The sequence below is a fragment of the Vigna umbellata genome, chromosome 1, assembly GCF_029865625.1.
Source record: "Vigna umbellata cultivar VRB3 chromosome 1, Vumbellata_1.0, whole genome shotgun sequence".
Taxonomy (NCBI): domain Eukaryota; kingdom Viridiplantae; phylum Streptophyta; class Magnoliopsida; order Fabales; family Fabaceae; genus Vigna; species Vigna umbellata.
In genome coordinates this window covers 103,761,464-103,905,642 of record NC_142165.1, presented here as the reverse complement: position 1 = coordinate 103,905,642, position 144,179 = coordinate 103,761,464, and the positions used below count along the sequence as shown (strand labels likewise).

The 144,179-nt window shown below is 31.2% G+C and overlaps 11 protein-coding genes across 19 annotated transcripts in view; 6 read left to right on the top strand and 5 right to left on the bottom strand.

Annotated features, from left to right (window-relative positions):
- The window catches only part of LOC124826671 (putative inactive cadmium/zinc-transporting ATPase HMA3), a 9,418-nt gene extending 9,161 nt beyond the window's left edge, over positions 1–257 (bottom strand). Inside the window, exon 1 of one of the 2 annotated variants that reach the window (XM_047299565.2) lies at positions 144–257. The gene's annotated coding sequence lies outside the window, so the exon portion shown is untranslated. Of the gene's footprint in view, positions 1–49; positions 66–143 lie in introns of those variants that run through there. The other variant, XM_088105307.1, reaches the window with a different exon arrangement.
- Positions 258–38,620: 38,363 nt separating this feature from the next.
- LOC124825725 (nitrate regulatory gene2 protein-like) lies at positions 38,621–43,308 on the top strand. 2 transcript variants are annotated; one of them, XM_047298412.2, is made up of 5 exons: positions 38,621–38,729; positions 39,478–40,603; positions 40,965–41,176; positions 41,730–41,953; positions 42,330–43,308. In XM_047298412.2, the coding sequence occupies exons 2-5, from the start codon at positions 39,496–39,498 to the stop codon at positions 43,024–43,026; spliced, it is 2,241 nt and encodes a 746-aa protein (XP_047154368.1). In that variant the 5' UTR covers positions 38,621–38,729; positions 39,478–39,495; the 3' UTR covers positions 43,027–43,308. The 2 variants fall into 2 exon arrangements, with proteins under 2 accessions (XP_047154368.1, XP_047154370.1); XM_047298414.2 differs by lacking the exon at positions 38,621–38,729 and adding an exon at positions 38,734–38,869.
- A 2,815-nt stretch (positions 43,309–46,123) lies between these two features.
- On the bottom strand, positions 46,124–50,203 carry LOC124825727 (mitochondrial outer membrane import complex protein METAXIN-like). The gene is made up of 6 exons (XM_047298419.2): positions 50,000–50,203; positions 49,550–49,887; positions 49,074–49,150; positions 48,859–48,919; positions 47,777–47,933; positions 46,124–46,624 (listed from the first exon to the last, which is right to left on the bottom strand). The coding sequence occupies exons 1-6, from the start codon at positions 50,142–50,144 to the stop codon at positions 46,443–46,445; spliced, it is 960 nt and encodes a 319-aa protein (XP_047154375.1). The 5' UTR covers positions 50,145–50,203; the 3' UTR covers positions 46,124–46,442.
- A 4,002-nt stretch (positions 50,204–54,205) lies between these two features.
- On the top strand, positions 54,206–74,887 carry LOC124825726 (pumilio homolog 6, chloroplastic-like). Of its 3 annotated transcripts, none has more exons than XM_088105304.1 (12): positions 54,206–54,355; positions 54,574–54,642; positions 54,929–55,276; positions 55,432–55,607; positions 55,772–57,114; positions 57,195–57,336; positions 57,433–57,540; positions 59,339–59,551; positions 59,641–59,751; positions 64,902–65,096; positions 66,148–66,319; positions 74,546–74,887. In XM_088105304.1, the coding sequence occupies exons 3-12, from the start codon at positions 54,991–54,993 to the stop codon at positions 74,623–74,625; spliced, it is 2,826 nt and encodes a 941-aa protein (XP_087961430.1). In that variant the 5' UTR covers positions 54,206–54,355; positions 54,574–54,642; positions 54,929–54,990; the 3' UTR covers positions 74,626–74,887. The 3 variants fall into 3 exon arrangements, with proteins under 3 accessions (XP_087961430.1, XP_047154373.2, XP_087961431.1); XM_047298417.2 differs by having other exon boundaries at positions 54,207–54,355; positions 74,204–74,597; XM_088105305.1 differs by lacking the exon at positions 54,574–54,642 and having other exon boundaries at positions 54,213–54,355.
- Positions 74,888–75,366: 479 nt separating this feature from the next.
- RID2 (S-adenosyl-L-methionine-dependent methyltransferases superfamily protein) lies at positions 75,367–78,364 on the bottom strand. The gene is made up of 9 exons (XM_047298420.2): positions 78,205–78,364; positions 78,027–78,102; positions 77,863–77,946; positions 77,691–77,746; positions 77,514–77,570; positions 77,153–77,202; positions 76,806–76,958; positions 75,814–75,946; positions 75,367–75,726 (listed from the first exon to the last, which is right to left on the bottom strand). The coding sequence occupies exons 1-9, from the start codon at positions 78,301–78,303 to the stop codon at positions 75,559–75,561; spliced, it is 876 nt and encodes a 291-aa protein (XP_047154376.1). The 5' UTR covers positions 78,304–78,364; the 3' UTR covers positions 75,367–75,558.
- A 6,001-nt stretch (positions 78,365–84,365) lies between these two features.
- Positions 84,366–85,733, top strand: SHT (spermidine hydroxycinnamoyl transferase). Its single transcript, XM_047298434.1, has one exon. The coding sequence runs from the start codon at positions 84,366–84,368 to the stop codon at positions 85,731–85,733; it is 1,368 nt and encodes a 455-aa protein (XP_047154390.1).
- A 2,856-nt stretch (positions 85,734–88,589) lies between these two features.
- LOC124825730 (villin-4) lies at positions 88,590–106,816 on the top strand. The gene is made up of 23 exons (XM_047298421.2): positions 88,590–88,971; positions 90,504–90,630; positions 90,756–90,855; positions 92,263–92,331; positions 92,442–92,678; positions 92,817–92,994; positions 93,076–93,208; positions 93,514–93,676; positions 93,762–93,906; positions 94,041–94,141; positions 99,386–99,541; positions 99,791–99,859; positions 99,959–100,027; positions 100,123–100,260; positions 100,655–100,783; positions 101,285–101,432; positions 101,548–101,558; positions 102,296–102,436; positions 102,707–102,832; positions 102,912–102,977; positions 105,624–105,951; positions 106,048–106,250; positions 106,392–106,816. The coding sequence occupies exons 2-23, from the start codon at positions 90,575–90,577 to the stop codon at positions 106,503–106,505; spliced, it is 2,880 nt and encodes a 959-aa protein (XP_047154377.1). The 5' UTR covers positions 88,590–88,971; positions 90,504–90,574; the 3' UTR covers positions 106,506–106,816.
- A 1,490-nt stretch (positions 106,817–108,306) lies between these two features.
- Positions 108,307–115,128, top strand: LOC124825731 (Galactose mutarotase-like superfamily protein). 3 transcript variants are annotated; one of them, XM_088105303.1, is made up of 10 exons: positions 108,307–108,658; positions 108,904–109,101; positions 109,578–109,652; positions 110,226–110,282; positions 111,360–111,520; positions 111,679–111,819; positions 112,489–112,591; positions 113,198–113,297; positions 113,678–113,923; positions 114,736–115,128. In XM_088105303.1, the coding sequence occupies exons 1-9, from the start codon at positions 108,578–108,580 to the stop codon at positions 113,890–113,892; spliced, it is 1,131 nt and encodes a 376-aa protein (XP_087961429.1). In that variant the 5' UTR covers positions 108,307–108,577; the 3' UTR covers positions 113,893–113,923; positions 114,736–115,128. The 3 variants fall into 3 exon arrangements, with proteins under 3 accessions (XP_087961429.1, XP_047154378.1, XP_047154381.1); XM_047298422.2 differs by having other exon boundaries at positions 108,308–108,724; XM_047298425.2 differs by lacking the exon at positions 108,904–109,101 and having other exon boundaries at positions 108,310–108,724.
- A 3,553-nt stretch (positions 115,129–118,681) lies between these two features.
- LOC124825732 (peroxidase 16-like) lies at positions 118,682–120,331 on the top strand. Its single transcript, XM_047298426.2, has 4 exons — positions 118,682–118,941; positions 119,186–119,377; positions 119,535–119,700; positions 119,789–120,331. Exons 1-4 carry the CDS (start codon positions 118,732–118,734, stop codon positions 120,193–120,195), a joined length of 975 nt encoding a protein of 324 aa, XP_047154382.1. The 5' UTR covers positions 118,682–118,731; the 3' UTR covers positions 120,196–120,331.
- Positions 120,332–124,401: 4,070 nt separating this feature from the next.
- LOC124825733 (ras guanine nucleotide exchange factor Q-like protein) lies at positions 124,402–127,574 on the bottom strand. Of its 3 annotated transcripts, none has more exons than XM_047298427.2 (3): positions 127,078–127,574; positions 125,684–125,907; positions 124,402–125,204 (listed from the first exon to the last, which is right to left on the bottom strand). In XM_047298427.2, the coding sequence occupies exons 2-3, from the start codon at positions 125,903–125,905 to the stop codon at positions 124,572–124,574; spliced, it is 855 nt and encodes a 284-aa protein (XP_047154383.1). In that variant the 5' UTR covers positions 125,906–125,907; positions 127,078–127,574; the 3' UTR covers positions 124,402–124,571. The 3 variants fall into 3 exon arrangements, with proteins under 3 accessions (XP_047154383.1, XP_087961428.1, XP_047154384.1); XM_088105302.1 differs by having other exon boundaries at positions 127,072–127,205; XM_047298428.2 differs by having other exon boundaries at positions 127,026–127,166.
- A 10,111-nt stretch (positions 127,575–137,685) lies between these two features.
- LOC124825723 (uncharacterized) lies at positions 137,686–139,314 on the bottom strand. Its single transcript, XM_047298410.2, has 3 exons — positions 139,081–139,314; positions 138,837–139,007; positions 137,686–138,168 (listed from the first exon to the last, which is right to left on the bottom strand). Exons 1-3 carry the CDS (start codon positions 139,218–139,220, stop codon positions 137,925–137,927), a joined length of 555 nt encoding a protein of 184 aa, XP_047154366.1. The 5' UTR covers positions 139,221–139,314; the 3' UTR covers positions 137,686–137,924.
- Positions 139,315–144,179: the final 4,865 nt, after the last annotated feature.

Genomic DNA, 144,179 nt, shown 5'->3' with positions numbered 1-144,179 from the left:
TACTAATTCATCTGTTAAACCAAACCGTTAAACAAGGAAAGCAAGAAACCAGGTATCATGCGTGAGATCAATAACAAGATAAAAAACATGGTCCAAACTTTGGAAGAGAAACAGGTAAGAGACAGAGAGATAAAGAATACCACCTTGTTTTGAGGAGAGAGAAGAATAATACGGTGGTGATGGTAATGGTGTGAAGCGGTGCGAGGAATGGGAGTTTATGTAGGCAAATTCTGAGTGGGGATTTCGGAAAAAAAAATAAAGAATAAAAGATGCAATATGATTGGACCCGTGTTTTACTTCTACAGAAAATAAACTAATTTAAAAGTTAATTAATTAAGCATCAATTACTCATCAAACTTCAATTATTATTTTTTAATTTTTTAGGGAGGGATGAGACAAGTGTGTAGTGGAGAATCAACAAGATTAATGGAATCCACCTATGAATCCACCGTTTCTTTTTATGTTTTAGGACATCAAAACATCATCACAAAGCATGATCTTTTCTTATTTCAGGAGCTACATTCACATGGGATATTAATTTTGTAATGTTGTTTAGAATGACCACAAACTGTAATTAAATTAGCTTTATTAATGATAACAATGAGTTTCGTCAAGGAAAAACTATATATAAAAGTAAGAGATAATTGTTTTAGAATTATATCAATTAACTCATGTTTGTAATGTTATGACTAGTTAATTGACAGAATAATTAAGTTTGTAACTGAAGCTTCACGTGCCAGCAGATAAACACGAGAAAGTTGTGTTTTTTTGTTTGTTCTGATTTTATGTTTTTTAACATTATACTTTAGTAACTCTTCTAATAAAAAAGTTAAATCTTGATTTATCAGATTATTTAAACTCTTGTATGATAAATTTATAACTCCTGTTTTGGTTTCGAACCACTAACTTTATCCTGATTCCTTCAATCTTAGATAGACCTTTTACACTTCTGGGATCAAAACTTGAAATAAATTTATCTCTAAATTAAATTAATAAAAGTTTGTGATGTTTTAATTTAATATCGATAAATGCAATTTTCTAATTAAATATAAGCATGCATTTGAATAATTTATTTATAAGAGGACACGTTTATATGTTACCGTGACATGATTTTAATTAAAAATAATTATTTATTATTATTAGAAATTCTCAAGCATTTAGTTGGAGAAAATATCCTCTTTCATAAGCATTTGAAAAAAAAAAAGAAAATTTAGTTTTCTTATAAATTAAAATTAGTTCTAAATTTAGTATAAATTATATAAAAACATGCATTTGAATTAATTTATTAAAAAACTATAATAGTAATTTCGTTACACTTATAGTTCATTTTAATTTGTTTGTTTTTTTTATTTAATTGAATTCTAATATTTTTTAAAACAGAATGACATCTTTAAGATTTTGATATATGAGATTTTTAAATCATATTAACACTAATTTAATAAAAAATTTAAATTAAGTATTTAAAACATTATCAGAATTCAATTAAATAAAAAAAGAAATAAAAACCAAAATAAACTATAAATACAAATATAAATATAGAAATCAAATTAATGATGAAGCCATAAAAAAAATAAAAACATGTTCATTAACTTACCAAAGGATGAATTTTATGGTGCTTAGTGTGTTAATGTCCTCTTTTTCCTACCCTTTATCTATGACTTTTGCTAGTAGTTAATGCATGCCTATTCAAACACTGATTCCAATACATTCTGCTGTTATAATTTCTTGGCTATTTCAGATTAAGTTGTTCCTTTTTCATATTGTTATCACAGTATATGTAAATTACGTATATAATTAATTAAAGATAAATGAATCTAAATTTTAGTTATCATGGCAATATCTCTGAGCACCAATTCAGATTCAACAAAACGATAGAATAGTAGCAAACCATGAGCATTAAGAATATATATATTTTTACAAAGAAAATATAATAAAATATAATAATTTGTAGTTGCCATGCCACTTTAACTACGGAGTGTAATCCATCAAAATCTAACCATAATTTCTTCTTCTATTTTTGGTGAGACACTATAAAAAAATTATATCAGTAGTGAGGGACAAATTTAGTAGACAGACAAAGGAAGAGTATACTATAATAAGTAATGTGTTCAATTCTCTGGTCATACTATTTTAAATTATTAGATGACATTTATATTTATAAATAAAAAGTCATTACAAATGACATAATAGTCAATTAAAATATAAAAATCCTTATATTAAAGATTAATATTTTTATAATGTGTTAGAAAGTGTGTTATAGTGTTAGAAATTGTATAGCTATATATAATATTTACCAACAAAAAGTTTTTCGCGTCCTTTTTAAAAATATAAAATAAAACTTTTGACGAATTTTAGGTTTAATAAGTTTTATTTTTAAATCCATGATTATTCTTGTTTAGAGTGTCTAACGGGATTTTCTCGAAACTGAGAACCTAATATTCTAATAGTTTTGTTTTAGGTTTCTTATGTTATTTTTGTCAGTTTTACTATTTTATGTGTTGTATTATTCATGTGTCTGTCAGGTTGTTTATTCTTGAAATGGCTTCACATATTTGACAAAGGAAAATTCACAAAAGTTAAATTAAAAACCCTTCCAATGAGAATCTAGTCGAGATATTTTTAAATACTAGTTAAAATCTTTTAATTAATCAATTTAAAATAAAATTATTGAATGAAGTGATAATCAGTATATATAAATTGTAAAGATTAATTAAAGTGATATAAGGAAAGAGATTTGTTTTAAATAATAAAAACAGTGGCGTGATTAGATAACAGCGACAAAAACGTGGAATAATCAAGAGGTGAGTGTGACTTACAAGTCACTAACACCGTCTTCTTCTTTCTTCTGTTTTAATCAAACATTATTCAACGGGGAGAGTAACACAATGAACTCTCCAAAAATAAATAAAAATGGAATAGTCAATTGCTTTTGAATTTCTCCATGACAATTTCGTTTAATTGTTTAAGACCAAAGTTAGAAAAGGAAGAGAGAGAAGGCAGTTAAAGAAACATGAAAATGGTATCATATACATCGAAGAGAAGAGTAATTTTTTTATATGAGTCTATTTTATCAGCAGTTTAGATAATTTATATATATATATATATATATATATATATATATATATATATATTATGAAAATATTATTGTATAAAGATTATAAATAATATTTAATTTGATAGGAGTTAAATTAAAAAAAATAGAGAGAAGTTAATAAAAGATCATGGTCTTATTCATTATTTTTTTTCTTTCTCTTCATCTTCATTAAAATAAATCAAGAGAAAATCAAAGATATATGTTCTACAAATATGATTGGAAACTATTTTATGAAATAAAAGATTTTATTGTTTATTAATTATTGATCTATAATTCATAATTTAACATATTTATTGTTCAATTTTTTTTTCTTTACTATTTTCTTTCAAACTTATCTCTCTTTCTTGCCTTTCATTTGATTTGTCATGAACATCCAACTTTATCATGGTTTAGTTTTGATGCAAGGGAGAGAGTGACTGTTGAAAGAAAAATAAGGATTTATTAGTTGGATAGAAAATGATGAAATGAATGGGAAAGCTGGAGTTAAAATTGGAAAAAAAAAACTATAATTTAATTGAATAGAAAAGAAGGTAAAATTATAAAGTTTAAGAGGAGATTCATTGAGTGTTATCTTTTACATACAAATCTATAAAAAAATATATATATAAAATAAGCAAGACAATAACGTAATTGATTATTATATTTTTTATATTTCTAAAACATATAGTATATTACATAATATCTTAATTAAAATGTGTGTCTGACTTAGTGTTTAGGACAATTATTTTTCATATCTTATTGGTAATATGATTTTTTGGTGATAAAGTTTACTTGTGAGTATGTATCAAACAAAAAAAGGCTAAGGGTGATGAAAATGGGGTCGCTCTTGATATGGTTTTTGTCCATCATCCCTCAAGCATATGAAGTTGTCATGGAGGATGGAAATTTTTTCTACAAGCAAGAAACTCCTGACACCATTGCAACATAGGAGGTCAATTTGATTCAAACTAAGAGTTGCATGACAATGATCAAGTACAAGATAAAGAATCCTTTAATTTGCTTCATTCTTATTGTAATTATTAGTATTAGAAACATCCAGAATTTAGTTATTAATATGTTTGAATACTTAGATATTTGAATTTTATAGTATGTGAACTTCATGCGTGAAATTATTGTTTTGAGTTTCTTGGGTTTTGTGGTAATATGGAAAAACTTGATTGCACTTTCCTTGGGTGATTGTTCTTTAGTCAAAGATGAACTTTCATCTTATTAAAGTTATATGTATTGGATGTGTGAGGTATAAAAATAAAAAATAAAAACCCTATTGCCTTGGTTCAGGTTCGAACCGAGGCAGTAGAGTTGGACATATTGACTCAGTTCAAAGGGAACCGAGACATAAAGTTCTGCGAAAAAAAAGTTTTATAAACAAAAAACATACTGCCTCGGTTGCCTTTGAACAGAGGCGAAATCCTACACTTTTATGTCTCGGTTCGGAACCGAAGCAAAAAGGCTACTCCTTTTTGTCTCGGCTGGATATGTCTCGGTTCAGAAACCGTGTCTATGAACGAAAAGAACCGCTGTCGTTTTCCCTGACTACATTAATGAGATCTAAAATATAATAAGCACATTTCAATTTAAAAGAAAATATTTTTTCTCAAAAAAATTAAATAAGTTATTATTATTATAAAACAATATTAATACAGCATAAACATTTTCATACATTAAAATTGAATAAAATGCTACATTATATATTATATATATATATATATAATTGTTATGATAAATACAAAATGATGTCAGTGGAAGTCTCACATTTATAGATTTGAGAAAGTTTAACACTAACCCTGTTCTTTTGAGTGGATTTGAGGGAGTGGATTTGAGGGGATTTGAGAGGATTTAAAGATAATTTTTTTTGTCGTTTATTTGAGTGAATTTGGAGGTAAACGAGAGTGAATTTGGAAATAAATTTTTTTAATTTATCACGTCAATACAATTCTATACTAATTCTCACAAATTTTATTTCCAAATTCACTCAAATAAACGACAAAAAAAAGTATCTTTAAATCCTCTCAAATCCCTTCAAATCCACTCCTTCAAATCCACTCAAAAGAACAGGGCCTAAATATATAAAAAAAAATTCATAACTTTTTTGTCTTAAGATTTTTTTTTTAAAAGTGACGTTAATCCTTATATGGTTTAAATTTATGTCTTTTATTAATGTTATATCTTTCTAATAATTTTTGTTATAGACATTTCAAGATTGATGATTAAGTCTTGATGAATGATTCAGATAGAACAAGTCATACTTAAAAAGAATCCTTACTCATTAGATGTATAGATAGTATTTATTGGTGAATATTTAGTTATATATTGCTAATGTATTTAGATTAAATGAGACTATATACAATTTCATCTCAAATGATAGAATGAAATCAGGATAAACAAGCTGATCGATCATTATATATTAGACAAAATTTCAGAGTCACGGTAGAATTTTAAAATGATAAAGGTAATGACGGATTTATCTTATATTAGTTGAAGTCGTAATTGGTACCAACCTTTTTCACCTCCATCGACATTGCTGGCATCTATGGAACTCGGAGAACGGTTTGTGTTCATCAGCCATTGCCTGGCAAGAAAACAATGAAGCAGCCGTTGCAACAATAATGCTGTGCGAAGCAGTTAATTCTACTTAACTTTGATCATCAAACTCAAATGGGTAAAAGGGTTAATGAGAATCATATATAACTTTGACTGAATAGCTGTTAATCAGATGGAAGGGTTAGGGTTTTGCAGGAAAGAACCAATATTAATCAGAGTTCCATTCAAACAATCCAATAGACAATATATATATATATATATATATATATATATATATATATATATATATATATATATATATATATATATATATATATATATGCATTTGTGTGTGTTTGAAAACATGAAGACATATGTTTTATGCATTATATTTAGGGTATATGCTTTGCCTGCAGGATAACAAACGTTAATTAATTGTGTTAGAACCATTTGCAAGACTAATAATGATAATTAGGTGGTTAAAGTTATCTTTCTTAATCTCTTTCTATTATTATAATTATCACTGTTTAAAACCATTAAATTATAATATATGTAATATTCGTAAAATAACGTTTGAGTGGAAAAATCACATTTTATATTTCTAAAATTAATTGATTATATAACTTTTTTAAATATGGAAAGATTAAAATTGTATCGAATAAAACAGGGGAAAATAATTTTAAAGAAAAGATGCCAAAATGATAGCATGTTTATAATTCATACTCTAAATATAGTATTATATAAAGGAAATTCGACGTTTCAGTGGACATATATAGGAAATTCTAAATACTATACAGTATTATATATAGTATTATCTTGCAATTTTATCTTTTAACTGATTTTTTTAAAATTAATCATTTTAAAATTAAAATGACTATTTATAATGAAAGTTTTATTCACAAAACAAATAAAAATTTTTTCCTATTTACATTTATAATTATGATTTTACTATTTTTTTGCTATCGTAAAAAAGAAAGTAAACATGCGCTACTATAGTAACATATGATGAGATTTCTAATTTTATATCAAACTTTATATTTTTATTTATATTTTAAATTTATAAATATAGTGAGAATTATATTTTTAGCATACACACTTTATATCTTATTTTATTCTTAATCATTTTTCTGAAATTATAAAAATATATAATAATATATAAAGAGAATATATTTTTTATATTTCTATTTTATTTTTAAAATTACAAAAAAAAATTCAATATATAAAGGAGATACATATTTAATATTTCTAACTTACTTTAAATTATATTTTAAAATAAAAAAATTATATATATGCAAATACTAAGTGTAATCCCCCTTTTTCTATCACTCATTAATTTTATTTTGTTTCTTTAAAATATAGAGAGACACTTAAGTGCTTATGTGATAATATGTAAAGGTTCCATTTGATATGCATATTTTATATTTTTATTTTATCTTTAATTTTGTTTTATAAATAAAAAATAAAAATAGAAATAAGTTATCTAAATATTAAAAGTAACTACCCACACACGCTTCAACAGTTCAACACTATAATCGCTTAAAAAACACAATATAATATAAATTACTTATTATATTTTATAACTAAACGTACTAATTTTAATTTCAGTAGGATTTTTATAGTAGGATTTTTATTTTCAATTGCGTTTTGTTTTCATATTTGGGATGCGTTTCGGGTTTTTGTGGTATATGTGTTCACGGCGGCTGCTCCAATAAAAATGTTTGTGTTACGTGTGGTTTGAATTTGTTGAAAATTTTGTATCGATTAGAGATAAGGTCAATTAAAAGTATATAAATTAATGCAAATTTAATTTTACAAGTTAATTTTGTAAGAGTTAAATTAAGTTTAAAGTTCACATTTTAATATGGTATCAGAACTATAGTTAGAGTTCATTCTTACCAGATTTGTTATTTATTGAACATATTGTTTCACTTGCTTTTGGACCATGACTTATATAGATGGTAACAATTTTATATTTCAATTTAATAAAAATATATATTATTTTGAATTTTATGATTTTCACAAATTTTCATATATAATTGTGAAGAAAAAGATTTATTTGGATTTATGATTTAATGTTATGTAATTTTCTATGCTTTTTTTCTCTTCTTTCCTTCTTCTTTGGTCAAAAGATTTATTTTTAGTCAAAATTAAGTTACGTGGATCTTAATTTCGAAAAACCTGCTATATTATAATTATAATATTTTTTAAAGAAGAGAGAAATTTTACCAAATAACCTCTTCCAATTATTTCATGTATTAGACCAATAATCCTCACATTTGATCCACTCTAATTAAAGTCAAACTATTAAATTACATAATCACATTATTAAATTATTAAATTAATTTAAGAATATGTTACCCTCACAATACTTTGAATAACATTGTGATTATGTAACATATTCACAATATTCTAATAATTGATAAAATTATTAAATTAATTTTATTTGTAACTATTAAATTTCTTTATAGCTAAAAGTGTATAGATATTTTAACTGAAGGTATTAGTTATTAAACTTGTAAAGTTAATCTATTTGATAAAATTTGGTCCTAACTCATGAATTGGAAAAAAAAAACTTACAGAATAAAAAAAAATCATTTATTAAAAAAATTTATAGATCAAATATTTATAAAGTTTTATGAGCTAAAGTCAGTCTATGAATTTTTTTAACACTTTAACTATTTTGGTCTAATGATATTGTAATTCAATCATATCCACTATGCTTTCCCGATCAAATTATGCAATTATATTAGTATATTTTTTTATTTAATAAAATTATCTTTATTTTTATTAAATTTTAATATATGAAATTTTTTATGTTATATTAACATTATTTTATAAAAACAATAATTTATTTGCTTTTTTTATAGATAATTTTTTTTGAAAAAAAAAGCATTTTTTTAAATTGTATTTTTGATGTCAAAACTAAAAATGACTTAAAAGCTTATTTATATGTAATATTTTAAAAATATTTTATCAAAATAAATTCATAAAAATTTTAAAAGCACAAAAATTTTAAAAGAAAATATGTTTTTACAATTGTATCCAAATATAAGTAATTTTTGGACTTATAAAAAATTACTTACTTTAAATATTTTTTTCTTTCAAAATTAATTTAAATAAATTTAATATATATTATATTTTTATTTTTTTAAAATAACGAAATTATGTATCTAAAATATTATTATAATTAAAAAATTGTTTTGAATAACTTTTTATAAAATCAATATTTATATATTCTTTAGAAATAATAGATTAGAAATAAATATAAATTAAAATTGATTTTCAAAATATGGACAAAATAATCATTAAACTTGTTTTTATTAAAACTATAATAGATGATTTAGAGTTGATGATGAATTTTTGTTTGCAAAGTAATTATTGTTGTTGAATCAAAATTTATGATAGAGATTGAGAGAATATGATAAAAGGGTGAGAGATTAAACTTGTATGATCGTGTTGCTCGATTTTGGTTTAAATATGTTAATTATGTAGTATTGTTCAATTTTCACTAACTTGTCTTTTGTTTTTTGTAGTGTTTGTAGATTGGCCTTTTGTTTTCTGTAATGTTTGTAGACTGTCCATATGCCGTTTATAGTATGTTATACATGAGCAAAGGACTCCACAGGTGATAACGAGGACAATGGGTATAAAGTTTATTCTATAAGTTGTGAAAATATAATTAAAATGTACTTATAAAATATTACACCTTTGTATTATAAAATACAATGTATATGTATATAATGTGTGTTATGTTATTATATTATGATGAAATTAGTAGTGTAATTGTACGCTAATTTAGATTGTTACGATATTAATAATTTTCCATGTAACATAAAATAAATTAAAATTATTTATTTATTTTATGATAACTAATTAGCTTATTTTAAAACATTAAGTTATAGTCAATTAAATTGTTAATTTTTGTAACAAGTATAAAAAACACAAATTAAAGTGTAGGACGTGTAGATCAATATAGTCTAATTTTAGATTTCATAGTTTTAATTTGAATCAGTACACTGAAATTCATAATTTTGAAAAAATTTGGACTATTTTAATACCGACGGACAAAACTTACACAAAAACTAAAATATGTTAATAAAAAATTTAGTTTAATTTATTTTATTATAATATTTTTTTATGATAATGTTTAGAATACATTGTAAAGGATAGATATTAAATACTGAACACCGAATAAACTCAAGAAAGATTACCCTAACTTAACTGAGGAATTTGAGTTCAAATCTTAAATATGTATATACGTTGAATACTTAAACGAAGATACAAAACTTAATCTATATATCTATCAATTAGTAAAAAGAATTGATTTTAATACCAATTTTTTAATATACACATTTCATTAACATTTTTACTCTTATTAATGTAAATTAGTTTATTAATTATTTATCCTTTTGTATTCTTATAATTATTTTTAAAAAAATATACGTTTTATAAATTTAATAACATTTTTTATTTTAATAATAATTAAAAATTAGAAAAAATATTTTTTACCTTTTTATTATAAGATAAAACTGAAGATAGACGCGTCTGCAGACATGTGTTTTAGCTAATGTAAGTATAACGGTGATCTATTATTTTATTTATTAGTTTTACTTTGGCGTCAAAAGGTAACATTTACAACGTCTTGGTTATATAGAATATCCATTACTTTATTAAATATTATTTACAGAAATAACTCATTGGAAAATGTAAACCTTGACTTTTGTAGGAAACACTTTTTTTATATATAATTTTGGTGGACCCTCACAAATTAATTCACAACCATTTCCTTATTGTAGCGACCCGAAAATGTTGGAGTCCATTTATATTTGATGATAACAAGATGACTGTAATCCAATAGGCCCAACATCACTAAGCCGCATTACCTGCATCAACAGATATTCTACTTTTTCCGTAGGAATTCTATACACAACCATTTTTTTTATCACGTCACCTTTTCTTTCAAAGTCAAATCGACTTCTTTTTTCATGAATTAGTAATAAAATGATGTTTAGTATTTTTCTTTATTATTTTATGTGAGTTCTATTATGCATTTAGTAGTGACACGAGTGTGAATTAATTGTATCTGTTCTTGTTATTGAAATAAAATTTCCTATTTTATTTGAATCACAAATTTTATATTTTATATAATTTATTGTTTAACATCTCAATTTAATAAATTTACACTACTAATTGAATAATTACAAATTAGGTATTAATAATACCTGTTCCTATGATGAAAGCAAGATACATCAACATATCAATATGATGTAGTAGATCTTTTAAATCTTTAAAAATTCTCAAAAATAAAAAAATCACTTAAAATTTTTATACAATATTGAAAAAAATAAATAACTACATCATATTTCATACTTTATATTCATGTACATCACTCCAAAACATAGAACTTCAAACATAACTCAATCACCTTTATCTATAATCTAATATACTCACATCATAGAAACAATCATTACAAAAACAATGAAGGATAACCTAATAATAACTTAAACATACATATATATTTATAACATAAAAATCTATAACAATAATCTAACAACCAAATTAACCAACACAACAATCCATACATTAGAATGCAATTTCTCATTCATATTCATATACATAATCTATATTTAATTATTCATACTTATGTATCTATTATGTGTATAGACATATGTATATCTGGATACACTTAAATGTAATGTATATATATGGATGTGAGTGTGGATTAATGTATGTTATATATATATATATATATATATATATATATATATATATATATATATATATATATATATATATGTATGTGTGTGTGTATGTATGTATGTGTGTGTATGTATATGTGTTGTTGGGTGTGAGTTTACATGTATGATGTGAGTAGAAAGGGGATGTATGAGTGAAAGAAAAAAAAATAACAATATGTATAAATTTATTTATTTTTATTGAAAAAGTTTCATATTAATTAAAAAAGATAAGTTTATAGAGTGTAATATAAATCTTACTATTTTACAGAATTAATTTAGATTTAAAATTAACTTTTCTAACTTATTTAATTTTTTAAACTAGATTGAATTTGTCATTTTTTTTTCATTAATATAGTTTTTAGATATGGCTTAAAATTAGTAAGTTAAAAACATTAAATGTATGCTAAGAAAATAAATAAAAAGAATTAATGAATTGAGGAGTAGAGGGTTGAGTTACACCTATTGACAAAACAAAATCCATCCTTTGAAGAAAAAATTGATGGGTAGGACACGAGAGGTCAAGACAATATTGCTTAGGATAATCATACTTTAACAACATTTTTTTGACAACATCATAAGATCATCTACGTGTCATTCTATTATTGATATATATATTAATGTTTATGATTATTATTATTGATTATGAAGTAATTTTGGACCAATCACATAATGATATGTAGATAATATTAAAATATTATCAAAATAATGTTGTTAAAAGTATTATTATTCTATTGCTTAATCGAATTGTCAAACTCAAAATCTTATGTCTCATTTGGACGAATTGATTTTATTATAGAAATTTCAGACAGCATGTCAATAATGAGTGAATGTGCTGCACATGTTTGGGCACACCTTATTCCAATCACATTTTACTGGAAACCTTTGTTTGGTCTATTTCTTATTAAGGCAAACAATCATTACAACAATGACTAAATCCATAACATAACGTCAACACACTATATTTTTTTCTTCTTTTCTGTTCACTGTTTTTTTCAGGACAAATAAAATCTAAGAAAATAATAAAAGATGGATATAAACACAAATTCTATTTGTTTCATAATAAAAATAAGAAGGAGAAGATTTTTTTTCTGTGGGACCACAATAAATATACTCTACCTCACAAATTAAGAAGGCATCAAAAAGAAGATGCCTCTCTCTTTAGTTTATTAAATATTTTACAGTGTTAAATTAATAAATCATTTATTTTATGAAAAAAGAGAGAGAGAATAGATTAATTTAAACCATTTTAACTAATATAAAATATTTTTATATATTTTTTGGTCCATCTAAGTAAGTGATACAAAATATTTTACTCTTTTTTTTAATTTTTATCCACCAATAACATAATTTAGTTTGTTTTATTTTATATATGTTCTATACCTTTTTATTTATACCTTTCCTATTTGTTTTATAAATTAAATAAAATTATTAAAAAATTATTGTTTTAAAAGAAAGTATATTCTCATATATATATATATATATATATATATATATATATATATATATATATATATATATATATATATATATATATATATATATATATATATATATATATATATATATATATATATATATATATATATATATATATATATATATATATATATATATATATATACACACACACACACACACTATATCTTGGTCCTTTCGTACCATCGAATAGACATGCCTCAGATTGATCAGTTGTTCTTGTCCAGTATATTGACCTTTTGGTTTCTAAAACTAATTTTGCTCCTAGAGAAAAAAATCTCTCCTGTTGAAATTGGAGATAAGAAATTATTGAATTTTATTTAATACAAATATTTGAGAAAAATATAAGGATATTAATAACTTAGTTTGATTAAATTTTAAATTAAAATAAAGATTTATCGGTCAAAATTTTCAAATATGTTTTATTTGATTTTTAAACAATTCTCAAAATCAAATCATCCAACCAACTCAATACAAACTTGATTCCTGATGAGTTTATCAGATCTAATTTTACCGTAAAATTAAAAAAAAAATTATTTTTTTAAAAAAATTGTATCTTTCCAATTCTAATGCGATCTAAATATTTTATGAAAGAATTATTTAAATCTAAGTCGCTAGTCATAGCCAATAAAAAATGTTAAATAATTGAGTACTTTTTTTAGGTTTTTGTAAAATAAACAAGTTTCACACTTTTTTCTAAAAAAAATATGCATTTAAAAATAAAAAGTAATTTTTTTTCTTTTAATGAGTAAATTTTGTTTTATCATTTGTGAGAAAACAATTCTTTTCAAAGTTTAAACCTTCATTTTAAAGTAAATAAATAATATTTATTTTTACGAGTCTACACTTTTTTTTTTCAAAAGATTCATACATTACAAACATCTTACGGATTAATATATGTGGCATATTTATATTTATTTTCAACTTTAACTATAAAATAAAAAATAGGCAGTATATACTGATTATAAATATGTTTAAACCAACAATCTATTTAAAAGAAGTGAAAAATATAATATATTTTCAACCAATAAATTGGACAGAATTATTAATGTGTTGAGCCCGAGGTTAAATTGTTTAGAAAAGATTTCTCTTACTATTTTTCAAGTTAGATCAATATGAAAAGAATATACAAACAGTAACATATTATGATCATTAAAAATAAATAATAAAAACTATTCTTCAAAAATTATAATGATTATTTTATTAACATTAAATTAATACCTGATGTTGGGTTTTATTGGTTTGATTATTATAAAGTTGGAATAAAGCAAAAGTTTAACTAAATTAACTAACTTGATAGTCATTAAATACAACCAAAACAAAGGAGACTTTAATAGAATGTGATAAAATAAAGGTTTGATTATGTTTTGAAGTCTCGGCTAAATTTAGAAATTTTCCAAGGACTCCTTCCTAATTTTTTGTGATACATTGAATGCTCAAAATTTTGAAAATTTTCATTTAAATCTGTCATATCTAGGGATGGCAATTTTATCCGCGGGCACGGGTACCCGCGGGTAAAATCCGCGGCGGGTAGTAACTATCCGCGGATATTTACTACCCGCGGGTAACGGGTAGCGGGTATTTTAATACCCGCTTCTAAACGGGTCGGGTACGGGTAGTATACTACCCGCTCCGCGGGTACCCGTTACCCGCAAAAAAATTAAAAAATAAATAATTTATATATTTTTTAGTTAAATTTTATTAAAAATAAAATAAAATTATATTTTATTAGTTTAAATTTAATTAAAATTAAATTTTAATTTACATTTAATTTAATTTATATTATATATATACATATATATTTGTATTTTTATTTAAATTTTATTTTTAAAATGTATTAAATATACTTTTTTAATTTTTTGCGGGTACCCGCGGGTTTTAAAATTCCCGCGGGTATTTTTTAAACGGATACCCGGCGGGTAACGGGTCGGGTAGCGGGTACGATTTTATCCGGCGAGTCGGGTTGCGGGTAGGCACTACTCGTGTCCGACCCGACCCGTTGCCATCCCTAGTCATATCGCATTAAAAACACACCTAAAACTCCAAGTAGTGGGATCCATGTGCCAAGAAGTGAGTGAGCGTCTCAGTTAGTGGAGAACAGGTAGCTGCAAGGGAGTGACTGTTCGTTTTGGACGACGACAGTATTTAAGGCAAAATTTCAAATGTCGTGTCACTTCTTTGCATGCCTTTCTTCTTCCCCACTCTGCTGAAACCATTTTCTCCTTCTTTTCTCTAAAATCTCCTCCTTCTCTCTAAGAAAACCTCACCATTTCTTCTTCCGATCACCTCTCAGGCACCGCTGGAACACTCCCGATGTCAAGAGCTTCCATTTAAACCGATCGGTTTATGATTATGAGCCGATGAGTCTCTTTCTCTCTAGTGCGTTCGTTTAAGTCTTGCATGCAACCCTCTATTTCTGGTTGCCTGAGTAGATAATATAATTCTGAGCGTTTCTGGTTTTCTGTTGGTCCAATGCTCCTAAAACGGGAGTGTCGAACGTTAGTTTTTTGGTAGAGGGGAGCTCTATTCTGCTTCGTTGAGCGTTCGGTTACGTATAGAGGTAAGGGAAGCTTATATAATTTGATTTAAATTCTTGTTTGAACGTTGGCATGTTTGCATGATACGTTGTTTGATTATTTGATGAATATGAGATATGTGTGCACTGCTTGTTTGGACGTGTGGATGGCTGAATGATGCATGTTGTGAATTGAGTTGAGATAGGCCTTGATATTGAAACTATGGTAGTCTGAGTAAAGGTGGTAGTATGGTCGAGAGTTGTTAACGAGCGTTCGGTTCTTCTTGGGAGTACATGCTCTTACCTGAGTCTCATGTTTTGGGGATAGAATCTACGAGTTTACCTGTAATACTACATAGGATTTGTTAAACTTTGACCGAGAGTTTGTATTAACCATTTCGTTCTCCTTTGAGCGTCCGTCTATATTAGGTTCTCCTATACAAGGAATTACGGTAATAACGAGCGTGTTATAATATTAGAATGTAAATATGAGTGATCCGCCTAAGTGTAGTTCTCCTTTAGACTTCCTGAACAGTTTAGTTAACATGTCATATACTCCTCAAGGTCGTAGACGTTATCGTTCTTTTCATTCATAATAAGTGGTGGCTCAATTGTATATATATATATATATATATTCAATCGTTTTCTGTGAGTTTATTAGCGATCGGTCTTGGACCAATCTTTCAGTCTTAGTAGCGCTCGTTCCTGATAAGCACTTGGTCTTTGACCAGCGCTCGTTCAATAGTGTTCGGTTTCTACAGGGTTTGGTCTTAAACCAAGCGCTGGGTCTTGTTTTCTGTAATATAGTATTATTATGCTTAAAATCAGAGTCTTTATTCAAACTAGACATCGTCCATTATTCCATAGTTTCTCATCAATATTAGTTTTTAATGTAAATCAGTGTTGGTCTTTAAAAGGTATTCGGCCTAGAGTTTTAGTACTCGGCCTAGGCTTCATGGCGTCTGGTTGAACTCTTAGGAGTCTGTTTATTGAAGTAGATGAGTAGCGCTCAGTCTCGTTAGTTTCTAAGAAGTTATTCCAAACGTACTTGGGTTATTTCATTTGAATATGTGGATGATTAAGTATGAGGAAAATTGAGATGTGATGTGTATGAAATAGTTGATTATGAACGAGTATTCCAGGAAGGAATATCTCAGAAAGTGGTTATTGATTGGTAAAGTATGAATGTGGGCAAAGTTTAACTGGCGTTCATCCTGATATTCCATGATTACTCGTTCTCATGTAGAGAGGAGTAAGTCACGTGTGGGAATGGCAGGAGGTCCTAGTCCATAAGGTTAACTTGGACGGAACGGATCAACCTCGGGTGGCAGCTGTTGAGGGTATCCCAGTTACTACATCACCCGAGTGCACGAACGTTGTAGCTACACATGATTCATACAGTCCGGACAGTCAGAGTCATGTGGTCGTTATTTGCATGCATGGATGTATGAATTATGATGTGGTTGTTGTTGGTTTTGTTATATGTTGTATGTTGTGATTGAATAAATTAAATTACATAAGCTTACCCTGTTTATCATTTTTGGTTTTGTTGTACGTTCTGTCGTTGTTCTGTTTTAATGATCATTCGTGTGGATGTGAGCAGAAGGAGATGAGCTGCTTGAAGAAGTATTGGAAGACGCAACGGAAGTGAAGACCGAACCTTGAGAGCGTTCGATCTGGTGTTGGCTTTATTTTTGTAAAGACCGTATGGTATTAGTGTATTTTGTTAAACGATCGGTCTAGTAGTAACTAGCGTTGTTTTTTTTATTTTCTTGCTGTTATGTAAGGTCGTTCGGCCGTAATTGTATTTAGCCGAGCGTTAAACTGATCTGTAATATTATTAACATGTGATTATTCTCTATATGATTTTACACTATATTTTTTGGGATGTTACAAACTCTTTATTGTAAGTTGTTTAAATGATATGATAATTATTTTATACCGTTATTATGTTTAAATGTTATTACATAATATTTTGTTACAAGATATTATAATTATGCAATCTTCATAAAGAATTTATTATATTTATTAGAAATTTTTATTAAAATTATTAACTAAAGAAATTTTAAATTATTTTTTTTATAAATATATAAATATATAACTTAAAAATTTTGAAACATAAAACTATTAAATTATAAAATTAACAAATTACAAACCTATAAACTTTTAAAATATAAAATTATAAGGTTATGAAATTATAAAATTATAAAATTATAAAATTAATGAAATTATAAAATGTAAAATTATAAATTAGGTAATTTATATTTTAATTAGATAAATTTATAATATTTGAAAAATAATATTTTTTCAAGACAGAACAATGAAAGGAGAAAACACTTGAGTTGACATAAGCAATTAGTTGAAAGGTGTGTGGTTGCGTTTTGTCAGGAAAGGATCTTCCACCCATTGATTTCCATGTTCCACTATCTTCAAGATTATAACATCAAGCCACCATTTAAAAAAATATTAATTAGTTCCTTAACTACAAAAGAGGTTTGCTTTTGATATGGCATTTTGATTGCATGAGGTACATTCCTAAAGACAATATCTCTGTATTTATCATTTAATTGTATGACACCGAATGATCCCACACATTTAGTGAATTTATCTATTAAGTAACATAAATTTAATAGTCAACTTTAAATAAAAATTAAGATTAAGAATGACTATTTTATACTAAAATATAATTATTAATATAAAACTCATAATTAAGTTAAAGGTATTAATTCTATTTCAAAATTTATAAATATATATTTATTTTTAAACTGTTGAATCTATACTAATTTTTTTATAATAAATTTCTTATACTACCGTGAAAGACAAATGATAATAAAAAATGAGATAAAAAGAGTTTGAAGAACGGTTAACCTTAATTCTATAAAGTGAAATAATTAATTAATGAAATGAAATCAAAATTATTCTAATATCTTAATAATTTAAAAAAAGTTAGAATGAGAGACATTAAAAATAATTTAAATACACATTTTTAAAATTTATTTATATAAAGATGTATGGACAATTTTAAAGAACAAAGTGGGTAAAAATTATTTAGTTGAAGAAGTCATTTTTATTTATGGTTACAAAATTTTTCTTTTTACTTTTTATTTGTATTTTTATATGGGTTATGCAACCCTATTACTTTTATTAATATTATTAATATGTTTGTTTTCACTAATAAAATAATAACTTTCTCTGTTAATATACTAAGACATCTTATCACCAGTAAAAAAAATATCTGATAACGTCGTTGTTTTTTTGCCTTTTACGTCAAATTCAAGGTCGACGTAATATCGGAAGACATTAATCAATTTTTTTATTTTTTTAATTAATTATAATCCTTTTTTACAAATTTACAAGACCTGAAAAGCAGAAAAACAACAAATTTTAGTTTTTGGTATTTTATAAAGCATCAACTATGAACGTGTAGTATAATATCAACAACAAACAATAATAACAAACAACTTCAATCAAACAACAACAACAAACAACTTCAACCAAATAATAACAACAAACACGTTCAACAAAAAAAACAACAACAAACAAGTTCAACAAATAAGTTCTTCAAAACGAAAACTAAAACTAACCTTCAAAAAGTGGGTTCGTTGGAATAAAGTGTTTCCACCCGTGAGAGATAAAGCAAAATGTACCTATGAAGGATAAGAACACAAAATTAATCGGTCAAAACAAACGAAAATTATACATAAAGTAGTTAATTTAACATGCATTTGTATCAGATGAAAGAAAAATTACATGTGATGGTCGTCAAACTTCGTTGGAGAAAAGTTTGAGAAGAGGGTCTCGCACGCTAAAATAAAGTGAATGAATTTTCAATCTCCCGCTCAACTTAAAAAGGGGAAACTTTTGACTGATAAGTAATATGTCGAAGCTCCTACAAAATTCGACCTATTATGTGGTTTTAAAGAAAAAAGAACAAAAGAATTAAAAAGGGATTACTTTTTTACTTCTGCTTGACAAACAATACGTGGAAACCCGAATTCGACTTATTATTTGTTATTTAAAAGAAAAAAGGAAGAAAAAAAACGTCGAATTGAACGAGGCTTCCACGTTCTACAATTACATTTGTTTACAAAAACGTTAGAGTCATTTTAACTTTGGCTATTCAGTAGTTAAACGTTGAACGCGTGACTTTATACGTTTTTTAACTAGTGTATTTTTAAGAAAAAAATATAACGAAAATCTAAATAATAATTCTTAATTAACATCATTTAATTAACACAATTTAAGTTTTTGATAACTTAATATTTATTAATATAAATTTCTAATTAATATTCTTAAGAAGAAAAATTAATGTTACTAGTAAAATTAAATAATATTGACTATCTTAATTTGTAAAAGAATAGTTATATATATAGTATAAAATAAAATAAAGATTAATAATTATGTTTTATGTTAAAATTTAAAATAGAAGAATAATAAGATCTCATTATTATTTTTTAAAAATAATATTCATTTTTTATAAAATGTTATTTTTTTTTATAACTTTGTCCCTCTTTCTCTTTTTTGAAGCCATAAATTAAGAGATATTTGAGAAGCTTAATTCAATTAAGATTTTTTTTTGTGTTTTTTTGTCTGATGCATGTATGATTAACTGAAAAATATAAATATTTGGTAATTTTAGTATTGAATTAATTTATTTGTTGGGTTTGACTTCATGAAAATAAATTAGAAGATCTCTAATCATAATTTGTTCATTTATATTTCTAGAATTAGATTTTTTTTAAGATAGGTATTTTAAGGTAAAAGAAACTGACATTGAAATCTAAATTAGATTATGAGAGCGGAGAAAAAAATTAGTAGAGAAGTAGATGTCGATATTGGATTTAAATGTTGATAATGTTGGAAATCATTAAAAATTGTATAAATATTATATCAATGGTAAATTGTAAATATAATTGGATGTTAGATTTTAAATATGATGGTACATTTGAATGGTTGATTTTAAGGGGGAATGAACAAAATTATAATTAAACTCATTATAAGTTTTTCCTGTAAATATAATTAAGATTATAAATAATACATATTCGTCAGTCTTATTCTTATACAACACTTATTTGAACTATAAAATTTTTGGTATGGTTACTGTTTAATATTTTTCCTTATTGAATATCTCATCACTTTGTTACTGGAAGAGAGAATGTTAATTCTTTATTATGGATACAATATTTCTCCAGAACTTAATAGTTACCCAATCCACAATTCATCATTCATGGAATGAGTAAAAATGTTTTAAGAATTTTTTATAAAATTTTCATCCTAATCCAACAGTTAGGGGTGGGCAAACTGCACTATTTGTACTGTACTATAAATCTATTACAATTAACTATAAAATAGTTTAAAAAAATTGAACTACACTAGAAAATAGTTCAAAAAAAAACTGAACTAAACTATTTTTTAGTTCAGTTAACTACAAAACAATTCAGTTAACTACAATGCACCTTTTTCTTATAAATAAATGTAGTTTTGCACTTGTACAACTGTCAATGGCTAATTATCGATAGAGTTAAAAGAATTAGTTCAATTTGATTTTTTTTAATAATTACAAACAAAAAAATTAATATTCAATAACATCACATCATTTAAAAAAATTAAATTATAAATTTATATAATTAGAATTAGTAAATAATTATAATAAAAAGTTTAAAAAAATTAATGAAATATTATTGGTACTATTTTATCATATTATTAAAATTAAATTAATAACTATTATTATTTATCATTACTATTTATTATTAATTTAAAAATATAAAATGTCTAAAATTTGATTCTCATATTAAATATAGTTTAATTTAATAATATAAATTTGTTTATATATTATTTTATATAGATTAAAAACTTAATCTTTAAAAAATATTTCTGTTTATCTTTTGCGTTATTCGAAATATTTTTAATTTTGACAATTATCTAGTTTAATATAAAAACTCTCATCTTTCTTCTCTTCTCACCTTTTTCTAAATTCTCATATATATATAATATTATATTTTATAATTATTTACATAAGTACTTTTATCTTTTTATTTTTACAATTATAGTTAATTTTATTAAGTTATAAAAATAATTACCAGTTTTTGAAATATAATAAAACAGTTATTTATTTATTTATTCATATTATATATATATATATATATATATATATATATATATATATATATATATATTTAGTTTTATTAATTTACAAAATAATTATCGATTCATAATTATAATATAATAAAATTTAGTTCTTTTAAAATATATAATGAATTTTAGTATGAATTTAATAATATTATTTTATTTTAATAATTATTATATTAACTTTTTAAATAATTTAAAAACAGTTATTTATTTATTTATCTATATTATATATATATATATATATATATATATATATATATATTTAATTTTATTAATTTACAAAATAATTATTGATTTATAATTTCAATTTAATAGAATTTAGTTCTTTTAAAATATTTAATGAATTTTGGTATAAATTTAATAATATTATTTTATTATAATAATTATTATAGTTAACTTTATAAAGTCAGTTATTTATTTATTTGTCCATATTATATATATATATATATATATATATATATATATATATATATATATATATATATATATATATAATCTAAAAGATAGTTCAATGTTTATTTATTTTGAAGAAAAAAAACTAAACAACATAGTTCAGAGTTTAAAACAGTTAACTATACTCTTAATAGAAAAAGTTTAGTTTTTTTAAACTGCACCAAAAAACAGTATAATTCAGTTTTTATAAAAACAGTTCAGTTTTTATAGTACAAAATAGTATAGATTATCTATAATTTACTGTACCTAAGTTAATTATGCCCAGCCTTACCAACAGTTAACGAAATGATGTAAAATTTTTACCAAAACAACTAAAAACTACACAGTATGTAGTAGAAACCTAGCTTTTAAGATGCAAAAATTATTTCTCTTAACATAAATCTTCAATTGCAAATTTGATCCATCTTCAATTGTAAATTTGATCGGTTATGTTGGATAACCTATTTCAATAATATTTTATAAAAATTATAGTTTAATCCAATAATTTATGGAATAGTGATAACAATTTTACTAAGGTAATTTAAGAGTAGATATTACTCAGTACCTCAAAATTATCTTTTAATTTTTATAAAACCTTTTTTTTTTCAATTTACTTATGAAATCATAAAATTACTTCATACTAATATAGAAAATTTAAATATAGTTAGCATAAAACAGAGAGTGTTACATTTTTCATTTTATCATACCATTAGTTATACATTTGTTTTCTTTTGTGTAATTTCTTCAATTGTGTATCAAATTGTTTGTAAAGTGTAACATCGCAATATCTCACACTGGATAATTCATAATTTATATATTGTAACACTACATTTACGGTAACATTTCGTAATCTCACACTTAAAGATTTACAGCTGATATATATCTATACATATTTTAAACTCAGATTTCAACTATAAACTTCTAAATATAACTCGAATTCTTCTAACTTATTCTTCAATCTCTTTCTTCATTGGTACTGGATCATACGACATTCCTTCATCTACTCCCGTATAACGAATTATACGATCATCGTACATACCCAAACACAAACAACACAAACAAGTAGGGTGAGCTAACATGCAACACTCATTTATAAAACATGCATAATTGATTTGATATTAACATCATATAATAATTATGTCATACACCCTCAAACCATCATACCATAATTCATATCAGACACTCGTTCCACAATACCCAAAAGACACTCATCCCACAATACCCAAAAAGACACTCATCCCACAATACCCAAAAAGACACTCATCCGGATGATACGTTGATGAGCGGTCACGGGAGGTTATGCACTTGTGATGACTTCTACTTCTTCTTACAAATACACTTCCAAAATACTTCATACCATTCACAAGGTTAGTCCCCTCACTATGTCCAAAACCGGCACATAGACCAGGACCTCCTGCTCCTCTCACCACATAATTCATCCTTCTCTACTTGAGACTGGATGATTATTAGAGTATCAGGATAACCTCCAACTACAGGACCCTCAACATCAACATATACACAATTACCACATCAATACAGAATCTCTCCACGAGACTCATACAATGCTCACATTCCTCAACTCACATTATACTATTACGAAAACTCCCCATAATACTCATATCATGTTCGGATGCATAAATTCAAATCCAATATAATAAATTACAATCATCACAATTAAAATTCACAATTTCGTATCTACCACAATAACATAAATTCATTCCAACGAGATATATTGCATAATAATTTAACAGTACATAATCTGTTCAACAAGAATTAAGTTAAAAGTTTGTCGAGTAGACTTCCAGGAAAGAGAGGTGCGTCACAATGGACAACTTAAGTACCAAGTCTTTCCTTAGCCAAAGTGTTCCTCAACTAGTTTTAACAAATTTCTTATTTACAGATTCAAAATAACAGCATATAATATTGACACAGAAATTCAAGATAAATAAATAGTAAGCATTAACAGTATTCACACATAATTTCAAGACATGAATAGTAATAAAACAGTACTATATCATAACATAAAAGCTTAGAAAGGTTAGCTCCCCTACCTCTATTCCAGACTTCTCTTGCTCTGAATTTGCTTCCCCGAAAACTCTTCAGAACCTCTACTCTAAAATTTCTTCCTACTCCAAAAACTTCCTAATTTCTTCTCTTCTCCTAATTTCTCTCTACTTCTTGGTGCAAAAACTCCATTCCTCTGATCTCTATTTATAGGTAAAAAATTTTACTATTCATTAATTTTTTAATATTATTTATTATTTTAATATTATTTTAAAAATAGTATTTTAATGAACAACTTGATAAATCTTATCCCATCTCCTTCCATGCTACGTAGGAATTCTTATCCTTCCAAATTTTTTTTTTTTTTTTTTTACTATTCACTTTTTACTATTCACTATTCACTATTCACTATTCACTATTCACTATTCACTATTCACTTTTCTTAAAAATTCTGAATAAGAAAAAAATTTGAACTTCTAAAATTACAATAATTTTATATCCAAAAATTTAATTTTTTTTTCTATCCATAAAATTATTATTACAAATAAAATGCTAAAATTTACTATTATAAATATTTTTCACGAGTCTTACATAAAGCAAACATTTGATCACTTTTACATTTGTTTAATGTTTTTATATGATATTCATTTTTATTATTATGTAGAATATTTTTTTTTTTTATCATTTTTATATATATTTTTTATTTTATAACTCATTATCATAATTTTATCATCACATTGTATGACGATGCCTCATTTACTGCTACTGAAAACACATGTGCTATGTGTTCACTTTTTTTTATGATAAAAAATAATAAAACTATTACTATTATTATCTGTTGTAATTATAAAATTAAATATATAATTTTTATAGCTTTATTGTAAATAATATTTATTTATTTTGTAGATAGTTTTATAATTAAAAAAATTGGTTAAGTTTAAAAAAATAGTCAAGTAAAAAAATAAACAATTAAATTTAAAGAAGCAATTACTTAAAAGGAGGGTATTGATAAAATAATAAAATAATTATTATAATTAAAAAAGGATAAATTTGGAAAACAAATATGGCTACCAAAAAAGGCAATCTTCTTTATATATAGGCATAGATAATATAATAGTTTTAAATGGTGTGTTATAATTTTTATGAATGTATAAAAAAAATATTTTATTATAATTTAGAGATAGGAAGTAAACATACGGTTTAAAATACTTTTAAACTTTAATACTTTTTTCTTTTATAACTTTTAAATATTTTTAAATTTTATCAATTTTGTTTCATTAATGTGTACAAAATCCATAAATATTTTTATTATAATAAAATTTTAATTGATACTTTAATTTAAAATATATACAATTTTAAATTATTTTTAAATATTTGATATTGAAGAAACGATAATACTTCATTTTGATATTGAATACTTAATATCATGTTTTGTCATAATTTTTTATTTTTTTTATAAAACTTAATTAATTAATATGGAAAAAGCAAGACACACGTATCATCATCGTTATATAATGAAAATGAGGATGGGACAAAAATGTTGTATTAGTTAAATATAAATATGATTATATAGATAACTTTTTCTTTATAATAAATATAAATAATAAAACGTGTCTCGCATCGCAAAATTATAATTCTTGAATAAAGCAAAGTTAAAGGAAAAAATAGTAAATACTGAGAAACAAACTGTCACAAATGTATATTAATATTTTCTCCCTTGAAAGTATATTATTATTAATACCTTTAGGATCCACTTTGTCATAGGAGCTCCCTAAGTCCACCTGGTTTGTAGCACTAACTCCATAAAAGAATAATAATATATGCTTCTATGATTGCATAAAACTGCTCATAGTGGACTTCACTTAGCAATCCACTATCTTTGGCATATCTTCAGTGGACATCTTTTCTTCCTCACTTCAATTATGCATATATTTTCATCTATTCTTTATCTTTACCTATAATATAACCTTCATTATTTCTACGGATCAAGTGCCATCAGAATAACACTCACCCCCACATTACGACAACGTCTCCCATAGGTCAAACTATTTCATACTTCACAATTATTATATTCTTATAATATCAATCAGATTCACACATAAATTATTGTTTTTTCTGTTTTTAATTAGAAACAGAATATTTTATAGTTTCTAAAAACAATCTATTAAAATTTCTTTCAACTTATAAGAAAATTTACCGAAAGTTTGTTTCTTGTAAATAAACAAAAATAAATACATAAATAAGCGGAACTTAATTAAACTGGTAAAAATGAAAAAATGAATATATATATAAGTGATCGTACCTTTAAAGCCGAGATAACTTATCACAGAGACTGATAATAAGTTGAGTTGTAATGGTTTCTTAAAACCCAACATAGCATAATATATATGTTTACTATTTCAATTCTTATTTGCTCCTCTGCCTGCACGAAGGAAACATCCTTAGTTCATGTACTCACCATGCCAAACACAACACACACGTGTCATCTTTTTTTTATTATTTTCATGGCCAAATCTGTCTTCCTCTTAAAAAAATTATTTGTAAGTTATGATTGGAGCTTCATTTCTTCCATATAATAATTAAGGGTGCATGCTCCTTGTTAAAGGAAGAAAGATAAACAGATAGCAATAGTATTTTTTAGTGGCTAAAGTTGGAAGATCTTTCATATGCTCAAGATAATATATTTAATTTATTGTGTGAGATTGATTCCCTTTGGTATGATAATCATAACAATGTTTGAATTTATTTTATTGGCCCGTTTTATTTAAATAATTCAAATCTGTCTCCACGCTGGTCTAATTCTTGGTCGCATTTATTTATCCGTAAAGGTGTAGGAGTGTTTGTGGTCAAGGATAGCTTTTCATTTAGTTTTTATATTCTATTTTAGGTAATATGTAATTGATATGCTCAGCATCAAAGTTTAAATTAATTAATTATAATTTTTGTCTTATATATTATTTATTTAACGAGATAAATCCAGTATCGTTTGGAACAAGTTATTGATTTTTATTTTGCTGTTTAATTAGCTTTTGGATTTATTTTTACTGTTCAAATTCGATTAAATATAGTTCAAAGTAATTAATCATTTCTTTTGACAAATGCTAAATTAAATAATTTATTACTTATAATATTAAAAATAATAATAAATATAAATATATACAATAATGACTTAACTAACATACCAGATAAAGGAGAAAGATGCACGATATCTCGACTTTTGTCACGTCGTGACTTTTGAGTAGCTTTGCACTAAAATTGAGATTAAAAAAATTTGTGGATAAAATATATAACCACATGCATTACATGTTAGGGTTAAAAACACGTAACATGATTAAAAAAATGGGTAAAAGCGTATTCTCATATGCATTATAAATAAGGATCGGTCGTATTAGCTTGAAAGAGAAAGTAATTTTAAATTTAATGTTAATATTTTATAACAATTCTGTTTAGTTTAGAACTGATAAAATGTTTTTTTTATGGTTTTTGAATTTATTTTATTCTGTAATTTTTTAGGTTATCAATTTTGTGGATAAATTACTGTGCTTGATATTAAAATGGATGAGTTAATGGAAAACCCTAATTGGTTGGAAAAATATATATTATTGCATGAGAAGAAATTTGTGGAAGAAGAAGGTATAAGTATATTGCTATCTTAAATGAATTTTATAGTGTGGTAGTGGGTTTAGTGGATGAACACTATTCCATGGATTTATCCGGAATCAACTAATGTATTTTGGTAAAGATATACCAATCTTTTACCTGTTCTTTAGCCAAATCACAATGTTTTAATCTAATTATAGTTGAATTATTCGTGTCGTGTAATTTTTTGTTGAGACAAATCAATGTTTGAAGTTAATGTTTTAAAATCCAAATCAATCGTTAAAGGAAAATATAAAACTCAGGGATTCAAGTTCTAAAATTAAAATCACATTTAAAATATATTTGATAAGACTCTCAAGGTTCCTTATTCAGTGACATATCTTTGAAAAATATTCTGGAGTTTCAAAAATTTTGTTGCGAGTGTTTAAAAATTGTGGAAGTGTCGAATATATATAATATGCTAAAATTAAAATAAATTACTTTTATTTATGTATTAATTTATACATATATAAAAAAAGTTGAGGGAACAAGGCCCCTTCATTTCTCGTCAAGATCAGCCACTATTTGTAGGGTGATGAGTTAAGATAAGATTTTCGTAAAAATCTCAATGAGAAAGATGTTTTTGATTTTTTTTTCTTGGTTAAGTGATCCAATGACCAATCACACTGTGATCTAGATGAGCAACTTCTTGTAAATGAATAATTTAATTTTGTGTGATGAAAATAAGAAATTAAATGCAAAATTATGACAAGTAGTTAAAAATAATAAGAAAAGTGGGTGGGAATAATACCTTAACCCGTAGAGGATTCTAAAGTAGATTCGAAGAGAATCTACAATCTTGGGTGATAAAAACATCTATAACGACAATATATAAATATTCACACATGCAATAAACAATTTAAGATTGGTTTGTTTAGCACTAACCGACTAAATGTTAAGATATAATACAATTCAAGACTAAAAATTTTTGCCATTAAAAATAAAGTTGTTGAGAAATGAGACACAAAATCATTACAGAGTTTAAGACTCGGTATAAATTGGTGTGTTGAAGGTTCATTCAAAGATTAATATAGAAATATTTATTACTATGCACATAATTTATTAAAATTAAAATAAAGTAAAAGTAAAAGTTGAGGAAAGTGATGTCAATTTTTTTTAAAGTTCTATGTCTATTTTAAGGTCTCCAAAGAAAGTTTTGTGTCATTCATATCCTTATTAGTTTCAATAGATGTTTTTTGAAAAGGTATTATTAACAAAAGGAACAAACTTTATTATTAACAACAACTTCGTCCATTTTTTGTTAGCTTTACAAATAGGCACAAGTACACAAGAAAATATACCGTGAACCCAACCTTGAAACGTTATTGGATACACAAGAAAGAGAAATAACTCTAAACTTTAACTGAAATAAACTTTGTTAATTAACTGATTTAACTGAAAAAAAAAACATTGTTAATTATTTTTAAATAGAATTAAAATTCAATCATAATAAAATAATAAAATGAAAAACCGGAGTCATGCAGTTTGTCTAAAACTGTAGGGGTCAAAATCCACAAACGAAAGTTAGAAAATGTGGCTTTGTTAAAGGTAGGCATTAAAATTAGTGGCAGTACTGCACGTGGATAGTGAGTGGGCCACGTGACAATTGTTCAACATTGCGTAGTGCACAAGCGTCACCAATCCACCACCTTTTTCATGTAAATTTCTGCTTTCGTTGCTGAAAGACACAACATGGTCAACATGTCAAGATCAATCTGCACCATTATAAAAAAAACTAACAGTAGAACCTTTTCCTCTTTTTGGTGTTGAAAATTTTATATTTACGTTTTAAATATGAAAAATGAAAATTATTTTTAAAGTAATTTGAACTTAAATGCGAATGATAAATGGGTATTTATTTAATTTAGTCCGACAAAAAAAGCATAGACTTATAATGGTGAGTGTGTCCTTTTATAAGATGGTGGAGTTGATATAAGTGTGTGGGATTAGAAGAGTAGAATCCAATAAAAGTGATGTGTAGAGAGAAGCACGTCACGTAACATGGTGCATTATGCTGAATCAACTCTCCATTCTCATACCTCATCCATAATTATTTGTTCCACACTCGATAATGCTCCCTGCTTTTTATTCCCAACCAAACAACACTTTCACTTCACAATCATTGTCATCGTATTAATATCACAGACACAGATCCAAAACCAATTCATATAATTGCTTCTTCACTGTTTTTTAGAAATCAAATTATAAATTATAATATATAAGTCATTACAAATTTTATTTTACAAATCAATTTTGTAGGATTGAGTTAGCCTTAAAATTCACTTTTTAACATGACATCAGAACTATGTTAAACTTTATTCTAATAGTATTATTTTACTCATTATTGGGCATTATCGAACTACCAATTAATGTTAGCTTCACGCTCGATATATATATATATACCAAGAGGTATGTTGGAAGCCAATTTATAATATATAAGTAAACCTCATCTTACAAACTGGTTTTTTATGATTGAATTAGACTTAAAGTTCATTTTTTAACAGTGCCTAATTTACTATTTTTCTTTTTTTAAAAAAATAGAGATGATTATTTATGCACACATGCACTACTCACATTGGAATGTGTTTAGTAAATTAACATGTTTTTATACTTTTATTCAAAAATAGATTACCATATATAATTAGTTCTTAATTTTTAATTTTATTAAATGTACAAAATAATTTTGCCAGTTTAATTTTTGTCATTAAGAAGATGACTTGCTTTTTCAATTTTTTCAAGTCCTTGTTAATTTAATATTGTGAAAAAAAGAAGAATAAATGAAGAAGTTGATTGGTGAGATGTAGATGAAAAGAAAGAGTAAGAGTCACACCATTCATTAATAAGAAAAATTCAAATAGTATAAGATTTTAACAAAAATAAAAAATATTTTAAACACTTAATAAAATAAAAGTATTTAATAAATACTCAATTAAGAATACATAAATTCAAAACTTATTTAAAGTTTAATTCAACCTTCAAAAAGTATATCCGGAATATTTGATAATGTCAGCAGTAATTTATGATTTAATTACAGTGTAAATGTAATATTGATTTTGCATGCTGAAATTATTTTTTAACAAAATAAACGTAGCTACCGTTTCAAAAAGGGGTGTTGCTCCCTCCACCACCACACCTTTCTCTCTCTACCTCCCATTTACTATTTTGTCCCTAAGTAAAATTTTTTTTTAGGATTATTTTTTAATTTTACTCATTCAGAACCTATTCCACTAATAAGGGGTGTTGCTCCCTCCACCCCCACACATCTCTTCCTCCACCTCCCCTTTACTATTTTGCCCCTTCCTCCACCTTTCCTTTACTATTTTGCCCCTCAGTAAAATTTTATTTTTAAAATTGTTGTTTTTTAATTTTATTCATTTATAACATATTTCACTGATAACCTACGTAGTTTCTTGTATGAGTAAAATATTTTTCTACAAAGCTTGGTGATCGTGAAAAGAATTATCAAACAATCTTCTTCTTGTTCTCGGTGCAGTACGTGGTGCAGTGCGTTTATGGTGTAGTGTCCTTGTCGTGGTTCCTCTCCAGGTACGTAGTTATAATCCTTCCAATAATCCTAAACCCTAAATCCTTCCCATACTTCCAATAATCCTTTTAATATCCAAGCCTATAATCCTTGCATGAGCCGCAAAACGTAGTAAAATAAAAACGAAACGTAAAAGGAACACTGCCTATGGACGGATGACATCCTTCAACGGATGTCAACATCCGTTTAAGGCAAAACGGATGTCGACATCCGTTTAAGGCAAAACGGATGTCGACATCCGTTTTGCCTTCAACGGATGTTGACATCCGTTGAAGGATGTCATCCGTCCAGAGGCAGTGTTCCTTTTACGTTTCGTTTTTATTTTATTTGTTTATTTTATTTACAGTAATTTATATTTAAATTTATAATTTTAAATGTTATATATGGTTAGTTTTTAAACGTAATAATTTTGTTAAAATATGAATTTGTTATAGGTGGAGAAGAAGTTTAACGGAAGAGAGAAAGGTAAACGAAAATGGAAGAGAGGAAGAGGTGCAGAGGGAAGTAAATCAGAAGTTTTAAATAAATTAAAATATTAAAATAATAAAAATAAAAAATTTTAACTTTTGAGGATATAATTGTCATTTTAGAAGGATATAATTGGCATTTTAGAAAATTGGGGAGGTGGAGGAAGAGACGTGTGGGGGTGGAGGGAGTAACACCCATAACTTATTCCAGTCCTTCGTTTATGAGTAAAATAATTTTTTTTTTATTTTAACATTATATTTCTTCCTCTCTTTCTTTTGTCGATGTGAGATACTACAAGTTGTAAAGGTTGATGGTGGTGGAAAGAATTATCAAGCAGTCTCCCTCTCGTGGTTTAGTGTCCCTCTCGTGGTGTAGTGTCGCTCTCGTGGTGCAATGTGTGGAGTGGTGCAGTGCGTGTGTTACTTCCTCAAGGTGCGTATTCGAATAAACCTTCAAATAAAATCCTAAAATAAAAAATGTAACCTTTAAACAGAGGTTTCAACGGATGTCAAAATCCTTCAACGGATGTCAACATCCTTCAACGAATGTCAACATCCGTTTAAGGAAAAAACGGATGTCAACATCCGTTTAAGGAAAAAGCGACCGTTTTTTCCTTAAACGGATGTTGACATCCGTTTTTTCCTTAAACGGATGTTGACATCCGTTGAAGGATGTCACCTACGTTTTTAATTTTAGGGTTTGTTTTATTAGTTTATTCTTTATTTTAGAAATATTTTAATAGTTTAATTTAAATGTTTTGATTTATTATTTTTTAATATATTTTTAATGTATTTTAATAATGTAAGGAAAATGAAGAAGAAAGAAACAGACGAGGAGAAGTGAAACGAAGAAGACAAATGGAGTTGTAGAGTAAAACTGAAGACAAATTGTTAAACGGAATTGAGAGATAGAAAGATTGAGTGCAGGAAATAAAGTAGGAGAACTAGGTTTGAAATAAATTAAAATAGTATAAGTAAAAAATTTTAATTTGAGGATATAATTGAAATTAAAAAAAATTGGGGAGGTGGAGGGAGAAAGGTGTGGTGGTGGAGGGAGCAACACCCTTCAAAAAGTTGGGGTGTTGGTGATACAGCCCAGTGAAAGATAGAAAATTTGGGCCGGTGTGCAGATTGGCCGATTCGCTATTCAGGATTTATTGGGTTTTAAATGGTCTTTATTCAGAGGGTGTTACTTCCTGCACCCATCAATTTTTTTTTTTCGGAATAGGAGTAGGTGTGTATCCTCCGAAAAAGTGAATAAGTGTCTTCCAGAAATGATCTAATGCCTTCAGGAAAATAAAATCTGGAATGATAGAGTGTAGAAAGTAATAGTCTTATTGAGAATGACACTCCTTTATAAAATATAAAATACCAACATGTATAAGTAAAGATTATCATATACTTAAGGGGAAAGATACCATACTAAAAGAATTCATCCTCGACAATAATACAAAGTTTCATATTATTTAAAAAGTACAAAGTTAAATATAAGATAAAAGACCATAAATTCATTGTTTTAAAATTTTGTATTAAAATGATCTAAAATATTGTATGTGTAATTAAACTCATGTTTCATATAATAAAACTCAACGAATCCCATATATATATATATATATATATAAACCATTAGTGATATTTGTCAAAGTTGTTATTCCACTTTTTGATGGTGAAAGTTGTGGTTTATAGGTGGTAAGAATGTAAACTTATCTAGAGGAACTCAATTTATGAGATGTTGTGGCTCAAATCAAAATGCACAAGAGAAAAAAGACAAGGGAAAGGTAAAGTCATGCTTATGTTTCACAAATCATTTTGGTATGTTTTAAGAATGAAAGAGTCTAAGACAAATAAAGAATACTCAAATAAATTGTTGAGAAAATTTTGGTGACGATGAAATGATATATGTCTTGAAAAGATAAGGATATTTCCATCAAGTTTTCAATGAACTAAACAAATTAGATACTTTTAAAATATGAATTGAGAATGAAAAACAATTTCAATTAGAATCATTTATGTATCAAATTAATTTTTAAAGTCTTATATGTTTTTAAGATTACTCAAAATCGGTTAAATTTCTTTCAAATATTTGAAAAATATTATAAGATATTCTTTGCAAATAAATTTTGTGTGATTAAATATTAACAACCTAAAATTATTCAAATTCATAAGAAAGACGAAAAATTTGTTTTGGATTTGATGGAAAAGGAATTAACTACAAATGAAGAAAATAAAAAAAATAATAAAAGAAAAGTGAATATCTCTTCAAGAAATTACATGTCCAAGTGAAGAAAATAAATGAAAGTCCGCAATGTAATATTCATTAAATATTCACTATCACTGTCATTGATTAACCCTTGACAAAGAAGATGATGTTGGTAAATAAGAATTACAATAAAAAATGTCAAATTGAAAAAATATGTGATCCCACGTAAGAAAGAGAAAAAACAAAAAAGAAAAAAGTTAAGTACCCAGGAGAATAAATATGAAAATTTAAAGTTCAAATAGATAGATATTAAGTAAGGAGGAATGCTAAAAATATTTACTTACCATCCTTCCTGTTTAAATTAGTTTTTAGAATATATTTCAGTTTTAAAAGTTTTTTTTCAATTTTAAAAATTAGTTATTATTTTAGATTATGATTGAGATATTGTAATATTTTATATTTGATATTATATTTCATTTTACTTTATATACAAAGTAGGTGAATAAAATACAACAATAAGTTCCTCTATATAACATATATGTTATATAAGTTATATACTTATATCTTTATAACTCCTAAAAATTTCTAACAATAACAATGTGGATGGATAAGACAACTTTTTGTTATCCCATCACATTTATCATCACTTGAAGTAAATCTGTCGTTCAGATATTCAACATGAACAAAACTTTTATTCACACTTTTTTTTTATTATTTTAATATCAATTAATTAATATTTATAAAAATCTCTAAAAATGATATCAGAAGAACATATTCAATGTCAAATATTTAGAGATAAATGATAATTGTATAAATTTTAAAACAAAGTAGCAAATGAAATTTTGATAAAAAAAGTTATATAAAATTTTAGAGTAATTACACATAAATGAGATTTCATAAAGACCAAAACATCTATTAATTTTAAAAACATTAATGATACAAAATTGATAGAGTTAAAAAACTTTTAAAAAATATATAAAATTAAGTTTAAAAGTATTTTAATTTTTTTTATTTTCTTTCTCTAAATTACAATAAAATCTTATTTTTATACATTAATAAATATTATAATACATTATATTCGCATATAGAAAAAAAGATTAAACTAATAATAACTCAAACTTAGACTTAAATATTTCATTTTTTAAATGTAATGATATTAAATTGTTATATTATAATAAATAAAACATTTTTTTTGTTATAAAATTACATTTATGAGAATGGATTAGAAAATAAAAATAATTAATAAAAGTAATTAAATAAAAAATCATTAAAACAATATGCTTAATGATAAAAAACAATAAATAAAAATATTCAAAAAGTAAAATTGAAATATGTGTTACAAAGGATTTGATACATCATTAAATTAAATAAAAATTGCACAAATACATACATACATATATATATATATATATATATATATATATATATATATATATATATATATATATATATATATATATATATATATATATATATATATATATATAATTAAGCGCATGATAAAATAGAAAACACTTTAGAGATTTGAGAAAAAAAAATAGATATATTGAACTAGTTAACTATTGAGAGATATTAAAAATTGTTTGAGAAAAAGAGAGTCTACAAATCAAACAAAAATTAAAAATTAAATAGAACCAATATAGTTTTTATATTATTTAGTAAATGAAACGCTGTTAAACACTTTAAATTAAGAGAGTCAAACAAAAAAAATAAAAAATTAAAAAAGAATAAAAATAATTAAATATGATGCATAACAATTATTTAAATATAATGACATAAAAAATTGTGAAATAAGAAAATTATAAGTTTTATAAATATAAAATAAATCAAAACAAATGAAATTAATTATTACGGAAATAATATATATATATATATATATATATATATATATATATATAATATTTAATAAAGTATTAATATTTTGATAGTTTAAACCGTGGACAAGATAAATATTAAAACGTACAAAAACAAACCATCTCATAACTTATCAAGACAAGTCTTAGTGAGCACTATTCAATAGTATTTAATGTTTTTAATGATTTTTTTAATTATTTTAAAAGAATATCTCTATAAAATTTTCAAAGTATTACTTTATTTATAAAAAAATTGAACACATATTAAAGAAAATGAATAATTATAATAACAAGAATAATATTTATGACGAGTGAAGGTCCATCTAAAAGCGTGACCAGGATTGCAGTAACTATATACGAAAAAAAAATAAGATAAGGATTGCAGTCATGTGATTATGTTGGTGTGGGAGTGGGATTGAAGCATGTGTGGTGTAACGTTATATAGAATCTTTGTCGTTCCTTCTGTTGCGGCGCTGACCTTTTATTCGTTAGAGATGAACAAAAATTAAGGTACACGGATATTGCAACCTATTTATGTTCAAGCAGTCAAAATTAGAATAAGTACTGTTTCTGGTGATCAATTTCCTAGTACCAATGTAGGAGAAATTTTCTCCATACAAGAACAATATTTACTAATATCATTATTACTATTGATTATGAATACAATATCATAAGAAACTAAGAGAAGATGATGCAAACAATTTGATATATTACTACTTTATAAAATATTTATGTGAAATAAAAACCTTTATCTCATTATGTTTGGTATTTTTTGTTTGGAAATAATCATTTCCAAATTACAGTCAAAACATTATTAAATAATTTTTTAAAACTAAAAATAGGTCAATGTAAATACTTGCAATATATAAAAACGAGATAAAATAAATAAGAATGATGTTGAAAAATAAATTAATTTTATTATTTGAAATTTATACGTAGATTAAAATTATAAAATAACAAAGTCTGAAAACAATAAAATAACCAAAATTTTAAAATACATAGTATAAGTATAAAAAATTTACATGGTGTGTATCAATTCTGTCTTAATTCTTAACAGGTTCACAATTATAATTAACAAAAATTAATCCAAGTAAACGTCTAACTGATGCATGTGAAACCTAATTGCACTTTTTTTTCATATTTATTCACAAAATATATGACAAAAATTAATCCAAATAAACGTCTAATTGATGCATGTGAGACCTAATGGCATTTTTTTTTCATATTTATTCATACAATATAAAATTGAGGTTTTTGTAACAATAGTTTCAATAATATATTAGAAAACCTACAATAAAATAAAGATAATGATATTTTGACAACATTTTAACATTATCTACGTGTCATTCTGTAATTAATCCAAAATTACTCCACAATTAATAATAATCATAAATATCAACATAGACCAATCACATAATAACACGTAGATAATATTAAAATATTATCAAAATGTTGACAAAGTATCATTATCCATAAAATAAAACAAAGAAAAGATTATATTGCTATTTGAAATAAAGTTAACAATTAATAGTAATGATTCAATGCGTGCAAACGTATAGGTCTAGAAAATGCACTTGGTAAAGATTGTATTAGATTGTTTTTTACATGTGATTGTGTGCATATAAATGTGTAACACATGTTGGAGAAAAAATATGTCAGATATTTGTTGTCTCTTTTAATATCTATATAAAGTTATAGACCTAAATGTTTTGTAACTAATTTCAAATTGTTAATTAGTACTGCAGTAGTTTTTATTTATTTTAGGCATTAAAACATTGAACTATTTTTTAAATTAATACAAAAGTTATAGATAATTGTTTTAGTTTCCAAACGAATTGTCTTTAAAATTTACAAAAGTCATAAAATTATAATTGTTGGAAATCCCACGTCGACTAGAGATAAGACCAATTCATAATTTATAAGTGGGTGCAAACCTCGCCCCACAAGTTAGTTTTATGGGATTGAGTTAGGCTTAAAGTTCACTTCTAAGATGGTATCAGAACCATGATTAGAGCCTATCCTAGCTATCAGGTGCTATGAGACCATCCATTAAAAATGTCTAATCCCATACTCATTTAAAAGTGGGTGCAAACCTCACACTAGTTTATAGTTTACATTTTTTGTTTATTTTTACGTTTTACCTTAACGTTGTTTGTATTTCACTTTATAAAAATTTTAATCAAACTTTATATTGTAGCTAAGAAATTATTTATTTTAATTTTATTTTGAACAATCATTTTAAAGTAATTATTTTAAAGTCTTAATATAAGTTATGAGTATATTTGGCTCGCACAACATAAGAATAGGATTTTTATTTTACCTTTCAATCACATTCAATTATAAATGTTTTATCTGGAATATCTTTGTATGAATTTAATTTTACTTTATTCATAAAAATATCAATAGATTTATTTATACAAAAATCAAGTTATTCTTATTATTTGTCATTTTTTATTTATTTTATGAAAAATATTCTTTGCAAATTTAATTACAAATTGTCATTTACTATTTTTTTCTTCTAAAATTTGACACATCAATCAACATAGTTATAATTCAACGAGTTAAACCACATTGACATAATTTCTTTTTAAACATGACTCTTTCATGGTTTGAAATTATTATTTTTTAATTTGGTCAGGCTCACTAGGTCATTGTTTTGAGTTCTACTAATTTATTTTAACACTAGAAATTTTAAAAATTATATTTAAGTTAAAAGTGATCGAAACCAAAAATTTAAAAATCTTAAAAACTAAAAGTCATTATAAACTGAACATTAATTATAATTTAAAAATATTTGAAACCTACAACTATAGTATATTTGTCTTTGATTTAAAATAACTGAAATTCAATTCAAAAGATAAGCAGAGTAGAGTTTTTTTCCCATTTCTATTGACATTTCCCATTTGTGGCAGTGAAGAAATTAAATACAACACGAAGGGCAGTGCACTTAGGTGTCACCTTTTCAGTCATTGCCCTTTAAACTGTTTCTTTTTGTGTTCCCCACACAATACTGTTTCTCTCTCTCATTCTAGTTCTGCATGTTTTGACCGTTGTTTTCTCAACGTCTCTCTCTCCCTCTCTCTCTCTCCCACACAGAGTTCAACGTCTCCATTGTGAGGTATGCTCCTCAGTTCAATGCTTCACACTGTTCATCTCTACACTTAATCAAACCCTCCTTAGCATTTTTTTGGTTCTGCATTTCTCAACTCTTCACAGCAAGAGAGTGAGTGAAGCTGCATTCAGTTTTTGGTGAAATTGGTACCTTCCATCTCTGGTGTCATATTTTCTCGTTGCAGATGTTCTTGACACCGTTTCTGCAATTTCCGTAATAGTATTTATGTAAATCTTTAACACCATTGTTTGCCCCCTAGTTTGTGATCTGAATAAGGTTTTTCCTCCTCTTCAGATGATTGAGGATTGTTTTAATGTCCACCCTTTATTAATTTCACTTCAAGACGTGTTTATGTTGAAAATATAGGGTGTTTATTTCTCACCTTTGCCCAAAACAAAGGTTCCCAAATAAAAAGTTCTATGCTTTATTATTGTCTCGGCATTGTGTCCAACGGAAAGCATAGAGGAATCTCCATTACTTGTTTCAATTGCTCAAATCTATATTTACATTGCTTGCCCTATTTAGTCTTGATAGCAAAGAAAAGCATCTAACTTTATTTACCCTGATGCATTTCTTTTGGTTATAATAATGTTGAATTTACTTTCTTATTGTTTTTTTTCACTCCAATTCAATTTTTATGGCATTCGATGTATATGTTGAATTTTCCTGTTTCTGTGGACAGATTTGCGACAGATAAAAATATAAATCCTTTGATATTCATATTCATTTTAACGCAATCCTGATATATTCATAGGAAAGGCATAGAGAAGAGATGGGATGTTCTCAATCAAGGTTGGATGATGAAGAGGCAGTCAAGCTTTGCAAAGATAGAAAACGTTTCATCAAACAGGCTGTTGAGCAAAGAGCTCAATTTGCTACTGAGCATGTGGCATACATTCAGTGTCTGAAAAGGGTTTCAGCAGCACTGCTAGATTACTTTGAAGGCGATGAGTCGCACCATTTGCCGTTAGATTCATTCATAAGCCCACCTTCCACACCTGTGAAGAAAACCAGTCCTCTTAGCTTCATTCCCTTATCATCAAAATCCTTCAGCCCAACAACAATTGATTTTGATCCCAAATCAACTTTGAAGGTGAATTACTTAAGGCCGGGTGGTACTCCAGCAATTTCAGTTGAGGAAAGGCCTCAGTCGCCGGAAGTGGTTCGGATCGAAACATATTATCCAATGCACCAGTTTGGCATTGATGGTTTCTTTCCTATGCAATCCCCACCTGTGAATTCCTCAATTTTTGCTTATTCTCCCAATAATAGGCCTAATATCCCTCCTACTTCACCTCAATCTTCCCAATGGGAATCATTTTGGAACCCTTTTTCAGCATTGGACTATTATGGTTACCCCAACCAAAGTAGTTTTGGCCAGACTGGGATGGATAATGAGATCGGAGGACTGAGGCAGGTCCGAGAAGAAGAAGGAATACCAGACCTGGAACAAGATGGAACTGAACAAGAGGATTTTGATGAAAAGGGAAATGTAGCAGAAGTAAGAGGCAAAATTGATGTAAACTCGTCTAAAGAACAAGTCACGGTTGAAGATGTTGATGAACACAAGGAGGAAGTGGAGGGAACGGCTGTTGAAACTGGAACTGTGAATGAAGTCACAGAACAAGCCAATGGCGGTGAATGTTTACAAGTATCTAAAGCTCAAACTGCTGGTCAGGAAATGGAAACTGGTAATCAAGAAGCCAAGGAAGACACTCCTGGTTTTACTGTTTATGTAAACCAAAGACCAACAAGCATGGCTGAAGTGATAAGGGATCTTCAAGCTCAATTCACAACAATCTGCAATGCGGCTAATGATGTCTCCGCATTGTTAGAGGCCAAGAAAACTCAGAATTTGGCAGCACCAAATGAACTGTCAGGTTTGATGGAAGTATTCAATTTATATTTTGACTTTGTTTCAAGTATTATTGTTATGGCATGCTCCATTTCGGTATTCTGGTTTGTATGTCGAGCCTCAAGTTTCAAGAATAACTTTCATATTTGCTCTGTTATGTTGTAGGAACCAAATATTTGGCAATGCTTGAGAACATTAATAACGTTTGATTTCTCAAGCTTGCAATTTTCTTTTCATTTCCCATTTCAAAAGTCAATCTACCATAATATAGAAAATGTATTTGCCTTGCGTAGAAAAAAAATGTTACTTGTTTCCAAGTTTTCATTCGCTCATACCTATTTGGGAAATTTTCAAGAATATAAATTTGACTTATTTTCCTTTTGCAGCATCAAAAATGTTGAACCCAATAGCACTGTTCCGCTCAGCTTCCTTACGAACATCCTCATCAAGAATTTTAGCGAATTCTTCAGACACTACGGATGAGGATTTCGAAGGCACCGATGATCCATCCGAGGAAGATTGTTTGTTTTCTGTTAGTCATCAGTCAACGTTAGACAGGTTATATGCGTGGGAGAAGAAACTCTACGAGGAAGTCAGGGTATATTACTGAATTTTTCATTTATTACTTAAACATCTATCCTTGAACTATTATTAAACCCATATTCATTGTAAAATTATTTCAATAAAATTCTCAGATGACATGCTTTGGTAAAGATAATTGGTGCTTGAAATATAGCCTGTTAAAACTAATAACTCCTCCATCTGGTCGTCAATACAAATTTTCTAAACCTTTTACTGGCCATTGTTCAATTATCACTAAGCTGCTATGTAGAGAATCGTTTGGGTATGAAACAATAAGTATTCACTCATAATTTTTGTCAATCCATCTATAAACATTACATTTAAATAAGATTTCAAAGTACTTATTTAATGCCTCTAATTGACAAGTATACATTTTCCTATAGATGTTTAATAGGTATTTGAAAAGAAATCACAGTGGAGGCCTTTAATTTATTTAATTCAATAATTTTTTTCAATCTCTCATTTAGTTGAATTTTTTAGATGATTATTGTTAAAGGTCATGTTGCTTATGATTGTATACAATTTTATAATGGGAAACTTAATGCTATGCTCACTTTCTTCTCCAATAGTCTGGAGAACGTGTTCGAATTGCATATGAAAAAAAATGTCAGCAACTCAGGAATCATGATGTAAATGGAGAGGAACCCTCTTCCATTGATAAAACAAGGGCAGCCATTAGAGATCTACATACCCAGATAACAGTTTCAATACACTCAGTTGAATCTATTTCCAGGAGAATTGAAACTCTAAGGGATGAGGAGTTGCATCCCCAGCTGTTTGAACTGGTGCAAGGGTACGTATAAAACTCACTTCTGCCACAATTCAAAGGATTTTCACTGTGAATATTCCAATTTGTCCTGTATGTTCATTCTCTATGCTAATAATGCTAGTCTTTGTCTGGTAATAGTACAGTTAGTTAGAATTAAAAAGTTCTACTTATAATTAATTTTACGATACTCTGTATATTAGAGCTCTCAAGTTTACCGAGCATGTACTTAACTTTGTCTATGCAGTAGTAGGCCATAAGATTATATATCCATTTTTATGTAAAAACTTCGATCACGGGCTCGTATGGCTATGTATACAAGAACGCTTTTTGTGCAACGTATCAAATGCATGTAATTACAAATAAAGTATCTTGTATGCTGATTTAACGTACAAACTAACAGGCTTGCCAAGATGTGGAAAGTGATGGCAGAATGCCATCAGGCACAGCAGAGAACCTTAGATGAAGCCAAGATTCTTCTTGTTGACACTGATGCGAGAAAACAGTGTGCCAAATCACTAACTGATCGACAAAGGCTTGCTCGTTCTGTCTCCAGTCTTGAAACTGAACTGAGACATTGGCGAAACACCTTTGCATCGTGGATCAGTTCTCAAAGATCATATATCCATGGTCTAACTGGCTGGCTTCTAAGGTGTGTGAGATGTGAGCATGATCCATCAAAGCTAGCATGCTCTCCTCGTAGGTCTAGTAGCACTCATCCATTATTTGGACTTTGTGTTCAGTGGTCAAGGCGTCTAGATGTCCTTCAAGAAACTGCAGTACTTGATGGCATAGACTATTTTGCAGCAGGAATAGGGTCCTTCTATGTACAACAATCAAGAGAAGAAACTCGAAGAAATCAAGTTGGATCAAAAGAACACGATGAGAATATGAAAATGGTGGAAGTTTGTCATGTTGAAGAAGTGATGAGTACTGAGAAATTGGCTGAAGTTGCTATTGAGGTGCTCTGTGCTGGTATGTCAACTGCTATGAGCTCAATGGCAGAGCTTTCTGTTGATTATGCTGAGGGATACAATGAAATTGTTAAGAAATGGGAGAATGTGAACTTGCAGCAGATTTCTTGTGGAACTGATACATAGATATAGATAGAGGTGGCTTACATTTTTTTATTCATTTAAATAGTTTAGCAAGGGGTTTCAGTGGAAGGATGAATTTAGATGAAAGGAAAAGGGGAGGGAAAAATTTTATGCCAATCTCTCACCACTGTTAGACAATTTTTGTAGTTTGGAGAGGGGAATGAGAATTTTCAATGTAATGCTCAAGATCGACCCTCTTTTTTTTAAGATTTTAAGAACATTTTGAAGTTCTCTAATTTGGGGATCTTAAATACTCAAACAAGAGAGGAAAGTTATTATAGTTAAGTTCGTTTGCTTTCCTACTTTTGGTTTTAAAAAACAGTTTTCTAAACTAGTTTCACATTGTAGATTTAGTTTCTCTTAAGCGAAGTTGTAATTTAAAGTATTATAAAAGGGAATCTGAATAATAAGTTCGAATGCTAACTAAGTTAGTATCCACTGAATATGTCTTCTTAAACTCAATTCATACGGAACTCAATCCAGGAATGTCTGGATTTGGTGTTGTTATTAGGGGATTTAAACTCTCTTTAGGTTGTTGAATATGTTGGTCCTTGAAGTATTACTACTAACCCACATGCAGACATCAAAGCAATTTATCATGAACGGTGTTTAGAGGTTTAGAGGTTTAGAGGTTTAGAGGTTTATGACAATTGATTTGTTAATTTGACTCCTCTGTCTTTGTATTTCATCTTAAAAGGTGTTTTCGATCACTCACCCTAGTGCAGTTTTTTGTTAGAAGTATAATATCGTTTCTGCATATACAGAGACTGAGGTCTCTTTTTTTCTACATAACGCTAAAGCAATTTCATATTTGGTTAGAAGGGAGTGAAATCCCTTGTTTCTCTGCAATATCTGCAAAGTCATTGTTTTGCAGATTCTATATAGAGTTACTATTGCGATATCTCATTAGCTGTCGGGCTTATGCTGTTTTCATTTCTCATTTAAAGAAAAAGTTTATTCGTATCAGTTTTGATCCAATGACTCACCAACCCTGACTTTGTTTCCGGCTTTCTGGATTTGGCTGATCTAGTTATGGAAATTCCAGTTCTGCTGGTTATAATAACTCCGATCTAGCCATGAAAACTTCAGTGAAATAGGAAGGTTTGGAGGACCAAAGTCTAACAATTTTGACAATCCTAGTTCAAGTTGATCAAGAGGAAGTTTCAGTGGTCTTTGGAGATGGTGAAGGCTACTAAAAGAAGATGATGGGAATCTTGCAGAACGAGAAATACATGGAGATGGAGAAGGAAGTGCACATATTAAGAAGGCGACATGTAAAAGGAGTGGATTAAACACGTCAATGAAATATATTCTAGTTCATCAAAACTTCATGGCATTTAAGTCAAATTAACATAAATGACTTATTTATTATATATTTAAAAAGAAGATCTACTTAAAATTACTTAAAGTCTGAAAACTGAATTGAGATTCTAAAAACTTTAACCATTAACAAAAGATACAACCCAAAAGTTGAAAATTCAACACTTAAACGAGCATACAAAGTGGACTTCGGGTCATAATAACGAAGAGTAACAAAGAGCGTTAGCAATACTTTCTTTCAGACACATGTACACAAAATTGTGAATGCTGCTTTTGCATTTAAAACAGATCAAGTTCATCATTCATTTTTGCATAATCAATTAATAAAATTTGGTTTAATATCTATTTTGGTCCCTAGTTTTGTAGGGTTTGTTCAAAGTTGTCCTCTTTTTTTCAGAAGTTCACTAACATCCTATCTTTTGTAAAAGCGGTTCACTTTAGTCCTTTTTGCTTACGGCGTTAAAAAGGTTAACGGCAGAGTCCCAGCTGGCAAAAAGTTGATGACTTATTCACTTATTATTGACGTGGCACTGACACGTAATTTGAGGTGTACATTTTGAGAATAAAAATAAATGACGGGAAAATATTCAATGTCTGGTACTGGTGCAGCTCGATACGGTGAACCCGTAAACGGTGAAGTTCGCCTCCGCGCTCAACCTTGAATCCATGGTCAAGTCGAAGGCGTTGTTTTGATTCCCGCCGCTCCCATCAAAGGCGTTACGGAGCAGGCTTGTGTAGTTATTAGGGTTTGTAAAGTTTGTAAGTTATGTTGGTTCCTCTCCTATTCAATGCTCTCTGTAGTGGCAGGTGTGCAAACCATGTGAAGAGGTGTGCAAACCATGTGAAGAGGTGTGCAAACCATGTGAAGAACATAGTAAAAAAAGAAGAAGAAGAAAAAGAAGAAAGAAACGACATTATTCAATTTCCTCTTTCTTCAATATCAATCACACAATTTGCACAAAAAACCCTAGAATCCCAAATCAGGAAACTCCTAATATGCAAAAACCCAAATCTGCACAAAAAACCCTAGAATCCCAAATCAGGAAACTCCTAATATGCAAAAACCCAAATTGCAGCATGACTCCACCATCCTTTGCCCCATGTCTTCGAACAAACCACGCTGTTGAACTAACCACGATGTTGAACAAACCATGAACTCAATCTCAACACAAATTGAAAGCAGATTGTTGAACCCCAAATCGCTCCAATTCACCAATTGGTTTTATTCTAAAGGTACTTTCACGTCTTTAATCCCTAAATTTCACGCCCTAATTTTAACGCTCTGTTTTACATTTTCCACATGATTTTAATCCTAAACGTAATTAACACCTCAAATTTTGTGTCAGTGCCACGTCAATAATAAGTGAACAAGTCATCAACTTTTTTGCCAGCTGGGCAACTCTGCCGTTAATCTTTTTAACGCCGTAAGCAAAAAGGACTAACGTGAACCACTTTTGCAAAAGATAGGATGTTAGTGAACTTCTGAAAAAAAAGAGGACAACTTTGAATAAACCCTACAAAACTAGGGACCAAAATAGATATTAAACCATAAAATTTCAAGAGAAAATGAAGGAGAGAACAACAAAATTGTGCCTATTTTTATTGATAACAGATTATTATTGGTAATAGATTTTAATTTAATAAATTTTATCTCAACAAAATAAAAGAAAATAAATAAATAAATTTATTTGAAACGGGTAAATTTTAATTTTTTTTTTTCAAATTTCTATTTAGACCCACGAACCAATCTGTTTATTGTGGACCTTTAGAAAACAATACAAGCCTACGAAAGTATTTTTGATAATATTATCAAATCAATTGAACATGCGGATTTCACAAATCTAGCCTAATAAAAGAGCCGTACGCTTATCCACCCCTTGGCATCATTCATTTCCGACAACTCAATAGACAATGGCAACTTCCCATTATCAATCTGTTTAACACTCGTGTATACAACAATGGGCCTCATAACTAGAAAATTATACTGAATGGTAATTTTCCAATTTTGCATGCTAACAATGTAGGAGATACTTGTTTTATTAAGGTTGGTGGCAGCTTTGTCTTTGTCATTGAAGAAAGATATACGAACAAAGGCAATTTCATTCATCGTAATCAAGACCACCATCATCTAACTCCAGCTCAGCATCATCATACGTTGTCATTAGTGTGAGGAACACAACAACTGCAACCAACTGTGCTACCACAAAATATTTGGCCTTCCTTTTGAAGGTTTTCTCCTCCTGTGATTTCTCCTTTTTGGGTTTATTCTTAGGCTTCGAACCTAATTAAAAAAAATGACAAATCAAGCTTTTTGAAGAATAACAGGACATGAGAGTTTAAATTAGCAAATAGACATTTTCACATAATTATTAATTTACTGTATAATGATAATACATTTTTTTCCCATGATCTATATATGACCACATGATGAAATTTAAAAGGCAGACCAAGATATAGGAATTAGGAGACAATTACTAAGAGCCTTATTTTTAATTGAATTTTAGTTCCCATAAAAGAAACTTCATTCTCTTTGGGACGAAAACCAAAGAACTGTTCTTATAAAAAATAAAATTAAAATCGTTAATTTTACATTGACTAAAAATATATTTAAACTTTTTGTTTTATCACACAAGCACAAGATGAGGTAACATGGTCGCAAATCTAATCTAAGGAAACATCGGTCAAGTCAACCTCAATTGTTATTTTTTACACAGCGAACTGAACACCAATCTAGCCATATCATATGCAATGTTCTACGAGCAGTGATGAACGCATGTTTGAAATATAATTTAAAAATTAAACAATTATTTCTTCATTCAATGATGTAATAGATGTTTGAGTTAATTTATATATTATAAAATGAGAATAATTAACTTAGTATAGATCCAAGGGTGGAATTTATTTTATCATTAACATGAAATCATTACTTAAAAATAAAATTTGAATTTAATTTAAATATGTAACAATAACAGTAGATATAGAACATGGATTCAGTTAATTGATCGATGACACAACGGCATGGATTTGAAGGGAAAAGGAATTTACACAAGATTGGAACATAGCGTTTGTTTCACTCGAGTGTACCAGATTTTTATATAATAGTGAAAAGAAATAACAAGTTAGCAGGAAATTTCATCTTAAAAAACGCCGAAAGATTGACATTATTTTATTTGTTAATTTCACCTATCCCATAATTCTCGTGTCAATGGAAATCTATGAATTTCAGAATACTCCAACCCATGTATAGAATTTTGTTAATAACCTGGAAAACAGAGATGTTTTTTTATACTACCCCACCAATTAGAGAGAGGGAGAAGGATTCTGTTTTAGTTATCTATACCCCTTCCCCTCCATAAAAAGGTATGCCTCTCCAAGAAATCTCATCAAACAAAGCTGAAGTGTCAAATTACAAAGTCCATAACATATCATGTACCTGATTGACTTCTGGAAGCATATGATGATGAACCAGCATGAAATTGTGGAACAGAGGAAGGAGATGGAGCAGCTTCTAGAATCTCTGTTTGACGTTGTTGCACATACCTAACTAAATTAGCATGCTCTGAAAACTTGATTCGCAGAACTGAAGATTCCTGATGGTACAACAATGAAGGATGTGGGGCTTAAAGTTTTCTCAAAACAACTGTCTCTGAGTGATTCTAATAAGCAACCAGACTAAAAGGAAAAAGTAAAAAATTATATATCTGACCTTACTTAAGAAAGGCCAGGAATCTCATAGGTAGAAGAATGTAAGGAAACCTAGTACATAAGCTTACAAGGCTTTTGTGTCAAAGATTAGTTTATTGCCTAATATCGGATTAGGATTATAAAACATGTTTCTTCATAAGAAAACCAGGAATCCCAAATCTGCAATCTCTCATTTGCTCAGCCATCTCACTATAACAAGTCAAAGTTACAAGTTGTCCACCTAGTGCACTTCATTGCAATTATTATATTATTTCTAAGTCTATTGTTATACAAACTCCCATGCTTCTTACACCAAAGAGGTAAAGAGAAGTATTTATGATCACAAAGCCCCAAATACACCACATCACAGCATAAAACATCTCTTACTAGTAGTAGGTCTAACAAGAATGGTGAAATTGACGATGGCTGTTTATTTCCAAATATGGAACCGATTTTAGCCAGATTTAATACTCTTATTTTTAGGATAAAATCTTTTAAATATCGACTACAATTCCTTGAGAACAATCTTAGTCAATCGTCATTCAATCTGCCAAATGCATATAAACATTTACAAACACTTCATACTTTCATATCCCTCTTTCGCCTAACTATTAGACTAAAGTGCTACATTGCTTCTATAGAATGCCAAAAACATTTATTCTTATATTGAGAATCTAACCACATTTATGATAGTTTCAAAGTGTAAAACGTAACCTCCATAACAATCCTTGTCCAATTTAATTGGCCAGTATAAACCAAGCTGCCACTAGAGTATCCATAACCATCTCAAAACAAACAATAGAAACACTGTTAATTGATATTAATACTTACAGGTAAAGTTTGAAGAACAACTAGTCCATGCGCAAGAAAAATAGCATCTAAGCTTGATGGCCTGGATAAACCAAATAAAGCATATGAATACATCACCTGGAGGTGGAAGTTAATAAATTCTCTAAAAATGAAAAACAAACCAAAGTCTCCCCACAAAATGCTCTAACAAAATATAAGCTTACGACTTCATGTACAGCTCAGCCCGAGAAAATCACCTGTTTTCATGTAAGTAATTCTGTTCGCCTAAGTAAGTAGACAAGGCATCATATCCAGAGTTTGCTCTCTCGTAAATCTGTCCATCACTAATAACTAAGCATAGATGCCAAATTAAAGAGAAAATCACGCAAAATAATAAATCTGCTTACTAACATACACACACAAACGAAGGAAACCCTATACTTTGGGTCAAACATGATCAAGACCCTTATTCTGTCATATTGACGAATTACTTCCTCAAAATTTCATAAAAAAAAAACAATACATTTGGATTTAGTCCCTCTTACCTTTAAAATGTATTCTTATGGAGGAGAGGCCAAATCAACATTTTTTAAAGTTTAATGACCAAATTCATTGATATGAAACAATACGGACCATGATCATGTTTGGTCGGAAGTATAGAGACCAAAAACACAAATTTCCCAAATATGAAATTAACGAACGTAGTTACATAAGGAAAGAAAAATAAACTGACCTCTTCTTTCTTTACTTCAGCCTTGTCATTAGTAATCCCATGTTTCAGCTTTACCCAATGAGCTTTCTTCCAATATAGAATCTTCCCCAATGGCCATGGAAGATCAGAGTAATAGATGCTATAAGCAGAGGAACCTTCACCCCCTAACCAGAGTTCATAGGCAAGTGCATCAGCAAGCCAAGTGGTGAGAATTGCTTTGGTTGAAATCCACTCAGGGACTGTAGAAAACCCACTGTCCAAATCAACAACCCCAACATCTTTCTTCAAGCACTCAACGATACCCTCTCTCTCGTTGTTATAAGCCACACAGTCACCAAACTCAAAGTAGGGAATTTGATCTAAACAAAACAAAAAGTGCATAACCATAAGCAAACAGAGTAAAAAATGAATAAAAATATGAGATGGAAATGTGAAACCATAATCCTGAGAGAGATTACAAAAGGGGTTTACCGGTATGAGGGTTATTGAGGTGGAAATCCAAGTGGAAGGGAATTTTAGCGAATTTGAGATAGATATATGCAGAGAGACATTCAGGGCAACCAGTTGGGAGACCAAAACATGGCTTACGCACCACCAGAGTGTTAAATTCCGCCATACATCAAAATCAAATATTCCTCCGGGTTTAGCTTAGGGTTCATGTCCCTGCTTTTGTGTCTCATTTCTTTATTTCTTTTCATTTTCTTTTAAATGGGCCCGTTTTTGAAAACATGGGCCTGTTTTTAAAAAATGGATTTTGCTTTTGTTTTTCAATAAGTTGTAAAAACAAGAGACTTTACTTAAAATTAAATTTATAGATAATAAGAGTATTTTTTTTATGTGTGACTAACATAAAAAGTTATATTAGTCAGTTAAAATAGGTTTAATTATTTTCTTTGTCCCTGATTTAGGTGGAGGGTGTCAAGTTCATTTTTCTTTTTAAAAAAATTTTAATTTCGTCCAAACGTGATTTAAAAGTTTCAATTTTGTCCAAACATTGCCTCAATCAAGTCCCTCGGTTAAATACACAGAAACGACGTTCACTTTTTTCTCTCTTCTGTTAGTATTATCATGATGACATGAGGTTGATTGACAAATCATGTAAAAGACACAACCTTACCTGTCTCTTTTAACAAGTAATTTATGTTTTTTCTTGTAAACAACATTATGGATTAGAATAAATACTCAGAAGTGAAAAGAAAAAGATAAAATTGTTAACCAAAATAGCGAAAAGTTTAAAGTAAATAGATTTTTTATTTTATTTTTTTAATATTTGTGTATATCAACTAAAGGTATAATAGAATAAAAACACTATAATTTATTTTAAAAACAAAAATAAATAAATACATAACTATGACCACAAAAACCAAACCATTAGAAAAAGTTATATAATAAATTGAAAAAAAGTGCGTTGATTCATTCCCTCGTGATAACACAAACGAATTAATTTAAGTTACTGCGTTTTTTTTTAATTTAAAAATCAACTTTGTTATATCTTTTTGTGTTAAACATCATTTTAGATGAATAATCAATTTTTTTATATTATTTAATATATTTTAATTTAAATATTAATCTAAAATATCATTAAAAAATAATATGTTAGTTAAAAAATATATGTATTTATTATTTTTTAAGTTTAAAAACAAATTTTATCAAAACTTAATATATAAATAAATTTTAATTTCAAATCAAAATTTTACAAAAACAAAAACATATTTAACATATTTAATTTCAATTTCAAACAATCAATTTTTTATTAAGATTGTCTTTTAAAATGTATAAATAATTAAATAAAGGTGGGGGATTCGTCTTTTAAAATGTCTAACTAATTAAATAAAGTAATAAAATATATATTTAATTAAGGGGTTTGCTAACCCACGCCTGTTTTTCAGTTGGTACATTTTAGCAATGTGTTTTAGTAGACAAAAATAACCCTTATATATCATGGATTCTAAATTTTAAGGTTAAAGGTGTTTTAATAATTTTCATTCTCAAAACTAAAAAAAAAATCCTAAACCCTTACTCACCTCTCTCAAACATTTTCTCTGTCATCCCTACTATAACCCAATTCAAAAAATTAGAAACACTTGCCGTTAAACAATCTTACAAAAAAATGATCTTATAATGAGTTTTCATTTTATAATTTTTGTCTTATCTAATTTTATCCAATTTTCACAAGTATAAAGGAATTGATAATTGACCTGGAAAAAATCAGAAATACTCGCTCTTAAACAATTTCTTACAAAAAATGATTTTATAATCAGTTTTCATTTTATAATTTTTATCTTATCTAATTTTATCTAATTTTCACATGCATAATGACATAAAGGAATTGGTAATTGGCCTGAAAAAAAATCAAAAACACTCGTTGTTAAACAATTTCTTACAAAAAATATTTTATAATGAGTTTTCATTTTATAATTTTTGTCGTATATAATTTTATCTAATTTTTACAAGCATAATGACATCCGAAGGAATTGGTAATTGACCTAGAGGGTTTTTTTTAGAGATGGTGATTCAACATATGTAGATGATGAAATTAGAGAGGTTAGTGAAGATGATGAAATTGAAGAGAGCTTGAATGAACCTTTGCCTGAAGGTGAATATGTCAATGACTCGACTCTTTACAATTGCAAATTGTTTAACGACAAGTGTTTCTGATTTTTTCAATTGGGCTACAGTTTCTGATTTTTTCAATTGGGGCTACAGTAGGGATAATAGAGAAAAGGTTGGAGTGGGAGCGATGAAAGAGAAAGAGTTGAGAGGAATCAGAGAGATGAGTAAGGGTTTCGGGATTTTTTTTTTTAGTTTTGAAAATAAAAATTATTAAAATACCCTTAACCTTAAAACTTAAAATCCAATGATAAATGATATATAAAAGTATTTTCTACTAAAATCCGGTACACATTGCTATAATGTACCAACTGAAAAATATGCATGTTAGCAAACCCCTTTCATTAAATATGCTAACTTTAGACTTATAAAACATTATTAACAGTGAAGAAAATCTTTCAGTGGATTCACGTGAGGTAGAACTTTTAAGAAAATCAAATTAAGCCAAAAAAAAGTCTTCAACCATTAATTTCAATTCTAATTGCATAAAATCTAACTTCACCGATTCATCGAAAATAATTTTGGAAATACTGACCTTGATATAATTATAAAATAAATTGAATGGGTCGAATTCCTGTATAATTGAATGATTATTATATGTAGTAGTGACAAAACATATTATCCAATGATATTATAATATATTTCAAATTTATTACTTAGGCTGAGTTTAACATACATAAATTTTAAAATATAGAAAAGTATACAGACGAGACAAATTTTACTAATTTTGGATAAAATTGACACTTTTAAAACCACATGTGAATAAAATAATAACTTTTTTAAAAATATGAGACAAGTTTGAGACACTTCAACCAAATTAGGAACAAACCAAACAATTAAGCCTTAAAAACAACAGCAACCACTTATAAAAATAAACAAATTTAATATTCAATTCAATCCATAATATTTTTTTTTCTAACATGTTATAATTAAATGATGATGTATTTTCTTTACACTTTGACTGAATATATGTGTTTCCGTTATAAAATTGGAATTATTCGATAATTTTTTAAAAAATAGCAATTATTTTTAACCGTTTTTACGAAGAAAAAACATAAAATATTTTAGAAAATAAATAAAATCTAATAAGTCATTTAAATCAAGCACAATAGATATCCATAAAAAAATTAAGAGAGCAATATAAATTAAATTAAATTTTCCATGCATATAGACTGTCACTTAACCTTTTCTTTAATTTTTATACAATTATTTAAAACAATTAAAAAAAATAAAATTATACAAAAAAACAAATATATTTCTCTATAAGTTAAAGTTGTTTTTTAGATAAGTTATTTATACCTTTGTTTCATATTAACTTATTTAAAATATAATTCTTAATTATGCATAAACTAATTGTGATGAAGGAATTTATTTTATTTTCACATAAGTTTGTTAAACAAGTATTTAAGTAATAACATTTTATGAATGTTTAAATAGTAATATAAATAATTATTCTAATTTTTTTAAAAGAAAAACTAAACTGATATAGATTTTACTGGTTGATAATCAGGTTCAGATGATTTTCAAGTCGAGAATAAAGTTGAACAAGTATTTATTTTGATATAACTTAAAAGTATAAAAACAAAACTTTTAAAATGCATAAATTAAATTGTAATTTATAATAAATGATTTAAATTACATTACGAGATGATTTTAAATTACTTTTAATAAAAAAATTATTCAAAATTTAATTTAAAGGTAAAGATGAAAAAAGTGTTAAAAGAAATTAAAAGATAAAAGATGAAATATAAAAATAAAAATAAGAAGATGATAGTTTAGAAGAGGGTTGAAAGATAAAACATTTTTGTCATGTGAAATGTACGTTAAGAAAAAAAAAATGAAAACAGAATTCTGTTGGTTGGTTCTTTGTTTGTCCCCCTCTGACGGGTGACAAAAGTCCCAAACACAAACGCGACAGCGCAGTGAGAATAGCAAAACGGAGAGTGCAAGTAAACTTCTCTCTCTTCATGTACATACAAAGTACGAAACGCACTTTTAAAATCTTCGTCCCTTTCTCCACTGCACTGCATTCAACTTACTTGACCCATAACAGTATTCACTATCAATAAATAATAATAATAAACAAAAACATATCAATTCAGTCACACTCATCCTCATCCTTCTCTTTCCAATTTCCGCTTCGATAAGGAATCTAGGGTTTTCATACACACTCATTCTTCACCTCCTAAAGGGAAACTCCCAAACCAGCAACCTAAGGTTCCTTTTCTTCATCCTCCAACTACTTATTCCCTTTTCTTTTCGTCTTTTCTCTTTTGCATTCGTTTTTCACCCTTTTACTCATATCTTCTCAATTTCACTCTTGTTTTTTTTCTTATTCTTCATGTTATTATGAATTGGTAATTTATACGAGGTGATTCTACTTGATTCTTGTTGTGCTTTCTGGTGATACTTGTTTTGTGATCGTGGCTACATAGGTCTCTCCTTGTTTGGATACTGACAAAGTTGAACAAGAAGACGTTCCGCTTGAAATAAAATTTTGAACAGTAAGCGTGCTATGACTTTAAGGAACATTACAATAGCATAATTTAACTCTCTCCGTATTTTGTATCGTGACTTGACTCTGAATTTGCATGGGAGTTTTTTTCGTTACACCTGTGCACTTTCACTCGAAGTAGTATATCGTGACTTTTTTTTTTTGTCAGCTGTTCACTGTGCTATTTCGTTCGTGTTCTTGTTTCTTGTTCTCTGCTTCCGTGCATTTCTGGTGTAATGAATTTATTTTTTCGTTGGAAGTTTACGCTGACGCAACACTTTGTGGGTGCACTTTAGGAGGAAACATAACATTTCTGGTTTCCATTACAAAAGATGGGATAAAGTAATCTTCCAGTAGTATGGCAACTGAGAGTCCAATCAGGATCTCTGAAGCTGGGGGCAAATGGCCTACTCTTAAGGAAGCTGCAACGTTTGGTTCACCATCCCATCATATGGCAACAGAGGATCTGGGTATATTTTTGAATGGCCATAGGTTCCACGGCAGTGGAAGAGATGTGGTACCCAATCGTAGTGGCAGTGCGCCTCCAAGCATGGAAGGCTCATTTCTTGCCATAGAAAACTTATTATCCCAAAACACCACTAGAAATGCAAGGTTGGGATCTCTCAACAGAGCTGTGCAAAAATGTGAGTCTGATGACCAGTTACCAGCTGATTTTGCTTATTTGACTGTTCCATTGTCAACTTAAACACTGGATTTTCTCACCAACTTATAGTATGGGAAATAGAACCATATTTCTAATTATAGGCTTTTAACAGCAATTGGTAATCGTGTTCTGCAGATGATAGCGGTAAAGGGTCCTTTCATTTGTCACGAAAAACACTTGCAACACACAAGGAGGAAGCTGAGGATGATTCAACCCAACAGATTTATGATAATGAGTTAGATAAGGCTAGTGGAAAATGGCATAGACAAGATGTGGCTTCAACATCATCTAAGCACAAAAAATTAGTACTGGTGATTATTGTGATATCAACTTCTTTCTTTTACTATTTTTTGTAAGTTTTTGAGTCCAACATTTGTCTGTAGCCAATCACTTGACCTTTTTCCTTTTTTGCCTCCATAATGTTTTGTATGAATGCATGACTTTTTTTTTTCTGTATTAAAATTCAAACTTTCAGGAAGATCTTCCGCATGCCATGTCACCTGTATATAATAAGTCTCTCGGAGTGGTGGATGAACTAATTGATGTAGATACTGGTTCAAATTCTTCTTATGACCCTTCTGTCTCTACAATGGATGCCATAAAACCTACCATAGGTGGAGATGATATAAGGGTATCATCATATGTTGATTACTCTGCCCCTGTCACAAGCTCATCATCTCTCAATTCCAGTGGAAGCATGGGTTTTAATGATTTAGATGTTACAGTTGTAGAATCTCAATTGAGGGCTCTTACTGTATCTAATCTACCAAATTCAGAAAGTCAGAGTTATGAAGATAAATGGAAGAACAGCGTACAGAATAGTTTGATGCAGCAACGTCACCAAGAAAACTATCCATGTGAAATTCCTAACAATTCTCAAAGTGAAAAATGTGCATATATTGGTATGGAGCAGCCTCTTCACAGTTCAAGCAAGTTCTCATCTGAGCCTGTATTATCTGTACTGCAATCATCTGGGTATACACCTCCACTATATGCTACAGCAGCAGCTTATATGACCTCAACAAATCCTTTTTACACTAATTTTCAGGCTTCAGGTATATATTCTCCACCGTATCTAGGTGCATATCCCTTTAGTCCCACAGCTGTTCCTCCGTATATTGCTGCATACCCTCCTCATGGTTCTGTACCACTTCTTGATGGGGCTACTGGTACTAGTTTTACTCCCCAAGCAGCAGGGGTTTCTTCTATTGTAGGAAACATTTCACATGGTGCTGAAATGATACATGCAAACAAGGTTTTTGGACAATTTGGATTTCCTCTGCAGCCTTCTTTTGGTGAGCCTTTTTACATGCAATATCATCAACAACCTTTTGTGGAGGGATACAGTATACCTGGTCATCTGCTGACACCTAGAGCCAGTGTTGGTGGCCAAATTGGTCCTTATGATTCCCAAAAAAGGCCCAATAGTGATAGTGGTGCTTACTTGGATGAAAAAAAATTACATAATCCAAGAAGTGGTGCTAATTTGAATTCTAATAGAGGTGGGATAATGCATCCTGGTTACTTTGGACACCCTTCAAACATGGCTTACGCAACCCAGTATCCAAGTTCTCCACTTTCTAGACCAGTCTTGTCTGGATACCCAGAAAGTAGTTCTGGCCTTCCAGGTGGAAGGAATGAAAGGAGATCCTCTCCAGCTTCTGGCAAAAACGGAGGTTTATTATCTGGATGGCAAAGTCAAAGAGCCTTAGACAGTGCTCCCAACCCAAAAATTGCAATTTTTCTTGAAGAGTTAAAATCTGGCAAAGGTCGCAGATTTGAGCTATCTGACATCATTGGACACATAGTTGAATTTAGGCAAGTAATATTTTTAGTGATCGTTTTACCTATTATTCCTTGCCTTTGGAAACTAAGTTCATTGTGGTTTTTAACTCCAGCACTGATCAACATGGGAGTCGTTTTATACAGCAGAAGTTGGAAAACTGTGGGGTTGAAGAGAAGGAGTTAGTGTTCAAAGAGGTTCTTCCACATACTTCTAAATTAATGACTGATGTTTTTGGCAATTACGTAATTCAAAAGGTGTGTTTTAAAGTTATGTACATTGTTATTAACTACTTTATGGTTGTCAGCAATCTGTTATGCTCTAATTTGTCTGTTTTCCTCTCCTGTGCATAGTTTTTTGAGTATGGAAGCCCTGAGCAGAGGAAAGAACTTGCAAATTGTCTTCTTGGTCAAATACTGCCTTTAAGTCTTCAGATGTATGGCTGTCGTGTAATTCAAAAGGTGTGTAATTTGTAATGATTCTCATATAACAGTAAGACATTGGTCTATATTTATATCAGTTGTTTGTCTTGAAATCTATTGCAATATGGTTACAAGATATGCTCATGGGTTTTATTCAGTGTGTGAGGCTTAGGATCTCTTATTGAGATTTATTAATGATCTAAATAATTGAAGATCCTACTAAAGAATTTGCAAGAAGTCTGGCTTTTTGCAAATTACAATCTGAAAATGGGGCTGCTTATCTCAAAATTTAATCTTTCCTTCTTGTAACCAAGGTGAGCTCCTGGCATAACTGACAAAATCAGTTTGTTTGCAATAGACAAAGATTAAAACATACGGTCTGCTATTTGTTTTCCATGTCAAATACAATTTACATATTTCCTATTGTTAGAAACTCTGGTTTTTGAAGGGCAACTTTTTCACATATCTGCAGGGGGGATTGGTGAATCAGTGTCAACATGAGTTTATCATGTGTAAACAATGGATTGTAAAAAGAAGGAAGTAAGAGGTTTTAGAAGAAAAATACCATGATTTGAGCATGTTCTTTGTGCTCCCTTTCTACATAGATACTCTCACTTGGAGAAGAGGGAAACTGAATATTTATTTAATATTTTTTTTTCAATACAAGCTCTCCCCGTCCCCTAAATGGATTGTAAAAGGAAGGAAGTAAGAAGTTTTAGAAGAAAAATGCCATGATAAGATCATGTTTTCTTTTTTCAAGGGATTTTAGTTCGGTATGGTACAAGGTTTAGTAGGGGATCATAACCTAATTCTGTTAATAATAAATACTTAAGATTAAAAACAGAGAAAATATATGTTTAGAGGGCTTGAAGGACCCTTCTCATGTTCTTCTATTTATATTGATAGAGTTGATACAATAGGCAGATGGAAGATCAAACGACTGCCCTAGATTGCTAGGTACAGAACTAGGTACAATAAGTAGAGATAACTCAACACACTACTCCCTACTTTAGTCCTACTAACTACACTAGCATAAGTAGACTTAATAATTATTCCAACACAAATAAACTAGATAAACTTCCTGCATTAGTAATAAAAGGGTATAGGGAGAGTTAGTTGGGAATTAGTTTAGAGTTTTGAGAAGAAATTGTTAGGGAGAGAACCAGGTCACTCAAGTTTAAATACCTGGGAGTTAGAGAGGAGAGTTTCCACTGTATCATTTTAATTCTCTAGTTTTCTGTCACACTAATACTGAGTGGAGTTGTTTAGCCTGTAAAATTCATTTGTTCTTATTTCTTTCAAATATAATTTCCAACAATCTTTATACTGTCTTAACCTTTTTATCTACTATTGCACGAGTCTTAGATTGCTTGTACTTGGTGCTCAGTTAATGCTCCTAAATTCTGAAGTTTTATTTGTGTTACGGAAGAAGTTGAAAATAGATAAAGTTATAGATTCAGATTAATACCTGAGTTGAGAACTTATGCTAATAGGGATGTGGGCCAATTGGTTGACCGTGTTAATGGGCCTAGGATTTTACTGATTTACAGTAGAAGCAAGCATGGATCACAAGGAGAATAAAGTGGGGAGAAGAGTTAGTTAAGGGAATGGAGGGGAGGGGTTTGTTACAGAGAAAGAGACTGGAGGATAGGGGGGAAGGAGAAGTCAAGATGTGGAATCTGGCCATTGTGACTTAGGCTCTTAGTTCTTGGAGTAATGAGATTTGTTTCTTTTCATTCATTTTCCCTATATTGGGAAATACAAGTTTTTCCAAATTATTCCGTGTGTCAGACTGAATTATCATTTCATATTTATCTCAATTTTGGTGCCTGTGCAGGCTCTTGAGGTTATCAATCTTGAACAGAAAGTTCAGCTTGTTCATGAGCTAGATGGAAATGTCATGAGATGTGTCCGTGACCAAAATGGGAATCATGTAATACAGAAGTGCATTGAATCTATTCCAACTAAAAACATTGACTTTATAATATCTGCATTTCGTGGTCAAGTTGCTATTCTATCTATGCATCCTTATGGTTGCCGAGTCATACAGGTAAGGTTATTTATTGCAGTTACCTTTCCCGTCAAGGACTTGATGCTTCTTCGATAGTGCATTTAGTCCCATGATAATATTTCTTGTAGAGAGTTTTAGAGCATTGTTCGGACGAGGTTCAATGTCAGTTCATTGTGGATGAAATCTTGGAGTCAGTTTTTACTCTTGCTCAGGACCAGTATGGTAATTATGTTGCTCAGGTTAGTTACTATCTGTCTCATGCATTTAATTGTAATATTGATTTTTAGCAGTGGGTAGTGCGTTGTGTTGCATGGTAGAAACTGAATAAAATTGGAGCTATAGACATGGCCTTTCTATCATTTATACAATTATAAATAGCAACATGTTTTTTCTGTCTGAATTTTTTTTCTGTTGATTTCATATATTTCTATAATTTCTTGTTCATCTTATTTGTATTTCACCTCATTTAAGCAGTATCCTATTTCAAAGAAATTCCATATAATTTATAAAGCTTTTGTGCTTTGATGATTGTTTTGGGCAAGGGAAGTTAGCTGGTCTTGCTTTGACATGTTCTCTATTGACTATCAAGAAAGCCATAAAGCACCTGTTAGTTGAGCTGATGGATGTGAATTTGGCTAATTCTATTTAGATACATCTGTTAAATATGAATTGGGTTCTAAATCACAAACTCAAACGGTATTCTACAGGGTGGCCTTTATATTGTTTTTCCAAAATATTGTCTTTCAAAATATTATTACAAAGTGGTCTTAAACTTGCACAAGTGGTAGTGACTTGTGTCTTTTAACCAAGTGGTTTGGTACACTGGGGATGTCACTTTAGGTATTAAATTAAACGATTCTGCAATTTTTTATGTATAAAAAAAAAATACTTATGCATGCTCACCGTAATGTACACGAGAGCTCTAGATAAACATGTATGGAGCCCACTCTCGCTCACTATTTCTCCAGGATGGTTCATATTTTTTCACTTGATGGGCATGTGCAACTATTGTAGTATCAGTTTCGTAAATTTACAGGCAAATAATTTTATATTGTTCAAACTGCAGAGGACATTACATTTATTAAGAAAAGAATTTATTCATTTTTATGTGTGCTGGACGTTGTGAATTGGCAGTGGTTGTCTATTATGAACTCACTACATTGTATGTGAGATAGGGAAGTACTGATGCTTGAGTTAGTAAAATTGTACAAAGGCTTTTTTGAGGTTTCACGAGGGAACGACCCTATTCGTTCTTCAAATTAAATTTTGTACATATTTTCTCTGTGCACTTTGTTAGGATATTTATCCTATTTTATCATCATTATAGTGTGTCAAGGGTTACCCTATTTATCATGATTATATTGTGTTTAGGGTTACCCTATTTATCATGTACTTGTGTATCAATTTATTCTTATAAATAGAAGATTGTGAGAGGGATTAATTAAGCCCTCTAGAATTATTGTGAGGTATCACCAGTGGCCTTAAAAATTTCATCTTTTCTTAAATACCTCAATGAGCAGTCTTGTTCTGGTTTCTATCTAGTCTCCAAACCCTAGTTGTTGTCCGCAACTGTCCAACACTATTTGTCGCTGTCTGGCACAGTTTGCCGGTGTCTGGTGTCGTTTGTCACTGTCGGGTGCCATTTACTGTTGGCACTATTTTTCCACTGTGAGGAGCTATCCACATAAGTTTGTCACCATCACCTCTGTTCCTGCCGTCCGCTAATGCCCGCCACCGACCACCGCCACAGTTCAGTCTAGCGACCAATGGATTTGGATTGCCTTCTTGAGCCATGGTCAACCTTGCCTGTGTCAAGGGCTAGTTCTCATCCAAGCACCGCCACGTGCGCCACATCTGTTCAACCTCTGTCGCCGCTGCCGTCTTGTTTTCTCTGGCGAAGTTAGGGGTTTTGTGTGCATCGAGGAGGGCAACCCATCCCTAGTCATTGTCTCATTCTCATCCACACGCGCTGTTAGGCACGACTTCTCTCCGATAAGCTTCCGGCGCTTGTTTGTCACATGCCACCTTCCCGCTATCGGAATCACATCGCGTCACTGTCGTTCGTCTCGCTCGTCCAAATAAAAAAAGAAAAACTTTCTGTTTCAACATTTTACTCTATTTCAACATTGTTCTTTAGCCTCTTTCATAATGTGTGTTTAGCTTTGCATATTGTAGCAACTGTGATGTTCCTGATGGCTTGTGTCATTTATTTACAAGTCTTCAAGGAGAGTCAGTGCTATTAGTTGGTTAACACCAAGGAATTTTAATACCAAAGTCATAGGTTGAAGGTTACTCATGGCATGAGGGAAGTCTATTTCTATCAAGATTCAGAATCTTAGCCAAACAATTTCACTAGTCCCTTGTCATATTTGTTTTTGGATCCTTTGATGAATAAATGAGCCCCTTATGATCTTCCACCTTCACGATTTGTCATTGGCGCGTCGTCATTTACGTTGTTTGTCGTGAGGGGAGTATGTTTCCAGCCACTGCATGTCCCATTCAGCCACTGTAGGTCCCATCACCTCGTCAGTCAGTGATGGTAGTCCCTGTAGTTTTGTCGCTTCCAGCCATTACAGGCCCCATCAGTCGGTGATGATATTTTAGTCCCTACAGTTTGTCGTTGTCTACTATTGTTGGCTGTCATCCACTTTTAATGGAAATCTCATTTATCAAAGGCATGCTTGTTGAAGTTTTGTAGTGTTAGTTGAAGGTTTGTGGTTGTCCACTGATGGCCAATATTATTCTCCATAAGCTGTTGTGAGTTGTTTGTCAATCTGTGTTTTTGCACTTTTGCTATCCGTTGACCATTATCATCGGTTTGCTGCACACTCTTGAAGACGAGTCCTATATTTCAAGAAGAGTTTCTTTGGCTATGCTGGATTGTGAGTTCAATTTGGTTTATAGACATTCTTTCTCAATGGTATGAAGCATATGTGTATCTTGTTCGAAGCCAAAGTTACCACGTCTATTATCTCGACATTTTAGACAAGTTGATTTTGTTAGATTGTGTTAGGATATTTATCCTATTTTATCATCATTATAGTGTGTTAAGGGTTATCCTATTCTGGTATGGTATCCTATTCTTTGAACAAACTCCTTACTTCTCTCTATCTGTTTAGGATGTTTCTATCCTCCAGCAGGTCCTTCCTATTCCAATGGCTGAGTCAAATAGCTCCATTGTCTCTGTCATTCCAAGTCTTGATCACAATCCTTCTACACCTGTTTCTCCACATACTGAGATCATCCCACACAGGCCCCAATGGATAGTCCACCTCCCCAAGACAATGGTGAATCTCCTACTTTAGATTCTTCACCTCCTCCTACGCCTCCTGGTGCAAATGATTCAGCATGGCCTATTGCCCTTAGAAAAGGTACTCGTTCCACTCGAAACCCTCATCCCATTTATAATTTTCGAAGCTATCATCATTGTCGCCCTCCTATTTTTCTTTTATCCTTAGTATCATCTGTTGTTATACCCAAGAATGTGAAAGAAGCACTTGATCATCCTGGATGGCGACAAGCTATGATTGCAGAAATGCAGGCTCTTGACCACAGTAATACTTGGGAGCTAGTGCCCCTTCCCCCAGGAAAAAAGGCGGTTGGTTGTCGATGGGTGTATGCAGTTAAAGTTGGCCCTGATGGTGATATTGATCGGCTCAAAGCTCGGCTTGTTACAAAAGGTTACACTCAGGTTTATGGTCTTGATTATTGTGACACTTTCTTTCCTGTAGCCAGGATGACTACTATTCGTTTCTTCTTTGCCATGGCAGCCATTCGTCATTGGCCACTTCATCAATTGGATATCAAGAATGCCTTCCTACATGATGATCTTGAGGAAGAAGTTTATATGGAGCAACCTCCTGGGTTTGTTGCTCAGGGGGAGTCTGGTATGGTATGCAAATTGCATCGATCTCTATATGGCCTCAAGTAGTCCCCACGTGCTTGGTTTGGAAAGTTTAGCTCCATTGTTCAAAAATTTGGGCTAAAACGCAGTGAAGCAGACCATTCAGTTTTGTATTGTCATTCTTCTCTCGGGAAATGTGTTTACTTAATAGTATATGTTGATGATATTGTCATTACAGAAAATGATGCTGTTGGAATATCTCAACTAAAAGAATACTTGTGTAGACATTTTCAAACCAAGGATCTTGGAAGTCTCAAATACTTCTTAGGCATTGGAGTAGCGCAATCAAAAGATGGAGTTGTAATCTCCTAAAGGAAGTATGCTCTTGATATATTACAAGAAATAGGCATGATTGATTGTAGACCGGTAGACAGTCCCATGGACCCAAATAAAAAATTAAGGACAGAAGAAGGTGAATTATTCTCCGATCCAGAGAGGTATAGGAGGCTGGTTGGAAAACTGATTTATCTCACTATTACAAGGCCAAATCTATCCTTTGCAGTTGGAGTGGTTAGTCAGTTCATGCAGGCTCCATGTGTTGACCATTGGAATGCTCTCATTCGCATTCTAAGGTATGTAAAGAAGGCTCCCGGGCAAGGATTGTTATATGAAGATAAAGGAAGCATTCAGGTCTCTGGGTATTGTGATGCAGATTGGGCGGGTTCACCTATTGATAGACGGTCTACTACAGGATATTGTGTTTTTCTGGGAGGAAACATTATTTCATGGAAAAGTAAGAAACAGAATGTAGTAGCTCGATCAACCGCGGAAGCCGAGTATAGGACAATGACATCACTAACATGTGAACTTATATGGGTGAAACAATTCCTTCAAGAGGTTAAATTTTGTGACATCCATACTATGAAGATGTATTGCGACAATCAAGCTGCTCTCCACATTGCATCAAATCCAGTGTTTCACGAGAGGACTAAACATATAGAAATTGATTGTCATTTTGTTCGTGAAAAGTTGTTGACCAAAGAAATATGTACTGAGTTTATTGGGTCAAACGATCAACTCGCAGATGTATTGACCAAGTCATTAAGGGGTCCTCGGATTGAGTTTATTTGTTCCAAGCTTAGTACATACAATTTGTATGCTCCAGCTTGAGAGGGAGTGTTAGGATATTTACCCTATTTATCATGATTATATTGTGTCTAGGGTTACCCTATTTATCATGTACTTGTGTATCAATTTATTCTTATAAATAGAAGATTGTGAGAGGGATCAATTAAGCCTTCTAGAATTATTTTACAGTTTAATTCTCAAGTCACTTAAATTCTTGTGTTTAAGGAATGTTCTAGGTACTCTTCTGCTTTCTTTGGCCTTTCATACTAGTTTTTTATAGTTGTGTTGATTTATAATGCCTTTTCAAATAGCTTTATCTATAAGCTTTGAATGATATGGATAAATTCTGGGGTTTACATACCTATTTGCATTTTGCACATGGGGTATCTTTATGATGCTATGCTTTTACCTTTACAGCATGTGTTGGAGAGAGGAAGGCCTCAGGAAAGGAGTCAAATTATTAGCAAGCTTTCGGGACATATTGTTCAATTAAGCCAGCATAAATTCGCATCAAATGTTGTTGAGAAATGCTTGGAGTATGGTGATTCCACTGAACAACAGCTGCTAATAACAGAGATTGTTGGACATGACAAACCACATGATAATTTGTTGGTGAGCATTAACTTTTCAAGCATGCATAATATTGCACATCTGAGTATTAAATTTGTGGACATGATACCTTTTTCACCTGCTTGTTAAAATGGCGTACACTTGTGCATATAACATTCTAAAATGACAACAGTCACCTGCAGAATCAATGAAATGAGTGTTAATTGCTTGAAATGAGTGTTAATGGGTTGAAGTTAGTTTGAAATTTGGTGCTGGGGGCTTGTTAACTGATGCTCATGGCAAGTTATAACACTTACCAGGAACTGAAGTAAACAAATGCAAAGAAACAGGGAAGGAAGAGACATTATTCTATGGTTTAACTGAACCTTACATCTGAGGTTTCAGTAATTTTTCTTTAGAGAATCATGTTATCAATTTATTATTCCTTGTGATTGCTACTGTTTTGCAGAAACAAAAATAACATTTAACATTGTGTTGTTTGATATATAACATCACCTCGAAGTTCACGCCAAACTTTTTGCTCACATGCTATTATAAAGTTGAAATATTAAAATGCAGTGACCAGGAACTAGGATTCCTTTACTTTTTGTAGGCAACTAGACTGTCTGACTGTTTATTATAATGTTTAGCTCATATATAATCAATGCGATCCTGATACCTACCCCAAACAAATCTGCTTAAACTGTCTGTCTTCTGGTTAGTAAGAGTTATGGTAAAAGGAGGGACTTATATTCCCATCACTAGTTTTTTAATGTTTTACCTATAACTGATACAATAACCATACCAGAGGTTTTAGGGCTGTTGTATTTCGTTGTTTTATTTGACTAATCTAGAATCTTTCAAGTTGCATTTTTTTAGTTGATTTGAGGCACTAAAACTACTCTAAGATCCCTTTTCTATTCTAATGATGAGCTGGAATTATTGATTTTTCCATATATGATTATTATTATTATGCTGGCATTTAGAATTCTTGAGATCTTCTAAATTATTACAACGGTAGAGTGTTCTTGAGCACTACATGCGATGTAAATTATGCTATAATTTTTTGGGGTTTGTACTCTTGCTTACTATCCCATGCTTGATTTAATTGTAGACAATGATGAAAGATCAATTTGCAAATTATGTGATCCAGAGGATTCTTGAGATCTGTTCTGAAAGTCAAAGAGCGGTGTTACTTTCTCGCATAAGGCTTCATGCTCATGCTTTGAAGAAATACACTTATGGAAAACACATTGTGGCTCGGTTTGAACAGCTACTTGGGGAAGGTGTGTACACCTAGTACTTTGGTTTAGCTTGATTGACAATACACGGGTTGTGGTTTGTTTACACAAATTATGATCACATTCTTTTAGTATTATAACCAAATCCTGGTTTGTTTACACGAGACATGATTGCATTCTTCAAGGAATATGTAATGAGGTAGGTAGTACCGGAGAAAATGTGCTTGAGCTTTGCTAGGTGGTGCTGACTCATTTTTCGAATGTTGAAGGACTAAATAGTGTAATAAAGGAATAGTGTTTAATCTTTCTGGTTAGGGGTAATATAATCCAGTAGAAGAGTTGATGAACTTTTGGATTGAACGCATGCATCTCTTCAAAGCGTTTAGGATTATCCTCATGGATGTTATTGTCTTCAACATTTGCATTTCTTCTTAACATGTAAATGTTATCTTCAACTGATGATGATGACAGTATTTAACAAAACGTATTGCTACTTGAGCATGCCAAAATTCTAAATAATATTCTATAAGAACCACAGGCACTTCTTGGTAGAAGTTCCGATATGTATCCTTGTCAGACACTACATGTTACGTGCCTGACCACGTAACTTGCCTTACACCGTGAATGGAACGAAACTCTCGTGAATAAAAACGCGTTATTATTGAAACTCTGGAAATCACGAACCAACTAATGACTGGGAGCAGGTTCTCCTTCAGTCACACGAGAGCATAACCTCTCTTACAATATTCAAAATAATCAAAAACATATCCTGACCCTAGGTGCCTCTCCTAATTAATACTAATTACTCCTTCCAGAAATGGTAAGGAATAATCATAATTGCCAATTTATTATAATTAAACTTAATTGCCTAATTAATATAATTATCTGGAAAGAATAAATCTGTCCTTATTAACTCTATTTATTACTGCCTTAATTACAAAAATACTCTGCCTATCCTTCCGCTAGCCAGCTATTTATTATGGACGCTCGTTCCTGTTAGGACGCTCGTCCTCGCCCATCGTAGGGACGCTCGTCCTCTCGTCCCTGTTAGGACGTTCGTCCATGTTCTGCTCGTCCTCGCTCGTCCTCGCCCCTTGCTCCGAACGTTCGTCCATGTTAGGACGTTCGACCTCGCCCACCATCTCCCTCCTGTATTTCTTCCTCTCATACACTCGCCAGGCCCTAACATTACCCACCCCCTGAAGATCAACCTTGTCCCCAAGGTTGAAATCAGGATATTGGTCTTGGATGGTGAGGGCATCTTCCCATGTAGCCTCGTCAGGTCCTCCCTCTTGCCATTCGACCAAGACTTCCTGTCGTGCGTCCGTCCCCTGGTGCACTTGCCGGTTGTCCAACACTCTGACCGGTCGTGGAGACGGTTCTTCCACCTCCAGATCTTGGGGTAACTCTGACTCGACCTGGTGGTCCCCTGTTGCCTTCTTTAATTGTGACACATGGAACACGGGATGTATTCGGGCGGTCTCTGGTAATTGCAGCTTAAATGCGACTGCTCCTACCTGCTGAATGACCAGGAAGGGACCAAAATAGCGAGCGGCCAACTTAGACTGCACCAGGGACGACATCGTCGTTTGACGGTGAGGTCTAATCTTCAGATAGACCCAATCTCCCACTCCTACTTGGGACGGTCTTCTTGCCTTATCTGCCTGCCTTACCATTAATTCCTGTGCCCTGGCTAGATGGAACTTTAGCTGTCGGAGGGCTTCGTCTCTGGTCTGTAATTCCTGACTGACGGACTCCACTAAAGTTTCTCCTGGGACGAACCTATGCAGGGAAGGTGGCGGTCGTCCGTAGACAGTTTCAAATGGCGTGCATTTGGCTGATTCCTGATAGCTGGTGTTGTACCAATATTCCGCCCATGGAATCACAGCGCTCCAGCCCTTGGGCTGCTCAGAACAAAAACATCTCAGATACCCTTCCAGGACCCTGTTGAGGACCTCCGTCTGTCCATCCGTCTCCGGGTGATAGGCTGTGCTCATCTTCAGTCGCGTGCCTTGTAACTTGAACAACTCCTTCCAAAAATTACTTAAGAACAGTGGATCCCGGTCACTTACGATCGAGAGTGGTACCCCATGTAAGCGGACAACCTCTTTCACGAATATTTCGGCTATGGTGCGAGCGGAATATGTTTTAGGGGTATGAAGTGACCGTATTTGCTGAGTCGATCCACCACCACTAATACAGCATCATATCCTCTAGACTTGGGTAGTTTGACAATAAAGTCCATACTTATCTCCTCCCAAATGGCGTTGGGAATGGGTAACGGCTGCAGCAGTCCTTGCGGAGATGAGGTTAGATATTTATGCTGTTGACAGACTAGACAGTGGGCCACGAATTCGGTCACTGCTTTCTTCATTCCCACCCAATAAAGTGATTGTGCCACCTTGCGGTACGTCCGGTAAACCCCTGAATGGCCCCCTGTGTGTGTGGAATGAAATTCGGCTATCAGCTTGGGCACCCAGGCCGAACGCGCTGACAGCACGAGCCTCCCTTTATAGTGCAAGCGCTCGTTCTCCAGCGTGAACGAGGGGTGGGAGTTGGGGTCTTTCTTTAAGTCCTCAATCACCTTCCGTAGCTCCTCATCCGCCTCGACTTCCTCCAAAATCTCTCTGAAATCTTGCCAATATGGCCGAACCACCACCGTCAACTCCTTCTCGTCCCTCAGCTCATCCTCATCCTTGCGGGATAGGGCGTCAGCCACCTTGTTGGTCACCCCGGATTTGTACACGATCTCAAAGTCGTATCCCAGGAGCTTTGCCAGCCAATTCTGCTGATTTTGAGTGGTGATGCGTTGCTCCAAGAGATACTTCAAACTTCTCTGATCCGTGTGAACCACAAACCGTTGCCCCAATAGGTACGGCCTCCAATGTTGTATGGCCAAAACCAGGGCCATGAGTTCCTTCTCATAGATTGACTTCCCTAACGTTCCCTCCGATAGCGCTTTGCTAAAGAAAGCTATGGGCTGCTTCCCTTGCATGAGTACCGCTCCTATCCCTCTTCCGGATGCGTCACACTCAATGTGGAATGGCTGATTAAAATCCGGAAGGATCAATACCGGTGCTGTCGTTATGGCCTTCTTCAACTTAAGCATGGCGTCCTCTGCTTGCTCCGTCCACGCGAACTGTCCTTTCTTGAGGAGGTCGGTCAAAGGCCGGGCAATCTTCCCATAGTCCTTTACGAACCTCCTGTAGTAGCCTGTCAGCCCTAGGAAACCCCTCAAAGCCTTTACTGTCTTCGGTTTCTCCCACTCCATCACTGCCCGCACCTTGTCCTCGTCCATCTCTACCCCTTTCTCTGATATCCGATGGCCCAAATACCCTATTTGAGTTCTGCCGAAGTCGCACTTCTTCCGGTTGGCCACCCATCTATGTGCCACCAATTCCCTTAGCACCGTCGCCACCTGTTCCAAGTGCTCGTCCCAGGTGCGGCTATACACCAGTATATCATCAAAGAATACCAGTACGAACTTCCGCAAGTAAGGCTGTAACAGTTGGTTCATGGCACTCTGAAAAGTGGCTGGCGCGTTGGTTAGGCCGAACGGCATTACCATGAATTCGTAGTGGCCCTGGTGCGTCCGGAAAGCCGTCTTCTCTATGTCACCAGCTCCCATTCGTATTTGATGATAGCCTGATTTTAAATCCACCTTCGAGAAGTACTTGGCTCCCCGCAGTTCGTCCAACAACTCCTCTATCAAGGGAATAGGGAATTTGTCAGGCACGGTGGCTCGGTTTAGGGCCCTGTAGTCCACACAAAACCGCCAGCTGCCATCTTTTTTTTTCACCAAAATTACAGGGCTTGAATACGGGCTGGTGCTTGATCTTATGACGCCTGCCGCCAGCATTTCCGCCACCTGTTTCTCAATCTCCTCCTTCATTACATGGGGGTACCTGTACGGCCTTACATTTACGGGGTCTGTACCTTCCTTCAAGGGAATTCGATGAACCATTCCTCTATCAGGCGGAAGTCCCTCCGGCTCCTGAAACACTTCAGCGTATCGCTCCAGTATTCGCTGCATGTCGAGCGTCTGCGTCCGAGTCAGTTCTGGACCGAACGTCTCTTTTTCCGGAACGTACGGTTTGGGTTCCTTCTCCTTCTCTGCCTTTCCTAGCTCCCACACTAATAACCAGACCTCGACTTCCGTCATTTTAAGCAAAGCTGACGGTTCCACCAACCTCCTAGTTAGCGTTGGATCTCCCTTGATAATCACCCTGTTCCCGGCCTGTACGTACGCCATGGTTAGCTGCCTCCAATTTATGACTACCTCGCCCAGCTTAGCCAACCATTCGACCCCCAGAATCACATCCACTCCGCCTAATTCGAACAAGTGAAAACGTTCGTTGATCACTATCTCCCCTACCTGGATCGTTACTGACTCACAACAGCCTCGCGTCTCCTTCCTCCGTCCATCCCCCAAGCTCACCCGGTAGGGTGGTGTATCCACTACGGGTAAGGATAGTTCTTCCACCAGCTCCCTGCTTATGAAGTTGTGGCTGGCGCCACTGTCAATCAGGATCAGCACCTGATGCGTCCCTATTTGGCCGTGCAGCTTCATCGTTTGGGGCTGGGTGAGCCCTCCAGCTGAGAAAGCAGACAGCTCCAGTTGTTCGCATTCTACCTCCACCTCTTCTTCCCCTCCGGGCTCCTCTTCTTCGGCCAATATCAGCGTCCGAATTCCTCTTTCTGGACAGCGGTGGCCTGGACCGTACGGTCCTCCGCATCGGAAACACTTCCCCTCCTCCCTTCGCTTGACGTACTCCGCGTACGGTAAATCCCGTACGTTCCTGCCTTGCGCGTTGGAGAACGTACGCTCATCCCCTCTCCTGGGGCCTCCTTCGGCGTTCGTCCGGTTCTGGGTGTTGCGGCTAGGGTCCACCCTTGCCACTGACCCGCTCGTCTTTCCCCACGACTGCCCCTTGTTGCTGATTCCTCCACTCACCCGCGTCCCTGCTTGGAACGCCTCTACGTCCCTGGCTAGTCTCATGACATCCATGAAGTCCTTTGGGTCTAGCAACCTGAGTTGGTTACGAATCCCCTCTTGTAGGCCGGCCATGAAATACCCCATTAATTGTGCCTCGGGCATTTGTTCTGCTTGACTCGCCAATACCTCGAATTCCTGGATGTAGTCTCCCACGGAACCCGACTGTCTGCAGGCTGCCAGTCTCTCAAAGACCGTTCCTTGGTTTCGGCCTCCAAACCGAACCACTAATGCCTCCTTTAACCCGGCCCATGACCGGTTTCGGGCTTTCTCCCTCCAAAACCTGAACCAGTGTCCTGCTATTCCCTCCATGCTGATGTACGCCAGCCGCAACTTCTCGTCCTCGGGCACCCCTTGGAGTTCGAAGAATTTGTCCGCCCTATAAATCCAGTTCATAGGTTCGCTGCCTTCGAATACGGGCAATTCAACCTTCTTCCTCCAATAAGGTTGCTCTTCTCGGTGTCCCCCTCCTAAGCCTCCTCCAGCTCTCTCATCCTCGTCATTCCTTCTTCCATTTACTGACCCCTGGCTACTATCTAGGCGTCCCTCCTCCCGTCGACCTCGCTCGCCTAGTATCCTTACTAGTTCCTGGACTGCCGATTCCAGCCCGCCCATGGAGATTTCTAGGGTCTCGATCCTCCCGTCCATAGCAGTCATTTTTCCTTCCATTACGCTCTCCACCCTTCAAATTGATCCGGCAGGTCGGACCAATTTGTTACGTGCCTGACCACGTAACTTGCCTTACACCGTGAATGGAACGAAACTCTCGTGAATAAAAACGCGTTATTATTGAAACTCTGGAAATCACGAACCAACTAATGACTGGGAGCAGGTTCTCCTTCAGTCACACGAGAGCATAACCTCTCTTACAATATTCAAAATAATCAAAAACATATCCTGACCCTAGGTGCCTCTCCTAATTAATACTAATTACTCCTTCCAGAAATGGTAAGGAATAATCATAATTGCCAATTTATTATAATTAAACTTAATTGCCTAATTAATATAATTATCTGGAAAGAATAAATCTGTCCTTATTAACTCTATTTATTACTGCCTTAATTACAAAAATACTCTGCCTATCCTTCCGCTAGCCAGCTATTTATTATGGACGCTCGTTCCTGTTAGGACGCTCGTCCTCGCCCATCGTAGGGACGCTCGTCCTCTCGTCCCTGTTAGGACGTTCGTCCATGTTCTGCTCGTCCTCGCTCGTCCTCGCCCCTTGCTCCGAACGTTCGTCCATGTTAGGACGTTCGACCTCGCCCACCATCTCCCTCCTGTATTTCTTCCTCTCATACACTCGCCAGGCCCTAACACTACATGAATTCTTCAGTTGCATTTTTATGATTCTTTTACTTTAAGAACTTTTATACCAATGTTGATTAGAATACATCATTATTGGAATACGAACATTGAATAACGTTGGAGCTATATATTGACTAACTTCTACTCCGATGGGATAAATTGACGTGTGTTATCCCTTGAACTTGCATGTACTTAGAAAGTTAATAAATTGAATGCTTTATTTTTAGTTCCATTCTATAAAATTATGATATTATATTTTAAATATTAGTTAATAATTATTATTTATTTATTCCGATTTAACAAGAGTTGAGTAAGTAAATCTTGAATGAGTACTTTAACTAGTTTGATAACGAATTTAGTTTTAAAAACATAAGGAGGGAAGAGTGGGATTCACCTTAACCAAAGGAGAGAAATTTTTTTTTTGTTAGAATAATTAGATCTATGTATCATCATTAAGCCTAAGTAGGGTGTAGTGTGCTATATATTTATTAGTTGTACCTATAGTGGTACCTAGTTATGTACCTAGGTGTATAGTATAATCTCTTAATCTTTCATGTACTCTTGTATCAATTCTTTATTATAAATAGAAGATTGTGAGAGGGATCTCAATATGGCCCTCTAAAAATATATTTTTCTGTTTTAATCTCAAGTTGTACCAAAGCGGGTCGATTCCGCTTTGGTTTCTATCTCGTCTTATCCATTGGCATTAGTTATTGTTGTTCGCATCTGTCCGGTGTCGTTTGCCGCTGTATGTGGTTGTCCAATCCTTATCTGCAACTTTCCACTGTCGTTTGAAGCTATCCAACACTGTCATCCATAGTTCTTTTCCGTTTCACTGATGTCTGTTGCTATTCGCCATCGTTCATCGTTGCAGGCGACCACCGGATCTAGACTGTCTCTCCGACCAACCTCGCCGGTGTCGAGGTCAAATTCTTTGCCATGGGCTGCCACGAGCACCGTCTTTGTCCGCTGCACCTAGGCGCATACGGTTAATGCGCCGCCTTCTTCTTGTCAGAATGTCACCGTGCCACCTCCATACTTGTTTTAGACCCTCTCTCTCTGATTTGACTCTCAAAACTTCATTTCAATAAGCTCAGAAGCCACCCTTGTAGAAAGTCACATAGGGTGAATTATTCTCCTCTCTCTTTGTCCCTTAATAGAAATTAACGATAGAAGAAGGTGAATTATTCTCCGATCCAAAGAGGTATAGGAGGCTGGTTGGAAAACTGATTTATCTCATTATTACAAGGCTGGATCTATCTTTTTGCAGTTGGAGTGGTTAGTCAGTTCATGCGATATGTTCACCTATTGATAGACAGTATACTACTGGATATTGTGTTTTCCTGGAAGTAAACATTATTTCATGGAAAAGTAAAAAACAAAATGTAGTAGCTTGTCAACTGCTGAAGTTGAACATAGCACTAACATGTAAACTTATATGAGTGAAGCCATTCTTTATTATAAATAGAAGATTGTGAGAGGGATCTCAATATAGCCCTCTAGAAATATATTCTTCTGTTTTAATCTCAAGTTTTTTATTGCCTAATTTTGTTCTCTCTTCTTTCCTCTGTAGCAATCAATGTGTAAGAGTACATCTTTTATGCTTTCTTATCCCTATACTTTACGTGCAGAGAACCAAAGTCCTGGGCCTTGATGACAAGCAAGGGTCTTGTACAATGCGTATGTGGCCTGCAAACATAACAACTAACATGTATTTCTCTATCACAGGAGATAGATGAGATATTGACCTTTGGGCTTCCTATTGAATAAATGAATGCTACTGTGTCTTCATATATGCTGCCCCTGGATAGTTCCGATATTCATGACTTCAAATGTTTGTGTATGCATATATGTTGTGCACTTAATGTAATTACGTTATTTAAGGGATTGGTTTGTATTATTGCTTGAGTATAATCAGTTGGAAGGAGAAATCTTTCGTGATGTAAATTTACTGGATCTTCTCTGCTTTACAGTGATTTTCTATAGGAAAGAACTGGGCTCGACCAAGTGTTTGTCTCTCCTTAATATCCGCTCCCTCTTCCTTAGGGTCTGAGTATTGATTTAATTGAGCACGGTTAAGCTAATTGGTGGCTGTTTTAATACTCCATTTGTCCGAAGGAGGATGCTTGTTGATATTAGGGTGTTGTCGCTAACAGGTGAAGTTGCCTACTTGTGCTAGATTTAAAGAAATGGCGTTATACCCAAAATTATTATTGGTGCTTGAACACACTTCAGATAAAATCAAAAGTATGCATTAAGTTTATGCTGGAATGATTTCATTTTCATCTTAAGATTTTGATTATCTTCTATGATCATTTTGCTCAGGTGAATATTGTTCAGGATTTAACCTTTAAATTTTTTAGAGCTCGACATGAGCTGCGAGCTTGACGTGTACTAAGTTTTCAGTTTTACGCTTAAAACTCAATTGATAATTTGATCAACTGAAGTTCATATGATCTATTGATGCAATAAAAATAACTGAAGTTCATGCGTACATACACAATTTACCCGTGTGTATGTAAGGGTGAACCAAAGGCGTGAAAAACTTTTCAAATTAAGCACATGAACATAAATTTCAAATTTTACTCGTTTTACTTTGATATTTCGGTCGATTTAAACTTTCAAATGCTGCTTGCTATGATAAATTAAAAATAGCTACAGAAGTATGAAATGCGATAAATATGAACCCATAAATATTAGTCAGATTCTGTAAGTCAAAACTATAATATAATTGAAACGATACTTGTACTCTGGAATTGTGAGCATCAACAATTAAATGCATACAGTTGCCAAATAATACAAACAACTAATGAGACATTGATATTTACGTGTTTTTATAATTAAAAACAAAAACAAAATCATAATCCTAAATTGCACAAGAACCACAAAAAAAAAAACAAAATTGATATTCGGACATTCTTCATAAATATCCTTTAAGGCTCTCCATCGAAAAAAGACTTGGTACAGAGGCAAATGCCAGACAAGATCAAAATCTGTCCTTCCTTTTCCGACCTGTGTACTTGCTATCCTGAGGGACGGCATTTCCTCTTCTTCTCATCTGCTCCTTCTTCCTTAGTATCCATTCCTTTCCCTTCCCACTCTTATTGTTCTTTTTCTGTTTCTTCCGCGGTCTATGCCTATCTGAGATGCATACCTGATGTTGTTTTGTTTTTTTATTAATAACTAATAAATCCACTCATAAGGATAATACTCAAGCAATAATAAATATGGTAATACTCACTGTCTGATTTTCTTCATCCTCACTGTCCTCGTCAGAGCAACTCTCCCCATCTTCATTTTTACCTTTGGCCACGGATGAATTTACTGAACGTTGACCACACGTGAGAACAAGGAACTCTTTTCTCCTCTTAGAACTACCATAAGTCAGATGTTCTCCAATTAGTGAAACACCATGCTCAAGAAGGCTAGGTAATGATTCTTTAAAAAAGAAACATAGCTAGAAAACAAATCAAACAAGACAGTACACCTCGTAATCAAGCATGACCGTTTTTCTCTAGGAGTGTATATAATTGGTAATAAATCTATAACTATATAAAGCAAGGAGAGAATCAACTATGCACTAATGTGTGTTCAGATATATTACACATTTCTGTTCATCCTTCCCCCAACTTTGTCTATAGCATATGATAGAGGCCAGTGATGGAGCCACATTATGGCTAGGGGAAACGATTTCTTTTAATAAGCCAAGATAAATGTGATTGTCTACCGAAATTTCTTTTTGATATTGGAAATGTTGACAAACTTAACTTTTCTTTGATATTGTTATGTATTCATTATTTTGGAGACTTGCATTGATCTTATAATTTGGCCACCTCAATAAATATTCCATGGCTCCAACCCCAATCAGGGATCGAATATATTTTAAAGTATACAGCTTAGGCTGGTTCATTTTAAGATATGCAATAAATTTCAGCTGATTCTCACAAGGTAATGCTAAACCCCTAAACCCTAAAACAAGGAGAGACAATAGAACAAGGGAAAGGAATATAAGTTGAGCTTCTTCTACTTTTTCACAGTATAAGGTCAAATATATTTCAACAGATTCGAGTGTAACATGACTACAATTACCAGAAACAATAATTATAGCACTTACCAAACCCAAGAAAACAAGTTAAAATTTGTGCTGACTTGTAAAACACTATAATATATAGAATAATTTTCCAACACATTCTTTTATGAAACAAATTAACACAGCCGTATGTTTCTTCGTACCTGTGTGGAAAATCCACGACTATGCCACCAGCAAATCCAGCATGCATTGCAGCATTTAAAATCAATTCACGCTGGTCTATATTTTCAGGATATACTTGAAACACTGCTCTGGCTCCATTGGATAAGCATTTATATAAAGATGTAAAAAATGCCCTGCACAAAAAAAAATTGAGATTATATATTATTAGAACAGGGAAAAGGAGATAGCTTCCAGAATAATTGAATCTCTCTGTAGTGAGATTCAAAGAAAGTGGAACTCCAATTCACTGTATGCTTAGCTTGAGAAGCCAAAATACAAAAGATTAGAATAATGAAAAGCAGCACAATGAACAAGTAAAGGTACATACTTCAATCTTAATCGAGGGTTGTGAGAGGACTTATCAGCATTGCATAACCACTGCATTATCATATCAAAGTTTGCATTGTCATACAAATATCCACAGGATTAAGAATGAAATAAAATGCTGCGCCCAATTAAACTTTTTAGAGAAGTAGTACCTATTCAAATAAAAGTAGGCCTTACCCCAAAAAAATAAAAATGAAAATGCATGATCCAGGCATTCAAAATATATAACTGTACATTTCATATATCATAAGTTATAACAGAGTATGATCTCCTTCACCCAGTAAAAGCTCGGCCCAAACTAGAAAGGTATTGAATTTCCACAAATAATTTTAGTTTGAATTATTCATTTTTTTAGAGCACACCTGAACAGCAGATATACTGATGGCCCCGTCAACGACTCCAGGACGAACCCCTAAACCCTGAAACCAAATACATGTAAAGTGAGAAGCAGGCATGCATCATATTGCAGCAAACAAGCATCATGAAGGAATACATACATGGAAAAAATGTAAGAAAAAAAAAAGAAGCAATTATCATACCTGACCCATGTCACCAAGTAAAAGGTCACCCTCAACCTCCCGCTCCACCGCAACATCTACCAGTTTAACATAATTAATAAAATTAGCAAAAAAATAACAAAAATGCAAAACATATAGGACTAAAAAAATAATATTTAAAGAAAAAAATAAAGGAAGAACAAACATAACATACTAAGCATCGATGCTGAAATGTCAAGACCTATCCAATGGTGTCCATTCTCCGTGAGTGTCTCGCCGCTAAGTCCCGAACCACAACCTACATTCACAAATCATAAAACTTTGACAAAAACCCCAGAGAATAATCAAATTGAATTAAATTAAATAAGATTAAGTTACCTATATCAAGGAGTAATTTTGGAATGCCATCATCAGGTAAAGCAAGTAATTCAAGGGCTCTCTCTGACAACGTTGCCTTTTTGGCACAGATAAATTAACAAATAAATTTCATAAAAAGAGAAAATCAACTACAATTGAGGATGAGAAGAAGGAGAAGAAGGAGAAGAAAGGAAAAAACCTGAATTTGAACAATTCGGGAAGAAGAGGTATACTTTCGAGCTTCGGAATCGTCGTAGAATATCTCCGGCGGCGCAATCACCTCTGGTCTGGAGGCCATTCTTTCACAACTCCAAAAACCCTAAAACCCACACACCACCACTACTCCATTATTATGTTTTCACTTTCACACATATATTGCACTTTATTATTTATTAAATAATAAATAGGGAAAGAGGGAAATCACCATATTTTTTTATTAATTAAAATTTCGAAAAAATTTAGATTTTATTCTTTTATTATAGTCATGGTTTTATAATTTTAAACTATATTTTAATTAAAAATAAGAGATAAATAGAGTGAACATGTTAAAGATGGTGCTTAACACACAATTCACCAATTTTTTCATTTTCTGAACTTTATTATTAACTAGTTTTGAAATAAATAAAAAATACATTACAGTTTTACTTTTCTCTTTTATTTTTAATAATATAATTTTTATTTTATTTATTAAAGACAAATATAATTGTTAAGGTTAAATTAGATGGTAGTGAAATTTTGCATCTCTAAAAAAATGTATTTTTTCCAATAATTTCACTAATTATTTATTATTATTAAAAAAAATAGCATCTTATTTTATTTTTTATAAACTAAATTAATTGAATTTGAAAAATTACATATATATATATACATATATATATATACATATATGTATATAATATATATATATATATATATATATATATATGTATATATATATATATGTATATACATATATGTGTATATATATATATATATATATATTATATACATATATGTGTATATATATATATATGTATATATATATATATATATATATATATATATATATATATATATATATATATATACATATATGTATATAATATATATATATATATATATATATGTATATATATATATATATAAGAAGATATATTCAGTGTCTTTTTTATATTTTTTCAATCTTATCTTCTTAATTTTACTTTTAAATAATTATTCATAATAAGAATACTATTTTCAGTTTTATCATTTTAGTACAATTTTTTATTCAAATAATTACTTTCTATAAAATAATTATTTATATTTTTTCCATTTTAGTAACTACTGTTTCAAATTTATCTTTTTAACTATTACTTTTAAAATTGAAATAATTATCTATAACAGTACGTAAATTAGGGTGAAATATAATTTAATAAATATTAATTTATTTCATATAATTAACTTAATAATATTATAATATCATCACCTACTAATATAATATTATAAATATTTAAAAAATTATGTACACACAATATAGTTATAGTTATAATTTATTTGCAAAAGATTCAAATATTATACAATTATTCAAATATGTGCAATTATTCAAACAATTTTAATAGTGGTATTTGCTCACTAATTATATATGGTCTTGACTCTTTACTAGGTTGGTCAAATCCTTCACATGAATTTATTCTTACTTACATGGATTAGCACTAGAAATATTCACAAAGTCAAAAAGTTTTATAATAAAAAATTGGTTTAATAGCCAATTTAGTCCCCACTTTGGTTGAAAAATCTCAATTTAGTCCCTCGTTATAAAAGTGTTTTGAATTAGTCCTAACTTTTAAAATAGTGGGTCAGATTGGTCCCTTTCGTTAAATATAAGTTAACGAAATTAATGGATGATGATGTGACACAACTTAAAGCTAACGAGAGACCAATCTAACACATCAGCTTTAAGCTGTGTCACATCATCATCCATTAATTTCGTTAACTTATATTTAACGAAAGGGACCAATCTGACCCACTATTTTAAAAGTTAGGACTAATTCAAAACACTTTTATAACGAGGGACTAAATTGAGATTTTTCAACCAAAGTGAGGACTAAATTGGCTATTAAACCTAAAAAATTTACGGTCAAAATAGGTTAAGACTAGCTTTTGACCTTTCTTTTAAAAAAATATATTAATTTTGAATATAAAAGAAATGTAATTAATTCTTAACTTGTTATAAATTTAAGTACTTTTAATTTATCAAAAAATTTAAGTACTTTTAATTTATCAAAAAATTATATACAAACATTTTAATCAAATTAAATAGATTTTATAAGAGATTTTAATAGAGTGATTGCTTGCTTATAAAAAAATCATACAACAACATATAAAATGTTAAAAATTTTGATTGACTAAACATGTTTAATTTTTGTTGTTTGACTAAACATGTTTAATTTTTCTTGTTTGAATAAATATATTTTAAGAGTATATAAAATAATTATTTAATTTTGTTGTGCGAAAAAATCAAGATCTAAATAAAAACTAAATAAAACATTTCAAATTGAAAGTTTAAAATAATGAATTTATGAATAATAAGTTTATGGAAATTTTTATTATATGTTATTGTTTTTTTATTATTGTATACTTAAATTTGTACTTAAATTCTATCAATTATTTTTTTTTAATAATATATATATATATATATATAACAAATATATATTTAGTAATTATAAAAAACTTTAGTGTCAATTTTATTATAATTAATATAATATATATGCATACATAAATGATATTGTTTCTAAGAGTTAATTAAAGTCTTGTAATAAGATTAAATCATCTTAACAATGACACTTAAGAGAGGACTTTGAGAGTTTGAGTTTTTTTTGGCCCCCACTTGAGGAGAGATTCTAAAAAGGGACATTTTCAAAGGTGACCTAGAGTTGAATCATAGATCAAGTTGACAACTCTACTTTTTATATTGCTCATTATTAACTCAAGTTATTAAAACATAGTTTTTTGTTACCATAATATTTTTAAGGCTTAATAACTCGGATTATCCCCATTTTGGTAGAAAATTTCAATTTGGTATAGCTTTTAAGTTTACATCAATTTTGTTCTCAAATTCTTTAATGTGCATCAATCAAATCCCCATTTGACATCGTTAAAATAGTTAATGTTGTCTAATTAAACATGGTCTAGTGACAATTTATGTAGACGTGACACATGAATATTTTGTGATGTGGAAATTTGGGAGAAAAATAAGAAAATTAAAAACCAAATTGGAATAAAGACTTTCTCTATCTGTGAGAAGATGACGGAAAGACGATTTGGAGATTCCTTGTTATTTGTAAGTGAAAGTAAAAAATCAAACTTCAATTGACAACAAAGTGGGCTAGATTTTCAATTGAAAGTGCATATGTCTTGACTATGTACCATTGTATGTGTTAATTTTGGGTTTCTGTCACTATTGTGTTGTTGCGATCATGGTTATGTTCAGAGTTAGTGTTTTTTTATGTTTTTTGTCTTTCAATGTTATGCTTCTTGTAATTCTTTATGTGACATGATTGAGTGAGTAGTTGTTTATGGAATTAGTTAACAGTGGTTGTCTACCATTATGTTTAAATGTGTTGAGGTTGTGGTTCCCTATTTTAAATTTGTTTTTTAGTATGTTGGTGGTATGTAATGTAATATATCTTTTATTCTCTGGGCATTTTCAAATTTTTTAGGATTATTTATATAGATATATTAGTTGAAATGTGTGAGTTGGTTTTTGAAGTTGTGTTTTACGATGGTGAAAAGTCTGTGAATAATGGGTCACTGAAATATGTTGGAGAAACTAATATTTTGTCAGGTGATCCAGGCAGATTGGGCTACTTTGAGAATTTGTCAATTCTGAAGGAGATTAGTTATTTCAATGCGAAGGAGATGAATTATGTCAATGTTAAGGAGATGTGGTATTTAGTAAGTGGAGGTTTTATGTTGGAAGGAAGGTTGGAATTTCTCTTTGATGACAAATGTGCATGTCGTATGGTGAACATTGTCACACTCAACTGTTATGTTGTACACATAGTGTCCAAACCTCAAATAATAAATAACTTGGAATATTTTCCTCATGAGGGTGATGGTAATGAGGGTAGTTGTATGGATGAGGTTAAAGGTGAAGATGAATGTGAACATGAAGTTGATGTGGAGGGGGAGGGGGAGATGAAGTTCATGTGAATGGGGAGGGTGAGGATGAAGTTCATGTGAAGGGGGAGGATGAAATTGAATTTGATGTGGAGGGGAGGAGGAAGGTACGTAATGGTAAGGGTTAGGACGACTTTGATCTGAGTAGTTGAAACAAGTTCAAAGGGCAGGTTTTGAGAGTGGATGTTAGTATTTATGGAGATGAAGTGGAAGACAAATTTTAGGAAGGTAATGTCAAAGTTGAAGTAGGAATTGGTGAAGAATATGTCTTTGGACCCAGTGGGTCTTTTAGCCAAAAGTCAAAGGAAGTAGTTAAAGATGTACCTGATAGAGGTTTGTCTAACACTCAATGAAAATTTGAAAGTTTAGATAATGGTGAATATGGTGACTTAACACCGATAAAGACAAACATAAACACTTTGAAATATTTTCAATGACCAAAAGTATGGAAGACTATAAATAAATCAAATACAAAATTTTATTATTCATTTTTACATTTATAAAAATATTTATATTCAACTAATTAAAAGGTTGTATTTTTTTAGTTTGAATTAAAATGGGCTCGTTTGAATGAAAATATGTCCGCTTAAACGAAAATGTACCTGTTTAGCAAAAATTGGATAATTTCGTAAATTAAGTTGTAGTGTTACTTTTACTTAAGTGTAAAAGTTCTTTGCTTGAGAAAAATATGATCAAGAGTAAGATTATTTTCAACTCTATTTTCGTTTGAGTGAAAAAAAATTGGTTAAAGGACAAAGTCAATAATAACAACCACAATAACAAAAATAACCATCAAATACCATGATATTGTAATAATAATAAAAATAACAATATAACAAAAACAAGATAACAATAATGACAATAATAACAATACCAATTATAAAAATGACAATCATAATAATTATTACAAAAAAGGAAAATAATAATAATAATACTAATAATAAATTGTAATAGTAATATTAGTAATAAAGAAAGACAAGAGGATTGTCTTTAACTAATATAACAACTTTATACTGTCATGTTGTCCTTTAAGGTTAAAAATGAAAAATGATATTTTGACATACACACTTATTTATTTATTTGACACTATCTTCTTTCTTTATTTATTTTTTCTTAAAAATACAAAAAATATTTATATAATTATTTTACTCTTATAATAAATATCAAATAAATATAAATATAAATATATGTCAACTTATCATTAATCACTAAAAATAGGTCAATGTCATATTTTATTGTTATAGGCCACGGCTAGGAGAATTTTTTTATTGATTTGTTTTGTGATTGGTTTTCAACGTTTGATTCTATTGCCATTTTCAGGTGCTTGTATCGCTAGTGGTTGATAACATGTTACGACTAGAGGGCTTCAATACTCATCCAACAAAGTGTCCTGCCGTACACATTTCATATCGTGCCCCTTAAAATCGTGAATAGCCAATCAGATATGAAAAATATTCTTTCACACGGTTAAATTTTTTATATTTATTTAACATTATTTTTTTTTACTTTTTATTCTCTGCTTTCTTGAAAAAATATAAAACATTACATTTGTGACCAATTTATCTTTATATTATATGTCAAATAAATATAAAAGTATGTCATGATATCATTACTAATTATTATGTATTCTTATTTTTTATGCTATATATATTTGTGTTATTTATTTATTTATTAAGTATTCCTTACCGTTAAAAAAAAATGTTGACTAATTTTCTTATATTATAACTTTTTGGAAATCTTTAAAAGTTGAGCTGTGTTTAACAATTAAAAAGATGCTTATAAAGTAATGCAAAGAGGCAATGTGAGTGATTAAATCCATCTATATGGAGATATTTAGAGCAACAAGTTGCCTTGTGGACGTGGGCCCACCTTTTCTATTTGGACCCTAAAAGTGGCTTACAGAGTAATTAACACCTGCAAATAGTAATTATAAATTGTTTTTACAAATTGATGAAGTTACCTTCTCAGGTTTTTTCTATACTGTAATCAAATGCCTATAAATGGGCACGGTGTATGTGACTATCAAGCATCAAATCTCAGCCAACCCCATCCTCTCTTTTCTGCTGCTTCTGAGTGTGTGATTTTGAGATAGAGAAAAAGAAAATACTAGGGCTATGATCGCATCGATATATTAGCATGCACTGTCAGAAACACTTCAAATGAACCTCTTCCATCGTTGATTCACCCTCGAAAACCTTTTATCTTGTCTGAGAGAAGCCGAACATGTCCGTAACCGTGAAAGCATGCTGCACTGTGAGGCCAATAGAGGCAACATGGTGCGGACGCGTAGCTTTATCTGAATGGGATCAAACAGGCAAAGTAACCCACGTGCCCTTTATCTACTTCTACCGTCTTCCACAAAACTGCCTCTCTCAATACAACACCATTGCTTCCACCTTGAAGGACTCATTAAGCCGAGTCCTGGTGCCGTTTTATCCACTTGCCGGTCGTTTGCATTGGACAAACAATGGACGTTTAGAAATTGATTGCAATGCCACCGGCGCTCGATTCATTGAAGCCGAATCATCATCAACCTTACAACATTTAGCTGATTTTTCATCTTGTTCGGAACACCACTACCTTGTCCCTGCTGTGGACTACTACTCCCTACCAATTCACGAGTTGCCGTTGGTTCTGGTTCAGCTGACGAAGTTCAAGTGCGGTGGCATTTGTATTGGCGTAACACTTTCGCACGCAGTTGTGGATGGACCAAGTGCACTGCACTTCGTATGTGAGTGGGCAAGGCTTTCACGGGGCGAGCCTCTGCGTACGGTGCCATTCCTTGACCGGAAAATTTTGCGTGCTGGGGAGCCTCCTTTGGTGCCACTAACAAAATGTCACGTTCACACGGAGTTCAATGATCCGCCCTTCTTGCTGGGCCGAACTGATAACAGGGAGGAAAGGGAGAAGGAAACCACGATGGATTTCGTTAAAATAAGCAAAACTCAAATTGAAAGATTGCAAAAGAGAGCAAACGAGAGTTCGCCAAGGCCTAGAAATGATCGTGGTTATTCCCGTTATGAGAGCGTGACTGGTCACATATGGAGATGTGCAAGCAAGGCAAGGGAGCACAAAGAGAACCAACCTACCGTTCTTACTGTTATAGTTGACTCAAGGGGTCGCATGAAACCTCCTTTGCCAGAAGGGTACTTCGGGAATGCCAATTTGGATAGTGTTGCATGTAGTCTTGCGGGTGATTTGGTGTCGGAGCCTTTGGGGTATACGGCGAGTAGAATAAGGGAGGCGATTGAGAGGGTGAGCGATGAGTACGTGAGGTCGGGGATTGAGTTCTTGAAGAATCAGGAGAATATAAGAAGGTTTCATCAAGATCTTCACGAAGAAGGGAGAGAGAAGGAGCCTTTCTTTGGGAACCCGAATTTGTCTGTGGTGAGTTGGTTGAGGTTACCTTTCTACGGCATTGATTTTGGGTGGGGGAAGGAGGTTCGTATGAGTCCGGCAACACATGACTTCGATGGAGATTTCGTGCTTCTTCCTGATCCTGATGAGGATGGCTCTATACTCGTTTGTATAGGTCTGCAAGTGCTGCATCTTGATGCATTTAAGAAGCATTTTTACGAGGACCTTGCATAAGACTCGTGGGAACGCCTCAGCCTATCTCAGCTGAAATAGAACAGCTTCGGAACTTAGCATAACCTAAATACGTCACGACCTTGTCACCTTTTCCTTCTATCACCTTTTTCATTTTTCCAAGATAAAGTATATTCATCTCGTTTTGCATTAAGTTAATTTTTATATAAATTTTTATCACAAATTATATTTTACATATAGCATATTATCAATATTAATATTTAATGATTAAATATGTTTTTAATATCTAAGTTTAGACTAAAAAGTGTAATTCATTATAAATTTTATACATATTAAAAATAAATGTATATAATCCTTTTAAGAAAACATTTTTCTTTTGAATTTTTTAAAACTGTATTCCGTGCTAAAATTTCAGTTGAAACTTATCAAATCCCAAAACACATTGTCAAAAAAAATTAATTATTTTTAAATTTAATGTATCAAAGTTTCGAATATTAATAAGTTTTAATTTTACGTTTATAAACTAAAAATACATTTAATCCGTATATATTTTACTATTAAATTATTATTAAAATGATGCAAATATATCAAATTAGTCAATTAATTAAAATACTACCAAATGAGTATGCGGTAAAAGAAATTATTGAGATATTGTATTGACAACACTAATATTTAGGAAGTACTTTTGACAATTTTCTAAAATTAAAGTACCAGCAAAAATATTAGTTTTAATCATTAAATGTTTTAAACGACTAAAGCACTAACCTAAGTATGTTTCTGGAGGCCTAAATTGTGGTAAAAGCACGTGATATATTAAGAAGTTTAAAATGTATATATAGTTGAATCACCAATTTAATTCTTAAAATTGCAATAGCTGTTAAATTGGTACATGAAATTAGTAAAATAACCACTACAATGACTTTTGGTGGCAGTCGATTAATTAAGTGATTTTAATACAATCCTCAGAGTGATTCAAAGTAAAAACAAAAACTCTAGAAGGTCCTCAAAGGAAATTTGACCAACTAAATATGGGAGTTGATAATAAATCTACATAGCTATTTTACCGTTCGATAATATAAATTAGTCATTAAAATATTTAATCAAATAATGCATTTTCTGGCTAGCTATAGAAAAAAATGGCCAGCAAATAATTGTCGGTAATTTTTTTTTCTGTTGTTTTGAACTAAAAACATTATAATTATTAATGATCGGTTATTTAGTCTTAAAATTGAAATAACAGGTCATGTTGATCTTTAAATTAAGAAAATATCAAATAATTTCTGAAACTTTAAATTATCGATACATCTATTTGGTTAAATCGTTATTAATAGTTAAGGGCCGAATTTATATGTTAAGTGTTTGGTTGGCATACTTGGTGTATCGGGATCAGTCGGACGATCATAATGATAAGGTTGGTTTAATCTGGCCGAACGACAATAGAATTATTTTCACTCTGACCGGACAGTTAAGAGTGAACAACCGTAAAAATTATGTAGTCATTTATGCAAAGATTAAGGTAAGCAGCGATTAAAGTCATTGGGACAAAATTGAGCTATGATTAACATTTTATAGTCTCAAGCCCATTACGAAAACTATAAATACAGGTCAAAGGTAAGAAGTAGGTGATTTGCATTTACTGTGTATTTATTACTGTTATATTGAATTGTCGAAACTGACTTAGGCACCGGAGAACCTTTAACAGGTACACCTCCGGACGGAAGAGCGAAACCGGGACCAGAGAGCGAAACCGAACAGTGAAAGATAGCAAATTGTGAAAGTGTTTGATGACTCGACCTGACAACAAATTGTGAAGATGTTTAGTGACTCGATCTCGCAACCGAAACAATTGGATTGGTTATTAGCTTCTTATACCTAAAAGTAATTGGAATATTGTAAAATCATTATTTTTTTTCTTTTCGTTAGTTTATTTTTTTATCTACCAATGAGAAAATGTTACTACTGTAATCCTATAAAATCATGAAAAATGCGTAATTAATTTGAGACTAAACCCTTTTGATTAAGTAAGCGTGTTTAGGAATCTAGTCTATTCAATATTGTTAAACGATACCAACTAATAATAATGAACTACTTTGATTGATTACTTAACTTTTTAGAGTTTTTTTTTTATTATTTAAGTTGGAAATACTATGACCAATCATCATCATTTCAAAAACTAATTTAGTTAATAGTTTACAACTCTAGTAACTATTTGAGCACGCTAATTTAATTCATAACTGTACCTTTAAAATTAAGTTTGGGAGAATTTAATGAGTAGCTACAGGTAAATAAAAAAAAAACTTATGAGCTACTATGTAGACTATTAAATTTTCTTACAAAATAATGATTTTAAATTTCTGCATAAATTAGTTTTAATTTATAAAAAAGTAAATTTTAATTTTTTTTACCGTAAATATTGCTGAAAAAAAAAATTTATCTCACACTATAAATACTTCATACTGATATTATAAATTAAAGATCCCAATTTGGAGAGTAAAATAGTTAAACTTCATATTCATATTGAAAACATAGAAATGTAAGGCCTGAGTTTCCAATTTCGTTAATTATCTTTTCTGGTACGACTTTTCCAAATTACTTATCGCAATGTGATTACACAAATTACAATGTTATTCTCGTATTTTTAGTGAAGAATTTTCTATCCATAAGTATTAATTGTAAATACGTTAGGTTTCTGCATCGAGATTCTTAATATATCATATAGTTTAAAAAAGAAAACTTAACTATGACATAATTATAAATCTAAGATCACTTATTTTTTTAATAAATGAGTTATATAAAAATAAATATTAGAATTTTGCAATGCGTGCTAAAATAGTATTATATATTACACACTGTAGCATAGTTTGCATGAATGAATAACACAGCAGTAATATGATTTGCATTGGAATAGGGTGATGATAACTCAAGTTTTCCAGTTTTGTCTCTTTTCCGCGCGCAAGCCTCACAATGCGGAGGTCAAGGTTGCTGCATCACCAGCCATTCACCAGTCTTTCTCGCACCATCCCTTTTCTTTCTTTTCTTTACCCTATTATCTCCTCTCCTTAAAATTAAAATTAAATAAAAAATAAATAACAAAATTAAACTTCACTATCCTCATTTTTTTAGAAAAATAGATCTAGAACCGACTCAGAGAAACAGAAAATGGAAAAGAAACAAACTAGTTTACATGCATGCTCGCTATTTACCCACTGAAACCAGAGAAGAAGAAGAAGAAAAGAGAGAATGAACTTTCTCGCCTAGGTGATTGCTTGGTAACAACAAGGTACTTGTGTTCAATTTTCACCTTCGCCTCGCCCCCGCATTTGGAATTCCATTTAGTGCTTTCGTTAATATATTTTGAAACCGTGTTTCATTTACGACTGCGCAATTTACAATTTGCATTCCGTTCAAATTCTCAATTCTCGCCTCGCAGTTAATCTAATTACATGTTGATGACGTTTGAAGGCATTGACATTTTTCTTGAACAATAATTGAAGGCCAGAAAATGGTTACTTGAAAGAGGTCAAGGACAAGGGACTTTTTGTGTCAATGAAATTGAATTGAACTGATAATTTTTTCTGGTCTCTTTGGTTCCCTTCACATCGGGTTTTGATTGTTTTTTTTTTCTCCCACTTAGTTTCATGAATTTTTGAAATTCCAGGAATAAGGCCTGGAAACCGGAACGCGATTCATTGTTTGTTTCACTGCTTTCAGTGTATATTAGTTTTTTTTTCCTGGATTTTGCTTTTTCATTGTTATTCAAATAGAGAATTTCGAGGTTTGAAAATTGTAAGGATATCTGTTTTAGAGAATATGCAGTTTTGATTCCTATAAATTGTAATGGCAGAATTAGACTTAAGTTTTCTAAAATTAAATCATTTGGGCCTGCTGTCAATATATCATTTAATAGTGAACAAAAAATGCTTAATTTTAAAAAGTTGGAGGATGAAATCTGGGATAAAAAATTTGTAAGTACTAACATTGCACATTGGGGAAGCTTTATGGATAAAACAGGTGAATTTAAGTAAGGATATTTGATATATTTGTTGATTTTAGCTTGTTGTGACTTCTTTGCTTGCATTCATACGAAACTCGTGATGAATTTATGTATTTTCAGACATCTCCCTCTTTTAGTTGATATTATTAATAGCTGAAAATTTTCTTGAAACCACTGTTCCTTTGAGTGACATTCTCTTTCAAGGTTTGGTGTTTTAGGCAAATTCTGTACATTGTCTTTACTGCATGTGCCCTGAAGATTTGTGCGTGTGTTCTCTTTTGAATAAACGTGAAACTAAATATTTTAAGTTAGTCAGCGTTAACGAAGAATTATTTTGTGATCACTGAAAATGCAATTTCTAAAGTTAAAGGCCCTTGAAAAAAATGAGGTAAGATAATCGACAAGGAAAATAGGATCGGAACACTTTGGCATTTAACGAGGTTATACCATCGAGATATTAGGATATGGCTGTTTTTACCAGCAACAAGCATATGGGATTTGATTATTTATTTGTATACTCATTTTTTCATTTTAAACAGCTATTAGTGAGTAAGTAATTGCTGACACGCTTAAGAAGTGTTCCCACACATGTCAAAATTTGTGGAACATGAATATATTTAAGTTAATTTTTTGAGTTTTGTGAATGAATGGTTAATCTTGCGCTGAGCACATTAAATGTAACCACTTGTATCTAAATCAATCCGTCTTCATATAGTTATTCTGAGCCAGATTTTCCTAGTTGAAAAAGTCAGTGGAAGCCTTTTCATGTGCTTTTCTTACACCCACCATGGATGAATTATATATTTTCCTTTCTACAGGGCTTTCTTTCAGGGTAATTGTTTTCTATATTCAAGCTAGGTTGTGGAAGACCAAATAGTAGAAGAACAGTATGTCTGTTTCTATGAGAGATTTGGATCCAGCTTTCAAGGGAGTTGGCCAAAAGGAGTATCCTGCACTAGCTAACAATAATATATCATTCTGTTTAACAATTATCATATTTTCATCCTGGCAATGCATTGAAGGTTGCCGCTCGTTCATCCTGGCAATGCATTCTCCTTAACCATATACAGTGGACTTGAAATATGGCGTATCGAGAATTTTAATCCAGTTCCTATCCCTCAGTCATCTCATGGAAAGTTTTTCACCGGGGATTCCTATATGATCTTGAAGGTAAGTAACATTGTCCAAATGATTACTCATTCATAGAATGCCAGCCTCTAAACCTTGTTTCAAGAAGCTAGTATTTCTTTTTATTTCTGTATTATATGGACTTACCTATCGTTCCCATAATGAGATGTCTTAGAATTTTGGGTAGGTTTTAATACCACATTAGAATTTGCGCTTGAAGCATAACTAGATTTTAAAAAATAAGCTTATAATATGAGGACTGTCAGTCTTATAAGGACTACATTGATTAAATATCTAGTCGATGTTAGATATCAATAATTCACAATACTATATAAGGTTGATTTTGGTGTTTTTATTTTTATTTTCTTTATAAAACATGCATCATGTGAACTCTATGTTTTGAGAGATATATAAGGTTGTCTTGGTAATAAAATTGAATAGGTAGCATTAATTACTAACATTTACCGATATAAAAATGTAAACTCCATGCTTTAAATACCTGCAGATACTATGCGATTTTCTATGCTTGTTTTAGTGCTCTTTACTTTATTCGTTGGTGCCATAGGAATCTCTTTCAGCCAAGAAGGAATACATTTGGATATTTTATCAAAATTGTAAACATGGTGTCAGGATTCATGTGAATAATCAGGTCCCGTGCATGAGGCTCCCACTATCATGGGGTCTAGGCAGGGTTATGTATCTTATCAAATATTATATATTTATTACAACTGTGTGTGTAGCTCTCTTGCTTATGGTAAATCTAAATAATTTAAAATTTATGTTATTATTTTACCATTTCACATTGTAACACCTTAGTTTATAGTTCTGCATGGCTAGGAGAATTAGACAAAGTTTATCATGAGCTTAGTCAGACTCAAGATGATTGTTGCCTTGTATAAGACAAAGTGATCGATAACACCATCCATCTAATGCTAAATAAAAATCCTAACTGATGCTGCCTTGTTGATAAAGTTCTGGTTATGAAGTTTTTTCTAATTATGAACACACAAATGTTAGTTTACATGAACCATTCGCTGCACTAAAATGTGAGCATGTTTATGTTTGATGTCTTTTTCTTCTTTTTGTTGGGATAGTTAGCAATTCCAATTTTAGCTAGAGAGATACATGCATAGGATGGGAAAACAGGAAGCTTAGAGATTTACATGCTCACATATGTATAAGAATGTGGTTTTCTCTAAAAAGAGATTGTTGAATTTACCATATAAGATTCGTTTTCCTCCCGCCAAAATATAAATTTAAGATCTTTGTTCGAGTCTCAATATCTTCCTTGGTATAACTTTCGTATTGGATTTATGTTATTCTTCATTATTTTACTTTTTGCAGATAAATATTAGTCCGGTAGATTTTATTTTTCTTCCTGCATTAGGTATGCGTTAATGTCTTTCCATGAGTATCTTATATTTCTTTTTTCTTATCCTCTCCATGTAGACAACTGCTTCAAAAAGTGGTGCTCTGCGTTATGATATCCATTATTGGCTTGGTAAAGAGACCAGTCAGGTAAGTGTTGCTGTTTATATATTGCTACCCCCTCCAGTAGTTTTTGGTTTAATATTTGATATCGTCTCCCTCGGTTCATTTTCTCACTGATGATCACAACTTTAAAATAGGATGAGGCTGGTGCTGCAGCCATCAAGACAGTCGAGTTGGATGCAGCTCTGGGAGGACGGGCTGTTCAGTATCGTGAAGTACAAGGCCACGAAACTGAAAAGTTCCTCTCTTATTTCAAACCATGCATCATACCTCAAGAAGGTGGAGCTGCCTCTGGTTTTAAACATGTGGAGGCCGAAAAACATAAGACACGGTTGTTTGTATGCAAAGGGAAACATGTGGTACATGTCAAAGAGGCAAGTTTGACCTTATTCCTCTGCCAACGGCTCGTTGATGTTTGAGTCTTCTATATTATTGTTGTGCATACTGTATGCCACACCACATATGTAAACATTATTTTCTACTTGTTGATTAGCTATTTGTGTTGGTTATAGGTTCCATTTGCTCGATCTTCGCTAAACCATGATGATGTTTTTATTCTGGATACTGAGTCCAAAATTTTCCAATTTAATGGTTCCAACTCATGTATTCAAGAAAGGGCCAAAGCATTGGAGGTTGTACAGTTTATTAAGGATACCTACCATGATGGGAAATGTGAGATAGCTTCCGTTGGTAAGTGTAAGTATATTTTACAGATTCAAACCTGATTGCTTGGTATCACTAATTGGATATAAATGCTCGAGTTTCTTGCAGAGGATGGAAAGTTGATGTCTGATTCTGAAAGTGGAGAATTCTGGGCTTGCTTCGGGGGCTTTGCTCCTCTTCCACGGAGAACAGTCAGTGATGATGATAAGTTTGCTGATTCTCATCCTCCAGAACTACTTTGGTAATATGTTTTTCCGGTTTTCCCACTGTTTTTTTCATTTATAGTTGCAGTCAGTATATTCCTTTCACTTTTTTTACCAAACGATACCTGGATGCGGTTTGCTTATGTTAAATTTTATTTTTTAATTGTTTACCCATTGTTTTTATTCCCCTTTTTTAAAACTATGGTGTTTATCAATGTAAGACTGTTATAAATATTCCTTCAACCAAAGTTGTATGTAATTATGAATAGATGAAATTCATTTATTATACTGAAATGTAAAACTCTATGTTGCTCTAGTTATTGTGAAATTATAACTTTTCCAGTGTTGGCAAGGGGAAGACAGAACCTGTTGAAACTGATTCCTTGAGAAAGGAATTGCTGGAGACAAACAAATGCTATATTTTAGATTGTGGGTTGGAGGTGTATGTATGGATGGGAAGAAACACATCTCTTGATGAAAGAAAAAGTGCAAGTGGAGCTGCAGATGTACATCTCTTGTTTCTTTCTTTGTATTGTTGAGTATATTTTGTGATTTTGAATGACTTCTGAATCTTTGTGGACGAAAAAACAGAAGTTAGTCAGTGGCACTGGTCGACCAAAGTCCCATATAGTTCGTGTAATTGAAGGATTTGAAACAGTAATGTTCAAGTCCAAGTTTGATTCTTGGCCTCGGGCATCTCAAGTGATGTCTGAAGATGGTCGTGGCAAGGTAGCAGGTAGTTTTAATTAAATTTTATGCTTGTCATTGGACTGAATATTTTTCATCACCTTTAAAATGATTTTGTCAGTTCCATTGCCCGGGCCTTCATTATGTTCTTGTAATTCTCTACCTTTTTTTGTCACTTTCTAGCACTTCTAAAACGTCAAGGATTGGATGTCAAGGGTCTCTTAAAATCTGAACCTGTAAAAGAAGAACCTCAACCCTATATAGATTGCACAGGACATTTGCAGGTACTCTCTACTGGTTTGTATACAATAAACAATTATCGAAAATTTAAATTTCTTGATGTAAATTTTGTTGGTATTCTTTTTAAATTCTCTGTGGTCTTGCATCCTTTATCTAATTGATTTCTTATATTGAAAGAATCTTTTTGAATCACAATCACTGTATCCATAATACTCCACCGGTCTCACAATTAGAGGCATACAATGCAGCTGAATGCACAAGAGGTTAAGATATGTGTTCTATCTTAGGAATATGCGAAACCTGGATAGATGCTTAACATTTTATGAGAGAAATGAACATAGAATAGGAAAGGGTTTTGATGTAGAATAAGCAGCATGACATTTCCTCTACAATCTTTTGGTATTAGTCCCTACATTTTCTTTACTTTGTATCAAGTCTACATGGATGCCTCTCATCATATATACCAAGCTTGTTACATATATAATCAATTATAGGACCTTATAATGATTTAATAAAATATATATGCTAATTGATCATTAGAATTAAAAAAACTCAATTTTGATATCTCCAGATACAATTTTTCTCAAATAAAATGACAACAATCAATCTCAATATGTTTGGTACCTTCATGAAAGACTAGATTTGAGCTAATATGGAAAACAACTTCATTGTCACTATGAGAAATAGAGAAGATTGGGAGTAGTAGTCACATTTTGAGTAAGATGATCTAAGTACCCTTGACTCTTCAACCAAAGTTTGATGTCGGACGCCCATGTTGCATAATTTGTGCCATCTAACTTGTCAATGGACAAGTGTACATTCACATAATTGGTATATATTGAAGGATCAGAAGATGAGCCACCAATAGAGGTGTTTGTAGACGAGGAAGACGCCATAGGGAAGGAGAAACCCTAAAAATTCAAAGTGCTCCGATTGATGCAACGACCACAGATCCAGAAAGAGGGCGAGGAGGCGATCACGGCGGTGCTGATCGGCGGCGGAAAGCTCCGGCGACGCACCGGCACGCGCGGCGGCAGCGGCGACTCTTGCGGCGGCGCGTGGAGGCGCGTGGGAGGTCCGTTCGCCGCGATCTTCGTACGACGGTGGTCGCCCGGCCGAGACGATTCCGATGGTGTGGTCGCCGGTCGATTCTGGAACTCCGGCGGCGGCGACGGCGGCGGCAGCGGCGACGGCGGCAGCGACAGCGACTGCGGCAGTGAGGGGTGCCGGAGACCGTGGAGTTGACTGGAACTATTCCTGTGCCTTAGCCCATATTTCTTCTATTATAAATAGAGAACCCTATGTGTGTATTTTACACAAGGGAGATTAATCTAAATATAGTTTTTCACGATATTCAACATGGTATCAGAGCAAGTTCTCTGATCCTCTTCGGGTGGTCTCTGCTGTTTGCCGGCGGCCGGCCGCCATGGCCGCCGGCAGCCCCTAAAATTTTAGTGGGCAACCCTTCTCTCTTTCTTTTTCTCTTAAATCTGTGCCACAGTCAGCACCGTGCAGTCAGATCTCTCCACCGTCGCCGCCGCTTCTTTCCGGCCAGTCCGTCGCCGCCTCCGGCCACCGCCGCCGCCTCCGGAGTTCCAGAATCGACCGGCGACCACACCATCGGAATCGTCTCGACCGGGCGACCACCGTGGTATGAAGATCGCGGCGAATGGACCTCTCACGCGCCTTCACGCGCCGCCGCAAGAGTCACCGCTGCCGCCGCTGCCGGCGCGCATGCCGGCGCGTCGCCGGAGCTTTCCGCCGCCGATCAGCACTGCCGTGATCGCCTCTTCGCCCTCTTTCTGGATCTGTGGTCGTTGCATCAATCGGAGTACTTTGAATTTTTAGGGTTTCTCCCTCTCCATGGCTGCCCAACTTGATGATCGGAGTCGGTCTCGCCAACCAGACCATCGCCGCTGTCCCCGCGCCGTTTGCTGCTGTCCACGCGCCGTTTCCCGCTGTCCAGGCGCCGTTTCCCGCTGTCCGCGCCGTTTGACCACTGTCCAGCCACTATTGATCGCTGTCCAGGTGCCGTTTCCGCTGTCCGGCACCGTTTAGTTTGCCGCTGTTCGGCACTGTTTGCCACTTTTCGGTGCTAGAGTTAGCCCGATGTTTGGCCCTGTTTGCCGCTGTTCAGTGCTAGAGTTAGCACTGTTTGCTGCTGTTTGGTGCTAGAGTTAGCACTGTTTGCCGTTGTTCGATGCTAGAGTTTAGCCCGATCTTCTTGTGATACACGGCTGAGTATCACCACTTGGGAGTTGTCCAGCAAAGAATCTTGGACCTCCAACATATCTTGATGTCTTTGTTTCAGCATTGTAGCTTAATATTTTGTTTTGTTTTAGTGGTTCAGCAACTGTGATCTTTCACATTTCCACCTTCACACTAAGGGGGAGTACGTTTCCAAGACACTGCAAGTCACATAAATATGGGTGTAGTCCCTGCAGTTTTGTAGATTTCAGCTACTACTGTTGATCCCGTCACCCATCCATCATTGATGAGGATTTAGTGTAGTCCCTGCAGTTTTGTAGCTCTTAGCTTTCAGCTACTACTGTTGATCCCGTCACTCATCCATCATTGATTGGGAATCAGTCCTTGCAGTTTATCATTGTCCACACGGCTCTCCTTCATCCACTTTTGAAGTTGAAGTTTCACAAGCTGCTGTTAGTCCATCTATGTTTGCCTCACACTCTTGAAGACAAATCATCTAGTTCAACACTGAGTTCATCTATTTCAAGCTTAGTTCATACAATTTGTATGCTCCAGCTTGAGGGGGAGTGTTAGATATATTATATCTTTTATCTTTTAGTTAGTTTGTTATTATTTCTCATTTGTATTTTGGGCTTAGCCCATATTTCTTCTATTATAAATAGAGAACCCTATGTGTGTATTTTACACAAGGGAGATTAATCTAAATATAGTTTTTCACGATATTCAACAGTCACATATAAGTGCCATTTGAGTGACCTCTCTAAATTACAATTCTTTAAGTAACTGTTTAAGCCATTTAAGCTCACAAGTAGCTAGTCTTGTTACAACATTTTGTTTCTTGCTCTTCCAAGAGATCAAATTATCATCAACGGAGACACAATAGTCAGAAGTGGATCTCTTATTAGAAGGAGAGCCTACCCAATTGACATACAACATAGGTGTGATTTGTGTCCATATATCAAACCTTTTCTAAGATAACCTTTAATGTACTTCAATATACGAATCACAACATTCCAATGATTTTCACACAGATAATTAGGAAATTAACTCACCACATTGACTCCAAAAGAAATGTCAAGGTGAGTAACTATAAGATGGTTCACTTTTCCAGCTAATCTTCTATACTTCTCAAGATTTGAGAGGGGCTCCCTTTGATTAGGTAGGAGTTTGGCACTAGGATGCATGGTTGTGTCAACAAACTTTGAATTCATTAGCCTAGTTTCCTTCAAATATCCAATCCATACTTCCTTTGAGAAATAACTATTCCATTATTGGATTGTGCTACCTCAATCCTCTAGAAATATGAGTTTGCCAAGGTCTTTGGTATGAAAGTGACTATGAGATGCCATGGTGATAAACTTAGCATTCGAGTGATGATAAAATACTGAATGATTTGTCTCATTGTAAGCTATGCCAAATTGTTGAGCAACAATGCTAATTTGTTGAACGAAGCCTTAAGAGACTGCTTGAGGATTTGCGAAATCGACGTTCCAATTTAAAAGACTTTCTTTGAGCAATAAAACTTGGAGGTTGCCTAATACATAACTAATCTATAGCAATTCAAATTTGTCAATTAATGAAATAAAACAAGTAATTCAGCTACTCAAATCTATTCAAGTATATATTGTAGAGAAATTATAGAGAATCAGTAAGGATGAAATAAATTAGGGATTTTGCTAATCTTGTTGATGTTTTGGGTTTTGATCCTTGTCATGAAAGTCAAAGTTCTTATATTTTCCTCTCATTTGAGTTTTTGTCCTATATTTTCTACTCATTAGGCTAGGGATCCCTATTTCCCATGAAGAATTGGTTCCTCCTATAGTTTCTTTTTACTAAGGTATATTGATCCTTGATGGACCAAATCTCAAATAGATAGAAACATCAGGGACCAAAATCTTATTTAGACCATTTTCTTAAAAATTTAATTAGATCAACTGTAAAATGATTTCTTTTTCTCTTTTTTGCATTGGAAAAAGCACTTCACCATAATACATTTTTGTGTTAACGAGTACAAGAAATTTCCCACATTCCACTGTTAAGATTTAGGGTTTAATGGAAAAGAATACAGACCAGTAAAGTCCCATTGAGTGAAATATGAGCTATTATCTACTAAAACCAATGTAAAAACTTACAACTATATCAGAAACAATGAATGTATAGAAAAATATGGAAAATATTATGTTAAAATTTGGGTACCTATACTCAACATCATATTTCGTTTTAGTGCCTATATGAAAAATTCTACATTTTGAGTCCTACATGAAAAATGTTTTTATGAATAGTTTCCTGCTATTTTCTGAAGCCATAATGGTGTGGGATGTTTGCTGACTTGTCAAACTTTTGTCTTATATGGTAGTAGGAATCGATACAACATAACGTTTGCCAACTTAATAAACATTTAGTCTTGTGATGAATTTTGCAAATGGTAAGGACCGATTTGTAAACATTTTTCCATGTAGGGACCAAAATGTACAGTTTCTCAATTAAGAACATGAAAACAATTTCATGAGGAACAAATTTTTAAATATAACCAAAGATAAGAGGAAAGCAAAGAGAAACAGCTGTGGAATACAACATCCATCTATTCCTTCTCAAAATTGTCCCAGCTCCCAATTCCTTCTCTCTTGTAATTAATCATAATCACCTTATCTGCAGCCTCCTTATGGATCACATTCACGCTTTTTCTTAGCGTAACGACCTCTCCCACTTTCTGTTCTCCATTGTCCATGTGTCTCTCTTTTTCAATTTTTGGAATATAGGTTCCATACTTAGGACCATGGCCTAACTACAGCAGTACTAATCCTTTTACAGAGTTTATGAAATTTACGTCAAAATTATGGTTGATACTTGAGGCAACAAGGTGAAAGTATTTTCCGAAGTTTATGAATGATTGTAGTTGATATGCTGTCCAATATTTTCTTTTGTTTCTTAAACATGTGATAGATGGTATCCTGTGAGAGTTTCAAACGATTTGTTTGTACTTCTCCCTATTTGGTTGGACTAATTGCAATTTCAGTGTCCTAGATTTGTCTTGCTTATTTGTTTGTGTTGTTAAGAATATCTTTATCATAATCACACAGGTTTGGCGTGTTAATAGCAAGGAAAAGATTCTTCTTCCAGCCACTGATCAGTCAAAATTGTATAGTGGAGATTGCTACATCTTTCAATATTCATATCCTGGAGAAGATAAGGAAGAACATCTTATAGGAACATGGGTTGGAAAGACCAGTATTGAGGTGAAAAATTTAAAGAGCTTTATTCTATTTCTTTTTTCACATGTGTGTTTATCATGTTATCTTTCATGTAAGCAAATCAGAAAATCTGACTGCGAAATTATTCTAATGGAATTGAAACTGTATTAGTGAATCACTACTTATACATTTCATTACACTGTACACAACATTGGTAACTTTTGGGACCAGAAAGGCCTTGCATAAATGTGTTTGCCTCCATTCCTTACAGAAGCTTTCTTTTGTTGAAATTAGGAAGAGAGGGCTTCAGCTCTTTCACTGGCAAACAAAATGGTTGAGTCAATGAAGTTTCTTCCTTGCCAGGTAATTTTTCTACGAATGTGTTATGTTCAATTTGCTGATAGATGTTTGTGTTTGTTGCCTGTATCCCTATTGACAGTATCCGTGTGTAATTAATTGAAGGTTCGTATCTATGAAGGCAGTGAACCAATTCAATTCCATGCCATCCTCCAAAGCTGTATTGTCTTCAAGGTTTGTGGGATTCTGGTATTGGGTTAACTAAGAAAAAAAATCTTCTTTTTTATGAATATATTTGTTTTGTTTAATACTGGTCATGTACCTATCAGGGTGGACTTAGTGATGGATACAAGAATTACATTGCAGAGAAGGAAATTCCAGATGAGACATACAGTGAGGATGGTCTTGCATTATTCCGCATCCAGGGTTTTGGGCCAGACAATATGCAAGCTATACAAGTTGAACCAGTATGTCATTTTGTCTGTTCATAGCAATTCTACATTTACGGGCATTTCAATTTTTCTTTAAAATTATACTGATTTTATTTAAAGTTAAAATTACTGATTTGAACCCTATAAACCAATTTTATCTTTTGGTCCCTATACTTAAAACTCATACCTTTTCTTATGTATGCTACTATTTAATCTCTTTTAATTCCTATAACTTTAAGTGTTGGAGGAAGACTAAAAATAGTATGTATATAGACTTAAAAGATTAAAATAATATTTATTGTGACTATAATAAATAATTTTTTATTATAGGGACCGAAAGATAAATTTTGTACAATTACACAAACTAAATTAGTTGTAAAATTACCATCTCTTTAAAATAATTCTTTTCGTATTCCTTTTTGTCAACCAGGTTGCTTCCTCCTTGAATTCCACTTACTGCTACATACTTCATAGTGATTCAACTGTTTTTACGTGGTCTGGAGGTTTAGCAACTTCAGATGATCAAGAGCTTGTTGACAGAATGCTGGATTTGATTAAGGTCCGTTATGTTCTGAAATATGTTTAATACTTAAAATTTGATTCGTTCAAATCAAAGACCAAAAGGTTCTTTTGGTAAACATATTCATGTTGGACCAGCAGTTAAAAATGGAGTAATGCTACCATAACACACTTTTACATTACACACTTTTACATTCATTCGACACATAGTATAAGGGTAAAATGGTCATAAAAGTGTAAAGTTTTGTATTTAAAAAAAAAAAGAATGAAAAATAAGTAAGGATAGTATCAAATGAATGTAAAAAATTTAGGTGTGTCAAATAATTATTTTTCTTAAAAATGGGATGTATTTTCATGTTGAAAACGGTTAACTGTGAAGGTTATTTATAAACTTGGCGTTACCTATAATACCTCTTAGATCAGGTCCTGGGTTTTGATCCAGGCAGGCGTTATCGTCCAATTCATCCTGCGAACTATGTCTATATAAAAAATATATATCACTGTTTATTAATTAAAGCATATGCTTGGCAATTGAGTGTAGCCGGATTTACCATGCAAATCACATAAGGAAGGCGTAGAATCGGAATTGTTTTGGGATTTGTTGGGAGGAAAATCAGAACATCCCAGTCAAAAGATCGAGAGGGATGAAGAAAGCGACCCTCACCTATTTTCTTGCGACTTCTCAAAAGGTAAGAACTAATTTTTTTGTTGACCGAAGAGATTTATCTAATCTTCATCCCCAGTTACTTCTCTTCGTAAAGGCAAATGACTGACTTGTTTGTGATGGCTTCTTTCCCTATGCAGGAACTTTAAAGGTGTGTACACCCCGCTGATATGATTTTGGAATATTCCGAGTTATGGTGTGAAGGCATGTTAAAGAAGTTTTTGCCTATGTCAATATTTTATTTACAACATTTTAACTTTTAAGTTGCTTCTATTATTTAAAAAGTCAATGACAGGGTCCATTTTCAACAGTGATTCAACAGGATTGAAAAACAAGCTAGGAAAACCAGCAAGAATGATGGCCAGTGAAAGGTTACAAAACTGGGATAATATACAGTTTTGGAAGACACTTTTTAACAACCACATTTCTGTTACTCAAATCTTAGGCTAGAAAGATTATTTCTTTGGTTTTCATTAATCTGAGCGCTTAATTAGATGTCACGTGGTTAAAACTTGAATGATAAACAGCAGACAGCAAACTGGTCAAACTTATATAGCGGGTAGTTGACATTATAATTGGCAAAATAGAACGAAATAATCTGATCCATATAAAAGCATCATATAGGACCTAGGACATAATCTTTATACAAAGTGGTTTTGGCCATCGTATAACTGTGGATGTGGAATGCTTACAGAAAGACTGGTCAGTGTGCTATTGATCACTTTTCTAGTAAGTGAAGGTGCATTTAAGATAGATCTAGATGGTGAATTAAACTAGGGTGTGATTTCATCCCCAATAAAATCTCATTGCTATGTCGTATGCTTTGCTTGTGAAGATGCAAATATTTGGATTTGTTCTGCGGTGCATTAATCTGAAGCACTTTTGCAGGTGAAAGAGATATACAACTTTTCCCAGGATGATTTGATGACAGAAGATATTTGCATCTTGGATTGTCACTCTGAAATCTTCGTCTGGGTTGGCCAGCAGGTTGACCCAAAGAGTAAAATACAGGCTCTAACAATTGGTGAGGTATAACTGGTTTTGCTTTTCCTGGAAGCTAAAAACATTCTAGATTAATTTAGTGACTAGTTGTCTAATATTTGAGTTACATTATAAATCAAAATTCTCTCCACTAAGTTAATGTTCTTCTAGGTTTTTCATTTTTAATATGGATTTAAGTTTAACTATGACAACTCCTATCATTATTAGAATACCATAAAGCAGTTTCAAAGTATTTTACGTTCTAGTATTTCTGAAACCAGGTGTACAATTTTTAACTTATTCTTTGGAATTATACAGAAATTTCTTGAGCGTGACTTTCTTCTAGAAAATTTATCTCGTGAAGCTCCAATATATATTGTCATGGAAGGCAGTGAGCCTCCTTTCTTCACTCGCTTCTTTAAATGGGAGTCTGCGAAATCTGCAGTAAGTTTCTCGATGTATACGTATAGCCTGAAATAGTCCTATACTTTTGGCTACTATAATAATTCCTTGTTTATGGTAGATGCTGGGAAACTCGTTTCAAAGGAAGCTTGCAATCCTAAAAAATGGGGGAGCGGCACTCGTACTTGTAAGTAATTTTTTATTTGCTTCCTTTATTACAGAATAACCTTTTTTCTGAAGAAAGAGGGAACATTATATGTCACGAGTGAGATAATTTTATCCAACGAGAGAATACTGTCTGTTTATCCCATTGTTCCTTGGTAGCAGGGCTCCCCCCCTCCCTCATTTGATATACAAAGGCGGTGTCTGAGTTTGAACCAAAACTTTTTGCAAATCCATCTAAATCTCACACCACTAATAGACTTAGTGGGAAAGAACTAGTGCTTCAGCTGAACAATTTTTATCAAAATTTCAATTTTATATTAAAAATTTATCTCATTGATATAATTTTTCTTGTCAAGTTATATTTTCTAACCATTTATCACAAAACTTTCTTAGTCCGTGCTTGTTTTAGCTTAATATTTGAAAAATAATATATTTTTCTCAAAAGCTCTCTAAAATGAAGGGTAAAAAATTATTACGTTTTCACAATAAGTTGAAATAAGGACACACTTAACTGTATATTATTCTAATGTTTCTATTTTTGGATTAGGCTTCTTTTTGAATCACAGAAATTTAAAACATTGGATGAGCATGAATTAAAAAAATTATTAATCTGGCAAAGTTTTTAAAGGTTTGGTAATATTAGTGATCTTGATTTATTTCCATGAATAAAGGTATTTAAAAGAAAATAAATAAATTACTACTTGATACAACGGGTCAATCCAAATAGTTTTAACTTGGTCTACCAAAAGACGATGAGGGTGAACTAACTACTAGTCATAGTTGAACAGGTTAAGCTAGTTTGATATTTTTTTTTATTAAGACATAGTTCATTATATAAATGTTTTGTAAGTAGTTAATTGATTAACTAACATTTATAATTAGATAAATTAAAAAAATTATGTTTATATATTAAGTTATTTTATTATTGTTAATAATTAAAATTTAAATTATAAAGGTTAATAACGAGTTACAATATTATTACATATTTTTATTCTTCAAATAATACAATGCAAAATAATTAATCTTTTAAATTATTAACTTTATTTTAATTTTTAATAATGAAAAGAGTTGTCAGACCAAAATGTGTTAGGATGTGTTTACTTTAGATGATTAATTTGGGGAAGAGTGAGTTGATGGATTTGAGGTGATTTGAGAGTGAATTGATTGTTTTGTTTAAAGGGATTTGGAGGTGAGTAGTAGTGAATTTTGAAAATAAAATTTGTAAAAATTAATGTAGAATTTGACTTATGTAACAAATAAAAAAATTATTTAATTAATAAAAATTGAAAATTATCAAAATATCTTTGATAGTAAAAGTAATATAAAATTGTAATTGTTAATATTTTATATAATTATAAAAATTATTATAAGAAGAGAAAAAAAATAAAAATTAATTTTTAACATGAAAAAAATTATATTATTATTGTTTATTTTTTTATTTTATTATTATTATTATTATTATTAAGGGTTATTTTTGTAATTTTATTTTTCATCCTTCAAATCCTCTCATCTAAAGAGAGATTGGTTTTAATCCTCGTCTCTCAAATCCTCATCCACAAGTCTACACAAATCAAATGAAATGAACATTCTCAATCTCTCTTTATCTTCCTCACAAATAGTAAATTCTCCCAAGTGAACACATATCTTCCTCACAAATAGTAAATTCTCCCAAGTGAAAGCGAACTCAAAGTAATAACTCGACATACCAAATTAGTGGTGGGCTGGTGAACTACTTTACCACGTAATGTTTAATGTTTGAAGATAAATTGCATAGACTAGTTATTTTATTTATGGATTGAAATGTTAGATTTACTAGCTTATACATATTATCCATTACTTTACTGTTGAGAAAAAAGAGGAAAGATTGGTGAATGACATTTAGATTAGAATAGACATAAGGTTTGTCTTAAGGTCCCATAATTTCTGAATCCAGTTCTACTCCCAAGGAGAGGGCTAAAGTTTAGACTTGGAGAAGACAAATGTTTGAAGGACCTCCTGTCGTAAAATTAAAATAATGATAAACAAAAGAGTGGTATAAGCTTTTGAAATGAGTCTACCAAGAGCCAATGCTGGAAACTAATGGTACTACTTTTGGTTCTCTACAAAAAATAAATAACTACTTTACACCATAAATGAATTAATTTTCATTAATAATGTCATAAACTTAAATTTTATTTTAAAAGTACTAATTATACGAAGTAGTTGTTATTTAATGATATTCTCTGTAATTCAATAAAGTAATTTTTTCATCAATGAATGTGACTTATGCTGCTAATAAACTTTACAATAAATTAAGGATATAAAAAATAAATAACTAATATATCTGTAAATGAGGTTAGATTTCTTATAATTGAAGAAGGAACATAATTTGTTGCTATTTTCTACCACTGTGGCCTAACCTCATTTTATGGCTTCAAACCTTCAATAAACTTGTAAACACGAGATCTTTTGTAGCTACATTCAATAAAATTAAGTTATGAAGTGAACTGGACCTGGTTGACTGAACTATATATTGAATTTTTACTGCTGAATTCAACATTTTAAGGATGTGGAATTGGTGCTGATCCTTCACAGGGGTAGGGGTCTTAGTTGGCAATAGATTAAGACATGAGTTATAGATATAAAAAAGTATATCGGTATGGTTATTGAATATCTAATACATTATCAGAAACATAAGCGAAGAGCATCAGTATCTTATGGGGGAAGGTCCGGTGGTGTGCCAGATAAATCTCAGCGTTCCCGTAGCATGTCTGTCAGTCCTGATCGTGTTCGTGTGAGGGGCAGATCTCCAGCCTTTAATGCTCTAGCAGCTAATTTTGAGAACACAAATACAAGGAACCTTTCAACTCCACCTCCAATGGTTAGAAAATTGTACCCAAAATCTGGGGCACAGGATACAGCGAAACCGGCATCTAAATTTTCAGCCATATCTCATCTTACTTCTAGTTTTGAACTACCATCAGCTCGAGAAAATTTGATTCCTCGGTCCCAAAAAGGTATGCAGTAGATGAGTGCATTGATATTTAACGTTTGTGTTAAAATATTTCTGATACAAAATGCCATTTCTCTTTTTGGTTTGTTATGATTTGAAGTGGGTTCAGTTACCACCATATCAAACCCAGAGACAATTGACAATGAGGTTTCTATGAGCAAGAGAATAGAATCTCTTACCATAAAGGAGGATGTGCAAGAGGGTGAAGCTGAAGATGATGAAAGTTTCCCAGTTCACCCATATGATCGCATTAACACAGATTCTACAGATCCTATAACAGATATTGACGTTACTAAACGAGAGGTAAATTAAAACAACTAGATTTAGTGTTGCATGATCTTGCGTTTTTTCTCATCTCTTTTCCCCCCTTCATACTTTCGAAATTTCACATATAACCAAGCTTTCTTTCATTTTAGTCCTGACTTGTTCGAGCTTCATGAACAGGCTTATTTGTCACCTGCCGAGTTCCAAGAGAAATTAGGGATGGATAAGAATGAATTTTACAAGTTACCAAAATGGAAACAGAACAAACTCAAGATGGCAGTTCGCTTATTCTGATTCTTAAAGTGCACTTCACCTTGTGTCTGCTCCGTGCATTTGACTTTCTTTTCATATCTCAGGGAGTTTGGTATCTGTTTTTTGCAGTAAGAAATTGAAAATATGGAAGTAAGAGGACAGCATGAGTTTTCTTTTATCTAGCGAAAGGAAGAAATTAAATAAAGATATTTAGGTTCTTTCTTTGTTCTGGGGGAAGAGATTACTTAGGTTGTTTTAATAATTACGAAGTTTGTACAGTACAGTGTAAAAGCCACCCAACAAGTTATTTATTCTGGAAATAAAAGTGTGATTCCCCCTCCCTTATTACTCAATTTTTGTGATTTTTTTTTACATATAACACAAATTTATAGCACAAATTGTATTTTAATTTACGAGAAGATAACATACTGTGTTTTATATTTATACATATAGCACAATTTTTTCTTAGGTCAAAATTCGGTTTCGAAAAATCGAATTTTGATTTATATTTTATTTTTTTTATAAACTTAGGTTAGAATTCATTTTTTTTTTACTTTTATTTTTTAATCATTTATAGAAAAAATATATTAGAATTTGGTTTATTCTGACTTATATTTTAAATTCTTTACCAGGCCTTGAAGCAAGAAACAATAGTCATGCATCTCAAACAAATCACCTAAATGAACATTTTTTTTTAGAAATCAATGGTCTGACTTTATTATTGGTGCAAGGAACACACCTAATAACATTAAACTAACTCATCCATGTCAAAAAATGAATTTTTTTTGCAAAAACATAACAAAAACCATAATGGAAATTACTATCATTCTAGTTGGAAAGTATAGTTAAATTTTTTTGTATAAATAATTTTATGTGATAATCGATTACAAAATTTTTATAATCAATTACTAATTAATTAAAAAATAGTTTGATAAGTGTTAAATAAGAAAAACTCTTATATACAAATATCAACAAAATAGGAATCTTAACTAATGTTGACCAAAGAGTAACACTCTAATAACACTGGTAAAATTGGTCATCACAAGAAAAAACCTATTTGATATTGTTGATATCTAGGAATGAAAATTATAGATAACAATGACTAAAAAAAATAACAATAATTTACAATGACAAAAAACTAACCTTGAAAGTATTGGTTAGAAGTAGTTACAATAAATTTTAAATTAAAATAAATATATGTCATCATCAATAGAAAAATGATATTAAGTTAACAATGCTTTACCTTTAACCAAATTAATATAATTCCACTTTCAGCTAAATCAACTATGTTTCAACCAAAATTGAAGTGACGAGAGGCAAGTCAATTTAACATGATACGAAAGAGAAAATTACAAGAAATAAACAACGAAAAAAATATAAAAGTTTATAGTTATTATTTCTTGGGTAAAATTTCAAATAATCAAATTGTTTGTATTAATTTTTAGAATTTTATTTTTAAAATGTTAATTTCTTTTAAAATTTTATGATATAAACCATATAACGAATTGTGTATAAAGATATTTTGAATTTTCTATGAAGATACTTACTACAAAAACGTATTTTATGATAAAATATTTTAAATATTTCAAAATTTTAATTACTTTTAATGATTTCTGATTAGTATCTCTTTCCAAAAATAACATCGTCCATACGAATAGTATGTTGTAGAAAAGTGTTAGTATGCCACACTCACCTCACCAAACACCTGTTACGTCATTGGGATTTGGGAGATCTTCAATTATATTTCCCTACGTCTATTGATCTTTCTTACAATAGTATTTACGCATTGTTAATAAGGAAAATTTCCGAAAAGCTGTTATTCAGAGAAAGAATATGATATGAATTTATCATCAGTGGCAGAACTACACGTTGAACACGTTTGCAGTTCACTTCGCGTCAAAAGAATCCCGAAATTAACAAGAGTAAATTGTTAGGAAAAAGGTAAACAGAAAGTCATTTAGGAAAGAGAGAGAGAGAAAGACAAATAGAAGAAGTTGAAGTTGCAGAGACGCGTTTGTCTGAGAAAGAATTGGAAGGTTGCTAATTATGAGATATATATAAAAATTGTGGCGGTAGTGAAACAGAGAAGAAAGAGATAACAATATCGAGTTGCAATGAGTACCGAAAAGATTCCTTCGCCAGCTTCTGTTTCTTCGTCTTCGTCTTCTTCGTCCACTACTTCCAGTAACTATGAGGTGAGCAAGGGATTCAATGGCCTCGACAAGGTTATTCTTCGCGATGCTCGTGGAAGCTCTGCCGAGGTTGTTTTCCTCCTACTTCTTCCATGCATCTCTATATCTTCCTCTGTTTCAGTAATGTCTGCAATTGTTTGTCTTCCTATGTGATTCGAAGCAGATACTGCTTGATCCGCTTCTTGATTTCACGATTTAGCTTGTATTCGTATCCACCTTTATATTCTGAAGCTTTTTAGTTTTGTTAGAGTCGTTTTGGATTTGCCAAGTCGGTTTTTGTCGCCATTGTCGGTTGGGGAGTGCTGATCTCTATAGCTTTTACTGGATCGCCAGCTTCTGCTTCTTCGTCTTCTTCTTCCACTACTTCCAGTAGCTACGAGGTGAGGAAGGGATTCAATGGCCTCGACAAGGTTATTCTTCGCCATGCTCGTGGAAGCTCTGCCGAGGTTGCTTTCCTCCTACTTCTTCCATGCATCTCTATATCTTCCTATGTTTCATTAATGTCTTTAATTGTTTGTCTTCCTATGTTATTCGAAGCAGATACTGCTTGATCCGCTTCTCGATTTCACGATTTAGCTTGGATTCGTATTCACCTTTAGATTCTGAAGCTTTTAAGTTTTGTTAGTGTCATTTTGGTTTTGCCACGTCGAGTTTTGTCCCCATTGTCGGTTGTAGAGTGCTGATCTCGTTAGCTTTTACTGGATCGAGATTTGTTGTCAACTGAAGAATTTTGATCTGAAAACACTATTCCTAAGCAGTTTGATTTACCTTGTAGGCTAATTTCCGGTGAAATATAGTCTTCGAGTGCGTTTGGTGTTTGACTTTACCGCTTTTGCATCGGTTTTGAAGTAGCAAATCGCTTGTGCAGTTTGTGGTGGAGTTGGATCTGATTAGGTTTCATTTCTGTCTTTGTGATTTTCAGGTGTACTTGTACGGTGGTCAAGTGACTTCTTGGAAGAATGACCAAGCCGAGGAATTGCTTTTTCTCAGCAGCAAGGTACAATGTGAAACATAATCGAATTAAGTTCTCAGTGTTTCTCAGTTGGCTGACGAGCGGGGAAACCTGATTAACATGAGACCTCAATTAGGTTGTCAATATCAGTTCCCTCTGAAAACATTCATAGGTCAAATGCTAGATTTAACTGAAGTATATTTTTCAATCTTAATGAGTCAGCTGTTTTGAGATTTTTTTTTTAAAACTGACATTTTGATTTTGGAATCACCTATTAATTTAATACTTATTCATTCTTGGTTTATATGTTGGAGTGAATCTACTACCTAAAGGATTTGGGTTCCTAGGTTGTCTTGAAATTCATATTTCCTGCTTTGTATTTTGCTTACGATTTCAAATATTAAATGTTTGAGTACCTCTTATTAGTCACTCGTAAACAGTTAGTCTTTGCAGCACAAAAGGGAGGTTTTTTCTCTGGGATAACTGGAGTTAGTGAAAATTATTTTAATACGCTCTAATCAATGTAATTATACTTTCGAAAATTTTAAACTCCAGTTATGAGGTTCATAAGCGCTGATTCGTCTTGGTTTGGTTTATTAACATGGTGCGCTTTTGCAGGCTATATTTAAGCCTCCAAAGGCAATTCGTGGAGGGATTCCACTATGTTTTCCTCAAGTATGTACTTCTAATGTTAATATTTCTGTTTTCCATAGTTGCTTTCATTGTGATAATATTGCTCTGGAAGGAAAATAGGTAGAAATTGGAGAAGGAAGAGGAGAGCAAAGCATGTGGTTGTGGGAAAGATTTCATATCTCAGTGTGATCAGAAACCTTATCTTAAATTAGAATGTTGTGAAGATAAACCTTATCTTATATTTCTGTTAGAGCAATAAAAGCCTAGTATCATAACTCATGAAATTTCATTTCCAATTGAAGGATAAAATTATGCAAGGCCGTACAAAACTGAATTCTAGATTATGAGAAACTCTGATATTAGCCATATCCCAACGTGACCATGATGTTGGACACCTAAAGTGTTACAAGTTCGTATATTGGGGTAAAGATGTCAGATCAAAGATAGCAAAACTTGGGGAGGGGGAACTTTAAATAATGGTTATTTGCCCCAGCTGTATGATGTGGTTTTGAATTTGATGAGTTTTAGGACATATTCAAGCAGGTATTCCAACCAAACAATTTGCTTGTGATAGGATAATTTTTTAAAGCTGATAGCCAAGAAAATTGATCACGGCAAAGTGGAATTAAGATAAACCAAAAACACTGTAGAGTTTGAGATGGCAAAGGGAAGAAACCTAATCAGCGTTACATTTGATTGCATTGTACTACTAAGAAAATATTAATTTTCAGCCATAACCCACAAAATCCTTATGTCTTTTTTTATATATGGATACTAGTACACTGCAATTAAGGCCCAAGCTAAATAACTGGTCTCTAAATAGACAACAAGACAAAACAACGTACACCAATACCCCATGCAGCAAAATAGTTTTGGTCTTGGACTGTTGGCATCAGTTGCATAATTAAAAGTGATCCCAAAAGGAAGAGATTCTTTGTTTGAGCCTTGTATATTTACTGCCCTCAATCACACATAATATGCAGTCAGAGATACTAATGAGAATAAGAAAGTTATAAGTTGTTTTTAATGTCATTGCAATTTCTGAATTCCTCCTTCCTAAATGTTACTCTAATTAAATTCCAGGTTAGTTATACAAGTATACTGACTCTCTCTTTGTAGTTTTCAAACCTTGGTCCTCTTGATTCACATGGATTTGCTCGAAACCGGTTCTGGACCATTGATGATAATCCTCCACCATTTCCAACAAATACTTCGAGCAAAGCCTTTGTTGATTTGATTCTTAAACCCTCCGGGGACGACATCAAGATTTGGCCTCACAGGTATGGGTAGTAACACTTAAAGCTTTTAGCCTCTATTTAGGTAACATTCTCTTGGCAAATACTTTTTACTGTGTTTTTTTTACTACTTGTTATTTCATTGTTTGAATTGTTCATATTATATTTCTTTCTAATATCATATACCATTCCTTTTGGATTAGTTTCGAGTTTCGTCTTAGAGTAGCTCTTGGACATGGAGGAGAGCTAATGTTGACATCTCGAATCAGGAACACTAACAATGATGGGAAGCCATTTTCATTCACATTTGCTTATCATACATATTTCTCTGTGTCAGACATAAGGCAAGTGCTTGAAAATTGAAACATGTTTTTATCTCACTTCAATGTGAAATTTTGTATTATTGTGCATATCTTTAGTTGTAAGTTGTCTCTGTTGGAGTACAAACAAAGTCTCACATCAGATAAAAGAAGAGTTGGACATGGGTTTATATACACATAGATACCTCTATTGGTAAGAGGCCTTTTGAAGTGGTACCAAAAGCAAATCTTAAGCTTGTTTTCTGGACTCAATTTGTGAAATCTATTGCTTGTTATTATTTGAGAATATGGAGTTGGCTTTTGGACTTATAAAGTCAACTGTGGGATTTTGTATTTTGTATCTAAAGGTGCAAAGTGAGGACTCAAATTTTCCTACTCTTCCAAGAGAAATATAGTTAACTGCAAGCGTATTTTCTAGAGTTAAAATGGCATGCAGATTCTGTCACGTTATCCAGATACCTTTTTAGATGCATGTCAATAGATAAAATATTCCTTTGATGTGGTGAAATATTCAGGTTTTGGTTAAATTAATATTTTTTTTTTGTTTTCTTCATTTTATGTAACCTATTGAACTCTTGTTTTTATAATTTGGCTTATTGTCAGTTCTTATTTATTATTTTATTTTTTTGTTAGGGAAATAGTTTTAGGCTGCAGTGTTAATTTCATTTAATTAGTTTGTTTGCTTGTATTCAGTGAGGTACGGGTGGAGGGGTTAGAGACGTTGGATTATCTTGACAACTTGCAGAAAAGGAAACGCTTTACTGAACAAGGGGATGCTTTAACATTTGAATCAGAAGTAAGATCATTACCCTTTCAACTTTGCTTTAGAACACACATGTAGTAACTATGCAGTAAGCAATGAAATATGTCAGTTTCTGTGAAATGGAGCCTGTTATATATCAGACCAATTTAATAGATCTTGAATTTTTTTTTTCTTCTGACTCATTTCAAGTAAGGCGTAACGTAATAAGAACCAATGCCAAAAGAACATTTTCCATTTGATTGTTGCTTTTTCTGTGTGTGCGAATGAAGAGAGGCAGTTGCCAGTATCTAACATTTTTGGAAGTTGTATACTATTCTTTATTGACAAACTATTGAACAGTTGCTTCCCACTTTTTCTCTTTTTTTACCTTTCCTGTAGCACGGGTGGGTGGCAACTGCTAATATGTGTATACATTTTCGTATATTGGTGTAGATTTGACTACTGCACTTAGCTTTACATGAAGCATATCTGCACCAAAAAGTATAATAAAAAGGAAACATCCACGTAGTTTGTAATCGTTGTTCCCAATTTGTAGTGATACGTAACAACTGCCTGATGTTTGTTACCTGTCTTTATGTACTGGCTTTCACATGCTTTGATGAGTTGAAACTGACACTTCACCCTTTCGTTGTATTATAGGTTGACAGGATATATCTCAGCACTCCTACAAAGATTGCAATTCTTGATCATGAGAAGAAGAGGACATTTGTATTACGTAAAGATGGGCTTGCTGATTCTGGTGATCATTAACAAACTCACCATCTTGTTTACTTGATGTTACATTGATAAAGTTTACTGGTGGCAGTGGGACTATTTTATTCAAAGCTACGTAACTAATAAAAAATTGCTCTTTGTAGTTTAAGAATGCAATGAAATAGGGTTAAAAACCAATTTTCTCAGTAGAATATAACTTAAGTTCTCACCTGTCTTAATTTTGATGTCTTAATTCTTCCTTTTAAATAAACCTTTTTTCTTACCAGGTAGTAACATTCCATCCCCTATATAAGAATCCTTCCGTTGTTGGTATATTAACGTTTGTGATGCTTTTGAATTGAACAAGAATAATTTTCACTGTCCTTTGGTATAAAAATGTTGCTTTCTTCTCATTTATCTATGCAGTGGTGTGGAATCCTTGGGATAAGAAAGCAAAGTCTATGCCTGATTTCGGTGATGATGAGTATAAGCATATGCTTTGTGTAGAGGCTGCTGCTATTGAAAAGCCTATTACTTTGAAACCTGGCGAGGAATGGAAGGGAAGACTCGAACTTTCAACTGTTCCTTCTAGTTATCGTAGTGGACAGCTTGATCCCCGAAAAGTTATTCATGGAAGCTGAAAGGTCATTATTGCGTTTTATGTCCTGACAGGTAATAAATTGCACGTTGACAGTTTTTACTTTCCATCGTCTATATTATCCTACAAAATGAATCTCATATTCACCTGTTACATTGTTCTCTTCTACCTTGGAATTCTGAATATATTAGAAAATAGAAAGGGCGGCACAGCACTGTGCTGTGTACATTGCTTCTACCAGGGTTTGAGGAGAAACAATTCTACATTTTTTTCATGTGAAATGATTCTTTCTATCCCGTTTTTTTTTTGTATCATGAAACTACGGAGGTTTAAGAAATAGAATTTTTATAGCTCATGTTTTCTTATTTATGTTTGGAATTTATTAGTTATTTGTACATGATGGTGTCCTAATTTTTCACCTTAATGAATCAAATTTGGCTTTCATATATACCAAATTTGTTTCCTATGGTTGATAATTGACCTGATTGATCAGATATAGTGAAACAGTGCAGAATTTGAAAATATACGTCTAACCACAATCTCCAAAAAAAGACAGAATATCCTCTGTATATGTAATTATTTTATCCAGGATGAAGAACAATCACTCATTCACCCCATATCTAAACAACAATGAGAAATGCAATTAAAAGGAATGACAATATAATTCCAGCTGAGAAGTGCAACAGTCACACCTGAATATGAATAAGAAGGAAATTCTAGAGAAGATCAGAAGAACAGAGAGAATTTCATCAGCAAGAAAGTTCATACCAACATGCATGCCCCCGTCATTCCACAATTGTTTTTGTCAGTGTGCTTAGGTTTCATACATATAACATTTTTGATCCAGTACAAGGTTTCACTGACTATTTAGAAAACACATCTGCAGGTGACTTGTTGCCATAGCGATGAACGACGAAAGGAAAGTTTCTCCGAGCAATTTTCCCCCTTCTTGTTGGAAGAATGAACTCATGTATGGAGTTTTGCTAAATAATATGTTTAACGGAAGACTAGTTCTGTCATAATTGACGTGCAAGTGGAAGAGTCCATAGTTTATCCAAAATCAAAATTACAACCCCAATTTTAATAGATTTTCATGTTGGGTTGAATGGCCTAGACCAGTGAAATTACTTTTAACAGGGTCAGTTTACAACGCTACAAGTTGAACTGTATGTCATACGTTGCCGCAATCTACATATTCAACTAATAAAGTAAGATGTTCATTAAATATAGAATTGTTATTTTAATTATGTAATATATCATATCAACTTGTTTTTGTGGTCGTGCAACTTGTAGCAATGTAAACATATCCTATCATGTATATTATATAGGTTTGAGAAATGTGGTTTCCGTTAGTTATGTGAAATATATATAGCTTATTTCGTCAAACGTTAATTTTTGGTGCTTGTTTTTATTTTTTTCTTATTTATGTTATAGATGTATTTTTCGACCTCTGACCATTCATTTTTGTTGGAGAGATGAGTTGATGTATCTGGTAAAATATACTTGATTGCTGTCAAACGATCAAAGCACGAATTCTGCTTTTTGGGCATCAAATTGTTTTAAAGCTAATTTTTGAGGTAGATGGCAGTACTGATTAAACCAACCAAAAGTGATAACAAATTCCACCAATTAAGAAGTGAAGGTGGTAAGGTAGGAGGAACGGTGTGGGGGCAGAAAATCACTTAAACATGAGTTTATGTTAGTTTGAGATAGATAGATCATTGTATGTTTCCATGTTGATTGAAATACAATGATTATGATGGGAGAGAACTTTGCAGGACAAGTCAAATTTGGCTGTGAAGATTTGCATCAAGACAGTGCAGCAGAATTAGGCGGAGCAACAGGAAGATAAAGAATTAGATACTAGCGTGTTAATACGATAAAAGGATGGGATATATATATATATATATATATATATCCTTAGTCACCTTCTAACCATTATTAATGCTAATTTTTTAAGGAGTAATTGATATTTAAAAAGTATTAATTTTAATTTTTTTCTCACCTCTATTTTTTTGCTTTTTTTTTAATTTTATCTTTCACTTCTATTTTTCTTAGTTTAAAATTATTTTTTAACAACTTTTTAAATTATATTTGTATAACTGTTATTTAATAAAAAAATAGAATTATATATGTTTTTGATTTTTAACACCTTTTACGTAACCAACCGTATAACATATCGTTAATACATGTGTCGAGTAACTAATAAATGTAAAAAAATGAAGTGTTGAAATTGAAATTAAGATCACCCTACTCGTGGGATTTCTCTTTTATAATCAACGAAAACAAAGAGTGTGATTGCTGTTTTAACGAAATCGTGATCTAGTATTCGAAAATTAACGAAAAAGAAAAGCTTTAATTTTTGGACTTGAAATTAGGGTGAATTAGGGTTTTTTGTTGAAATCGAAATTGAGACCAGCTGAGTTGTGAGATTCTTCTATCAATCAACGAAAATGAAGAGTGCATTTTGAAGGTGAAGTTAGTTTCTAAACTGGTTTTATTTTCTCTATGATGTTGAGGATGTGCGTTTAGGGTCGTGGTTATTTGAGTTTGAGTCTTCAAAATGGGATTTGATGTAGCTTTTGGGAAAGTTCGAAAAGAATAAGGAACCGAAATATGTTGAGGGGAAATACATATAATTTATTGTATTTAATCCAAACTTAATTTATATTTGATATGATTTAATTTTTTTCAGAATAATTTGTTTGCACACTAGCTTATTTTATTGTTTTTTGTAATTTTTTTTTTGTTTATTTTATGTAGTCGCATTATTAATGTGAGTAGATTATTAATGTGAGTAGATGAGAGGTAGATATTAATACATATATTGTGTCATGGAATAATATTTTTTAATGTCTAAGTTATTTTATATGAGAGTTTTCAAAAACTTCAAGTTATTCTTAGTTTTTCTATATATATTTTAGGATAATATATTTTGTTTTATTTTATTTTATCAATTATAAGTTGCAAAAATGAATCATGAAAAACTTTATATAAGAAAAAATTAATTAAAATAAGTGTAACTTTTGACAATGAGAATTATGCTGTAATTTTGTTTTGAACGTTAACCTGTGATGAAATTATTTCCAATAAAAATGTAATCAATCAGAAAAAGTAATCTATAACTTTACTGCTTAAAAATCATAGAAAAAAAATTACCCTTTTCACATAAATTTTTCTTAAAAATAATTCTCTTTGCTACTCTCTCTTACAATAACAGATGAAACTCAATATTGATTTAATAACACGCTTACTTTCTTCGACACATAATAATAATAGTAATAATAATAATAATAATCTAGCTGGTACCAGTACTTACTAATACCAAGTAAATTAATGTTCAAGATGCCATATTATAAAAACGATAAATTAAATTCTACTTGACGAAACAAATCAAATCTCTTAAAGTCGTCTCTTAAGTCGAGCTGCATTTTGGACCTTGGAAAACTTTGACTTAGAAAACAAAAATGGTTTTATTTGCTATTTTTTTACTTGTTGGTGTTTTTAAAAGAGAGATTCAGGCGTTGATATAGGAAACTATTCTCAAGAAACATGTATGTGATACTAGCGTGGAAGAAAGAAATATGAGAAAAAAGTACGTGCTGAATATTGAATAAGCCCCATAACGTTGAAAAATGAAAAGTAACAGCAAAACTACAAAAATAATATAGCAAATTGAAGCTATAATTATTAGCATCTTGCAATTTTTAGACATGGAAAGCATGTTAAATACAATTTGATTTTCGTATGTATTTCTGTCTCTTTGGATGGTGTGCAGCGAGTGATGTCACTGTATTTTACTGTTCTTTTCTGGTGATGCTGCCAATAATACATTAATAGAAAGACAGAAAAAAAATGATATTTTGACCACTATAATGTTGTAAAAAGAACAAAATTATACAAAAATATCATATATACTGGCAAACAAGTTCACTTTTTTTTGCAGAAATTAATGTAAGTAGAATTATTTAGCTTTTAGTAAATGTGATTGGTTTTGCGGGAATTGACAGATGTAACTGTAGGGATTGGCTGTTTTAAAAGAAACAATAAATAAAAAGTTGTTTGGTTTGAACTTTGAAAGAAGGGATCTTTTCCTAAGGAAAAAATATTTAACAACTAAGAAGAGTTGTTAGGCAAGATGAGTCTATACGCATATGGTCACATGCAATTGAGTTGGCTATGTCGTAATGCCAAACAACAAGCTAGACATTCTCTTAAAGTAAACGAACATTTACCATCTAAATCTGATTCATTTCAGAGACAAGAGATAAGATAACAAAAAAGTGCTGCATTACTTTAAGTATTTTTACCATCATTTTTCCATTAAAATTAGATTTTCATTTCAGTAGTTTGTGTAATAAAACTTCAAAAATTGTTTGAGGAATAAATAGTATCAAGATGAATGTCTCTTTGACATAAAACTATAGAAAACAAAAGTTTTTTCCATATCAGTTCATAAACTAAAACTCTTTCTTCCATAGTAACATGCTTATCCATGGTCGTGCACACCTACTATTCTTATTGTGATTATAAAATTGATGCTAATATAATAATATATAACAGCCTCATTCATCCGCAGTTTACTAAACACAAGATGCTTCACGCAACTTATAATTAGCCTCCATTTTTAAAGCATTCTCAGAGTCAATATCACAGTTTCTCATATCAAATTGCCAGACTGTTGTGAAACAGATGTCTGTTGTTTCTCTCATCAATCATTCCCCAATTATATATTTTATCTTCTTGTTTAACTATTTATTTATGAACTACATATTTTTTTGTTGCTCATGCTCAAGTGGGGGCCATGTTGAGTATATATAAGTGGATACACAACATAGATGTTGGAACCAAATCGAAGAAGCAAAATACAAGAGTCAGTAACATGGAAACTCCTAACTTTTTCTTCTTCTCCTTGCTGCTTCTCTTGACTAGTACAACTATAAGCTCAGCTGAACTCACTCGTGGCTTCTACAACAATGTATGCCCCAATGTGGAGCAGTTGGTACGCTCTGCTGTTGCACTCAAGTTCCAGCAGACTTTTGTCACTGCTCCTGCCACTCTTCGACTCTACTTCCATGATTGCTTTGTGAGGGTGTGTGCACCTTCTTCATCACTTCATCGTTTTCTTTACTCAGCTTGCTTTGATTTCGCATATACCTCTAATTACTAACCATATCAGTTCACTAAAGCGAAAATTATGTGTGCATAGTTTTGCATTCGGGAACCTGCAAAAAACTATATATATGCTCTATACAATTAGTCTATGCCATCAGTTTAAGAACATTTTTCTAGTGAAATCAAACTACATATAAACAAATTTGTCGTTGTGCACACAGGGTTGTGATGCTTCAATTCTGCTCGCAAATAGTAACTCAGAAAAGGATCATCCTGATGACATATCTCTTGCTGGGGATGGCTTTGACACAGTGATTAAAGCCAAGGAAGCTGTTGATAGTGACCCCAAGTGCCGGAACAAAGTCTCTTGTGCTGATATACTCGCTCTGGCTACTAGGGATGTTGTAAATTTGGTATGATTGCAATTTCTTTATAGTTGCATTATTGGCAAACAATTCTATCACTTTATCTCTAAACCGTTTGATCCAATACCGGCCATGCATGCAGATTAAGAGTTTTACACTGTGTGACATTGCATTTTCAAACAGTAACAAGTGCATAATATTGTAGGCTGGGGGACCATTTTACGATGTTGAATTGGGAAGGCGTGATGGTAGAATATCTACTATTGCAAGTGTTCAACGCCATCTTCCTCACCCTGATTTCAATTTGGATCAGCTCAATTCCATGTTCAACTTCAATGGCCTATCTCAGACAGATATGATTGCATTATCAGGTATTTTCTTCACTGACAAAAAAAGGTGCTTTTTTTTATGCAGTCATACTTTTTGAAGTAAGAGACTAAAGAATCTTATATATGTTAGGTGCACACACAATTGGGTTCTCTCACTGCAACCGCTTCTCGAAACGAATCTACAAATTCAGCCCCAAAAACAGAATCGATCCAACGCTGGATTTACAATATGCTTTTCAGCTTAGACAGATGTGCCCTTTAAAGGTTGATCCTAGAATTGCCATAAACATGGACCCTGTGACGCCTCAGAAGTTTGACAACCAATACTTCAAGAATCTGCAGAATGGACAGGGTCTCTTCACCTCTGATCAGGTGCTGTTTACAGATGAAAGGTCAAAGGCCACAGTCAACTCGTTTGCATCAGATGAAAGAACTTTTCAGAAAGCTTTTATTGATGCAATTACCAAGTTGGGAAGGGTTGGTGTTAAAACGGGAAAGCAAGGTGAAATTAGGTTTGATTGCACCAGGCCAAACTAGAAAAAGTACAACTATGCTATTATCATCAGCAGCAGCTGCAGCAGCATTGTTCCATTTTAGAGTTTGCATGAGTATCTTTAGTCTACAACGGCTTGAGTTTGAGTTTCTTCAATTATGTATATTTCATAATTCATTATTGTGGTAATAATTAATGGAGTTCTCAAAGCCCCATTAATTGCTTCGAGTTACATGATCATTGTATAATTAATGCATAATGTTTTTAGAGAATAAAAATATTGAGTAAATTTTTTTTTATTTTCTTTTTCTTTTCAATAAAATAGAAGCACCCCTTTAGGTTTGATTGATTTGTTGAAGATAGAAAAAATGTTATTCTAGAATGAAATATTTTAGTGATTATATTATAGATTTAAAAAAAGTTTCATTTATGTTTATTTACGATCAGAAAAATCATTTTATAAGAAAATAATTGTTTTTATGAAAAAAAAAAAGGTATAAATAACATCTTGTTAACATTCCTGATGTTTCGTTGTAACACAAAATAATTATTATTCGAAACAAAGTGATTCATTAGATATAGGAAAAAAAACTTAAACGAATCGACTTCTTTGTTTTTTTTTCTTTCATCCAATTATAACCCTTCGGATAATAGTGTTTTGGGTTAAATAGGTTAGTTTTATATTGTTCATTTCTCCAGGACAATTTTTAAGAGTTTACACTTCTAAAAAATAAACTTTATCCAAATTATGTCAAACGGGTATTCTGTTATTTAAATTATTATTTTTTAAGAGTTTTTTATTTTTTGAAGGAATTATTGTTTAACGGGTTAGTAAAGTCAAATGAATTATTAAACTGGGATGATGGTGGTGGAGTAAGATAATGTTTTAATTTTTTTTAATGATATAGTCAAAAAGAATATTGATAGTATATTATTTAATGAGATTATCAATTAAGAGACACATATATTAGAGCAGTGATCAGGAAACATAAAGTCAAAATCATGGAAGTTCGAAGATAAATTCGTTCAAAATAAGTAGACTTTTAAAATAATTTTGTCTTGTACACATGTTTTGACATTATTTGAATTAAAAATCATAAAGTGTTTCGGGTTAGGGTTGAGATTCCTTATTCAAATGATTTAAAATTGATCTGAAGACTAGATGAGTTTCTTAATGGTCTTTTGTTATTCAAGTTGTGTTATTTGCTCTCTCTCTCCTCCTTCTCTAATATGTGTGGGAGGATACCTATAAAAGACACCCTGACGCTCAGTGATTTTACGTGATAATAGTAATAATATTCAATAGAGAATAAGTACTCAGAATTAGTTCAACCTTCTTACCTTTGCAGCTTAGTCTTCTATTTATAAGTTATTTCATGGATCATAAACTAACATAAATCCAACGAACTTACCTTTAAGCGTCGGTCCAATATTTGATCTGTTTTGACAGTTGACAAAAGTAACAGACCAAACGGTTACGAATGTTGACCATTGGGTCTATCCCATATACCATACATAAAGTAAATAAAATAAAATTTAACATGATAATTATTCTACTATTAATAATTAGGAATAGAAAAAAAAATATTTATATATTATCATGTTTCTATGTATGCCTTTTACGTTCTTTAAGAAATATTTTGTATATTATGAGCATATAATTTATTAAAACAATATTAGAATAATACCCATATCATTAAATTTGATTATAAAAATAAGTCTTAAGTTTGTTGCCTTTACAAATTTTGTCCTAATGTGGGTTCATAAATGAACCAATATATTTGGACAATTCATCATATTCAATAAAAACTAAAAATAACAAAATGGGTTAGTTCGACTAGTTTAAATTCAGTTTAGACTTTAACTCATAAAAAATATGTTCAATTAATCCGTCATATTTAACATAGACGGATATATTGTAAAATATTAATTAATTATGTTATCTCATCCTACTAAATTGATGGTTAAGTAGTTATTTTAGTTTTAAAATAAATAAGTATATATTTAATAATAAAATATGGTGAATTTCTTTTATGTAGATATAATGAAATAAATAAATTGACCATTATAAAAAAATTAAGGAGAGATTAGTGATAAAATTCATTTATTGTAAAATAATATAATAAAAATTAGATGTTTTAGTTGGAAAATAAGATTAGATTACACTGTTAATAAAAATAATTTAGAAAATAAATTCATTTTATAGTTGAAAAATGATCAGAACAATGAAATGATTAAATTCATTTTTTTTAATTTAGACTTAATTCTTAAGACCTATCATTGGTTTTAAAATTGGCTTTCCCTTATAATCAAATTGGTTTCAACGATATTTTTTAAGTAAAACAAGGAATATGATCTTATCCACAAAAATTAGTTAAGATCAATATTTTTAAACAGTTATACAAAAACTTTTTAAAATGAAAATATTCCTAAAATTAAAAAAAAAAATTAAAGTATGAGAAAGTTCTAACTCAATGTATAATCTCAGCTGTAATCCTTAAGATCAACTATTGATTTAAAGAAGTATTTTTTTTCTTCATAAAACAAATTCATTCTAATGACTAAAACGATCTAATAAGTGGTGGAAACGCAATCCTTATTTCGTACATTTTTCATTATTTTTTGTAAGTATTTACATAAAAATGTAATTCCGATATAAATTTCTAATATTTATAACACTATATTAACTGCTATATTTAAGTGAGATTTTTTTATTGTATTTTTATTTACTTTCAATATATTTTGAATGAGTTAAAAGTTTATCAACCTCATCTTATTAAGACTTATACTGTGTTTATTTTGAGTGATCCGTTTGTGAGGAAGGAAAATGAAAAATTCAAGATATTTACTTCATTTAATTTGTGTGGATTTGTGTGTGAGAATTTGAAAAATAAAGGTTAAAAACAATCTTTGAAGGATAAGAAATAAAATTACAAAATAACCTTAATAATAATAATAATAATATAATCTTTTTCAGATTAAAAATTAATTTGTTTATAATAATTTTTACAATTATATATAATATTCATAATTACAATTTTATATTATTTTTACTATTAAAGATATTTTGTTAATATTTAATTTTTACTAACTAATTAATTTTTTTATTTTTTACATCGATCAAATTTTACATTAATTTTTATAAATTTTATTTCAAAATATATTCTAATTACTTTCAAATCTCCTGAAAAAACAACATTCAATTCATTTCAAATTCTCTTAAATTTATCCACTTACTCTTCCCAAAATCAATCTTCTTTACTTCCCATATAATAAATAGATAAACAAAAATAGTAATTTGAGTTAGAAAGATAAAATAAAAGTATATAATTTGTTTTTTTTAAATACCAAAGTGCACAAAATTATAGTGGACGCTTAAAGTGTCACCCCTCAGTCTGAGCCCCATATCGGTACGGAAAACATTTTCAATTCATTATATGGAGCATGTTGTGTGAAGGGCCCATAGACGTTGAAGACTACAACACAACCTACCCACTACACATCACAATATTTTCACCCCACATAACTTAGTTTTTGAGCATCAGACTGAACTTCAAAAAATCTTTTTAATTTTAATGAATGAATTGAAATATCAAAAGTATCATCAAGAACACAGCCACTGCACAAATTACTCCAGTCCTCGAATAAATTACGCTTATTTGCTCACATATTTAACTGGAATTCACGCTTGAATTTTCAAAACTGAAAATCTGTGGTTCTTTTCCCTCATGATTTCCCAACTTTGTCTATTCTCTTCTAATGCGAAACTTATTATCATCATGCGAACTTGCTCTAGCTAGTATTTCAACCAAAAACTTTCACCACCTAGCTGTGTTGCTTTTTTATTTATGACAATAATTTCTGCGAATTTTTGGGCATTACATATACAAACAAAAAAGGTTGCATGTTTACAAAGAAAAAGGGTGTGCACTTTTAATTTCTTCTCTAAAAAAGTATACTGTTGTAATTCCATAAGGACTCTGATACCTAGATCAAACCACTACTAAGACAGTTTCTAACTGATACTGACATTAGAATCACACTATCTTTCGTAAGATACAACTTCTGAGCACACAAAATCATGAATCCAACTGCATATGGAGACTGCTCTGTTTGAAAGAGACAGAATCATGGCCATTAATTATGTGACTGCCATGTGATGCTCATAATTATTGTATCCTTTTCTGAGTTTATCAGTCTATTGATTGAGAATGCATATTATGCTATACTTAAATACTCAGTGCATCCAGTGGTATGAACTTCAGCATTTACAATAGCATAATTGGGTTAGAATGTTGAGAACGAAAATAGTTTTAGAAGCATTGGAATAAAGTAGAAAGTAATCTAGGAATCTGAATGCATGAACCACATAAATTCGGTGGTCCATGTATGGTTGAAAGGATCCAAACAAGTTATAGTGCTATTTAAGCTTTAGACCTTGAGAAAGCCAATGTGGCCCCTTCCCTTCCCGAGTAAATGTCACAGTGGTGCTACTGATTGGGGTGGTGGGGTCACTGTATTCTCCTGTTCTATCTGATTTGAAAGAGGCATATGAATTCAGCTTCCTAGTTTTCCCACTGGTTGAGTTTGAGCATGCTAATTGAGGTAATTGAGAACTCTTGTTAACTTGACTACCTCCTATGCTTAGTGTCAAATCCACTTCCATGTCTTCATCATAGCCGCTAGTACTTATTTTACAACTCTGAAATGCTGTTGCGTAGGAGCTAGGCCCTGCCTCACCTTCATCAAAGCCATGCCCTTGAGAAAAAATGTCCTCCTCTGCAGGCCTTTCAAGGTCAAAACTCTTTTGCATCTGTATGGTGTCTGACCAGCTTCTAATATTTTCTCTTGACCAAACATCCTCTCTCAAATTTCCAACACGGAAATCAGGCTTCTGTGAAATCTGTGTCGTTTGATGTTGCGGTTTAATGAGATGTGGATGGCTTACATCTATCTCATTCCTTTGCTTCCATAATTTCTGCTGTCTAGTTTCGATTTTGAGCTCATCCATCAACATCTTTTGCACACTGTATACCCGGTGTAGCTCTCTTACCTGCAAATACCAAATTCTCATAATTGCCAACAAGTCAGAGATTCAACTCTTGCTGATCATCATGCCCTTTCAACAGCATTTGTACTAATATTTCACTTTCACATACAGTGGCTTCTTGGAATTTGTAATAAATAATAAATGAAGTTTCAGAGTAATAACAATTGATGATAGATAAGATTCCATGGAAGAAGGATCTCATCATACACTAATTTCGACACCAGTATGCTCAGTTTCATAGCAGTATCATTCTATTGTCATTTTACAGTCAAAATGCAGTGCTGCGGCCTCCAAAGATAAAGAAAAAGAAAGGCCAGTGAAATGGAAAGGCTCTCTCCTTCGATCTCTAATGCTCTTGAATTCAAGCCTAATACACTTGGTTGATCACATGATTATGGTTTTCAAGAAATGCAGCTTTGTCGCAACATGAATTTCGTATTTGTTAAGATGAAAAGTTCAATCATACAACATCATCAGAATACCTGGTGTTTGAAGATGTCCTCATGCATCTGCATTGTCTTTTTGATGGACTCTACACTGTTTCTGTCAAGCATCCTATCCATGGGACCTTGCAGTTTTCTGATTCCAGTCCTTTGATTCTTGTTCTGATAATTCTCCCAGACATCCACTCCACCCACAGCTAAGTTGGTGCTGTCTACTATGGTTGCTAGAAGATTTATGGAATATTCAATTTTGGTTCCCATGCCTGAAAAAAGAAAGAAAGTTTAATTTTTTTCCAATTTTCTTCTATCACACCTTGTGCCTCAAAGTCAACAATTAGAAATTTTCCTTTTAATGAGAAAATCATTGAGAGAAGTAATAATGAATAAAACATGTCTTGTTCCTTTCTCTGCTTTTTAGGCTAAGCAATGCGCTTACGATCTCTCAAGCTAAAATGTGAAGGTGGGGACAAAATTCAATTATGCCGAGGTTGGAGAATTTAATTTAATATCTAAACGGCAAAGGTTGGTTGAAACTGCAAACCCACATTTGTAGGCAACCATACCTGACACATGGCAAGAAATTGAAATGAAAATTCAACAGGATTGCCCAGTCATGATAAGCTGACATTATCCTGAAAGATTCTGTCACTGCCCTTTTTGGTGCACATATGCAGGCAATATATAGGGAAGATTCTGGTTTATGTTGTGAGATAATTTGTCAAAATAGGGACTCTCACTTTAGTAACCAAAAGTGGAGAGAGAGAGAGAGAGGGGACCAAGAGAATTATGCATTGAAATGTTCAAACGTGCAATCAAACATTGCTGGGACACTGATGCAGCGTGTAACATGAACAAGGCAACAGTGAAACCAACTAATATGTGGGTCTGTGATTGTATGATGAAAGCATCACTAGCCATGAGGTCTATAACAGTGGTTTTCCTTCCCTACTCCTAGATATATTGGCCTCAGAAAAGTGTCCAATTACTCTTGTTTCTTTTAAAGCTAGCCTCTTTTGAGCTATTCTGAAGACAGCAACCAAACTTTATATACAGTGAAGCTAAAGTAAATAGGAACTAGAAAGAATTCACTAAAACTCAAAGAGGAGTTTACATGCCACTGACATGTGCAAAGCAGTCAACTTATTTTCCTTTTTATGTTATTCTGGAAAGTTTTGATGTACCACCAAGGTTGGATAATTGAAATCACTTCCATGGCAATTAAAATTTTTAAACTAACAAAAGAAATGGACTTGAACGTGATGAAATAAATACTCATTGAATCTCAGAAGTCAGAACTGCAACACTAGACCTTCTCCCACCATCTTTGGAGACAATACATAAAGAAAATATATGAATAAGTAAACTCATTAGAATTTTGTACCTAATTCATGTTAGTGGAAACATATCTGTGTGCTGCTGTCTAGTACCTGTACCTGTAATAAGAAGTACCAAAATAGCAGCTTTCTGTGATGAAGGTCATTGAACATGTTGTTCTCTCATGGAAGCCTTTATACCCATGAATGAGCCTTAGAAGTAAGACCAATTCTAACATTAGAAAGGGCCAATTGTGTCACGAGTCTCCTTGAATCATTCCCAAGGCAAAGGACGGATCAATCCAAAGAGTGCAGCACCTGGGGAATCAGAAGAAAGCTCATTGACAGCATCAAATCTCTTGGCATATGAGAACCATTCAACCCTTTACAAAGAAACAACAAAGCAATAACAGCTCAAACTTAAAACTGTAATCATGAGTTTAATAATTCAGGATTGACAGGCTGTGAGGCAAGGAGGCAAGAGAAAAGCTGGAGTAGCAATGTGTCTGTTTCTGTATGAGTGACTATGTGATATTTAGAGAGAGAGAGAGAGAGAGAGAGATGTATGTTCATATTATAATATAGAAACGATTTTGTATTTGTATAATATTAACACTTACTGTAGTTGATTGTATTTTGTACATATCGTCGTTGCTTTACTGTAATGTGGGAAAGGATATATAGAAGAGAATGGGACCACAAAGATGTATAATAATAAAAACAAATGACACTCAACATGAGCCAATGTAGGCCAGGGAACAAGATATTCCAGACAAGGTCTTGCAGGACTTAATCAAGATATGCATGACCAATGAAAGTTAGTGCTTATTTACTATACCACCAAGAACTTCTTTCTCTTTAACCTTTTTTGGTTTCTGAAATTCAACTATACTGGGATTTCATTATTCTTTCCGTACATGCTGAACAGCCATATCTTGTGTTTCGGATTTCATTAGAAACCAATTTCGCCTATTTCCTGGTATTATCATACACATTTTTCTTCTCTGCCTGCCAAAATTTTCTCAGCAAATTTTTTCTTACTCTCAAAGATAAGTTTCAGTCTTCAACATGGTCTCTGGGTGGCGGAAAATTCCACTGATTTTGGATTTTCATGATCAGAAAGCTAAATTCCAGTGATTTTGTTATATTTCCTCTGGAAGAACAAAGCAAGAAATAATACCTTGATTGAAAATTAAAGTCATCGATAACTTTTATGTGTCTGGTCATAACGATATTGTATACTAATACCTTGAAAAAAAGATGCATTAATTTAATAGTGTAAACAGAAAGTGGTCTAATAATGCATTCAATGGATGTCCCCTCTTCTGTAGTTGTCCTACAAGTTAAAGATTAGTTATTATTTTCTTGTTAAAACACGTGGATCTTTTGTCAAAAAAGAGCTATACTATAATATATTATCACATCAAACAACCCAGTATCATTATTATTATATCAAGTAATATAAACCTTTATAATGTCAGAGTTAACAATATCTAATGATTCTATGCATTTCGCGTCACTTTTTAATTCTCAGTGTTCTTGTTATTAAAAAACCATTAATCTATGATCAATCTGATCTGATCTTCAAAGTGAACAAAGAAAATTTGTTAACAAGTTGTGAATAAAAATTTAAACAAAACAGTGCAGTTAGGACTTAAGACTCTGATATATGAGAATTCTGGTATATCAATTTCCCCCTAAAAAGGTGAAGGGCAAGAAATACAGCACACCTAAACTTTACAACCTTCAAAATTCTGATCCTGAAAAATCGAACCACACACGTGTCTGTTTGTCGAAATCATAAGTCTGATTATTAAGCAATGCATAGATTTTGGTACTTAAAATCTCCTTTCATCGTATATGTGGGCATGCCTGTCTTTGTCTCTTATTTGTTAAGTTTCTGTCTGATTGCTCTAGTATCATCAAATACTGTAGCCATAAATGCAAAAAATAGGTTTGCCAAATAGATGAAGAACACGCGTGACAGTTAATAATATACGACCCATAATCCCCTATCTTGTCTGGGAGAAAATTGAATGGGAAAGCATTGATCAAAATTTCGGGAAATGGTCGCCATCGTAGTTTTCTTGCCTCAATTTTATAAATACTTTCTCTTTAATCTATTTCACATAATAAAAAAATAAAATATTTATTATTTATAAAAAAAATGTTTACTGTATTTAACTTATGAAATTTATTCAAATAGGAAAGTGATTCCTCTGAAAAAATGAGCTCAGAGAATCTTGTTTATTCTACAAAACGCCCCAACTGAAAAAAATGTGAGATTGCTTTCTATGTGGTTGAAGAGTGAAGTTACATTGTTACCTATGTGATTATATTGTCCTTTTTCTATTGAAATTATCTGTTATCATTATTCTCTTTACACCACCAGAAAGATCTGATAGCAGACACAAACTGGTGGTAGGCATCGAAAGTTGTCAGAATCAAAGATGAGTTTTATATGCAGCTTGACTTAAATGAGTTTCTTCTCAAAAATATATTTTGTCAACGTCAACAAGAAAAAAACTCTATTTTTTAAATAAACATACAAAATATATTGTCTTTTTACTGTTTACTCGTAATGTAAAATATTCTTACGTTTATTATTAAACTAAAAAGAAAATATATTTTAAAATTAAAAAAATAATTTTAATTTGCAATAATTACTATTCCGTATTATTTTAAGGCCTGTTTGGTTTTCTATAACTATCGCAAATCAGGAATCGTCTCCTTGAACTCTGTTATTGGTGGATTAGTTAGGTTTACGTTTCCTTTGTTTTTTTCCAAACATTATTCCTTTTATGATGTTTTGGTCGAATAACATCTGACCTACCCATAAATAACTGGAACAACCTTTTTTTTGGAGTTGATTTTACTAAGTTAGAAGTAAACCCTGATTTCGGTGTTACTAGAGAAGATAAAGCGATGCATAACATAAGAAAATGATGGAAAGAGTATGAATGCATGATTAAGGAACAGTGTGTCCTATAGCTTCCTTGAACTTGGATGAAATGCACGCGTTGTAGCCCCACCAAGGCACAAGGCTAAGAGAAGAGACCCACCACCACACTTATCCACATGTCCTTTAATTTCACTTCCATTCCCACAACTCTAACTTTACTGTGCCAACGCGTTGACCAATCTTGACCTTTTTAACCTTTTACAATAATTGGATGTAAATGTTAGTTACGTATCCTTTTATTTATTAGACTTATCTCATCAATCATTATCATAAAAACCCATAATAGATTCCTTTCTGGAGATAAATCCAAACAACTACACAGTCGCTTCACGCATAAGCCTTTCTCATCACCAAATTGCTGTTTTGTTCTTTTATTTTTCTTTTCTTGGCTTCTATCTGAATCAGTTCACCATTCTTAATACCTTTAAGTCTTGTCAATTTTCTATATTAATAAGTCTTAACTATTTTTCCATTATCGTACCCAGAGGCGGGTCTTTGTCTGCCCTCTATCTGTCCCCATCCCTGTTATGGACTGATTAATTTAATTTAATTAATTATGTTCTCAAGCATAAGAAAGAGCAGGGTTAAAAAAGTACACTGATTATTAACTAATCTAAAGGTGCACACTATCCCAAGATAATATAATGTTTAATATGGAGAGGATGCACAATCAGGTGGGCCCCTGAAAAACTAAATAAAAGTATAATTGGTGAGTTGAAATTAGTTACCTGGGTTTGAACGAACGGGTAGCACATTAAGTGCAGTCATGATCGATAGATTCATAAGAATGTCACATTGACAGATGGGTTGTGATAAGGTATGGCCAGAAAATGTTGTGCGAGATATGGGGTCCAAGATGTACGGTGGTGACGCGTGTAAGAAACCCAACCATGTAAATGGTTGTGATTTCTTAGTACTCTTATCATGTTGTTTCTGGGTTGAAGGAGATTGAGAGGATCTAATGGTCTCTTTTGGGGTCATTTGTTGTTTAGCCATTTTCCAAGGGAGATGCCTTTACTTTGCTGATTTAGGAAGCAATTGACTCTACATTCACAGCTTTCCATTCAAGCATGTTAGGTTAAACCCTTTTTTCCTTTTCACTGATTCATTCCGGACAAAGGATTGCTTCATCTTGATCAATCCGATAACCATCATCACTGCTTTATGATCCAATATAATAGTTCTTAAACAACGACATCTCATACTTTGCAATTAACTAATCAATTCAATTATTTTTTTTTTTTTATTATTTGAAAACTCATTAGGTTTAGTCACTCATAAAATATCTCTTTATTTCGGCAAATGGGCAAAATAGTGGTTAAGTGAGATGGTGTTTTTTAAACTTTGAAAAAAATTTAAATGTTATAATTGTTTATATTTCATTATATTTTTACTTTTTTTATTTATGTGTTGTATGTGATGAATGATTGAAATTTTATTATTATTTAAATTGAATGGAAATAAGAATAAGAATATATAATGTTAAGGTTATGGTATGGTATGTGGTGCTTTGTACACATTATTTTTTTTAAAAAAAAAAATATTATGATGAGGTTATATATCAAATTTGAAATTTTGGAAAAGAGATATCTTAGATAATGTATTGACATAATGTATCTTAGATATTTTGGAAAAGATTTTGATATAATATGCACATTAAATATATATTTATTTATTTATTTCATAATGTAATTATTAGTGAGATATTGCATGGCTTATTTTTTTTCAGTAAAAAAACATCTATTTACACTTATATTTTAAATAATGTATGTTAAAATGTCAAATACGTTTTCATGTAAATAATTCTTAAATATCAATGAATAATATAAACGTTAAAAACCAAAGAACTAAACAGTGTAATTTAAACTTTTTTTGTTTCATTATTATAATTTAAACTATTTATCCAATATAGAAATTAATATGCACTTTCAATTATTCTAAAAAAGTCTCATTTTGTAACTTTTTATTTATAACTTTACAACTTGTTAAATTAGAAGAATAAAATGAAGATTAATATACGAAATGAAACCTACTTGCCTGAAATCTCAATTTATAGAAATGATACTACTAAACAAATAGTATTTTTATTTTTATTTATAATTAAACTTTTAGTAATTTTAATTGCACTCAAATATCTTAGAAAAGTTTTATTCCTGCCTGGATGAGAAAGGTTATTCTCTCTTATTTATAAATTAGCATTCCTAGAAATATTTTATTCTTATAATACTATTTATATTACTTTCTCAGTTAATCATAAACTTTTAAGGATATTAAAACGTTTCTTGAATTAAACTTCTGAAAAATATCGAAAATTTTTAATATTAAAACTAGTAAAAATGGACTCTATGTTTTTTATAAAATACAAAAATTGCTAATATTTGTTACATAATAAATAGTATGTGTTGATTGTTAACTTTTTGGCAAGTATACCAAATCGTTCTAAGTAATACAGTGAATAAGTAAAAGTATCGTCTCCCAAGGGACTTGTGCAACACATGACAATTCTTTCTTTTATAACTCAAGTTGACATCAAAATGTACAAAACAACATAAGAAATTATTTTTAGTATTTTATCAAACAATTGGTGTGCAAGGAATTTATATTTAAAGTTGGAATTGGGTTTCATGAATCCTATGAATATAAAACTCTATTCAATATTTCATTACTTCATTCAAACATTCCCATCAAGGCATACTAGTCCTAATCCCTTAGCAACTAGTTCTAAATTAATATATTAAAATGATAATCCTTTAGTCAATTTAATATACAATTTGGATTAAGAATGATCAAGTTATTGAGTCTATCCCTAGATCACAAATCACTTAACTGCTCTATCTACGTTCATGTTTAAAGTTACTTTCCAATAATCAAATACATTCAAATAACATTATATTTTGATACAATGATAATAAATTCAAGAAATAGCATATGAACGAACAACGATATATTGAAGAGGAAAAATTAAATCACAGTGAGTTCATTGCAACAATGGTGTCTTGATGTCTTAAAGTAGTCTCCGAAAGTTCTTGAGATGTTTTCGTTTCATTCTTTTGTCAGGAACTTCTGTCAGAAGAATGTTTATATCTTTCTGTCACGTCTTTTAAAGTCACTTAACTTCATTAATTCGCTCAGCGCTGGTGTGCTATGCGAATTTTCTTAACTGCTGCGCAAATTTTGGCTTTCGCTTTGCGAAAATTTGGCTGACAGAGTCTAAATAATACACCTACAGTATTTTACATAACAATCTACTACTTATTACAACTTTTGCTATGCTACTCAAGGATGTAAGTAATTTAGAAGGCACAAATAAAAGTATAAGATAATAATAATAATTAAATGGGTAAAATAAAAAACAAAAAATGTATGTACCAAAATGATATATTCTAGATTATACATGTTAAAAAAATAATAAAATATATTACAAAAAACTACATTAAAAATTTAGGTATAAATGCTAATTTTTTTTTTATTTTATACCTTTTTTAATAACTACTTAGCTTTTTTTTTTCCTTTTCCAACTCAGAAACCCTATAAATAAACAAATAATAAATAAAAGTGATAACATTAGCCGAATTTAAAACCGATTAAAATTATAATTTTATTATGAAAAGATGTATTCATTACAATTTTAAATCAATATTTTCTCCGTTGATAAGAAATTACTACTTTTTATTTATATATTTAAAATTTGGGGAAAGGCCAACTAATAATTTAAGAATAATAATTAACTATTAAAATAATTTTAATGATTGAATAAAAATTAATTTAGTTTATCTGTAATAACCCTAAATAAATTAATACTTTAAACTTATAAAAACCAGCATAGAAATGTTATATATTTTTACTTTTTTCAATATTTCAAAAAATATTAAATAAAAAATAAGTGTAATAGAAACCTAAAGCGATTAAATATTTTATATTTAACAAATAACAGAAAAGAATTTCAGAATTCTTTCTAGAAAAACTGAAGCGGAAAAAAAGAAAAAAAAAATCACCCAATTAAGTTGGCACATTCATGCATCTGATTCTGATAATTAATATTGTGTTTCCACCATTAAGATACTCAAAAACAAAACACGAAATGGATATTTAAAGATAAAAGGGAATCTTTCCATCTGGATTTTGAAGCCTTATCTCTTCTCTTCTTTGGATCCATTGCCTTGTCAATCTTTTTCTTCATTATCATTTTATATCATAATAATACTATATTCTCTTCTTTCTCAAGTTATTCTAATGCTTCTTCATATCATTTATTCGTATTATTTATTTTTCTCATCCTTCCTAAGTAATTTAATCCCTTCAATGATTGCTGTCAAACTACTTTCTTCACTTCTTTTTTTCTTTTCTTACTGACCCTTCATTTTCGTAATAATTTATAAGCCAAGAATATTATAGGTGAGAAATAAAAAATATCTAGACGCAGTTTATAAAAGAGAATATTATAATGTTTTAATAATAAAAAATTTAAATTATAAATAGATTTTATTGAAGTTCATTTTATAAAACTTATAATTTATTTATATATTCTTTTAAGTTTTTTTATTCTTTCTTTTTAGATTTTTTATCTCAATTTCCATATTTTTAATATAATAATCCATATAAGTGTTTTTAGTAATAAAATCAACACATCCATTAAAAAGATGAAAAAGTAAATTCACTTTTTATTCATTTTGAGGTGGTTTTACTCTTTGGGTTGAATGTGTGAGAATGAAATGAATGAGAAATTGTATTGTATGTTTGATGTTTTAATTTTAAAATTTGAATTGGATAGTGGAGTAATGGTATGACTTTTAAAAAGTATTGAGTTGATGTTGTTTATGACTTGATGTTATTAAAAGTCACGACACTCTTTGTTGTATATATGACACTCTTTGTTGTATATATTTGTACATACTTTATAAAGACTCACTAGGTAAGCCCTTTCTTTATTAAGTTAAAGTCAAACTCGAGTTTGGCATAGAATCGAGGAATAGGAGAATGGTTGTCGGATAAATTTGCATTTTTTTCTCTAGTACTCGATTCATTGGGTGAACCATTAGTCGTTCGGAGAGTGTCCTTTTAGAGGCAATTCGCTAAGAGAGTAACTGAGCTCGCTGAGAGACTAATTGGATTTGTTAAAAGTAACGGGGCTCGTTGAGAAAGTAATTGACCTTGCAAAACAAGTAATTAGGCTTTGTGAAGTCATCATAAACTCTACTGGACTCACAAACATATATAAAAGATGAAGTAAAGGTGGTAAGAGTTGAAGAAAGTTTCTATGGCAAGATTTGAGGTAGAAAACCTCTTTTCTAGCTAAGTCATAGGATAATTAACTTTGTTATCTTATATTAGCTACATGACTTATAATATCCAATTTAATGTATAAATCCAAATATGAATTTAAAATAGTTATATGTATGAATCTTATTGTATTGTATGTTGTTTGTAGAAATAAGTATTTAATTTTGTTTAATGTTTGTCGAGAATATAATACAAATTTATGAATTAAGTATGTTTAAAATTTTCATTAGCTTTTTTTTTTAATGTGTTGGTTTGTTATGTTCTTTTTTACCATGATGTTTTTACTATGACAGCGGTGAGAGGGAAACTATACCTTATAAATAATGGTTTGATATACGGGCTTTTTGAATTTTGTTTAATGTATACAAACATAATATATAATATATTGTGTTGTATCATTTTTTTTTATTTTGGTACTAAGTTATATAAAAAATTAACTTGTTTTTGAAAAACCTTTAACATTACGGATTATAAATAATATATATTTATATATATATATATATATATATTTATATATATATATATATATATATATATATATATATATATATATATATATATATATATCAATACATTTTACCAGTGATAGAATTATTTTATTTTTAAGATTGTTACATTTACCTTAAAAAATTTAACAGAGAAAGATATTTCTTCTTATTTATCTACTCAAGAATTTAACATGATTGTATTTACTTATAATGAGAAAAAATTTGGAATATAATTTTTTACAATCTAAATTATAGAAATCTATAATGCAAAAATTATGAAAGTGGAAGAAGAAATATACGGAGATACAGAAAGAAGCTGCTGAGAATAAAATCAGGCCCAAAGAAGTTGTCACGTCATGGGCCTAATACCATCAAAGTTAAACTTCTCGAAATTGAAACTTCAAAATACTAATATTAAAATAAATGTTTAATCATGTAGAACATCACATTTATGCATGTTTTCTCAATTAAATTCTCCTATTATAAAATCTCTCAATTAGATTTTCTTGAATATGAAAAATTGGATATAAGGCTTATCGTTATCTTGGATGGACGACTTTAAAAAATGTTGCGTGTGATAGGGTCACATTAGAATGTTTGAAATAAAATAATTGAAAACTCAATGTTTACATAAAATACAAAACACAATCCATCGTCAAGGCCTCCACCGCCGCCTCCTTCGGCTTCAGCGTCCTCTCCGCCACCGCTGCTTCCGATGCTTTCGCACCTGACGACCCTGACACCGCCGCCTGGCTCATCCCTAACCCCAATTTAGGGTCGAAATTCATGGATGCCCCTCGACTTCGATTACTCAAACTCCTTCCACAACAACAACTACGGAAACGACAATGTCGTTCCAGTTCAAACCAAACCTTTCGTCGCTCCTTCCCTCATCAATAACCACCAACAATCAGAAAGCTTTTTCGAATCAATTTATAAAAAAAAATTAAAACAAAATGCATAATACTTTATTCATGCTTTTTTTTGTTAGAAGAAAAACCCGTCAATCTTGCGACTTCACATGAAGAGTTGAAAATAATCAGGTTGTTGTTAAGGAAGGAATTAAAGCATAGGAAAAGCGAAAAGGGTAAAATGTGAGTTCGAAAGAAGGGAATTAGAAAGAGATCACAGAGGAGAAATCTTGTGGATTTTTGGGTTTTCAAGAGAGAGAGAAAGAAGAAGAGTTCCTTTCTTCTAATCCGTTCTCATTCGATTAAAACGTTACGTTTTCAATTATTAATTGTATTTTATTTAAACGTTGGGTTTTCAATCATTTTATTTCAATAAAATTTAATTTCTAAATAAAATAAATCCAAGTCAGATCATCCTAATCTGTCACGACAATAAGACATTCTGATGTCATCCTGTCACACACAACATTTTTTAATACCGTCCACCCAAGATAACGGCAAGCTCTAAATTGATCTAATTTTTCACATCCAAAGGACCTGAGAGATTTTTGTGTCATCACCACCTCTGAGAAAAGATTGGGTTAACCTATTGAGATACAAATTTAATTGTTATGATTAACTAAATCATAACATAAATGAAATCTGAAACAAAAATGAAAGTACCAGTAGCATCTTGACCATTATTTCGCCTTACTATATTACATTTATAAAGGGGAAACTAAGTGATCATGAACCATTATCTAATCTATATAGTTAATGCAAACACGATTAAATATCATTAACTATTTTATTTTAAATTCAAAAATTAAATACAGAGCATGTGGTGGTCTAAGGCAAACTAATAATGTTTTACATAAATAAATTCATGGGGTTTGGAAGATGTTTTCTATATTGACCTTTTTGCAGCAATATGATCTAGCGGATCAGGGGTCCAACAAAACTAATGGTATGGTAAATCCATGAAAGGAGAATAATTTTTAAAAATAACGTAAAGAAACAGAGGGAAAGGGGAAAAGTGTCTCTGGACATAGCTTAGTTTCAATTTGAGTATATGAAAAAAATCATCAAGTTAAAAAGGTAGTGAATCTGTAAAACCTTACATATTTTCTTGATTATATTCAAATTAGTGTAAGTGAAAACTGAGTGATGGAGTATGATGTACATCTATTGCTTCATGAGATATATACTGTGTAACAAGCTTCTAAACCAATGCATTAGAAAGCACAATACCATATCTCAAAATGCATCAAACTAATGAATTGGTCACTCTGCCATTGTTCTATGCATGGATTTAATTTGACACTCTTTGAAATCCTTTTTATAGCGCTAGTAGTCATCATCCTCTTCATTTCTTGACCCAAAGAATCTTCTCACAACTGCAGCAGCAGCACCAAGAAACATAAACAGAAGAAGAGTGTCAAATCCACCTCCAATGCCTACAGCTACACTGGGACCTGGTGCAAAGAATGAAAATGGAGACCATCCCCAGCCGCCATATGGCACACCATAACCATACCCATAACCACCAACAAGTGGAGGTGCCACTCCAGGATTGATATAGATATTGGTCCTGTCAATTGGCATAAATTTCAGAATCAACATTGCCAACTTAAATCAGGTTATATCTTACATGTTTATGTTGTTACACAATATGAGATTACCTAACAAGGTCCATCCAATAATAAAAGACATTTCTTTTCTTTCAATTTCATCAACTTTAACAAAATGGATTCTATCTACTTCCACCACAGCACTGAACTCTTTTGTATTTTTCGGTGGAAGCCTTCAAATAAATTTCTGCTAGAGTTTCCGGGGTAAAACACGTTATATGCAAAGAGAGAAAGAAAAGATTACTACAGAGACACAGGCATTACCAAATCAAATTAAGTCTTGTTCACATGAATTTCCGTAAACACTTGTAAAAAAAGGAAAAACAGAAGACAAAATGTATAAGTATTGGGATTCTCCCAAAAATTAAAATCAACTAAGAACTTGAATAGAAGAAGTTCTGTAAGAGTATAGAGCAGAAGTTTATTCTAACTTATAAGAAAAGCGTAATTCATTTTACCCTTTTATTTTCTTATAAATAATCCCTAAAATTTTATCCAAGCATGATCTTAATTTGCTACCTCTACTATTTGTGCGTATACAAAAGTGAAAAAATGGAGCTAGCAGAATCAAATAAAGTGGATTTATATGACAGCAATGAAAAGAAGCAGTGGTGATTGTAGTCGAAACCTGGAATTGTTGATTCTCGGCGAGGAGCGTGGAGCTGATGATTTGAAGGCCTGGCCACCGATTCTACCACCAGTCTTGGCAGCAGATGCATCCTGAACCGACCCAAGTGTTAAAACCCCAGCGGCGAGTGCAACCAGTGCTAACTTTGCTAACTCGTTTTCATTCTTGTTCCTGTTAACACAACACAGACATTAAAAGTTATGAGCAATTGAGTGAAATTGGAAGATGCAATAGGGATGATTACCTTGGAGATTGGTGATGTTCTGAGGAAGAGCAGCGGACAGTGGTTTTGAGTGAAGGGGTGGAAACAGTCCTTGCCCTTGCCCTGAACTTTGGGTTGTTGGTGAGGAAGGTGTGGTGTGAGGAGGGTATGGTGGTCAACATTTCTGGAATCACCCAAGATTTATGTATGTCAATGTTCTTATGTGGATATGATTCTGTTTTCGTGTTCTGCTCCGACCAACCTTTTTTATCGTTAACCAAACTCACTATCCTCTGATATTTTTAGTTTCTGTCTGATTTGTACCGATGCTCATCATTTTCGTGGTTCTCCACTTGCCACGCGGCATCATCTATGCTTTCTTTTTTTTAATTATTATTATTATTATTATTATTATTGATAAGAGTATTTCACAATATTTTTTTATAATATTTTAAAATATTATTTATATATGATTACGTGATTGATCCATGTTGATGTTTATAATTATTATTGTTGATTGTAGAATAATTTTGTATCAATCATAAAATGATACATAAATGATGTTAAAATATTATAAAAAAAATTTGTCAAAATTATTATTATCCTATTATTATTATTATTATTATTATTATTATTATTATTATTATTATTATTGAAATGAACTGCTACCACTAAATCAATTAAGACCTTTTTATATATAAAATCATGATGAACATTATATGCAAATATACTATTTTTAATATTATTAATACTATGTGAATTATTTATCTAAAATGATGAATAAACTTTTTTTCTTCATAAAAAGTATTACTTAGTCACTTCCAGGGATCAATTGGATAAGTACAGATAACAAATAACCATGCTGAAGACTAAATCAGTGTCCGGAAACAGTTAGGGTTAAATTAAATAACCCATAAGGTTACTATTGGAGTTTCACAGCAATGATGAGTGGAAGAAGAAATTTGATGGGGTGCAAGAAGAAATTTGATAGTCACAGTTTGTAAACCATCTCCCTATTATTGTCACAGTCAAGGGCTTTGGTGAAAAGCTGCAGGTTGATTAATGTTGTGTAAAGATGAAAGGGTAAAACGTTTTTTCTTTAAATATTTTAACATCATCTACGTGTCACTATTGGTCCAAAATTATTTCACAATCAATAATAATAATTATAATCACCAATATAGACCAATCACATAATAACACATAGATTATATTAAAATGTTATAAAAAAAATGTTATCAAAGTATCATTATCTAATATAAAATCATTGTTGTGAGAGCTTCTCTATTATAATTTGACAATCATTATGAAAGATAATCTTATTCAATGCTTATTAGATATAAAGCATATTTTTTAAGAGTGATTAAAAATCTAATTTATGATATTGTGAAAGATTATTAGTTTCTTTCTATTAAACTTCCCGACAAAAATAAAGTTAATTTATGTTTCGATTTTATAACATTATGTATGGTTATTTTATTGTCTAATATCCACGATTATGTTTTATTATGAAAAGTGGTCAATAGCGAACCTGGGACATTTTTTTTTGTGGGAAGTATTTTGAAAGAGTAATGGTATTAAGACACATTTTTACATTTATTTGACACAAAATATAAGAGTAAAATAATTATGAAAGTATAAACTTTTGTATTTTTTCAAGAAACAAAATAGTAAAAGGTAGAGAAAGATAATGTCAAATGAATGTAAAAAATTTAGGTGTGTTAAAGAATATTTTTTATTTAAAAAAAAGCTCAAATATCTTATATAATTAAGATATATATATATATATATATATATATATATATATATATATATATGGGGTTTGCTAACACGTGTACGCCTGTTTTTCAGTTGGTACATTTTAGCAATGTGTACCGGGTTTTAGTAGACAAAAATATCCTTATATATCATGGATTCTAAGTTTTAAGGTTAAAGGTATTTTAATAATTTTCATTCTCAAAACTAAAAAAAAAAAGAAATCCCCCAAACCCTTACTCACCTCTCTCATTCCTCTCAACCCTTTCCCTTTCCTCTTTCTCACTCCAATCTTTTCTCTGTCATCCCTGCTGTAGCCCCAATTGAAAAAATCAGAAACACTTGCCGTTAAACAATCTTACAAAAAATGATTTTATAATGAGTTTTCATCTTATAATTTTTGTCTTATCTAATTTTATTCAATTTTCACAAGCATAAAGGAATTGGTAATTGACCTAGAAAAAAAATCAGAAATACTCGTTGTTAAATGAGTTTTTATTTTATAATTTTTGTCTTATCTAATTTCATCTAATTTTCATAAGCATAATGACAGCAAAGGAATTGGTAATTGACCTGGAAAAAAATCAGAAACACTCAGTTGTTAAACAATTTCTTACAGGACTTTATAATGAGTTTTCATTTTATAATTTTGTCGTATTTAATTTTATCTAATTTTCACAAGCATAATGACATCCGAAAGAATTGGTAATTGGCCTGGAGGGTTTTTTTAGAGATGATGATTCAACAAATACAGATGATGAAATTAGAGAGGTTAGTGAAGATGGTGAAATTGAAGAGATCTTGAATGAACATTTGTCTTGAAGATGAATATATCAATGACTCAACTCTTTACAAAGGCAAATTTTTTAAAGGCAAGTGTTTTAGATTTTTTCAATTGGGGCTACAGTAGGGATGACAGAGAAAAGGTTTGAGTGAGATAGATGAAAGAGAAAGGATTGAGAGGAATCAGAGATGTGAGTAAGGGTATGGGGGTTTCTTTTTTTTTTTAAGTTTTGAGAATGAAAATTATTAAAATACCCTTAACCTTAAAACTTGGAATCCATAATATATAAGGGTATTTTTGTCTATTAAAATCCGGTACACATTGCTAAAATGTACCAACTGAAAAACAGGCGTACGCGGGTTAGCAAATCCATATATATATATATATATATATATATATATATATATATATATATATATATATATATATATATATATATATATATATATATATATAACTGTTTAGCATTTCCTTTTTCCAATATTTAAATATGTAGGTAAAATATTTTAGCATTGTTTAGTTTGTTTTCTGATCAAATTTTCCTCATTACCAGCATTCATTTATGTATGTGAAGTTTCTCTTGTTTCATATGAAAGAGGCAAAATAAACAGGTGAAAAATAAAATTAAAACGAGTACTTTTATATAAGAAAAATAAGATTTTTTTTAAGAAACTGTCATTTATTAATCTTCATTCAATTTTTATTTCTTTTATTTTTCTATTTATCACTTTACGTTTATTTTAAAAATAAACACTTTTATTTTCACCAAATATTTACCTATTTATATTGAATTTCATTCATTTCCATCTATCATAATCTTTTTCTTTTATTTTTTACGAAGAAATTTACTTTAATAGTATGAACTTTTTTAGGAAAGAAATAAATAAGGCTATAAGTTTTCGTTTTAGAAATATGCATTCAATTGCCAATAGCTTTTCTGGATTATACATGTTTAACAAATAAATTTATCTCACTAGTTTGTTAATATTTTTCAAACACTATGTTCTCATATATTATAATTTTATCCAACCTGTATCTTGTAAATATTTATTATTTTATTTTATATTTAGCAACCACTTTTACAATGCCAAATGTGTTTTACTTCATAACATATATTTTTTAATTTTTTAACTAACTTTTTTTTCCAATTCTTATCTAAATTATTAGAATTTAATTAGCATATATTAATAATTTAAACGAACCCTTTATATTTTCTTTCTGAACTAATTAAAAATCTTGCATTTTCAGTCAAATTTTCTCAAAACATTGTACTTAGAATGTTACTTTTGTTTTTTATGGATATGTTTGATTAGTATTTACTAATTTTATGGAAAAAAATTAGTTAATTGAAATTGAAAAAAAAAATTGAGGAAGAATAAAGTTGGAATATTAGATATTGATTTTCTCTTCATTGAAATAAAAAAAAATGTCTAAAACATGAAAACATGTGACGTTCCCAACATTAGATTATTAAGAAAATTATTTTTCATTACCTTCAAACAAACATGAAAATACACTTTTATTTTTCGTATTTTCAAACAGAAAGAAATATGAGGTGAAACAAATGTCTCCTAGAATGAATGACCATGTTAATGAATAACTTATAAATATTTATTCACCAATTAATTTAATTATAATTTAAGATTTTGAAAGTAGGCATAATTAACAAAATGCAGAGTTCACTTGAACAAGAATTAATACTCGAAGTATTTTAATTTTATTTTATTAAATAATAAACTTACAGAATCTTAAACGACCAAATGATTTTTTTTTAATAAGACAATATCATTTTCCACTAATTAACTCTAGTGTATGATTGAGAATTTAATTTCAAAGAGAAAATGAAAGTGAAATAAAATGCTGATTTTTTTCATAAATATTCTTTAAATTTTATATTTTTTATAAATACAATTAAAGGATCAATTAATATACATTTTATATGTAAACTTTATTTTTCAATCATCTCTTTATGTAAAAAAAGATTTGCTTTTTTCTTTTCTTTTCGGATCTCCCTCTCATGTCTCCCAAGAGAAAATCGACGAGATATTTTACATGTACATCCAACATAAATGTATATATAGTGAAATTTGTAATCTATTTATATTTATAAACTCTCAATTTTATATTATTTTTTTCACCAACATTTAATGTTAATTTACAAATTTGAAGTTTTTGGGTCTATTTTTTATTACATTAAAATTACTTATTTTATATGTTGGAAATGTTTCACTCATTTCAATCTCAGTATAATTAAGAAACACTTACGTCCTTACTTTATACGAATTATTACGTCCTTGCTTTATAGGAAAACATTTAATCTGATATAAAAATTGAACACCAGTAACAAGCACGCACTCAACAAATGCTAAATCTTAATTAGAAAGTTGTTTATTCCGTACCATATACGTATACGTACTAACACCATATGGGTTACGTACGTTGTACGGATATAATAGTTGTCTATCATATGTTAATGAATTATAAGGAATTATAAGGTATTATAATTGCATAATAATTGGTGGGAAAGACACAAATGTAATTAAGAGAGCTCACATCAATGAGATGTTTGATAAAAATATTGGCTTCCCATGATCCCTTCAAA

Excerpts from the sequence above, each read along its gene's own strand:
- LOC124825731 (XM_047298422.2), top strand. The coding sequence starts at position 108,578 with ATGAGTACCGAAAAGATTCCTTCGCCAGCTTCTGTTTCTTCGTCTTCG. Across the intron at positions 109,653-110,225 it reads TGCTTTTTCTCAGCAGCAAG|GCTATATTTAAGCCTCCAAA; the intron begins GTACAATGTGAA and ends GCGCTTTTGCAG. Across the intron at positions 112,592-113,197 it reads CTTTAACATTTGAATCAGAA|GTTGACAGGATATATCTCAG; the intron begins GTAAGATCATTA and ends GTTGTATTATAG.
- LOC124825733 (XM_047298427.2), bottom strand. The coding sequence starts at position 125,905 with ATGGGAACCAAAATTGAATATTCCATAAATCTTCTAGCAACCATAGTA. Across the intron at positions 125,205-125,683 it reads AGGACATCTTCAAACACCAG|GTAAGAGAGCTACACCGGGT; the intron begins GTATTCTGATGA and ends TGGTATTTGCAG.
- LOC124825726 (XM_088105304.1), top strand. The coding sequence starts at position 54,991 with ATGGCAACTGAGAGTCCAATCAGGATCTCTGAAGCTGGGGGCAAATGG. Across the intron at positions 57,115-57,194 it reads GGACACATAGTTGAATTTAG|CACTGATCAACATGGGAGTC; the intron begins GCAAGTAATATT and ends TTTTAACTCCAG. Across the intron at positions 59,552-59,640 it reads ATGGTTGCCGAGTCATACAG|AGAGTTTTAGAGCATTGTTC; the intron begins GTAAGGTTATTT and ends TATTTCTTGTAG.
- LOC124825730 (XM_047298421.2), top strand. The coding sequence starts at position 90,575 with ATGTCTGTTTCTATGAGAGATTTGGATCCAGCTTTCAAGGGAGTTGGC. Across the intron at positions 99,860-99,958 it reads TGAAGTTTCTTCCTTGCCAG|GTTCGTATCTATGAAGGCAG; the intron begins GTAATTTTTCTA and ends AATTAATTGAAG. Across the intron at positions 102,978-105,623 it reads GGGGAGCGGCACTCGTACTT|AAACATAAGCGAAGAGCATC; the intron begins GTAAGTAATTTT and ends ATACATTATCAG.
- LOC124825723 (XM_047298410.2), bottom strand. The coding sequence starts at position 139,220 with ATGTTGACCACCATACCCTCCTCACACCACACCTTCCTCACCAACAAC. Across the intron at positions 139,008-139,080 it reads GAACATCACCAATCTCCAAG|GAACAAGAATGAAAACGAGT; the intron begins GTAATCATCCCT and ends TTGTGTTAACAG. Across the intron at positions 138,169-138,836 it reads CCGAGAATCAACAATTCCAG|GACCAATATCTATATCAATC; the intron begins GTTTCGACTACA and ends GCCAATTGACAG.
- LOC124825732 (XM_047298426.2), top strand. The coding sequence starts at position 118,732 with ATGGAAACTCCTAACTTTTTCTTCTTCTCCTTGCTGCTTCTCTTGACT. Across the intron at positions 119,378-119,534 it reads CTAGGGATGTTGTAAATTTG|GCTGGGGGACCATTTTACGA; the intron begins GTATGATTGCAA and ends ATAATATTGTAG. Across the intron at positions 119,701-119,788 it reads AGATATGATTGCATTATCAG|GTGCACACACAATTGGGTTC; the intron begins GTATTTTCTTCA and ends TATATATGTTAG.
- LOC124825725 (XM_047298412.2), top strand. The coding sequence starts at position 39,496 with ATGGGATGTTCTCAATCAAGGTTGGATGATGAAGAGGCAGTCAAGCTT. Across the intron at positions 40,604-40,964 it reads AGCACCAAATGAACTGTCAG|CATCAAAAATGTTGAACCCA; the intron begins GTTTGATGGAAG and ends TTCCTTTTGCAG. Across the intron at positions 41,954-42,329 it reads CTGTTTGAACTGGTGCAAGG|GCTTGCCAAGATGTGGAAAG; the intron begins GTACGTATAAAA and ends ACAAACTAACAG.
- LOC124825727 (XM_047298419.2), bottom strand. The coding sequence starts at position 50,144 with ATGGCGGAATTTAACACTCTGGTGGTGCGTAAGCCATGTTTTGGTCTC. Across the intron at positions 49,888-49,999 it reads CCTCAATAACCCTCATACCG|ATCAAATTCCCTACTTTGAG; the intron begins GTAAACCCCTTT and ends TGTTTTGTTTAG. Across the intron at positions 46,625-47,776 it reads TGCTTCCAGAAGTCAATCAG|GTTCGAAGCCTAAGAATAAA; the intron begins GTACATGATATG and ends TTTTTTAATTAG.
- SHT (XM_047298434.1), top strand. The coding sequence starts at position 84,366 with ATGTCCGTAACCGTGAAAGCATGCTGCACTGTGAGGCCAATAGAGGCA.
- RID2 (XM_047298420.2), bottom strand. The coding sequence starts at position 78,303 with ATGGCCTCCAGACCAGAGGTGATTGCGCCGCCGGAGATATTCTACGAC. Across the intron at positions 78,103-78,204 it reads CCCGAATTGTTCAAATTCAG|GCAACGTTGTCAGAGAGAGC; the intron begins GTTTTTTCCTTT and ends TGTGCCAAAAAG. Across the intron at positions 77,747-77,862 it reads CATTTCAGCATCGATGCTTA|ATGTTGCGGTGGAGCGGGAG; the intron begins GTATGTTATGTT and ends TTAAACTGGTAG.